General features: G+C 37.9%; 1 protein-coding gene across 4 annotated transcripts; it reads right to left on the reverse strand.

Moving 5' to 3' along the window:
• Positions 1–6,484: 6,484 nt before the first annotated feature.
• On the reverse strand, positions 6,485–112,545 carry LOC131076119 (uncharacterized). 4 transcript variants are annotated; one of them, XM_058013169.2, is made up of 6 exons: positions 112,436–112,545; positions 111,897–112,233; positions 32,566–32,616; positions 8,468–8,601; positions 7,280–7,380; positions 6,485–7,114 (listed from the first exon to the last, which is right to left on the reverse strand). In XM_058013169.2, the coding sequence occupies exons 2-6, from the start codon at positions 112,227–112,229 to the stop codon at positions 6,948–6,950; spliced, it is 786 nt and encodes a 261-aa protein (XP_057869152.2). In that variant the 5' UTR covers positions 112,230–112,233; positions 112,436–112,545; the 3' UTR covers positions 6,485–6,947. The 4 variants fall into 4 exon arrangements, with proteins under 4 accessions (XP_057869152.2, XP_057869151.2, XP_057869149.2 ...); XM_058013168.2 differs by having other exon boundaries at positions 112,406–112,542; XM_058013166.2 differs by having other exon boundaries at positions 112,325–112,471.
• Between the last annotated feature and the right edge of the window lie 31,634 nt (positions 112,546–144,179).

Here is a 144,179-nt window from a genome sequence, read left to right on the forward strand (position 1 = left end):
GTTAATATTTTGTATTGTCATCAATGCCAAAGAGGGAGATTGTTGGCATTTGCATGAAGATTGCATTAATGCTATGTTATGTTATCGTTGATGTCAAATGAACCGGTAATGATATTAATGATGTTGTTGATATTGTTATTATTGTTGATATTGTCATGTAACTGGTAGGATGAGTTTTGTGAAGGTTATTGTAAACTGGTATGTAAGTTTGTGAGTTGAACCGGTAATCGGAGTAAAAGGTTAAACCCTTTCTATGTTATGTAACTGGTAAACCCTACCAGTTGTTTTTGTTAAACCCTAACTGATTAAGGTTGTTAAATTGGTTATGTTGGTTTATGATTTGATGTTGAGCGATAATGATGATGACACGTAAGGTCATTGTATGAAGACAAATTCAAAATGTTTTGGTGTGTTTGTTTGTCTAGGGAAGGAACAAAATGTATTGCATCTAATGCAAAGCGCGTGATGAGTTACTGAGCTCGAGGAAGCGGTAATCAAGGAGCAGTTGAGGTTTTCTTGATTGATGGGATGAGATTGCTATGAAATCCAACGATCATGCTTGTATCGACTTGTTTGTAATCTCAATGATGAGGGGATTAAATTTTTGTTGTGTTACCGACATAATTGATTTGTATTTAAAGTCGATGAAGTTGTTTTGTTTAAGTGTTCACAAGAGTTGACAGAAATCAGTTGAGTGTGTGGTTGCCTAACCGGAGAATGAGTTTGTAATTTGAGTAAAGGCAGATAGAAGCTTAAATGGACCTGATCAAGCAAATGTAGTGCAATTCAGATAGATCAAGAAACTCCTGTTGTTTTCTGACAATTACAGTAGAATTGAAATCCCCTAACCGGGTAAGCTCTAACAAGCTTGGTTACTTATTAAATCCTCTAACAAGGTCGTCTATTACTTTGGATTTTCAAATCCTCTACTGAGGTTACTCCTTACAAGGTATTTGCTTCTAACAAGATATTTGTAGTCAATCCCTTAATCGGGTGATTCCTAACAGGATCAGTTCTTGACAAGACTTTTGTAAAAGCTTTAACAGGCTAGGCTCCTAACAGGGCGAACTTCAGAAGAGTTCAAATATTTTCTTGTGAGTCTCATCTCACCGTGGTTTTTACCTATTTGGGTTTTCCACGTATAAATACTTGTGTCATGTGGTGAATGTTTTGTGGTTATGATCTTATGATTGATTTGATTAATTATTTATGATAAGGCATGATAACCGGAAGTGTTGAGAAATGAAGCATTTGGATGTTTACAAGTTTGATGTTGTTTACTATTAAGTTGTTGTAACAGTCAACCGATATTCTTATGAGTATTGATCTTGACAGTGGTATTTCATTGATAAGTTTACTTTGTGAGTTTGAGTTTGGGAAGTTTGTATCAGTTTTTCTAATTACTGATTCACCCCCCCTCTCAATAATCTACTGGATACTTATTCTTTCATCATACCATCAGCCTTCATCCGTACTATCACCATCGCTCACTCGACGCTTCCCTCGAGATGTATTATTTTCACTCTCAATATCCATCGTGCAGTTGTATGCTTTGTCATACGAGGGCGGAGGGACCACCTTCATCTTCCGTCTAAGAGACGGTACCAATCCTTCAACAAACCATCTCTTGTTCAGGATATCAGTCAGTTGGTTCTCCATTTTGTTGAGCAGTTCCCTCAACCTTCTATTATTTGCCTGCACACTTTCACTTTTTCCTTGCTTGGTATTGTAAATCTCCGCCACAATTTCATTGTCATCCCGTAGGAGTTTGAACTCCTCTTGGAAAGCCTTCTTCATATTGTTCCAGGACGTTTTATACTAGGCATCTAGGTCTGTATACCAATCAATTGTTATTCCTTGCAGAGTGGCTGGAAATGCCTTCAACCAATAATCTTGGTCGTCCTGGCCATTTGCCTCCCAAATGGTCACGCATGTCTTACAATGTCGTACGGGATCCTCTGACCCGTCACCCATGAATTTTGGAAGCTTTTGTTTCTCCGAGGTGTGTGCCATTGTTTTTGTCTGGAGGGTTTTATGTAGCGCTTGGAAGTTACTATATGCCCGAAAGGTATGATGTGTCTAGAAGGTACCGTACGCTCTTGACCTGGTTGGACCCCTGTCCGCAGGGCTTTGGTCACCCTTACTCCTATAGTCCCTCCTTCCCGGGGTTTCTGGATCTGGCCCTCCTATTTTGGTTTCCTTTGACAAGGACAATTTCCTGATGTCTGATAATGTTGCTTCAAAAATATTGGCGACCTCTTCGTGTCGGTCCTGCACTACCTCCTCTCCTTGTTTAGAATACTATGACGGGTTGCTCTGCGACTCAACTCCAGAGTCTTTTTCACTTGACGTCGAGTGTGGGGCCTGGTCGACGAGATCTTCCTCCGCTACGTCTCTCCCGACTACGACTCCGACTCACACTTTGACTTCTGCTACGTTTCTCAGGGCTCTTCGAGTCAGCAACCTCCCTTAGCCGTCGTCTCTGCTCGGCTTGTTCTTTTATACGAAGATCTTCCCTCGTCTACTCCTTCGATGGCAATGGTACGTTTGTCTTTGTTTGGCCGTAGGGGCATTAAGTGCCAAAGGTACGGCATCGGCTTGTCTCCCTCTCCTCTTCCTCCCTATGGTTCCGCTCTTCGTACCTTTGGAGTACTTGTTGCGACGGAGTTCCCATGCAGTTTTCTCCCTTCGGTCTTGAAGTGCAATCAGATTTTTGGCGAGTAACCTTGGAATACTTCCGAGCAGGTCAAAGACGGGAGTGTTGACGATGAGTTCACCATGTACCGTGCCTTCAGAGACGACTCTCTCCTAAGCCTCCCTCTGCACATACTATGTGACCGACACGTCCCGCAACTCTACCAAGTTTGTCGTCAACTGATCCTCTCGTGCCTCTTGTGCGGTACTTTCTTCATGTGTGTTGTTGTCCACGACAATTAATTGCTAGTTGAATGGTCGGCCCATTAATTCCTTCCGCATGTCGCCATAGTTATCTCTAAGTTCATTCAGGCAACGACGCCAAAATGTTTAGTCCTTAATGTGAGGTTGGTAAACTCGCGGATAAAACAAGGATTTCCCACACGTACCAACTATTCATGTAGCATAACATTCATATATCAAAGCATAAGTAACAACAACAACTATACCAGAAGAACGATATCTTTATTGAATTCTCAAGAATATGTCATTACAATACCATCCTTGTCGAGGTTCCATCCGAATCATATATAGACTCGATGATTGGCCAAGTTGCCAACCGTCACTAACTACCAACTACCCCACGGGAACCTCTCGGCGACTCAAACATAAACATAAACATAAGCACCCATCCCAACTACAAACTAACATGTGTTATTGACCCCTAACAATGCTCTAATAATAATAGTATTAACAAGGTGTTTGATCTAATAATAATACTAATTACTATTTCCATATGAACTACTATTAGATTTATTATATGCTAGCCCTAATGCTGAAATGGTATATTTAAGGTTGTGACCATCATAAGGCTACCGAGCATAATGATAACAAAAGTAGATAAGGAGATTAGATTGTAATGATAATAATGTTGTGATAGGGTTATGATCATAGATATTACTAGTAGTTCGATCTTCCTTGGTTTGATGTAATGGCCTCAATTAAGAGGCAGGCTGCTATTCGGATAATATTTGCATTCAATTTCGATTTCCTCTCTATCCAAGCTTAATGTCTTTCCTTTGATCTCCTTTTTATGATTATATGCAATTTGGTTTGGTGCCCAAATGTTTGATGCTTAATCAGGCAGTCCAATAACAAATATGAATCAGAAAATCGTGAATAGAATCCAATGATGGCAAATTGCAATTTAAACGTGATTGATGCTTGAAAGTCAGTTCTTGTTAACTGTTCTTCTATTTTATCTGATCCATGGTGATATCACTAGATGCTTTTGATTCATTTCCTTTATATCTCTTAATGTGAGGGAGAGGTCACACCTCTTCATCATGTGTGCCCTTTGGCAAGAGACACTCCCTTTCACCATTAACACCCTTTGAAAGAGTGCAACTCTTCATTATTTCTGCCCTTTGGAAGGGACACAACCTTTCACAATCAGATCTGCATTTCTTATTTAAATCAGATCTGCACTTTTGATTCCCAAATTATCCCCATCTCAAATGAGGTTCTCTTCTCCCTTTTATATCTCATGTTTGAGGGAGACAATTTTTCATTCCATGTCTTTTGACCATTCATTAACTTAATTAAATTTTCATTATATTTAATAATATTCTTTTATATATATATATATATATTTTATTTATTTTATTTTATTTTATTTTTAATTTTAATTTTATTATTATTATTTACCATTAAATTCTATTCCAAAGTGGGGACATCACAAAGATGCATTCTCAATGCATTTTTGGGGATTATTTCAAGGGATGACAAGGTGCAACAAAGGGGGTGACTATGTTAATAAAAATATAAATAAAAATATATATATGAAATTTTCAAATATTTATATGATAACATTAATAAGGAAATCATTATATACACGATCCTTAATATATGAGTTCACATGAGTCCAAAATTTATTAAATGTCAAAACTCAAAATTTAATTACTTCCATAATTCATTGTCACAGTGCATATAATATAAAATAAAAGAGCCCAAAGGCAGCAAGTTTGAACTGTAAAATGACAGTCGCAAAAAACATACTGAAGAAACTACGGGGCTGCCTATAATCGGCATTAGCCAACAGTGCATCAAAATTAGTCACTTTGAGTCACTGTGAGGGACTATCTCGTCCAATAGAACTCCAAACAATCTCTCGTGTTTCCTCGTCAATTTGGATGGCCTTCAAGATCAACATTCCACCGTAAAGCTAGAGTTTGTCAATACTCTTAAGTCTAGCAATCTTGCAATCACAAAACACTATGCATAGTGAACAATTTCTCTGTGAACAATTTCTCTGTGATTTTAGAGGTAAGTCTAATCCTTTTGATAGAGTGAATGAAATTGTATGTGGATCAATGCCTCTCTATACTAGAGGAAATAACAACTTATGAAAGGTGAATAGCAAGTATCCTCGTCTTTGGTGTATCTTTGTTGTGTCATGTTCACCATCCAATAAGAACTACTAGAGCCAATGTAGCTCTATCTATCTTCACCATTGGTTTGTTGAATGTTGTACCACAAAGATTAGTAAAGGCAAGCCATTGTGTAAAATATAGTTGACTCCTAACTTTAATATATTGTTCGAAGAGCTACACCAGAGCATAGGTAAAGATTAGTATAAAGTATGGTTGTGTCACATTTATAAACATATTTTAGAGGGAGCTACACCAAAGGCTGGAATAAAGATCACTGAAAGGGTTCCATAGGAACCTACACCATAACCGGCTTGAAGTTTTCTTGTGGGAGGATGACCATCCATCTTTGATTAGAAGAATCAGAATTTTGAGATCAATCTTGAGACACCGGGAAAGGACCAAACAATGCTTTCTTCATTGACAGAAATTCATTGGCAGATGCCCACTAACTAACGCTAGTAAAACCCTGTCAATGCGGCACATTCCGCAACCTTCTTTCTATCTCCTAAGTTCCGGGCCGGCACACTTATATATATGGTAGGCTCGGTGACCCACAACTATCGACCCACCCACCCACCCCGCCTATAGAATGGTAGGGATGCAATGATGTCAGTTTTAAGTAAATATCTGTTCTTGTTTTCCCCACTGAGCTGGTAATTATATGCTGGTTGTAGGTGCTATGTAGAGGCTGGAATAAAGATCACTGAAAGGGTTCCATAGGAACCTACACCATAACCGACTTGAAGTTTTCTTGTGGGAGGATGACCATCCATCTTTGATTAGAAGAATCAGAATTTTGAGATCAATCTTGAGACAAATAAGTATACTTCTAACTCAGGCTTGGGACACATCAATGATGTTTTAAGTTGGTTTTTTCCTTAATCTGAATTGACTGTTATATACAATCTGGAAACAATATGAATTCTAAAATAGTCCAATAAAATTCCTATGTAAGGAGAACCTACAAGATGTTTAATTACAAAGGTAAAATTCCTTACACAGTAGGTATTCAATATGCATGCATAATTGGGAAAAGTTATCAGTTTTCTCAATATTAGATATTGATGTACCTTCTGTTTTTGAATTTTGCTGCCTCAGAGATAATGTATAAGAATTCAATGATTACCATCAAATATTAGCGACTACTTAACCTTAATGCCCTAAAACTTTGATAACGATAACCAAAAGTTGTATGGTATATAAAGAAGACCACTGAACAGAAACAAATGAACAATGAATCAACAAGGACTATGCATGTGACTAAATGTCTTGGATATCTGTTTAATCCTGTTTATCCTTAATTTCTATGTAATATGCATTTAAATGGATATTCATGTTCTACGGGTCTGATTCATATAGAGACTGTATTCCTTATTTAGGAATATTTATCCAATCAGGTGGGAAGGACATATCTCCTCTTGCAGAAGAAGAATTCAAACACCCATTAAGACAGGATGCCATATTTTCTTCGCTGAATATTTATCAGTTAACAAGTATACATGTCAGGAACAAGTTCAACAATCATAAGGCTATAAATTTGTTCTCTCTACAACAAGACCAGTCAGGTTTATTTCTGGTCCCTTTCCGAAATGGAAATAACTCTAATATATAGCATTCTTCATGTCTATTCCTACATCTACAAACTTTATTCTAAAGCTGTATTCAAACTTTTATTTGTATGCTGGTTTCTACATCTTCCTAGATGAGATTCCGTACACTGAAATTGCTTAAATGGTGAAAACTTCTGCAGGGTTGAAGAGGGTTAAGCACAAAAGAAGACCATATATGTAATTTTCCCCGTACCAGCCAATGCTACTGCCGTTTGTAAAATTTAGTAAAGAGGTAACTGTGCTCTAACAATAGCATTTATTGCAACATTTATTACATTTCTGATCTGTCTGCACGAGGAATTGAAGATAAGCGAGACTTAATAATGCGCATCAATGCCCTTCTTGCACGTTGAACTACATCTGAAGTTGTCTCTGCAGCACATGCTACAACTGGTTTTATGGTGACAATAGGGAGGTTTGCGCGCTCTTCAATCATTGCTGCCACCAGAAAATAATTCAGAACTCCAGGATATACAAACAAAAAGTCAACAGGCAACATCAAATATTCAAACAAACACGATCTAATCCAGAAGCAATAACAAGAACTATCATGGATTGTGGAAAACTAAAATCTTTAATTAAAAGAAGGGTTTTGAAACATACCAATCGCCTTGGAAGATGCTAAAGCACCCATGCGACGGATTCCTACTTCTGCTGCTTGTACAGCTTGGGCTGACTTCCTTACTCCATCAGAAATTTCCTGGCTGATAGCCATAGCAATGCACAAAGTTTAGCATTCTAATCCATATGACCAAGATGAAAACACCACTTACAGATGGATAGGGACCTTTATGGGAATTTTCTTGTTTTTTCAAGCTCGCCAGATACTATGTTAGTTTTTTTTAAGTGAATCTCTAGCAAGGAATTGTTCTCACTGCTGGACAATGCATTAAAAAGGTACTTCATTGTACACATGAATATACCTACGTTACCCGGGGACGCGTCCCCAGTTATTTTTTCAGGTGTCCCCGTTCTGGGGACAGGGAACATCCCCATAAATTCTGCATATTGACAGTGAATTTTGACAATGAATTCTACAAGCAGTTTGACTTTGACTCTCAATTTAACACAAATTTGGCATAAGAACTCTGCTAGTTCTTATATGTTAAGGTTCTATGATGTATATGTGCATGTTTTATCCATGTTTTCATATGAATATTTTAAATTTCCCTACATATCTTAATGTTCCCTATTTTTATATAGCCGTCCTCTTTGTTTTCCCAAAATTGGCAAAAAAAATCACCGCCCAGAAACGCGTACCCCGTCCCCTGCTGTCCCCATCCTGGAAACTCGAGGTGACATAGGAATATACAGATAGACTACATAATTTGAATATTAAATTTGTCTTCAAAATTAAAATCTTCCAAAATGTTTAAACTTTTTATCCCATTAGACAGCTAAAAGGTGTACACCTCATTTTGCATTGTGACAGCAAGTGTGATGTGTTGTGCTAGACCTTGATACAAGCCCCTCAAATTTCTAGCTATGAAAGGCTAATTTGAACTTTCACCACCAAGCATGATATAAACAATGGCTTGATGCCTTTTTAGTTTTTCCAGTTACTAGTGTCTGAATATCTTTTATAAAATTACACAATTCATGCTAGAGCCACAAAAAAATAAAAACCATGCTTCAAATATAACTCACAATCTAATGACAATATAAGATTATTCTTGAAAATCCAACAAGAAAACAAGAATCTATGCCTTGTTTTGTGTTCAATGGAAGAGTTTATTTTCTTACACTAAGTTGAATAAGTTAGTAGAAGGATCATTTCAGTTTCTCTGATACCTTAAATCACTCATTTCAACAGTAAGATCACTAATTTCCATCCCTGAAAGTCTGACAGCTGCCATTGTGCCAGGAAGCTCTTCACGAGCTGTATCTGCTAACTTTTCGAGAGATAGTGCTGCCCTTCTCATTGCCTATCAAGCACAGAGAAGCATATTATTATTTTTAGGGACTTGTGGTCATCAACTCAAAGACATGTCACATCATCCAATTCTTACATTTTACTAACATAAGTTTACTTTGACCTGTCATTAGGCTTATGGAAATTAAGTACATCAAAATATTTGTACTTGTTATTTGGAAGAAAAAAAAATGCAATCATAGACCGCTTTTATACCATTCCACGTATTGCCAAAATATTTGATTATAGATGTACTATCGTGCATCATGAAATTCAACAAGAGAATCATTTAGCGTTGAAAATTATGGTAAATTGCATAACAGAAGATGGCCTCTAATACCCATAATTGTAAAATAATTTCTAGCAACCACACAAAGGTGTATCCAGAACTTCTCATGTCAGTCATGAAATAAGTCAACTCATTGAGAGTAACCCATAAGTGGGTGAGAAGTCAGTAATCAGGTTAAATGAGGCGGCAACAAGGAAGCCAAGTGGTACAAAGTGGAAAAAACCTAACAATATGCTATTATCCAAAGTATACATAACCCTTCCTTACTATAGGTTGACATATCATATCATTTAACAGACGCATTGAATATGAGTCTATGACCAATTTGGTTGTCTTTGATTCTATTGTGATCAGATAGTAAAAAATGTAAGGTATTTAAATGTCTTTGATCAACGCTTATTGTTTGTGATTTTAGATAATGAAATTTTAAAATTGAGGTAAATTTATGAGCAGAATGAGATAGGAAGATGGATAGGTACATGAAGAATATTAAGTGTTTTCATATGAGTTCATTCAACATTATGAGAATTGTTTAATGGTACACTGTAAATTAAGAGAGTTTCTAATTCATGTTTTGTTTCATACTGTCTTCCTCCCAGATTATATTATTTAGTTTACTTCTGCACCATTAATTTTTGACAATGGTACCAAAGCAAGATTCTTGGTGCCTCTGAGGATGAGACATGTCCCTTTTGGCTAGAACAAGACTGTTAGATTGTGAACCAATTTTGCAGCTCCAAAAAGCTGAAACTGGAAGTAAATGATGAGAATTGCAAACAGAAAAAGCCTGTTGTAGATATTGATTTTGCTATTTGTACCAGGTGTTTGGAAGCCCACATCATTTTTAGACAGTCTTTGACAATTTCTGGCAAAGATAAGAGGTCAATGAGTAGTATTCAGACTTGGATTTTCTATTTCACTTAGAACTTTCTAATTGCCAGTAGGTAGGTTTGACAAACTTAGCTTTGAGAAAGCTATATTGCTTATTGTGTGTGATGAATACAAGGATAAAAAATTGACATGCTATAAAAGGATGCACGTATCACATAAAAAACGATGAAAATGATGACATCTGAATCAAGTGAAATAATAGATCTTATTAAAATGAGGTGAGAATATGATTGGAATAGATTGAAATGCTTTCTGTCTTTAGGGGCTACTTACAGCCAATGAAAACAGTAATAGTCACTTCCAGAAAGACTATTTCAGTACTATCCCTTTCTGGGGACCAATTACCTACACTTTAGGTGTTAGAAAACAAATAATTTCGATTAAACCTATCTGACCAAAAGTAAGTACCAGAATTTGCTTCTGTAACAACTGCCCCTTGGTTGCTAATAAATTTTTTTTTATATCAATTTTCAACTTAATCAATCAAGCATCTGGTTTTGCCTTAGAACTTAGAAGTGCCAACTTCATAATTTATTCATCACCATGGTGTCAACAACTCTTTGCTACAACTTATGCTTATACTCAAAGGTGGTTTGCTCTTGAGGTCAGAATCCACCTTGGACCTAGACCTATTGCCTCAAGGGTTCATTCTTGATAACCCTGCCTATGTATCCCTTCGTGCAAAATTAGAGGCTTTGTAGTTTGCCCCTGAATGGAGGGAGGTCATTCTCTCCTCTTGTATGAGATCTTTGATATCTCTTTAAATCAATACGGTTTATTAAACTTAGTTCAATAACTAATTGCCATCAAATAGTGTACAAACATACACATTTACACAAGGGTCATATTCTTTCATAATTTGCCAATTCCATAAAGAGCGACTCAAGATGGCTGTCTCATACACATCACTTATACACAATGATTAGCTCCAACATACATCACATATACATAGTGATTAGCTCTTGCATACATCACATATACACAGTGACTAATTCCATCACGTTTCACATATACACAGTGAGAAACTGACACATCCACATTTTCTAACTATCACTTGCCCTTAGTGCATCCTAGGTAAAAGGAATGCCAGTGCATTGTGCACTACACCATGGGTCACATTCTTTTCCCCAATCTTTTGCACCAACGAGCAAGTGGGAATAGGATTTGATGTATCCCATACTACACCGAATGTCCACCCTCATCCCAACAAAGTCAAGTATACCATTTCCACATTAAGATATGACCAAAATTATACAATGGTTGGTCCAATTATTATCTACCCATTCTTTATTAGAAATTTCTCTTTCCTACGGTCCATCGAATGACTAAACAACAAGGACATCCATTGTCGGCATGCAATTAGCCCCCAGCCCACATGCTCCTAGCGAAATTTGTCCAATACCCTAGATCAACGCAGGGTATCCCTTGCCTACATGCAACTGCGGTATCCATCCACTAACTAGGTGGTACGGCTGACAATCTACTGACATATTATGCTCCTTGACTACAATCAATCTCGAACGAATACACTTATCTTAAGCAGGTCATAGGATTTATCCTTCGGTGATCACCTCGGATAGAGAGGACTAGTCTATGTGTTAGAGGAATATGATCCTCTACCTATGCCCTTCTTGAGTTCGAACTCCATCCGTTGTCGTAAAAGTCATCACCTATACTTGGCTTAGCACTACAACTCGAAGAGAGATTCTTAATTCCGACTAAGTAGATCACAATTGATTGATCTAGGTGTATATACACAAAGTCTTAAAGGTCGGGGATTAAATTTCACAAGCACATAAGATCACTTGGATCCAACATAAGATGACTTCTATTCAATAGATAAACAAACTGACTATAAGATAGTAGAGCCCTTCACTTCATTCAACTCGTTATTCAAAACACATTATGTATTAAATACAAGTGATTAGGTTTTCATATCCCTTTCATAACCATATAATACCCACTTCAGCATCATTTGAAGCCTAGCGAAGAGAGAGAAGGTCAAACCAATTAGGAACAACCCCATAACTTAGAAGTTGCCCCCCATAGACCCTCCCCCTATGCAATTGTGGTCACATGGGCATCCTTCACCCAAGGACTGCCTACAGTCCCGCTTCCAAACGGGTCAAAGTCACACATAGTTCTCCTTAAAAGGTTTCTCTCAAAGGTTGCCTATCCACAAGATCCCATAACCAAGGATTCGTTAATCAGTAACACAAAACAATAGTTGGGGAATCATAACTAGTTCATACTTTACCAACCCATATTGTAACACTTCCCTTTTAGAATATCAAGGTTTTGACTGAAAGTACTTTCGTTATCATTCATAAACCAATTGACATTCCCAAGTTGAATTTATCTACCTAGGGGCTAAACTTACTACTCACCCTGAAATTACCCTAGTTCACAGAAACCCATAGGAAAGTACTTCCCTTCATAATTTACAGAATAGATTAAATATGAAGGTTCTTCTATCCCAAGGGTCAATAGATATCTTATAGTCATATAAGAGTCATTACCCCAATTCCCATATACCATTCTAAGGTTATATAGCATATATTATTAATATGCTAATCAAGGGGGATAATATGACATTAAAAGAACTTAATTCACCTATTGCCACTACAATAGGATTTCCCAAATATTCGATAATTACATGCATCTTGGTATCTTTTCAATATAACACTACATCTAACATTTCCAGCATAACAAGTAACTAAAAACTCATGGGTCTTACAACATAGGTGTAGCCTTGCCTTGGCCATTATTCCTACCCAATATGCCATCAACCAATGCAGCCATAATACGCCTTCCTTTGTTCCAATGATAGTTCCAGTATCAAGGTTCTCATATTTAAAAATGTTTATAGACATCATGTAGTCACGTAAAGTATTTATCAAGGTATCAACAGATTATTATAATTAAAGATATGTTTAGTAAAGTATAGTTGTAGCGCCACTAAACAAAGTCAAACTTATTATATTACGCAATCAAGAGCCAGAGCTCATATTAATTATATCTTATTCTTGGTTCATGTTCTAAGGTTATCTTATAGATAACGATTTGATCCAGATCTCTTTGCCATTTTATTTCTCTTAAAGTTCAAACATAAAGTTATTCAAATAATTAACCCTTCATATAATAGGTTCTTAGTTAATAATTTTTTCCCCAAAATATCCTATAGGTTCAACTCCATGGTACAAGGGTTAGGCTGATCACTTAACAATAAATTCTCTTTGTTGCACAAACAATACTTTGTCACTGCACCAAGACCCCATGTAATAGTGAATACATAACATGAAGTTACATTATTGTAGTCACAATTTTCCACATCCAAAAGCTATATCCTAATGCAAGCCATGTAAGGTATAAATTCCCATGTCTCACCCTACATCAGGTAATAATACGTTCTTGCTCGTATAGCTTACTTTTGCAATATACAAGGAATTTTGACACCATTCCTAATTTAGCAAACCTAAACTTTAACACTTCCATCTAAGGGCATTGAGATCTCCCATTAGACCTCACCACCTTTATTATTCATAATGCAATTATTATACAGAGCCCCAAAAATATAATTGGGTTAATGGCTACAATAAGCACAAATGATATATATTACTTTTTCACAAACACTAGTAGGTAGAGTTCACTAGCCCATTCACTTAGATAGGAAATTACAACCCACAACAGATTCACGTCATGTTACTATATTGTTGACTAGATAATTCTGTTCGGATTCATCCTTGTTAATCTTTAAGGTTGGTGATGAAACCAAGGAGCCTTTCCTCCTATTGGAGATTCAAATACAAAAGAAATGAATTGCTACCTCTCAACTAGTCCAATTGGCTAGCAAGCATAGATTAATTTCCAATAAAGTATTAAAACTTTGGCACTATTTTTGCTCCATAGTGTATCAAGATGTTACTAAAATTATTCAAATGGTCAATTATTCGTATCACTATATTTGTATTATTTGCTAACTTTCTCTAATCATAATCAACATTCAAATCATAGTTGAGACCAATGGGCAATCCTATATCCTCTATAACACTGTAGGGAAAAATACCTCCAATAATATAAATAATAATATTCTTAACCTCTTTTATTTCGTTTATTTTACGGCATGACTTCATATTTGTGGAATAGTTTAGTTTACATGCAAGCTAATAAAATTTCCCCCCTCTATTCCTACTAATTTATCCTTAATTGTCAATAATAGGTGATTTAAATATAACAACAATATTTTGCAATCAACTCTTTTCCTCATGACTAACAAACCTGTACTCTAATCCACTAGATTTTGTTTACACAGTTGTAGGTCTAAGCATAATTCCACAACTCAATTATAAATTTAATCTTGACATCGTTGCTTATTTAAATAATGAATTTTACTAACAAGGCATCATAGTGTAATCAACCATGCATCCATTTCACAAACACATCCAAAATATCATCAACATTACTTATATTGGTAATAATGAGAAGGCATCGACCTAACTTGTTTACCTTCTACTACATAGCTAATTCAGCAGTAAACATATTTTGTGAAAGAAAATATAGAGGAATAAACTTATCTTTAAGGATGATATTGAAATTATTGTTGACTGAAGCATAAGTTTTCACCTCACTTTTTGCCTTCGATCAATGTGTATAGGCCCTACTACATCTTTGCTTCTGCCCTCTCAAATGATTCACATGTATACATGTTGAGAAATATTTCTCTAGAGCCTCTTTAGTGCCCCTAAACTGCTGAGATACATATACAACAAAGGAGGACATCCATCACCAGTTGTTGGCATACATCCTTTGCATTTCAGTAAATCTCCAATCTTCTCTAGCGCTTCATTGTCATTCTTCTCTTCTGAATAATTATGTGTGGGACAAATGCTCCACACCCATGTTAGAATAATCACAATCCTTGATCTCTGTAGATTTGTTTGAGAGTGGGGATGGGAAGAATAATTGTGAGCCATCATCACAGGCAACACAGTCCACTACAAGTCATTTTGACATTTTCAGATCTCTGAAGTAGAAGGCTTGTAAATTTTTAGGAATATAATGTAAACCAAAATAGAAGGCCAACGAACAATGAAAGTCAATGCAGTGTTTCTCACAAACTATGCAATTCCATCAATAAGAAAGGTTTCCAATGCCAAACTAATCTTGCTTCCATGTTAGTGGATGTCAAGTCCCTATTGGAGGTTCGACCACTATAAGTACCTCACATGTACTTTGTCTAGTAGTGATGATCATGTCTGGTCATTGTAGCTAGGAATCTCTGTCGTCTTGTACACCTTGTACCCCACAGGTTATATTGGATAAACAAAATAAGGGATTATATTTAAATCATAATTATCCAAATAATGCAAATTGAGAAAAGTTTAGATATCCTATTTAACAATGCATGTATCATAAAAATTTATATCACAAAAATTGTGTACGCATATGGTATTTCCATAAGTGGATGTATCATTCATTAGCAATGATAACTTTAGAAGATGATCATGTTTGTAGAACAAAATTAATGATTATATATCATCAAAAGGTAACAAGGGCAAATGGTATTCTGAACAAGAGGGATTATTACAAAATGGCTATGCCTATCAATGAAGCAATAAAATAAATCAACAATGGAAGAACAATCCTGTTGTGACCTTTTCACACATCACCCCATTGCAAACAAGACCCCCTCTTTCTTGCTTTCCGCAATTTGTTAGTTTAGGGTTTTTGGTAGTTAGGTAGTAATTTTGAGCTTTCAATGCCCGAGCCTCATTTTTTAAATGATCATAACCAAGGTCTTAATTGGGGTTTAAGTTTTGAATTTTGAAGTCAATAGGAACAAATGTTTTAAAATGTCTAAAATGTCAAGATGATCCTTAAATTTGTCTCAGTCTGAGGTTGCAACAAGTTTTAAATTTGAGCGTAAAATGTGTCTAGAGGTTGCAAATTGTTGTGATTTTGTGCTAGAGCATTAAAGGTCCCTATAGGAGTTGTTCTTCCACTCCTAGAAGGTTTATTAAGTCAAAACGGCACATAATCCCAATGGATCCCTATTTTCCCCCCACTCAAATCCAGTTAAAATGATGAAATTCCCGATGCGAAGTGATAAAATTTGATAAGTATGGGCTTTTATAGTGTGAAAATCACCATAGTCCTGATGGAAAATGTTTCTCCCCCATGAAATTGAAGCATAGAATCAAGTTGTCCAAATGGGAGACGTTTTTCCACTAAGTTTTTAAGGCAAAATTGGACTTTATTTCGATGGAGGGCGTTTTTCCATTGAGTTTCATTTGTTTTTTGGGAAAATCCTGATGCATCTGGATTCTCCATTGCAGTTGTCCTGATGGAGGTTGTTTTTCCACCAAGCTATTGTGAGCGAAAATGAACATGGAAAGTGAGTCTAGATGACCCACGTTTTTCCACCAGGAGGTAAATGACTAAGTTAAGTGCAATAATGTTGTCCAGATGAAGTTCGAATCTCCGCCAGAGGAAGAAAATGAGCGAGACAGAGTTAAGTGTGAACAAGACTATGTTGTCCCGATGAGGTGTGTATTTCCACAAGGATGAATTGATGAATTTTAATGAACTTTTATGGTCCAGATGGAGTTCAAATTTCACCTGGAGGGTATTTTGATGAATTTTGACAAGTTTTGGAGTCTAGATGAAGGACGTTTCTCCCCCAAAGCTGAATTTGTGGACAAAGTGAATGAAATGATGAATTTTTAGTATCCAAATGGCCATTGTTTCTCCCCTGGAGTGAATTTGGGGATGCAAATGAATTAAGTGATGGAATTAATTTGTCCAAATGAGGGTCGATTTTCCCCTCAAGTTTATAATGTGTAAATTGGGTGAATTTAAATGAAAATTATTTGTCCCAATGGGGTTCGATTTTCCCCCAGGTGACTGGAATTAAATGCCGTGAAGTTTTAAATGACAAGTGTGCCCCCAAATAATATTATTTTGCCTTGCTACAATTATTTAATGATCAAATGGATTACATTTAATGTCAAGTGTGGAATCCCAATGTAAGTCGATTTTCCACCAGGCCGATATAAGGCAAATTATTTATCCCACATTGCTTGTGTGGTGAACTTGGAAGATAAAAACAAGAATAAAAAGACCCAACCAGCATTAAAACAATATTATAATGCCATTGATTTGACAGTTTGCCAGCTGATTGTGGAGCCATTGCTGGTTTGATGGTTCGAATTTGTCCAAGTGTGGCAGTGAAAGGATTTCCAAGCTTTGTTGCAGATTTGGGCAGCGATTTTATGAGTGGCTGATTGCACCACATTTGGGGGTGATTTGAAGTGATTTGTATGTGGCGCCATTGTTGGTGAAAGGGCGATTTTGCCTAAGTTGGTTTTAGGCGCCATTATTGAGGAGATCGGAGACAGTGTTGGGCACCATTGCTGGCCCAGTCTGAAACATCACTTTCCAGCATTGTTCTCAGACTGAGATATCATTCCCAGCTGCTAGCTTGTGCCCAGGCATGGCCATTTTGGGGTCTTAAGGGGACAAAACAACCTAAGTGTGGAGGTGCACCATGGCTGTGACCACTTCCAGCTATTTATGTGAAGCTTATTCTTGCATTCTCAAGCTATTGTAAGGACATTTTCAGACCTTTGGAGGGCATATTCAGACTTTGTCTTCAGAAAATCAGACCTGATATAACTTTGTCATCTAAAATCAATCATTTTCTGAGTTTTTTCAGACCTCCAAATTCAGATTTCAGACCTAGATATACACTTTTGAGCTTCAAATTCTCCATTTTCTGAGTATACCAAGGTGTCTTCAGACTTAAATTTTGTGATCAGACCTCATTTAAGTCTGAAAATCAGGTTTATAGAGGGGTTTTGTGCCCTATTCTGATCAAGATTCATGTTGTTCTCAGAATTTATGTTATCATTGAAATTTCTGATTTTGAGCCTTCGAATGTCGCAAAATCATGAAAATCAGAACTTAGGAAATTCAAAGTTATCATAATTATCTTACCATGATATTAACTTTGAGCATCGTACGAGTGCCATGTCTAAGGCAGGAATATCAGCGAGGAAAAATCAACTGAAGGTTGTCCAAGAGGACTTCTATCTGGAGTCACTGATATCATCCAGATGGAAGAAGGTCACAAGACTGCTGCAAGGCAGGATCCACAAACGGTTGTCCAAGGAGGCAACTACACTTATTGAGAAATATGGATCATGGTATATCCAATTTCCTACCTTCACATACCTAAGGATTCAGGGGTTTCAATCTGAACCATACAAGCTTCCTAGGTATCCGACAAACAAAATGGTTTTACTTGAGGTAGTGAAACAACTTTTGGAGTATGATTTCCTCCAAAAGGAGAAGCACTGAACAGGGATATCTCTTCCAATTGCACTTGGAAAGATGATGGAGGAATCCAGTTATTGAAGAATTGGAGTTCTATCGTCTTGGAACCTATAAGAGCACAGATCGATTTGATCTATTTCAGAGAATTGTAATGATCAAAGGAGGAAGATTTATACACAGAATCGACATCGAGGACTATTGGGCTAATCTCATGGATGACCTCGCGGTTAGAAGAAAGATGTGTTCTTGTATGTCAGTGGACTTCATGAGAAAGTGCAATCTTTTCTCCATTCCAGATTAGGGTCAGGATGACTGTGAACATGTCCATCTGCAATATGTAAATGAGAAAGACAAACCCATCATGTTGCTCTCATGTTGCCTAGTTGGACGCAACTTGAATTGGTAGATTTTAAAGTTTTAATGAGAGAAGTAAATGATCACTCCAAGGAATGGGTGGACAAGTATGTCAATGAGTTAAGAAAAATGAAGGTGAGGAAAGGACAAACAACAATGCAAGAACACATAATGATGAGGAGAGTCAGGCTCCCAAGAGAAGCAAAGGTATGACTGGAGAATCACAAGCAAGAAGCAAGGAGACTGTTAGCCATAATTCAAGGCAAAAGAAACACAAACACTCCTCCATCGACCATGAGCTCCTCATCTGTGAAGGAGAATGATATGAGAGAGAAGGACGATGAGTCCATACAGGATTCCAATACGGAAATCCTACCAGAAAACAATTAGGAGTTACATGCTACAACACAGTCCGCACCACATGATGATGATGAAAAACAGTCGGGATCTCCTACAATTCAGTTGGAGGTCAACTTGGGCAACAATGTGGTAGATTTACCTAAGGACAAGGATATGGATGATGATGTTATTTCAGCCTTGAGAGAACTTGATCAGGACTTGGGCCTCAAGGATGGGATGGAAATTTCTACTTTTCTCGATTGGTTGTTGCAGAGCATGGAGAAGAAGAAGATGATAGAGGCACAACCTACAAAAGATATTGATGACTTCCTAGTCAGGTTTGGCAAGGAAAAGGAACAAAAGAAGGCTAAGGTGTTCTTGAAGATTACTAGAGATGATACAGGTGTGCGTATTGCACAAGTGGCTGTCCTGATGGGTAATAAGACCAGAGATGTGGTCACTCCTATGCATTATCAAGTCAACACAATTGACTTTGGACCTACTACACAAAAGCAAGAATTCCAGGAGTTAGATGATATGATCAAGGCAATTGAGGCGCGGTTGAATAGGACTATTGAAAAGAAAGATATGCTTGAGTGTGAGAATAGGAGACTCAAACAATATATTGAAGGGATGAAATCCCAAAGGTGTAAGGATCTTTCTTTTGTCTCACCCATTGCTATTGATCGCGGATTCCCCTTTGACTATAAGGCAGCGAGGAATACACATCAGGAGGTTGGAAAGTGGATTGAGGATATTTCAAAACAAGCAGAAGATTTCCTAGCTCAATTTTTCCAAGCATTGGATAAGACATCGATGCTTATATTCAAGATGCAACATTTGGAAGGAGTTTGGGATGATTTCCAACCAGTAAAGGAGAAGGCTATACCTCACCTCAAGGTGTTGAAGCGAATCCCTACGCCTACATTGATCCAGGAGGGAGTTATTCAGGCAGGGGATGTTTATGACTTTTAGGGATGGTATTATTCTTTGGCTATGCAAAGGTCTTCTTATGATCATGCAAGATAGGAGTGCACAGTGATGGAAGGATCAATCCAAGAGAACAATAAAAAATCCTTACTACCATTGAAGAATTATTGGGACTGGATGTCCATGCTTCCAACAGTTTGATCTTGGAAGAATTGAAAATAAAGATGAAGTCTATCTACTTCAGTCGGTGAGAATATTTAAAGAAGAATCAGCTAAATGATTTGGTTTCTCTTGTGATTCACATCAACAATTTGCAGAAGCTTATGCCAAATTGGCAAAGTGTCCTTGATACTTGCTCAGATGCCTTGGATGTGATTAATGCACAACAGGAAGCTTTACCTAGTGTTATGATGAACTCAACTCAGTCTTGGCCAAATTCGTGGAGTATGCAGCTAGAGAGAGGGATGCAAGCCGGAATCTTCTAGAAGATTTCCAACTTGATGACTAGGCGTCATCCTATTGGACCTCTTCTTTTTTGATGCAAACCCTAATTAGGGTTATCTTAGGGTGATGTTGGCATGATCTTGGCCCTTGATTCTAAATGAATCTTGGCCATTCATTTCATTTGAGACTCTATATAAACCCATTTGCCTCTCATTTGTAAGAGAGATTTTTGAGAATTGTCGTTTGTATGCTGCAAATTTGAATACAAATCATTGAAGTTTGGTGGTTTTGTTTAGATTTTGTATGCATTTGTGGTTCTCATTGCCTCCAAATTTATATTAGAATTTGCTTTCAAGTATTTTAGATTGGATGAAAGAAGTGTTGAATGCATTTGAATGAGATTTGTATAATCCATACCACTAGCTTCTTGTTGATTGTAAGTTCGCCTTGTGTGGTCAACTGGAACTAAATTGAACTCAACTTCAATTATTGCACGTCCATTGGTATGCATTGCCTTGATGGTATTGATGTTGAAGGTGATAATTTGAACATTTATAACTTTACCTTAGATGATTGCACTAAGCATGTGTTGAATTGTTCTTTGATGGTGAAACTTTGCCTAGTTCAATTTCAATGAATCATTCATAACGTCTTGCATTCTAGGTTAGATAGAGTTGGAATAGAATTTCTAAACCCTCATCCCTTCTGCATTTTATTTGAAAATCTTTTGTTAGAATAGATTGAGCTCAAATTGCAAAATCATTTGAAGTCATCGGCAACCCCTGTCCACAACTTCAAATAATTTAGAACATTTATGTAAGTCCCCAAGTGAAAACAACAAATCGCATCAGCCATTGAGTTACCCACATGTCAAGAACTGGCTGTAGAAACCTTGGAATCGTCTTAGTTGATCAAATATTTAGCATCTGAGGTGATTTTGTTCAAGAGGGTAAAATACTTTGGTATTTTATTTTGTGTTCGATTGTGCCTAAAACACACATCAACAAATCCCATGGGAGATTTTCAATATATCTGGGATCTCTTAGTAATAGAACACATTCATGTAGAAGTGAACATAAATCAAGTATTATTCAATACATTCTAGAACACTTTTGCAATAACCGAAGACCCAATTACTCTACTAAACTACCTACCTCAACTCCTTGCAAGGCATTCAATTATACTATAGAATCTTTGGCTTGAACGCGACCATGAAGTGCACAGGCAACAAATACTACAATGGTACAAAGAAAGGAGTCGTAAAGAGGAAGAATGAAGTGAAGATCAATGTTGCACTCCCAAACTTTAATGCTATTAAGCCTAAATAAAGGTGAGGGAAGACCACAACATGGTCAAGGAATGAACCAAGAGTCTAGAAAATCTTTGAGACTAGTGAAGCAAAGGGAAGGAATAAGATGACTATAAGAATGGTCAAAGTAAATCCATCAATTCAAAGCCAAAGTGGGAGCTAGAATTGAAACAAAAGTCAACGTCAAAGCAAAAGTTAAGCCAAAGTAAGAAATGAATACATTAAAACATCCAACCAAACATAAAGAACAACCTACAACATATGTAAGATGTGTGGGTTTAGGCTTCTAAACAACTTTCACTTCCTAAAGAAGGGTGTGTTGATCTTGTGCATCAAGTTCGATTGAAGAATCTAATACAACTTCCTTGCAAGGCATTACACTATACTATAGGATCTTTAGGTTGAATGTGGCCATGAAGCACATAGGCAACAAGTACTACAATGGTACAAAGAAAGGAGTTGTGAATAAGAAGAACAAAGTGAAGACCAACACCACATTCCCAAAAATTAATGCCACTGAGCCTAAATTAAGGCGAGAGAATACTACAACATGGTTAGGGAACGAACCAAGAAATTAAATAGTCTTTGAGACTGGTGGAGCAAAGTAAATGAAGACCGCAAGAAACAATCAAAGAAAATTCAGCAATTCAAAGCCGAAGTAGGAATTAAAATTGAAGCTAAGTCAAAATAGAAGCATGTTAGCCCTATTTTTAAACTTGCAAAATTTTGAACTTTCACGTCAAAATCATTGCATTGAGTTATGCCCGGTTGAAGAAGTCCCTGAGAATCCTCAAATGTTGAGTCTTTTGTCATGTCAAAGCAAAAACTATTGGTGTTGGAAATAAGCCACACCCGGACCGACGATGGACTGGTCCAAGAGGGGCCAGTAGCTCAATGGTAGAACACTCCAGCAGCATATGGAAGGTTCTAGGTTCAAGTCCTAGCTGGTCCATGTCTCAACATGGTATCAGAGCTAGGTCCAGGCTAGGAGCCCCAAGCACACGAGAGGTGTGGCTTAAGGGGGAGTGTTGGTGTTGGAAATAAGCCACACCCGGACCGATGATGGACTGGTCCAAGAGGGGCCAGTAGCTCAGTGGTAGAGCACTCCAACAGCATATGGAAGGTCCTAGGTTCGAGTCCTAGCTGGTCCATGTCTCAACAGAAACATTTATGATCTCAGTCAAAACCCTAGGATCAATCCTCTATATTGTCGAACCCGTCATAACAGTAGTCTAATTTTTAACCTTCAAATGCAATCGGATTTCTACGATGCATCTTACTTCATCTTCAACATTGTGACCGGAAGAGTTGTTCTTAGAAATGTGAATCGTTTCTATTATTTTAAATATGGACTATGTCCACATGTAGGTTATTAGTGATGCTACATAGAATAAAAGGCTTGCATTGAAAGGATGTGCACCATATCAATGAAGAGACATACATTAAATAATAGCAAAAGGGACATTTTTGTCAAATGTTGTGTTTACACGTGTTCTACTAGATACAAAGTCATCGACAAATCAGTGGAATTGATAAGAAAGATATTTTGAAGATCCATATCATCATTGAGGAGAAAATAAAAGTTTCAACCAATTAATATCACCTCACGTGGTATTTAAACTCAAGCATGGGTTTTAGCATTCTACAAGTGTTCACAAAACACATGTGTGATCATTAAGTTACTATGTGTTGAAAAGCAATCGAACTTATGAAATCCGCCAAATGAGGAAGAGTTGTTAGATTAAAACATCAACAGTTAAGGTCTTATTGGGAGGTTTGAATGTTTTAAGAAGTTATCGATCCAGTGGAACATGACAAAATAAAGAATTGGAAATATTGATTTAAAACTGGCAATTTTAGTATCGGCATCAAAGAATCCAATGGAACAAGTTAGCTATCAAAACTAACTTAGGGAAGGCTTATAATTTGTTGAAACTACTTTAAAACTTTCAAGAAAATGCAACCTTCATCGAACCTTCTATGGGCAACTTTGGATGTTTAGGTAAGCTTTGTAAAATGTCGATAGTCAAAGTGAAGTGGAGTTGAATCGGACAAGTCACTAGCTTCCTTATGTGTGGGCATCTCAATGTTATCGATTGAAATACTTTACATCAACCATTTTAATAAGTTGGTTAAGTTTGCTTGAACACCGAAACAAAAAAACGACCGAAACTATGGAATTAATCGAGCAAAGACAAGTTGGCATTCAAACATCAATGGGGGCTTTTAGAAGTAACCCAAAACACCAGGACTAATAGATTTAGGCCTCATTGGCAAGTTCGTTTATTTGTGAAAATCACCGAATGGAAGAATCAACTATCATAATTCACATTTTTTTGGCAATTTAGTCAAGTTGTTTAAGATGCAGATGCATTTATAAGTTAGTTACTATAACTAACTTAGAAATATTTTTAAGATGTATCTGCTCATTACTAAGCACTTGGTAAAACAGATTTAAAAACTTTCAAGCAAATGCAATAAGCAGGTGTAAATCTGAATGCTTAGCCAGAGATTTTTGTTGGATATTAAAGTTGGAAATACTACTGACATTCAGATGCAAACAAAATGTCAAAGCATATACAAAGCACGTGAACCTTTGCCGGATTGCCACAAAGAGATTTCATCTCAAGGAACAACATGCAATGATGGCAAGATAGGCATGAAATGAATTTGTTGAAATGGTTTTAGAAAATTTCAGGCTAGTGCAATTGTCAAGCGTAGAGCTAAATTCAACAACCTTTATTTATATCTTCCTTCTCTACCAAACGAAGCCTTTGGAGCAAGGTATGATCATCCGTCGAGCCATTCAAAAGAATGTAAACTATTGGACAAAGGACCTCAAAAAGACTTGGCTCCTCAATGGAATTTAACAGTTGCAAATTATGCATGAAATGAAAACATTGAAAAAGCTTTAGAAACTCTAAGACAAATGCAATTGGCAAGCGCAAAGTCAAGTTCTACAATCTTTGCTCTCATCTTCCTAAGGCATTGCACATATATGGGAATTTCAAAATAGGTTATGGACATCCATTACAAGCAAAGACAAGACTTGTAAAATTCTTGAAAGACAGCTTCAACGAGATGTCATATGTGAATGCAATGATGACAAGATTTGCATAGATTAGATTCATTGAATCAGCTTTGGAATAGGGAGTGAACATGCATATAAGCATAATAGTAGGGAGATTCTTGTCAAATATTATAGGCAGACATGCATGAAAAATGTGTAATACAAAGACACGCAAATTGTTTGCCAAAATGCTTCAAATGAATATAATGGAATGCAATGATTGCAAGGATATATACGTAATGGACTCGAAGAAGTGTAATCTGGTATAGCTCTATGCAAATATTGGTGTAGGGTATTTCGAAAGAGACACAATAAATGTTTGACAGAATATTAAGATGATATTTGAATATAGACAAGGTTCGTGAAACGTTTCATAGAAATCTTTCAAGAAGAAAGGTGGTCTCATGAAAAGCAACAATCGCAAGATATGCAGAAAATGGAATTGTTGAAAAGGCTCTAGAAATTTGTAAATGAATGCAATTTGCAGATATAGAGCCTAAAATTGCAAACATGTCAACGTGTCTGATCTTTGTATCCTGGATCTCATCAATAAGAGAGATCACCTGTGTGGGAACAACCTCATTCTAATACTTATCATATTTGTATTTCATTTTCTTGTTCAGAAGTGAAGATGGCTCTCCTGACATTGAACAAGAATCTGCAACACTGTGATGAAAACTTAAGAGGGTAAGAACATCTTCAACTGCAACAGGTGATTCCATAGTCTTCAAGCCTTGAAAACCAATGCTCACACAAGAACTTGGGAAATATTTTAACATAAAATTGCTTGAACCGACTCGACAATGCTTTATAGATAAGCTTGGACAGTGATGGGAGGAAAATCGGATCTCATGAAGGTGATTGCAAGTGGGGAACTTCTCACTTTTGTACTTGTAATCGGGTCCCCAAAACCCAACTGCAAGTGTAAATGTGAAGACTTGGACTAGGGAAAACTTTGAAATGGAAGGTTTGAAACCTAATTGCAAAAGGATGACGAATGCAAGGCGTATGGAAAGCATTGTGAAGTGAAAGGAAACAATTGCAACTGGCGTGAACTCACCAAACAAAGAGGAAGTGACCATTTTGGCACTTGTAATCGGATCTTGGGAAACCGATTACAAGTGAGCAACAAGGGAAAATAAGTGATTTACTTGCAGTCATAAAATTTGTGATATCACACTTAAAACCCGATTTTGACAGCAACATTTACTTGTAGTCGGGTTTAGGAACTTTGACTGCAAATGAACTTGGCACATGAAAAACATATGAACACAAAGGATCATTTTGTGAAGCTTTATCTCTTAGATAAAGCTATACTTGTAGTTTGAAAACTTGCAGAGACATATGAAAAATGACCCGATTACAAAGAGAATACATATGATTAATTGTAGTCTAGTCTTCAAGGACCAACTGCAAGTTATCATATATCATTAAAACTTGCACTTGATGAAAAATGACCCGATGGCATATAAGTGAAAAGGTTTTAAGATTAATGGGAAAAAATCGCTGACAATCCACTTGTAGTTGGGTTCATAAGACCCGACTGCAAGTGGATGTGAGAACAAAAACTTGCAACTTACTGAATTGAACACGCAGTTTGCAAAGAAAGATTAACTTGTAGTCGGTTTTAAAAACCCCGACTACAAGTTACTTTAAGTTTTGCAAAGAATGTGCAAAAACCCGAACTTGTAAACTCGTGCGAAAAAACCCGATATAGAGGATGCAAAGAACACTTAGAAGCACAAGGGAAGATCGCAAGAACGCAAAAACTCATGGCAAGAGAGAAGAAAAAACGTGAAACGTTAGGATGGCTATGAACACATCAATCCCATTGCTTGAAAAAGAAAGCAAACTAAACACAAAGCATGAAAGAAAAGAAAGAAAAAACTCACACCTGAAGGGAAAAGGCACAAAACCGAAAGTCACGAAATCTTGAAAGAGAGAAAAATCTTGAAGTGCCACTCCCAAAGATCTTATAACCGATTAGAGAGAAAGAATCCCTTTAGGAAACAATCTCACTGTTCATCAATGCAAAACGGATTCTCCAAGAAAAACGGATTCCATCATAAAGGAGAGAAACCCTTCAACACTCTTGTGATCGGGTTAGAAGAGAGCCGAAACAAGAAAACTAAGAAAGCTCAAAACTCTTTCAAAGTGCTTTTACTTGTAGTCGGGTCTTAAAGGCCCGACTGCAAGTTAAGTACTTTGAAAGAGAACCTAACAAGAGAAAGGGGTCGGGTTTGAAGAGCAGAAATACAAGTTAAAATAAGAATTTTTTTTTAAATTAACATATTTACTTGTAGTTGTGTCTTTAGGACCCGACTGCAAGTGAATATGTTCACTTGCACTTGCAAGTTTAAAACCCCCAAGACCCTTTAACTTAAAATCGGGTTTCAAGAAACTCATTACAAGTGATTTAAAAGTCACCTGTAATGAGCTCAAAAAGTACCTATAACTTGTAATTAGAGCTTTAAAACCCGAAATTGCACTAAGAGTGCAAAATAAAAGCTTAAAACAAATAAAAACTAGCAAAGAAAACCAAAGAAAAAGCACACACCCAAGATAGGTAAAATTTGGAACAAATTTCAACCTTGGAAAGCGTGTACAAAGACTCAAAAAGATGAATTTTAACCAAAAATTCAATAGGGTTGCCCACATTTTTGGTTTACAGAAATGAGGACAACATGATGTACAAAGTTAGAACCTTTGTGGCTTGAATTCACAATATATACTTCATGTTTGACACCTTCAACTTGAGTTCCAACATTGGAAGACTCAACAATACCATCATCTTTATGTGAAATGAATGCTACCTCATGATGAAGCAAGGATTTAGAACTGCTGTTGCAAAAATCTGAATGGATGTCATACCTTTGTGTCATGTTTTCAACATTCACAAGCACCTCTTCATCTCTTGTAGCATGCTTATTAAATTTCTCAAAGAGATTTTTACAAACCTCACTTATGGATGAACCAAGCGATTCTTCTCCATTGAAGATCATTGTTTCCTTGTACAATTTGTGTACAATTTGTCATCCTCTTTAGGTGCCCTCCTCTTGATCCAAAGTCTCATACGGTGGAAGTGAGCTTGTGAACAAGGTCTCAACTACTTGAAGAATTCCACATGAGGACTAATCTTTGCCTTCCATATGATTACTTGTAGGCTGCAATTCACAAACAAGTGATTCTTCTTTCATTCCTTGTTCTTACACCTTTAGCTCTTCTTTCCCAATATTTCCTTTGATATCTCTTGATTCTTCTTTTTTTCTTTGCTGCTAATATTAACTCAAATCATCATCATCCTCATTTGGTATACCCATAAATTGTGTGAAGGAAAGGAGGTCGCATATCTCCTTAGGAAGAGTGCAATACTTATGGTAGCTGCTCATAAATGCATCATTTGTTGTCATGGCATGAGGTCTCTTGTACATGTAGATGGAGATGAAACCTTAGAGTGCCTAGAACTCCTTGAAAGCGAATCTTCAAAATGTTGCAAATTCTAAACTATCTTCCACTGTGTTTGAGCAAGGTCCGTTATTTTCTCCAAGCTAGGTGCCTTTTCCTTCTTTGGTGGAGCAGGAAAGAATGTGGTTAACAATCTTCCATCCTTAATTCTAGCCGTGGAACTAATCTTCAGTAACATGCAACCATCTGGGTATCCACCAAACTGAGATGCAATGCAAATCCATTAATCAGGACTGCTCAGAAATAACATGCAATGGTAACCCTCTTCATAAACTGCTCCTAAACTACAATAACATGCCATGCAATAACATTTGACACATGTAACTACAAAATCTGACATGCACTGTTGAAACCCTAACAAACTGGCAAGATCACCATCTCTGATAACATTGAAATATCCCGATCTCGGATAATGCTTCAAATCTGAGTTGGGTTTTTGCAAACATGCAGATTGAACATGCAAGATGAACAATATAGATTTTCAAGGAAAGTAATCAATGAATCTAAATAAGCTAATGGAATTCTTCTGATATAGAAATGTATTGCTGTTTACAAACACATGTTGCTGTTACAAATCAGAAAATGCCTAATGCCATTAGGTAAGACATACCCTGGAATTCCTCCTCGCGTAAAATAACAAACTTTCTAAAAATCTGCAAGATAGATCATCGAAACTCCATGAAAACAGATCAATGTTGTGCAATTGTGGATCCTGAGATGAATTTACCAAGTGGGCCGATCTGGGTTTCCATCCAAATAGCCAAAACCTCTAGGTTTTTGTCCTAGGGTTTACTAAACCTACAAGCTAAAGCTCTCAAGCTCTCAAGGAAAAGTTTCTATGAAAATAACAACTCAAGAATGAATCCTCATTGCAGTTTTTCCTCCTTTTATAATACTTTTCCTTTTCGAAAGTAGTACTTCATTTTATTTCTTTTAAATTACTTTTCCCCTCAAAAGTGACTTTACTTTATAATTTGTCATTGACATTATTATAAAGTCACTTTATAAAAAAGTATGTCCAACTGCTAATTAATTAAATTTAAATAATCCCATACGACTTAGGACTATTTATCATTTAATTAATTAATTTATTCCCTTAAATGAATCCAATTAGCCTACGGGAAAAAAAAAAAAAGGCTAATAATCTCCTCTAGGTGATCACTCGGAGAAAAGGGGACATTACAATTTATTAAATTGCCACTGTAACATGCATTTAATAATTCATATATTATTCTTGCCAAATTGATCCTCAATAGAATTCTAATATCTTTCATGCCTTTCATAGGTATAGTTCCCTTATTTAATATTCAGTTCTTATTTTCTCCTATATTCCCCATTTTCTGCCCTTATAATCTGATCTTAAAGGTCTGACTTTCTGCTCTTATACCCTGCTCTTGATTGGAAAGATATTACAGGAATGGTTCCCCAAATGAACTCCAATCAACCTTTATTTATACACCCAATGTGCCTCTTCAACCAAAACATGTATCCCCTCAGCTAGATCACCAAACAAGCATTTGAAAGATATTTAATTTAAACTTATTTCTCCCAAAATGGGCACTATAACTCAGGTCAGCCCCAGCACAACAAAACTTATTTTTATTTACTAAATACCATCCCCAAAACTAGGTGGGGTCGGCCTCAGTGGCAATTAATTTTTATTTGCTTGCTCAAGATAGGGTCGGCCCATATTCTGATTTCTCCTGCCTAGGGTCAGCCCATGCATTTATTTGCCTATATCAAGGGACGACTAGGGTTTGGCTAGGGTTTCTAAATGCTGCAGCCAGGAATTATGAAGGCTGCCCTAGGGCTTAGGATGAGGCATGACAGTCTGCCCTTCCCAAGATTGCTTGTCCTCAAGCAATGTAGTTTCTATGAACTGAAAAATCAACCCTTGAAGATTGGTATTGCTTAATTAATTAGGTTGACCCAACATTTGCACCATACTATGGATATCTCTTTGCATTAAAGCATGGTGATATTAACATATATTAAGATGAGGATTAGAAGCATGACACACATCTATGACCTCAAATGCAATTCATATATTTTTGGGTTTACTCTAGTTATTCTCATATCTAGAACATATCAAGTACGAACCAAACACAGAGCATACACATAAAAACATGAAGTATACACATGAACATATGCAGACACGGAGTATACACATAAAAACACGAATTGTTAGATTTCTTCTCTTTGACTAGAATGCATCCATAGATTTAGATTTACCCTAGTGTCCTCCAAGGTCCCGTCCCTTACATCAAGGTCAAAGTGAACTTGCCTTAAAAGTCTGGAATGTCATCCTGATCCTGAAATGGCCTGAAATTTGACTAAGTCTGGAAATTTGAAGGATCCTCCAAAAACTAGATTTTGCTTATAACTAATGGAGGTTCGAAACCACTCTCAAACATCCTGAAAATATATATGGAATATAACTTAAAGTCACTTATACTTAAATGTTATATTCCATATATAAATCCTGGTGGAGAGACTAACTTGTCAAACAAGTCAAAACATTGACCTGTCGTGGCTGAGTCTTGGAGCTTGGACTCGGCGAGTTTTGCCATAACTCGCCTAACTCGCGAGTCAGGCGAGTTATGGTCAAAACTTGCCGACTCCGAGTCCCGAGTCAGCAAAACTTGCCGAGCTTGGCTCGACTCGCCTGACTCGCGGCGAGTTTGGGAACTCTTAGAGAGATTTACTATACAGGTAAAGGTAGTGTTTTTAGTCAGTGCCAAGTGAAAAGCCAATTCAGTGTATGAACCCCACCCACCACCCCTCCCACCCACAAGAGGATTGTTTTCCATTTACCATATATGTTGCTCAAATTTTGTCATCCTGGTCTTTGACCTCACGAACAAGCTTAGTAGATAACTCAAACTTGCCAATCCACCTGAGTTTGCCTAATAGTGTACACCTGAGTTGGCCTAATGGTGGAGAACTTGTACTCTTGAAAGAGAGGTCACAAGTTCAAATCCTGCAGGAGGTAAGGTATGTACACCTCGTTTGTAGCACAGATAGGTTCTTCCTGCATGGAGTATAGGGCAGTCCCATATATTGTAAGCCATCTATAGACCCAAAAACAGATCACCTAATATTGTTGACTATAAAAGGAACCATTTCCATTTCCACCAACACCTGAACTATAGGAAACATTGCTCGATGGGCATTTGAGGATTAACTAATCAAAAAGGGAATGTGGTGCCATATATTAGTCCATAGGGGTAAGATGCTTTATGCCCCAATTTATTCCATGACAAATCTACTCAATTGGAACTAGAATCATAACAAATCAAATAAAGATCTAAAGATCATGCAAAACAAGATCCAATTTAGTTGTAGTTCTTATGATTTGAGGGAATTAAATTTTATTTGTCAGCCAAATGTGTATCTTGTGGATTGCAGGTTTACCTTCCCCAACTATTATTAGATAAGCAGTTATTGTGTGGCATAACCCTGCCTCAAGGGTATTTCCATTTCTGAGTATATTGAAGATTAGGTTGCATTGGGCCATCATACATCTTGTGTTACACATAGTGGTATATTTTGGCATTATTTCCTCATATGATATTTGGTTCTTAACAATTCACAAAATGATAGCAATTATGAGCCTCCTTTGAGGGTTTTGCACATTGATGTTGAAGGCTTGCTGGAAGACCTTATCCATGGACCTTATTGGCTACAGACAGATTAATAGCACTCCAACTTTAGAAGCAAATAAAGCAAAAAGCAACACAAAAGAAGATCATGTAGATTAAAGCTATTAGATTTTCACAATCCATATAAAAATTGTTTGTAGTTTCTGGATTAGATTGTGTAAGCAATTTTTTAACCATCAACGTTTCGGATCACACAATCTAATCCAGAAACTACAAAAAATCTTGTAGATTACTAATCTACTCGAGCACATTTCGATTTTGTAAATTTATGCTATGTACTTTAAGATGTGTAATGAAATCATTAGGATAAGGAAAAATATTAGTTTAAAGTCTTTGATATTAAAATTGCTCACTTACTATAAATTTTGTGTTAATTCACATTCAGTATCAAAACTTCTGTAACTGTTCATGGAATATTGTCAGGCACCTGGCCTGCACCATGTGTCATATATCTGAAAACCAACGACCTTCGTTTTTCATTTAGTTGTTATTTCACATTCCCATTTATCACAACACAATAATACATGATGCAACAACTAAAAAGTATCTCATTAATTCTCAAACATTTTATTAGTACTTCAAGCAAAATGCTGTAATTGCCAGTGCCATATTAGCCAAACCAAGCAAATATCCCATAAAAAGAAGAGATACATTATAACAAGAATCGAATAGATTTCATGCATTGCAACAATAAATGTCAGTTAACAAAAATATAGTCCAACCTCTTTTAAATAAATTAGATCTTATTAATTTTGTGTATAAAATGTTTTGATCTAGGAAGTCTTGCACTTTTTATAAGTTATCAAAGTATAATGTAGAATGCGAATGTGAATGCTTTTGGGAATCAAATTATGAATAGAGCTCACCAATAGGAAATCAAGTATACTTACATTCAATAATGGGATGGTTGTAACAATCAAGCTTACAAACGCGACTGTCGTCTGAAAGAATAAATAATACATCAAAGAAAAATTATAATTAGAAAATAGCGTCTAGCTTGCCATTTTTGTTTCAAAGATTCAACACCTATCGCCTTGCAATAAAAAATTGAAAAGAATTAAAAAATTAAAATTTACAAGATATTCAATACCATGCATTCTCTACTCAATACTATTCACCATTTCAATTCAAATTTGAGAACTATATTTTGCTGTCATTATAAGCTTACTGTCAAATGAGACTTCATGCCATGTTATCCTGAAAAATTGTATCTAGGGAAATCAATGATACAACGTAACTTGCATTGACTTAAGCTAAGAAATCCTGTGAGCAAATATTATTAAATGAGGATGTGCTCCAAAATATACAAGACATACATGATTTTGATTCTACAATGGTCAGACATGGCTCAAACTTAAAACACCAGACTGAGTTCATTATGTGCTCAAGCTCAAAGCATAGCTGGAATGCATTTGATGAGATATTCATAACAACCCTACAAGTATGATACTATCCAAGAAAAATAAAGGGGTTCTTATTACACCAATAATCTATAAATATGTAGTAGTGGAACCACAAGCTTTATGGAAATTCCACTGTTGATGTTTCAAAGAGATAACTTTTACAAGAAAAAAGAGGAAAGTTAAGACAAAAAGTCAAAATCTTATTAACACCCAATTTGAATTTAGTTTTGTGCAGCCTGGAGTGTAGCCAATTTTTTATTAGAAGCTAACCAATCTACAAGTCATCATACCACAATTTGAATCTGACAGCTTTCAAATATTCACCACAATATCCAAAAATGAAGATTTCTTTATGTACCTCAACATGATGAGGTTTAAAGCATATTTAATATACGTGACTTTCAACAACTCCAACTTGGAGAATTGTAAAAATATCACTTGAGACTGGTGGTTGTTGGCGATGAATTTAATGATCTCTCCTCCTTAATCCAACAAACCAAGACATCAGATTGCTTCAAAATTGGGCTCAAGTTGTGGTGTGAGGACTTATTAGTTTTGATATGAGCAAATTGGAATGGCACACAGATTTTTGTTATGCCAGATTGGTGGACATATCAAAGACATGAAAGGGGCTTTGGTAAATATCTTCGCTTCGTTTCTGAAATTCCATTTAGATTTAGATGTTTTAGTTTCTTGGAATTTCAGCATTATCTTTCACCTTAACTGAACAAATATTTTATTATTACATTATCAGTAATAGTAAGACTTGAAATTATGGTTAGATAATGCCGAAATTCCAAGAAACTAAAACATCAAAATCTAAATGGAATTTCAGAAACGAAGCGAAGATATTTACCAAATCCCCATTCATGTCTTTGATATGTCCACCAATCTAGCATAACAAAAATCTGTGTGCCATTCCAAGATGCTCATATCAGAACTAATAAGTCCTCACCTAGTGCACTCTTCTTTGAAAGCAAAGTTGTTATATATTTCATAAATTGTGTCCTTGGAGCCTTGAGTGGCAGTGTTAATTGCCTCCATTGGATGTTACCACTAGAGAGACCAAACAATATTCTATTGGATAACACAAGAATAAATGGCTTGTGCCACTAGACTCTCGACATTTTCACTTCCATCAGCATTGAAAGGTTGTCCTAATGAGTAACTTCAAGGTTGTCTTTGTACTTCTCTCTTCTTCCTATTATTAAAATATTTGATGTTGTTCAATTAATCAAGGAGACAAAGCTCCTTTAAATAGAGTTACAAAGATGATGTTTCTAAAAGAAACAATCATTAACTAGAGGCGAAATTAGAAACAACTTAAATGACCATTAATAACACAAAGAGAAAGATATTATTATAATACCCTCCCTTAATGGTCATCGTTCTAACAACCAAGAGAAATGACAGAGAAGGTTGCCCCCTTCTTCTCAGAACATGCTGCAACAGAAGACAAGAGCCTGCCACTAACTCTACCACTTGAGATGAGTCTGCCAACGACCCTCCCAGAAACTGCAGAACTTCTGGAGATACCCAAAACAACACCAACCGTCCAACCTGATGTAGGAGAACTGTCCCTCCCTATAACCAAAGACACACCAAGAACAGTTGTCACGATTTTGAGGAAAAAATCGGCAAACCCTCCAAACTATTGCAGATGAGCAAGATGCCCGAAAATAGACTGCAAACAAGAGACCGGTGCAGATATTCGCACAACAACTCCAGGTGCGACTAAAAACAAACTGCAACAAAGTATAGTTTTTGAGAAAAAAATCATAAACCCTCCCATGATTTTTTTTCAGGGACAAAAAATATTTAAAAACCCACAAATAATTTGAGGGCAAAATTATTAAAACCCAGAGATTTTTTTAAGAGAAAAAAAATATTAAAAACCGAAACAAACATCGATGCCCACAAGCCATCTTCACACTTTTCGAGGCACGAAAAATGAGATACTGAGAAGATGTTGAATGCACGAAACCCGAGGTATGAAGTTCAATGCAGTGAGACAAGTACAGGCACAAAATCCAAGGCAAATTCGCTGGCACAAAATTTGAGGCATGAAAAACGAGGCACCTAGAAAAATATGAGACCAGCCCAGAAAAGCTCTCAAAAAACCCACCAAGAATCTGAAACCAAAATGCAGATCCGACGGCTCCAAAATTGAGGCATGGAAAACGATGCATCCAGAAAAATCTGACGACGACCCAGTTGAGGTCTCGAAAAACCGAGCAAAGAACCTGCAACTAGAATAAAATTTTGACTTGAACTAAAGGGTCAAAACCCTAGTCAAAAATTGCAGAAACCCTAGGCGGCCATGAATGAACTAGATCGAGCAAAAACACATGGAGAATAGACGCGGATCGAGGGCAAAGACACGCAATGCGATTTGCAGCAAAAAATCCACGAACTGGAAGCAAACCACTTGAAAAACTTTTGAAATTTTTCCTTAAAAATTCCTTTCGAAATTTTTTTAGAATAGCTAAAAATCTCAAAAATTATCTCTGCTCTAATATACCATATTATTAAAATATTCGATGTTGTTCAATTAATCAAGGAGACAAAGCTCCTTTAAATAGAGCTACAAAGACGATGTTTCTAAAAGAAACAATCGTTAACTAGAGGCGAAATTAGAAACAACTTAAATGACCATTAATAACACAATGAGAAAGATATTATTCTAATACTTCCTATCATCTCAAACAATCTTAGGTTCCACAATAATTGTGGAGGGATTGTTTGTAAGATGCCCTCTCCTTTCCTTGATCCAATCATCATATAGGTGTTCCTTTTCATATGGAGAATTGTTGTGACCTATTTCACACATCGCCCCATTGCAAATGGGGACCCCCTGTTTTTGCTTTTTAGGGTTTTGTTTTGGCGTCGCAACTGCTAATAACCAGTCTTTTTACAATGAGTTAGAGTTTTTGAGAATTCATCCCAAGCCAAATTGAGAAATCATGCTCAGAGTCATGTATGAATGTTGTCAAAGTGCTTAGAAGGTCTGAAGGACGGGGATCGCAATTGCTATGGGTTATTTCTGACAACTTGCTATTTTTAGAAATTTCTGCTTTTTTGCTTTTTTTGAAAGTGGCATATGGGTTTTGTTCCTCAGGTCATTTCATTTCTGCCCATGTTCTCAGAATTTGAAAATCTTGTCTCTAGGTATAAAAAGCAGGGCTTCGAAATTTTTGCTTTTTTCTGAGATTACGGTTTTGTTCTTTAGGTCATTTCATTCCTGCCCATGTCTTCAAATTCGAGAAATTTTGCCTCTGAGTATAAAAAGCAAGGGTTTTTTTTTTTTTTTGCTTTTTTCTTAGATTAGGGTTTTGATCTTTAGGCCATATTATTACTACCCATGTTCTCAAAATTTGAATATTTGGTCTTTAAGGGTAAAAAAGCAAAATGCAAACCCTAATTAGGGTTTTGTTCCAGAATATCAGCCATATGATCAGGGCCCATGTTCTCAGATTTCGAAAATTAGGTCTCCAAGTGCAAAAAGCAAACTGGAAACCCTGATTAGGGTTTCGTTCCAGATGAACTATTGATCAAGTATGGAGGTAACAGTGGGAGATCACACATTAAAAATTTCGCCTACGTTGAAGAAATGAAAATGGCAGATGATCAATCAAGCCCGCCCAAGAATGTCAAGCATGGAAGATGTCCAAGCATGACCAAGTTCCACCAAGGCATAAGGAAGTTGTCCAAGTGAAAATGTCTGACACTTGGTAAACTCCTACCAAGGGTTAACGAACCCATGGCAGTGGTGAATCAAACTCCTGCCAGAGGTTAAGCTCATTCACACACAAGGATGTCTGACAGTCTTCAAGGTTCACCTCATGATCAAGCAAAAATGTCTAATACTCGGTAAACTCCTACCAATGGTTAATTCCTACTTGAGGTTAGACCAAGTTGGAAGAAAAATAAATAAATAAATAAACTAACACATAGAAGTGTAAAGCAAGTTGGAAAATAAATTTGTCACATAAAAAATTTTAATTATTTTCCAAAAACTAAAAAAATTATTTTCAAGAGAAAATTCCACACTTATAAAATTGTCAAAAAAAAAATCAAGAATTTTGGAAAATTCTAGAAGATCCTTTGCTTTTTTGGCAAAGGATGAAATTTTGAGAGGAAAATTAACTTTTCATTTTGGAAACAAAAAAATAATTAAATAATTAAAAAAAATAAAACTTTTTAAGTTTAAAAATCCTAAATTCTATATATTTTCAACCATTCACTTTCACAATTCATTATTCAAGTTGAGAATTTGGAGAGCAATTGAGAAGAATTTTTCTCTCAAAATTTGTGAATTTTGAATTTTTAAAGAGAAATTTTCCAGAATAAAATTCTTCTAAGTGTTGATATCAAGAAATTCGGTGTTTTTTTAAGATTTTAAGACAGAATTTCAGAATTGAAGGTAAATTTCAGTCATTCAAAGATTCAATCTGACTGAATTTTCTTACCTTTTTGTCTTATTTCTCTCAATTTTATCAATTTCTTGACCAAATCCTTCACTTTCAGTCCACTTTTTCACAGAAACTTAACCTTTAACAAGCTGAAAGTGAAATTTTCCAAAAAGAGGACTAAAAATCAAAATTAAAATCTGAAAATAATATGGAATTTTCATGTGTTTTTGCAGCTTAAGGCAGACAAAGGTTGAAGTTCGCCTTGTTTAGAAGCATGGAAGATCAAAAGTCATGGTATAAAGGACAAATTCGCCCAAGGAGAGGAATGGCAGACAAAAGTTGAAGTTTGCCTTGTCTCGAAGCATGGAAGATGGCACATGGCTGTCCAAGTTAAAATTCGCCCATGATAAGGGAACAAGGTTTGATCAGCTTGGAATCATGTCAAAGCCTAAGCGCATTCAAGAATGGCACACAGACTTCCAAGTCCGCCAAGGTCAAGAAGGATGGCAAAGGCAGCATGAAGAGGAAGCATGTCCAAGACACACCAAGGATAGCCTTGTCTAAGATGGCTAAGACTCTTCAAAGTCGGCCTCATGCACAAACAAGTGTCTGACACTTGCTAAACTCCTACCTTCAGTTAAGAAACTCATGGCAAGAGTAAAACAGACTCCTACTTGAGGTTAAGCAGAACAACCATGTCAAGGCACATGTGAAGTCTGCCAAGGAAATAATTGTCCAATGCTAAGCCAAGTCCGCCTTGCCATCAAACAAATGAAGTCCGCCCATGATCAAACACATCAAGGTTGGCATGAGAATCTTGAACCCCGCCCAAACTTGGCATAAGGTTGTTCAAGTCCGCCCTCCAAAAGCAAGGCAAGTTTGGAAGGAGATTGTCCAAGTTCGCCAAAGTGGCAAAGGATAAAGCAAACAAAGTTGGCAAGAGACTTTCAAAGTCCGCCAAGCAGAAGAAGACAATGTCTAAGCTTCTTCAAACCCCGCCCATGCACAAAAAGGTTGGCAAATGAACATCAAACTCGGATCTACAGTCAAGGGGAAAATCCTAAGGTCAAGTAAACTCCACCCATGGGTTAGGATGGATAAACCACTTCAAAGTTCGGCACAAAAGAAAGCAATCATTGGAAAAACAAATAAAGCATGAGCACATGACCAAACATCTTCCAAGTCTGCCAAAGAAAAAGACATGGTTAGGAGAAAGAGATATGGCAAGGCTTCCTCCAAGTCCGCCCAAGAAGAAAAGAAAAAGGTTTTGGCAAGAAAGAATTATAAGATGTCAAAGTCCAACTTAGGCAAGTTGAAGTTGGCCAAGAAGTTTGCCAAGAAGTTTGCCAAGAAGGATAGACATAAACATTCCAAGTTGACTAGGCATAAGTGGAATATGTGAAGATGCCTAAGCAAGACATGAAAATTTGCCTATGGCTCAAGGATAAGACATGAAGACAATCGACTTGTCATGCCGAAGACACAAAAAATGGCAAGGAAAAACAGATTTGACAAAGTAGCACATGAAATCAAGGGTCAAACAAACGAACAGGTTGAAAAATAAAAGTTTGACACATAAAAAATGGCTAAGTATGGAATTTTCCACAACCAAAAGAATTAAATTTTGACTAAGTGTTGGAAGAGAAACAGGAAGAAAGAAGAAGAATAAAAAGGAAAATAAAAAGAAATGAATAAAATTCTTGTCCAAAGGTGGAGTTTGTTCTATTTAGCACAAGCCAGCTTCAATATTGAAAGCAAATCCACAAGCAAAGTGTGTCCAAGCATAGAAATGGTCAAAATCTTGGTTAGGTGTTGAAGGATCCACATGAAGGTACTACAAAGTAAAATTGACTAGCCAAAATTTGGCTAAAGTATGGGAGATACTTCACAAAAAAGTTCCAATTTCCTCCATTGTGGCATAGGCACAAAGGTTTCCAAGAATCAAGAAAGCAAGTCTTCAGACTTGGCAAAATATAGAAAGAAAATTCCAGACTTCTTGAAGAATTTCATCTCCTGAAGAGTCAAAGACAAACACCCAATCAGAATCAGATGACGGCAAGAAGACTATTCCAAACAAATTTCCATACTTAGGCAATTTTTCGGCACAAATTGGAGAATTCAAGGAGGACACTCAACAATTAGATTGTTCCAAGTCAACATGTCCAGGTTCAACGAACCTGACTTATCCAGAAGCTTCTAGAAGGCGCACTTCACAATGCAACAACCTTCTATTTTATTATTGGTTTATATTTAGCAAGAAGGACAAGTGTCCTCAAATGTAATTTTCTCATTGGTCGAGAGGTAGTTAGTTGTAGCAAACCCTAATTAGGGTTTTATTTTGTAATCTAGACCGTTGATTGAAAATCAATCCTAGCCATTGAATTGTAATTGGGGAGCCTATAAAATGAGCTCAACCCCTCATTTGTAAATTATGGGAGCATGTTGCAAAACATGTTGAGATAAGCAATTGTTGCTTAGGATTGCCAAAATAATAAGTAATACATTGTTCAAATTGATGGTGATTATTTCCCTTATTTTGGAGTTTGCATGGTTCTTATCCCTCATCATAGTTTAGATTTTATTTCATGTATGTTAGATGAATGAAGGATTTGATAGTTTAGATTGGTGAAACTTTTTGCTCATACTTTTGTTGGATGGATGATTTTCATTCAATGTGTAAAGTTAGCCTGAGCTTTTGATGTGGATGCTTAACTTCTACTTTGAGTAATATTGTTCAATTGTTGGTATTATTCATAAGTGTGAAAATCTTGAGCACAACCTTAGAAGATTGCACATGCTTTGCGTAGTTGTCCTAAGTGTGGCGAAACAAAGTGTTGTTATTAGTTTCACCCAGTCTTTACCGTCTCTTGAATTCTTAGGAATAGATTAGAATTTCAAAACCTTATCTCCTTTTCAGTTTTCTTGAAGTCCATGATCCAAACCCAAACGATAGATCTTCAATGTGAATTGAGCAGGCCAAGCGTAAGTCCCCCTTGTATTTCAGCATACATAACCAAGGTAGCTATCCACATAAAGTCGCTCGTTCACACATATAGGACCTTGGAGTCGCCTTGTGGTCTTTCTCGCAATCTTGACACAAGTAGTGATTTTGTTCAGAAGAGGATAGAATATCCTTGAGGTATTTTATTCTAATGTTCGGTATATGATAAAACGTACACCAACAAGAACTTACAATGGCTAGTAGGTTTTTTGTAATAACTTGCTCCATTTCCACCTTCAATGCAAAATATGAGCATTCGCTCTTGTACACGAAACCCAGAAATTCAAGTAACAAAAGAGGCACTACCTTTATGTAGAGCCACCCCCTTGAATGCCTCCCTTTTTATCAACATGATATTCACTTCATCAAGATAAGTTGAAGTTGAAGCTACATCAGCTTGTGAAGCAGAACTTCAAACCAAAAATAATGAAAAAGCAAACAAATTGGCCTCAAAATTAAAATTCTTAAACCCACTATTATCCCTGCTCTAAAAATCAATTACAATGTGATGAAATTTGATTAGGGATGATTTTACTAGTGACCTTACAATTTTTCCTCTTCACATCTGCATATTTCTATTGACGATCATGAGCCTCTTGAAGATGTTGTCTAATCAACACCATTTGTCCCTCCATATCCTACACCAGCTCTAGCCTTATAGCAACTCTATCCTCAATTCTATCCCCATTCAAGGAAGTCCTACAAGGTCTGCCATACAACGCCTGATAAGGTGCCATACCCAATGAAATATGATTGTTGTTGTAAGAAAACTCAACTAGATATAGGTACTCCTCCCATCTAGACTGATGAACAATAACATACATCTGCAACATGTCCTCTAATACCTAGTTCACCCTCTTTATCTGACCATTTGCCTTACAATGATATCTTGTGCTGAAATTGAGTTGTGTGCCAAATGCCTGCTGCAATACTAACCAAAATGTGGAAGTGCAAATTGGATATCTATGTAATATAATCCGATGAGGAATCTCATGCAATCTAACAATATCATCCAAAAAGACCCTCACCACTACTAAAGTTGTATAGGTAGTTTGAACTAGGGAGAAGCGTGCTACCTTTGGTAAACTTGTCAACCATCAGCATGATGGTATCATGGCCTCATGAAGACAAAAGTAGGCCAATGATAAATCCATGTTGATGGTGTCCCACTTCAACTCAAAATATCATGAGGGTAAAGCAATCCTACTAGATGTTGTTGCTTTGCCTTGACTCTCTAGCGCTCAAGGCATCGAGCAACAAATTTTGCAATGTCAGGACGCATGTCTGCCCAGTGATATAACCATTGCAAATCGGCATGCATCTTCTTCACCCCTAAATGGGTTGCATATTGTGGCCTATGAGCCTCTAATATAATCACTATGTGATGTGAAGGTCTACTACAAGTGGCACATAAATACATCCTTTGTGTTGCAACAACTTATCTACCTCTAAAGTATATCCCTAATGCAGTTGCCAAAGAATGTGAATTCTCAAATCTATACCCGAAGTCATGAATATAAACTCATGTTGTCTCCCACTCAATGCATCTGCCACCATATCCTCCTTGCCTTTGGTGTAACGTACATCAAAGTCGTACTCACAAAGGAACTCCATCCAACACCTCTGTCAAGAATTTAAGTTTGGTTGCCTAAAGATATACTAAAGGCTGTAATGATCTTTGTGAAGCTCAAAATGATGGACAAGGAGAAAATGTCTCCATCTAACTAGAGCATGAACTGTAATCTCCCTTTCTTGAAATAAGATTTAATAATACATAATAATAATAATAAAATTAAAATATAAAATAATAATAATATAATATAATTACAAGTTAATTGATTTTAACGAAAGGTCAAGAGGCATGACAAGAAGAGTTGTGACTCCCTCAAACATAAGATATTGAATCAGTAGTACATTAACTTTAATCCTTTCTAGTAATTTCAAACTTTAATCAAACTTTTAATCTGAAATTGAAAGATGGAAAACATGTAACAACTGAAACTAGAAAAGGAACAACAGCAAAACCACAAGGCACAAGATTTTACGTGGAAACCCAATGTGGAAAAACCACGGTGAGAAATGCCACTAGGATCTACTGTCCTAATCTGGACTCACAGTTATAAAGTTTGTTGGCGGCATATTGTACGTACGGGAATAATAAGTAATTAAGCAATTAGGAAGTACTTTGTCTAAAGATGTAACCGAGGGTAGGTAGTTACGGGTGCGACGGTTGTCCCTCGCACCCCCTCGATACCTTTATATACCATGTGATGTAACTTGCCATTATTACGATTATGAATGGAATGGTATCTTTTTTGTGGGCTAGCAATTGATATACATTGTGACTTAATATATTATGACTGTGTTTATCTGAAATCTATGGCATTACTATTTTATGTATTTTGTCTGCATGCATTAAACTGTTCACCCAAAGGGCAAACATCTGGCACCAATGCCGAGTTAAATCTGGGAATGACAGGAGTATACTACATGGCACAACGATAATGGGCCAACCATTGAATGAAGGGAGGAGCAGCCTTGAGGAAGACGACCCGAAGAATTGTTTGAAGGGGAAAGGGCATTGACGGTAGACTTTAGGTGCATACTGCAAGCGTCCATTGAAACTCACGTACGAAGGGAAGAAGCACGAAAAGACGTCCCTGAGAGCACTGTGTGGAGTGCCCTTGGCATAAGTTCGGCAATAAACCAGTTGATGAATAACCTGCTCAACCTATTGGCACAAGCTTTCCTTGCCCTTCAAAACCGTCGAGAGGAAACATACCGTGAGAACTGGCGGCAACAAATCTTATAGCAGTTTGAAGAGAGGAGTCGACGCGAGGAGGAAGAACGTGACGAAAGCCGTCGGCGAACCTTCAATCCCACGGAATGAAGGAATTGATGCCCGTGACGCTGAATAAGGACATAAATCATGTGCCAAAGGGACAAGAAGAAGACAGGCACAAGGCAGCAGCAAGGGCACTAAGGTTGGAACAACAAGCCGAACGTCGAAGACAGCTAAAGAAACTTGCTCAAGAAGGAAGCAGGAATGGCAATGATGGCTCGAGTGGCTAAGGCCAAGTTTTTGCGTTAATAGAAACCACTAGAAAGCGGTTGGGGGACCTTTTCCTCACGTTGGAAGAGATTGGCGAGGGGAGTACAGTAGAGCCGTACATGCCATTTAGAGGTGTCAAGACCAAGAGAGAAGAGGAGACTGAGACCGAGAACAGAGAGGCGGAGGATACTGGTACGACCGAAGGTGTCAAGAGGACACAAGGGCACGGTAGTAGAAGCAATCTATTCGGTTCAGGCCTGGCGGGACCCAATGTACCAAATCTCAACGGAGTACCTTCTAGAGGACCAGTGTTTGGAGGACCAGTTCCTAGAGGGTTGAGTTCTGGAGGGCAGACTGGGCCGCAGCTAAGAAGCGTAATGGCGAATAGGCAAAAGTTGCCTAAATTCACTGGAGATGGGAAGGAAGACCATGTATGGCATTGTCGTACATGTGAAACGATCTAGTCGGCCAATGGAGTGACCGACAAAGCTGAATGGGTGGTGCAGTTCCCCACCACCCTACGAGGGGTAGCCATCGACCAGTACTCCGATACCGATAAAACGAAGATAGGAACTTGGGACAAATTACATAAAGCCTTCGAGACGGAGTTTCGACTCCTCAGGGACGACAATGAAATCGTGGCGGAAATCCTAAGTACGAAGCAAGGAAAACACGAGACAGTTAGAGCATATAGCCGGCGACTGAAGGAACTGCTGGGAAAGATGGACAACCAGTCGGGGGATGGATTAAAGAAAAGGTGGTTCGTGGAGGGTTTGAAATCATCCCTCAAGAAGAAAATGAAAATTGTACCACCCACGTCCTATGAAGATGCCTATAACCGCGCCATGGACCTAGAAAGTGAAGGCAAGCCGTCTAGTAAGAAGAAAGACAAGTCCTCTGATGACGAGGAATCCTCGAATGGAAGTAGCAGCGATGAGGGATCCAACAAGAAGGTGCAAGCCCTCCAGAAGGATATGCACCGCATGATGAAAGAATTTGAAAGTATGAAGGGAAGCACGAGCAAGAATGAGGAAGTGTGGTGCACCGAGTGTAAGGAAGAAGGTCATACAAAAGGCACCTGTTCTAAAAAGGCCTTCTGTGAAATTTGCCAAGTGTTGGGACACTCCACCAAAGAGTGTCCCTACAATATGAAGACACGAGGGAATCAGGTGCTCTTCACCCAAGAGCAGTTGTCACCATCCGCTACCGCAGGCACATCCCAACCCCAAGCCAACACCACGGCATCATCCGACGGTTACAAAGGTAACCGAAGGGGAGGAAGAGGCAACAATAACAACAAAAATAATCGGAGCCGGATGTAGTACGATGCTAAAGGACGGCCAATGATTCAATGTCGGGCCTGCAACCAGTGGGGGCATTTTGCCAGGGATTGCCAGAAGCTTGAAACCCCTCAGAACTTGTGCAGATGGTGTGGTCTTGGCGACCACGACGACACAAATTGCCTCAAGCCCGAAGTGAATCTATCAAATATTCAAAAACCTAGTGAGGAAAAGGAGGTGTTGGCAGTCACCTGGGCACAAGCAAACAAGGCCACCTACCCGAACCCTCGTATAGAAAAAGAAAGAGCACTGGAAGCAAAGGGTGAGATTGAACAAGGCATGATGACAGAACGACAGGCAACGACGGAGGCGGCGAGCACCTCATCCTGTACGGACGCGAAGAAAAATATTATGAGGCAAGTCTTGCAGATGGAGGTACCAGTAAAGGTGCACGACCTTCTCGAAACAATACCACAACTGAGGACTGCCATCCTGAGCTCTGTGCAAAACACGGCCCACACATTTTCCTACACATCTTCAAACCAACTGGAAGTCCCAGTCAACCCTTCAACTGACCCAATGCTGTTGGCCGTCAATAGTGGTCGGCACCCCGCGATAGTAGAGATGGGCATCCTTGGGACCATCCTTACGGATACCATCGTGGACGGAGGATCCGGAGTAAACGTGTTGCTGGAGGAAACATGGAAGAAGCTGGGAAAACCAACACTATGGCCACCAGCATGGTATTAAGCCACTCGGCACCCTGATGGCCCAACAGGTGACCATTGGCACACAACCCTTCTTACTGGATTTTGTGGTAATCCCCCTTAAAAAGAAGGGCTATGACACCATCTTGGGGAGAGGGTGGTTGGTGACAGCCAAAGTAAATCACAATTGGAAGAGGAACACCCTATCCATGGAGAAAGGTGGGCGAAAGTATGTCATTGATCTACGCACACAAATGGTAAGCAAGGAGTTGGCATCTTCCTCGGAGTCAAAATCAGAGGAAGAGACGATGGGTGTGGATGAAGGGAAGGAGCCGATGGAACCAAATAGTGAAGGAGTGTTGGAACTCGAGGGTTGCTCAGAGGACGACGTGCTCATTAAGTGGACTCTTCCATTGGCAAATGGAGGACTATGAGTTGTTCCAATGCAACATGCTTCAGATAGAAGAGCCGAATGAGAAAGATGTGTTCCCACCAAAGTATGGAGAATACAAAGAAGGGGAGGCCCGAGTGGATGAAGCTCCCGCACATCAGTTTGAGAAAGACAAACCTATTAAGTATGAGGAGTCCAAGTTGAAGGTGACCAACCTCGGAAAGGAGGAAGACCCAAAAAACATATTGGTGGGGGACGATTGGGATCCTGTGTTGAAGGCAGTAGCTTTCAAAACCTTTTTGGAGTATAGGGATGTTTTCGCTTGGACATATAAAGATCTGAAAGGAGTGCCCCCTGAGATGTGTGTACATTGCATTCAACTAGTACCTGGAGCCCAGCCGATGTGGAAGAGGCCGTACCGGATGAACAGAAACTATGCCGCAAGGATCAATGAGGAAATGGAGAAGATGTTGGAAGCTAGCATCATCTTCTGAGTCCAGACCAGTGAATGGGTGTCTTCGATTGTCATTTCCTTGAAGAAAAAGGCCAATCAAATCTGGATCTGTGTCGATCTTCGGTGCCTGAATGCAGTCACTATAAAGGATCCCTTTCCCATACCTTTCACGGATAGCATATTGGAAGAGGTAACCAGTCAAGAGATGTATTCTTTCATGGATGGATTTTCTGGTTATAACCAGATTTCCATCGCCGAGGAGGACAAGCTCAAGACCACCTTCGTGGTGGAAGACGGCGTGTATGCATACAACTGGATGCCATTCGATCTATGCAATGCGTCGGCAACTTTTCAAAGGATCATCCAGCACATCTTTGACAAGATGTCTGTGGGAAACTTCAAAGCTTTCCTCGACGATTGGTTGATTTACAGTGGGCAGGACACACATCTAGTAGCCCTAAGGGAATGCATGGAGAGATGTCGAAGGGCAAGATTGGCACTCAAGCCTAAGAAGTGCAGATTTACGGTGCCGCAAGGCAAACTACTCGAGCACATTGTTTGTAAAGCAGGGTTGAAGACAGACCCTGATAAGGTCCGGGTGATCGTGGAGATGGAGTCACCCACAGATGTCACTGGGGTAAAATCTTTCTTGGGTCACATTGGTTACTATAGAAGGTTTATAAAGAATTTTGCTCAAATATCCTACCCCTTGGATAAACTAACTCGGAAGGGTGAGTCGTACACATGGGGGACCCCGAAAGGTGAAGCTTTTGAAGAGTTGAAGACCAGGCTGGTGGCGGCCCCTATCCTTGCATACCCCAATTGGGACAAGGAGTTTCATGTCCATTTGGATGCCTCCAATTTCGCAATTGGTGCCACATTAGCTCAGGTGGGTGACCATAGACTCGACCATCCAATCTATTTTGCAAGTAGATTATTGTCTACAGCTGAAAAGAATTACAACACAACGGAGCGAGAGGCCCTAGGGAAGGTATATGTCGTGCAGAAATTCAGACATTACCTTCTAGCGACGCCGTTCACGTTTTACGTGGACCACCAGGCACTTATGTATCTAGTCAATAAACTAGTTATTCAAGGAAGGATCAGCAGGTGGCTACTCCTATTGCAGGAGTTTGCATTCACCATCATTGTACGACCCGGAAAAAGCCATGTGATAGCTGATCAACTATCAAGGATAAGGTCAGGGGAGCCGCTAGAAGGGGTTAATGATGAATTTCCAGATGCTCACCTATTCCGGATCGCAATACTACCATCATAGTATATTGCTATTAGGGAATATCTCTCGACCTCTGTGTTCCCACAAGGTATGCCACTTGGAGAACGGAGAAAACTTGTGTTAAGGAGTCGTACATTCCAATTAATTAATGGATTGTTGTACAAAATGGGGCCCGACCAGGTGTTGCGTCGGTGTGTGATGGAGGAAGAGGTGCCTAGCGTTTTGAGGGAGGCACATGAGGGCCCCGTGGGAGGCCATATGGGACCCGACACTACTGCACGAAAGGTGCTGCTAGCAGGTCTATGGTGGCCCACACTGTAAAATAATGCCAGAGAATGGGTAGTGGGTTGTGACATGTGTCAGAGAGCCGAGAAGCCGCTGAAGTGGGATTTCATGCCACTCAACCCCTCGCATGCTCAAGAGTTATTCGAGCGTTGGGGGCTGGATTTTATTGGGCCACTCAAGGCCAGCCGTGCTAGGAGGTGTCGCTACATTGTGGTAGCCACAGAGTATTTAACCAAGTGTTTTGAGTCGAGGGGGTGACCTACTACGGAGACCTTGCAGATGTTGGAAGATTGGGGTCTCCAGGAGCAGATTGGCGAGACCAGTACACAGTCACTGTTGCGGAGAATAGAGCAGGCCTTTCGTGAGACATACTATGAGCTGAGGAGGACACAGTATATTGCTCAGGGTACGGAGACCCAACGGCAAGAGGCTATGTTGGCGAGGGAGGAGTTGGTTGCTCACCTCGAGTAGATGGAGGAGTCACATAGGGAGTAGTTGGCTCGGGAAAAGGCCTCATGGGTCGCAGAGAGAACTACCTTGGAAGAAGAGTTGGCAGAGGAGAGGTCAGCAAAGGATGCCTTAGGGGCACAATTGGAGGAAGCCGGGGAGGACAGGGCTATTTTGGAGAACCGTCTCGCTAGTGCCTTGGAGATGGTGGAGAAAAAGGATAAGGAAGTCTTGGAAGTCGCGATGATGGTGGAGACAGCTATGGAGAGACAGATGGTTGCAGAGAGGGACCTGAAGTTGAGGACTGAGTAGGTCTACGAGCTACGGGCATGCTTGGCAGCCACACCACGAGCATCGGCACAATCCTCACCAGGGACGCTTCCTCAGCCCCATTCTTAGTCATAATTTCTTTTTCTGTTGATCATCCCATTTTGTTTTCAGTCGTTAGGAGACGACCTTCTATTTTGGGGGGGATGATGTTGGCGGCATATTGTACGTACAAGAATAATAAGTAATTAAGCAATTAGGAAGTACTTTGTTTAGTGATGTAACCGAGGGTAGGTAGTTACAGGTGCGACGGTTGTCCCTTGCACCCCCTCGGTACCTTTATATACCATGTGATGTAACTTGCCATTATTACGATTATGAATGGAATGGTATCTTTTCTATGGGCTAGCAATCGATTTACATTGTGTGACTTAATATATTATGACTGTGTTTATCTGAAATCTATGGCATTACTGTTCTTTGTTATGTATTTTGTCTGCATGCATTAAACTCTTCGCCCAGAGGGCAAACAAAGTTTACAATACTTTGGGCACCAACCCAATCAACCCTTCAGAAAAAGAGTAGCACCTCTTACAACAAATCCACTTCTCTTTTGAGCACAAACTCAAAAACAAAACTCAGAAGTCTACAAATTGAAGCAATGATCAATATCTTTTCTTGAACACAAAATAATCTGAATATTGTGTCAACCTATAAATGAACTTTTGCAGTTTCACAGCATTACAAAAATAATAGTTACAAAGCATGCTGAAAGTCAAGATGCCTATGAATTTCTGAGACAAATCTGCACAGTAAAAAGTTCTGAAGCTGAGGCAAATCTGTATCGAAGAATACCCTGATCAAATTAACATAAACTGATAAAACCTGATGCTGCCAATGAAGTTCATCAAACATACAAAGCTTTTTCTGACTAATAAATCACCAGATCATTGAATAATAACAGCCAGTTACTATAAAATGAAAAAACATATACCATCCAATCTTCAACTCTGCTTTCCACGTAACAGCAATTCCGTTACTGTAGATTCATTTCTCTCAAATCACGTGCTCAGAAAATATCCAGAATTACTCCCAGAACAGAAATCATGTATTCTTCTCACACATTAATCATTTTATACACTCAAATAGAAATTCTCCTGAATAAAATATTCGTATTCCTCTCACTCATATAGAGTTCTCCTCAATACACACGTATATCTTTTTCACATCACAAAAACCACAGGCTTCATTGAAACACATATATATAAAAATATGCTGACCCACAAACCAAATATGTTTCAGTTCGAACTTATTAACTATTTTGATAACAGTTATGATTAGTTTGAGGATTAGTTGACAACTGTCAACTAATAGTTAATTAGTTTCAAACTGTTTTGTCTGTATACTATCGAATTAAAGAGAGCAGTTATACAACTAAGTTATAACCACTAATAAACTGCTTTTCCAAAATAATAATCGAACTAGTCATCTTTAACACAAACCCGTTAGAGATGATGGTTATAAAGCTCTCTTTAAAATTCAGGACAATTTTGTCTTCAACCAAAACCAAAAAACACTCAATACTGTAAACAATATTATTACCACAACCTGGAAGATTCACTGGTAATATCAAAATCAACCTGCAGATCAAGCATACTGTGCACATCCATTCACTGTGTAATGCCCAGGTATAAAAGCAGTTTGTGCATAACCAGAAGACCAAACAACCATTATGACTTCCTGTATTCCTATATTCATTCTTTGTGCATAATTATGATAGTATATCAGAACTTACTGATAGGGTTTTGTGTTTGATTGTGACATCAATGACTAAAATGTAACGAGTACTACTAACCAGCATTACAATATGAAACATGAATTACAAATCAAGTAATAATTGTTGTCCAACAGCTGCAAATGATATCCAATGTTTTTCCCCAGATTTCAAGAGGCTCACAACCAAGGAAACAACCCCAAAACTCCAAGTGCTAAAGTCTGATATACTTAACCAGCAAACTGAAAATACAAACCAGCAACACAAGACACACGAAAACGCTCCTATCTCCTCCAAAACGCAATGGATTGACCTGAAAAAAAAATGTTAATGAAGCCTAGAGAGGAGGCAACCAAGACAAGACCCAAACCTAGCTGCAAATCTGATCTAACAATTTAATGCACGCTTCCCAAGACAGTCACAGGCATGGTACGGCCTGGGAGGAAGGGGCGATTTTCAATATAAAATTCAAAGCTGCGAAAAATCAGCAGGAAGGGGCACCTAGACCATAGGAAAATAATGGGAGATTACCCAAAAGCAACAAAAAATCCCTCTTAGACTTATGATTGAAAATCACTTTCAGCTCCACAGTAAACCAGCAACTTGGAAACTCACAAACACCCCCAAAAATATCAGAAAACATCAAAAGATACCCTTACAATGAACTCCATCTGTTCTTCAGTGTAAAGAACAACCTCACAATCTCAACTAGTTGTTGTCTCTCAAGCAAGAATCCAAGAACAAGCTAGGAGGTATGCATTCCTCGAAGCAAATCAGTCTCCATTTCGGTAGCACTTCGTTACAAAATATTCATGGATGCCAAAACAAGAGCCCAACACTCTTATTTATAGCCTTTGTGTCTCCAAATTCAAATTCACATTCCCTCCAAATGGATGCTAAACCCCAAAGGCACATTCACTTCACATTATTTTGAAATTTACATTTCATTTCTCTTTTCCCCAAATTGACCTTCACAATGAGGCAAATATACTTTATAAAAATATCAATAAAATATAATGTGGCGTCTAAAGGTAATAAAGTGCATTATATCATAAAATCAACTTATTCCTCCTTAGGCGTCCATCATGCCTTAAATATTATTTTACTTTATAAAACATTTTACCTCAACAATTAAGCGCCCAACATAAGCTCAAAACTACCAAAAATAACTCCAAGAATGCTGGAAGTCCATCTGCTCAAACTGACCTACCAGAAATAGCCATCTGAACTGCCCTATTGAAACCCTGTTAAAAATAGCACTGCTAAAAATAGCACTACTAAAAATAGCACTTACTAAAAATAGCATACTGCTAAAAATAATAAGTGTCCAAATGCATTTTAACCCCAATTTGAGCAGCCGTTGCAACTTACTAAAAATAGTAAGTCTGAAAAAGTCTTCAAATTCATTTGCATGTCACACCATCGCAAAGCTCTTTGAAAACCCAGAAGGAATCCAAATTTAGAACTGTAAAACTCCAACATGCAAGCCACCAAAACTGTCAAAGCATCCTCCAAGAAAATAGGAAACCCTAATTACTGCTCCCGACTAGCCTACGGGCCAATTGAATTGATCGCTGCTGAGAAGGGGACATTACATAAAAGAAGGATAAATGGACGAAGAAGAAATGAGAAGGAAATGAAGGGTTGCACACTTTCAAAGGGTGCTAATGGTGAAAGGTTGTGTCTCTTTCAAAGGACATAAACTATGAAGGGTTGTACTATTTTGCAGGGGGAAATTGTGAAAGGTTGTGTCTTTTGCCAAAGGGCATACATGATGAAGAGGTGTGAACTCTCCCTCATATTGGGAGATCTAAAAGGGAGAGGGCTCAAATGGGATGAGGGAAATGAAGTGGAATTGGAGGAGATCTAGAGCAGATTCAAAGCATAAATACATGGAGGGATCTTAAATGAGATTTGAGAAGGAAAGAAAAGAATAAGATATGCAGATCTAGAAGAGGAAGATATGCAGGCCTTAAATGAGATATATGCAGATTTGAAAAGCAGTAAAGATAGATTTGAGAAATGAAAGATAGATGAAGATTAAATAAGAAGTAAAAGGGCAATAGCTTTGCCAAACGGATGTATCTTTTCATAACCAAAAGATGTGACCCTTGGTCTCCATGAAGGGTATAGAGTGAAGGAGACGTCATTTGAACAAGGCATCAAACCAAGAAGAAGATCAATCGATCCATTCAAGGGAGCATCGAACTTCATAACCAATTTCAGAATTCATAAAGAGAAGAACCAAGCAGTTTGGATATTAATAAGGCAAGATTTAGGGCAATCCCAATAGGGGACATTACATGAACTACAATTGCAAGCTCTAATAATGCTTAGAGTACTTCAACTCATGGCTCTTGAGTTTTTGCGACTCATGCGTGATAACTCAACTCTTCTCCATACGCATTGCACCTATACCATCCAACAATGCATTAATACAAACCACAAAGTCTATTGTCAAATCAAGTACTGCTAAGACAGGAGCACTAGTGAGATGCTCCTTAAGGTTTTAAAATGCCCTTTCACACTACTCAGTCTACTTAGACTTCTTCCCTTTCCGTTGAAGGGAAGTAATAGGATGTGCTATCCTAGAGAAACCCTCCACAAATCTACAATAATAACTTGCTAGACCCATAAAACTTCAGACCTTTAATACACTGGCTAGTGTTGGCCCCATAATCACTCTAATCTTTGATGGATCTAAGGATCGCTTGAAATGATTTGACCCAAATATTTTACCTCTAACTGAAAGAAAGAATAATTAACCAAGTTGGCATAAAGTTGATGCCTCCTCAAACAATGTAGCACTCGACATAAGTGCTCCTCATGCTCCTCCTCTATCTAGGAATAAATCAAGATGTCATTCAGGAATACCAACACAAATCAATCTAGGAAGGTATGAAATACCCATTCATTAAACTCATGAACGCTGCGGGGGCATTCATCAAACCAGATGGTATCACTATAAACTCATTGTGGCTAGAGCAAGTCCGAAATGTTGTCTTATGGATATCTACCTCTACAATCCTTAGCTGATGGTATCCAAATTTTAGGTCCATCTTAGAGAACACTCTGGCTCCCTTCATCTAATCAAACAAGTCATCAATCCTAGAGAAAGGATAACAATTCTTAATTGCTAATTTATTAAACTATTTGAAGTCCACACATAAATGTAGGGACTCGTCCTTCTTAACAAAGACGGCAAGTGCACCCCAAGGAGATGCTAGAACGGATATGAGCCTTCTCTAATAGCTCCTCTAACCAAATCTTGAGATGACTAAGCTCCATTGTTGTCATCCTATAAGGTGCTCTAGAGATTGGTTAAGCTCCTAGTACCAAATCAATATGAAATTCCACCTCAAAACAAAATGGCATCCTTGGTAACTCTAAACGAAATACATTTGCAAACTCTTTGAGAATAGGATGACCATCTAAGAATATCTTTATTGAGTTCTCTAACTTATCACTAATAGTATAGAAAACATCTAGCATCCCTTCCGCATGCATCATTCCAGTTGCAAAGTGGATATCATATAAGAGATATGGGTCTATGTACCTCTGAAATCACTACCATTGTGCCTTGGTCATCAAGGCACTCAATCACCTTACAACAACAATCAATCTTAGCTTGATGTGCATCAAGCCAATCCATCCCCAAAAATATATCATAACATCCCAAATATGTAACTCAAAGATCCACTAATGCGGTAATAGCTCCAAGAACCAACAAACAATCTCTAACCACTGAATCAATGGCCACCTTGGCCCCTAAAGCTGATTCAACCTCCCACCTATCGTCTTGCCTACACACCACATGCCTACAACATCCACTATAGATGAGAAAACAAAGGAATCGGATTCCCCAAAGTCAAACAAAATGCTAACTGAAACTCTGAATTTTTTCAGTGATTTAGATTAGGGTTACTAAAAAAACCCTAACATTTTTCAATGTTTAGGGTTAATGATAAGGCTTTTTACTAAAAGAGCCCTGACCCTAACCTTCCATTTAAATTTTTCAACATTTTATTTAGGGTTAGGGCCTTTGTTAGCAAATAAACCCTGACCTTAACCTAAGAGCAACATTAGAGTGAGGGTCAAGGCATAAAAAAATCATCATAACCTTAAACATTGAATTTTTTAAGCGTTTAGCATTAGGGTTAGAATTTTTTATAAAAAATATTCACTAACCCAAGTGTTGAATTTCAAGGTTTTTTCGATGTTTAACAATTGTTTGGCATTTGTAAATATTGATCATTTTTTGTAAGTACTAACATTTGCAAGGAATCCAATATACATAGTAACCAAAAATATGATTAGCTCTTCCATAGTGCATCAAGCACAACATTTGGCAAGATTATCTTTGTGTACCCTAAAAGTGATCCCAAAAGTATATTTGAGGTGGAATGATAAGGCTACAAATGCTTTTCCCTACAATTATCTTCTTTGGCTATTCTTCTCTTTCTTCTTCCCTCTCTCCTTTCATAATCTATTGTTTGAATATAATTTTTGAAGAGCACATAGTTATACTGAGAGGGGAGGGCGTGGGGGAAGGGAGCGAGGGGAAGGTGAATTAGTATAACAACTATTTTTATCAATTTAAACTTTTATAAACAATGATAGTATTACTCACTAGATTCCAACAACCATGCACATAGTAAGAACACATAACACAATTTTTTACGTGGAAACCCAAATGGGAGAAAACCACGGCAAGTTATTGCTTTTATATAATAGTTCTTTTACAATGTTTGTAGGCACCAACCCCTAACTTCGTTTGTGAGCACCAACCCACTGGAAGCACCAACTCCCACTTCTAAATTTGTAAGCACCAACCCACTGGAAGCACCAACTCCCACTTCTAAATTTGTAAGCACCAACCTACTGGAAGCACCAACTCCCACTTTTGAATTCGTGAGCACCAACCAACTTCACATAAATCTGAATTTCCACCTTGACAATGTTGCTATAACAACGGATGATGGACATCTAATTTCCTTCTTTATTCTCCTCTTCCTTTAAATCTACATATACTTTCCTTCTCAATTCACATCTGCATACTCTTATATTTACATATACATCTCCTTTATATCTGCATATATTCTTCTTCTATATCTGCATATATCTTTTTAAATCTGCACATTCCTCCTTTATATCTGCATATACACCTTTTACATCTACACGTATTCATCTTTTACCTTATATAAACCCTATTCACAAGTCTGCTTCAATCTACTCTCATACTCAAAAATCTGCCTTCAATTCCTCTGTATATCTGCCTTGATGATCTTCTATTATCATGTACAGATCTTGATTGTGTAGATCCGATATTTCTTTTATTTCTTCACTCACTACACTATAAAATATATTCTTTTATTTTTATCTCCACACAACACTCTTCTCTCAAATTGCAATCTCTTTTTATATCTTCTTTTAATTCTAAAGATTGTACCTCTTCAAAATGAAGAAACACGCCTATAAATAGATCGCATCTCTTCAGAAGATTAAGTAATTAGCCTTTATCTTAATCATTGTCTTTTAGTAATCACGTCCTTACTAATCCATGTGTTTACTTTAATTATTGAACTGCACCCTTTTGAAAGTGTTTGTTCATTATACAAATCAGTGCATTGTTTATAATGTTTGCGATAACTAACAAACAGTTTGTTTAGCCCAAGCACTCCAAAATACAATTCGAATTCAATCACTGCCCATCATTATAGCTGGTCGCTGTCATTTATACATCATTGCTGCTGACATACTGCATATTCCTTATTCCAGCCGCTCCATTAACTTTAATCACTTATAACAAATCACGTCCTTTTCTTGAAATCACTCATAATGTCTGACTTTGCATGAGGACGATCAACTGTGTATATATGGATCACTGTCATTAATCACTTTCTGTAGATTAATTAGACATCTATAATTTTTTTCTTGTTATTTCTCTTTATCACTGCCCCATTAAGACTCGTGAATTACTTGTCTTATTTTGTCCACTGCATGTATTTAATTATGAATTAACTGAAATTGCATATTCTATTCAATCGTTGACTTTTCTTTGTCATCCTTAAACCTGCTCGTGTTTTCATCAACTAAATCGCTATTCTTTAATTTTTGTAATCACTACATATCACTGTGTTTATACATTCGACTCATTTATCTTTTGACATTATTAAGATGCTTTTGACTTGGGTGACAAATCTGCCTTATGAAGTCAACCAAGGAAAGAAATAAACCATGATCGGCTAGTTTTGGATAAACATGTTAACCCCGAAGGCATTTGTGGCATTAGTGTTGAATGTACCGAATGCATATAATATTCTCCTATAGACAGTTGGATCAGATTGTCATGACATGGTTAGCATTTTTTTCAAATTGGCATTACTTTGGTGGTCATGATTTGATATACAGTTGAATTATCATGATACATCTATTGCAAGTTCACATTGCTTGAAAAGTTGACCCTTGGCACAATTGTATAAATATGCACTATAAGTGACTAGGTCCCTTGGAAAAAGGAGGTGATAAATGAAAGTGACTAAGTCACTAAGGAAAGGCTAAAGTTAAAGTCACCTAAGTGACTAAAGTAACATGCTAAAGTTAAAGTCACCTAAGTGACTAAAGTAGCATGCTAAAGTTAAATTCACCTTAGTGACTAGGTAAAATGACTTTTTGTGTTCCCACCAACAAGGCAATTACAAGATAGAACTTATTCCCATCTAATTCCTATTCGAACATATGTGGGTAATATCATATGGGCTCATTTTATGTCTTCATTCTTCATTTGCCAAACTTGGGCTCTCGAGCTAGGGCATGACGGTTGTAAGGGTTTCAACAGCAATGGTGGTATTTTGAACGGGCATCTTGGAACAGTTTCAGAACAATTTGGTATGGCATTTGTATACTGTGGCAGTTACAGGGGTTCATGTAAAAGTATTGTAATTTCCAATTTAATGAACAGGTTATATGCAGGATGGTGTATTTTAATTTTGATATTATGGCTATGACACTAATATTGCTATCTTTCTTTTACTGCAGGTTAGGAGAATGAACATGTATCGATTTCAATGTCATTTCCTTTGGTTTGAATGATGTATAAGTAGAAGGATGGCCACGATCAAGTGGCACCTTGATCGGACATGTCTTTTAGACATGTCCGACCAAGATGTCACTTGGTCGTGACCCTTTTATCTTTAACCGATCCATAACTAATCGGTGCTTCAAACATTAATGTATCGGTATAGTGATAACAGTGCTTATACCCGATAATGAATCGTTTAATGCTTATGAACATACCCGATGGTGAATCGGTATTATGAATCGGTTAATGCTTATGAACATACCCGATGGTGAATCGGTATCATGAATCGGTTAATGCTTATGAACACATCCGATCATGAATCGGTATTTGTTAATTGTTTAAAATAAAACATACCCGATAATGAATCGATATCAAAGCATATAATATAAAATAAACAGTAACAATTACGGTTAGCATTATATGCTATCGGGTTAATACCCCGATAGCATATTAATGCCGATTCATATATGAATTGACATTAATATGCTATCGGGTTAGTAGCCCGATAGCCCTTTAGATTGACACTTAACATAGTTAAGTAGATCGTCAATCTAATCCATCATTATCCAATATCAATAGCATAATTATGATCAATGTTATAGTCTGATAAACATAAAGCATGAATAAGTAAACTAATAACAGAGTAGAGAGTTAGGAAAGTCTTATCTTGCAGAAGCTACTAATGCATTAATACTCCCTCTTAGCTTTTGGAAGATAGATAAAGTAACCTGCATCACATTTCTTTTTATAATGTCAGTCTCCAAGAATATATATCATCTATACATATGATATGAAGTATCATCAGGACATAGGATACAAATATAAGATTTTACTCTAAGTATGTATCACCCAATCATGTGACATAAAGAATTCATCATTTTATTATAACAAAATATCACCTAGACACGTGATATTAGTATTGCCTAAACATGCAATACTGAGGATAAACATATGAGGATGGTTAAATTATCATCTTATCCATATTGTGATATGTGCACAAACATTTTATTCAAAAGTTTTATCACAACACCATCATGGCACATCCATGACAAACCAGAAATCCAACATGATAACTGGTTTGAGAACCATAAGATCGTCACCTTATGATGTCTGCATACAAGTGTTCATAATCTGAGAAATCGTCACCTCTTAGATATGAACACAGGGGGTAAAACCCATAATGTCTCAACATGACAAAAGAAGTTTACATTTTCAACATCTTATTTACAAAGCAGATTACCTTTCTATCATACCTAAACCTTTTCTGAAGTGATCAACCTTCACTCTGGAAAGTGGTTTGGTCAGAATATCTGCAGTCTGATCTCCCATACTAACATATTCTAATTTGATCACATTTTTGTCTACCATGTCTCATACATAATGGTATGGGATCTCAATATGTTTGGATCTATCATGGAATACTAGATTCACTGAAAGTTTTATGCAACTTTGATTGTCGCAGTGGATGATTGTAGGTTTCATCGGATTACCAAACAATCCCACAAGCAACTTTCTAAGCCACACCGCTTCTCGGGCGGCCATGGAGGCTACAATGTATTCGGCCTCGGTGGAACTTTGCGCTACAGAAGATTGCTTTCTGCTGATCCAGGATATCATGGCTGATCCCAAACTGAAGCAGCACCCAGAGGTGCTTTTCCGATCAGTCACACTTCCAGCCAATCTGAATCTAAGAATCCGTGTAGATTAAGATCAATTTTCTTATACTTGAGACCAAGGTTTAAGGTGCCTTGTAGATATCTCATAATGTGTTTTACTGCTACCAGGTGTATCTCCTTTGGCTCACACATAAACTGACTCAAGGCATTTACTGCATAGCATATATCTGGTCTTGTATTTACCAGATACATAAGAGACCCAATCATTTGCCTATATAGAGTGGGGTCAGTAGAAGGTGATTCTGCTGCTGCTTCTTTGAGTTTATGAAGATTGGTCTCCATTGGAGAGGTCATAGGTCTGCAGTTGAGCATTACAAATCTCTTCAGAATGTCTAATGTATACTTGCCTTGGTTTAGAACAATGTTATCAGAATTCTGCCATACATCCAACCCTAGGAAATAATGAAGGAATCTCAAGTCCTTCATATCAAATTCTTTGGATAGCTCTTTCTTGCATTGATCTATAAGGTGATCTTCTCCAGAGATTAATAAGTCATCAACATATAAAATTATTATTAGCATATCACCTTTATTCTGTTTGTAGTAGAGATTAGGATCTGCATCATTTTTAGAGAAGCCTAGTTTTGATAGATATGTGTCAATTCTTTCATACCAAACCTTGGGAGCCTGTTTGAGCCCATATAGAGCTTTCTTGAGTCTGCACACATGAGATTCTGCATGATGGATCTCAAACCCCTCAAGTTGCTCTAGGTATACTTCTTCAGATATCTCTCCATTAAGAAAAGTTGTCTTTACATCCATTTGATGTACCTTCCATCCCTTAGCTGTTGCAATGGCTAGTACAACCCTGACTGAGGTATATCTGGCTACAGGAGCAAATGTTTCTTCATAGTCTATTCCTTCCTTTTGAGAGAATCCTCTAGCTACAAATCTTGCCTTATATTTTTCAATGCTGCCATCTGCTGCATGTTTGATCTTAAAAAGCCATTTAGAAGAAACAACAGACTTCTTAGTTGGCCTAGGAACAATTTCCATACATCATTTTTCATTATGGATTGATACTCTTCAAACATAGCATCTTTCCATACTTGATGTTTAAGGGCATCTGTCACATTGTCAGGTTCGTTTTTAGATAGATTATTCATAAGAGCAACATAGCTAGTACATTTATTAGGTCTTTTGCTTTCTCTGAAGGTTCCAGAAGGAGCAGCAAACCTTTGAGCTTCTTCTACTGTTTTGGTGGCCCATAGTGGTCTTTTCTTGAGATCTCTAGGTGAGTTTTCATTTTCAGTTTCAGTTTCATCTAGATTCTCCCTCTGAAACTCAAGGGCAAGATTTTCATCTAAGTTAGAGGTGGGTACATAGATTTCAGGTTATATGAAGTTCTGAGCTCTTTTGAAAGCTAGATCCTCTTCAAATATTACATCCCTACTTAGTTCAATATTTCTTTGACCAGGTACATAGATTATGTAGGCTTTGGAGGTTTCACTATATCCTACAAGTAATCCTCTTTTTCCAGAAGGCTCTAGTTTTAGTCTCTTTTCTTTAGGTATATGGATATAGACAGGGCATCCAAATATCCTAAGGTGGCTAATATCAGGCTTAATCTTAGTGAATACTTCTTCAGGAGTTTTGTCCTCAAGATGGGAGTGAGGACACCTGTTCTGTATATATACAGCAGTGCTGGATGCTTCAGCCCAGAGATGTGTGTTAAGGTTTTGATCTAGGATCATGGCATTGGCAACTTCAACTATGGTCCTATTTTTCTTTTCCGCTACCCCATTTTGTTGAGGGTTATAAGGTATAGTAAGCTCCCTCTTAATCCCATTCTCTCTACAAAATTCTTTAAATGAATCTGATGTGAATTCTCCCCCATTGTCGGTTCTTAGGGTTTTAACTTTGTTTCCTGAGTGGTTTTCAGTTAGTGATTTAAATTCTTTAAATCTAGAAAGGATCTCTTCTGATTCTTTACTTTTCAGAAAGTAGATCCAAGTCTTCCTAGAGTAGTCATCAACAAATATTACATAATACAAGAATCCCCCTAGAGAGGAGACGGACATAGGTCCGCATACATCAGAATGAACTAATTCTAGAATTTTGCTAGTTTTCCTAGTACTATTTTGAAATGCACCTTTAGTATTCTTACCTAGGGCACATCCTTTGCATGACCCTGAATGATCTTGCTTTAACTTGGGTAGACCTGTGACAAGGTTTCCCATCGAAGATAAAGCCCTAAAATTCAGATGACCTAATCTTCTATGCCAAACTTCATTTGCATTAGTGGCTTCATGGATTAGGGCTAGATTAGGTTCTGTGCACAGTTCATACAGATAGCCCCGTCTCTGTCCAATGGTCTTTGAAATATTCTGAGCCAAATTTTTTCGTTTTTTCAATTGCAAGTTACAAACAAAACGCGCCCGTTAAGGTTAGCTCTAAACCAAAACGATACTGAAGCAACTCTAACCAGAATGTACACTAGGATCCCGATGTGGGCAAGGTGTGAGCATTGGTCAGAGGATCTGAAAGAAATGCTGATACAAAGAACTCTAACCAAGAATGCGTCGGCGAAGGACGAGCATGTGGTCAGAGGATCCCTACCAACTAATAAACTGAAATAACTCGACGTCAAGAATGTGCTTTCCAAACCGAGATGGAATGGGAGCTACCATATGACGGAGATACTAAGAATTACAATGCAATTACAGAAAATAAGCGAGAATGTTGAAAGTAACTCAACACCCAGAATGTGCTTTCTGACCCGGAGTGGGAAAGGAGCTACCATAGGGCGGAGATGTAAGATATTACAAAGCAATTACGGAATGTAGAGATGAGCATTACAAAATGATAAAGCAAGATTATGAACTGCTATCAGTACTACTACCAGCTTACAATATGATAGATAATGCCTTGCTATCAATGTGAATCAAGAGATGAATAGAGCTGCAACAATATTTATTGAGTTTTCTTCACTGAGTAATAAAGCTTAAATCAAAACTCTATTATTTAAGCCAACCTGACAATCTGATTTGTGACAGTCCTGTTTTCCACATGCATGAACAGCAGCCCTGTAACTCACAGATTCACTCACAACTCACTCCAAACTCAACCAAATTCCACCAGACGAAGTGCAATATGATCTTATGAAGATGGCGACCAAGATAGGACACTGAAAGCTGATCAAAAGTCTATTTAATTTATGCACGAAAACCAAGACAAGCAAAAAGGTACGGCCCGGCAAGAGGGGCGATTTTACTTTAAAAATCCCATGCTTCTCTAAAAAATCTGAAACTTAAGACAAAGGTGCGCCCTTCCTAGACAAAAGGATCTAAACAATACCCAGAACGATCTTTTTGGTATTTTTTGACTTATGAATGAAAAGACAACCTGCTGTAATGAAAATGCAATTTCCAAAATTTCTTTAATATGCCTAAATCTGAACTAGAAAGCCATAAGCTGATTACAATGCACAAATCCCAATACAAACTCTCAAAATTACACTATCTCACCACTAGTCACTATCTTTCAAGCGAGAAGCAATGCCAAGCTAGGAGGCGCACATTCCTCGAAGCAATCCCAAAGCCAATCCGGCAGCATAACATTCCTGTAGACAAAAAAGATACGAAAAGAGAACCAAAGGCTTCCTTTTATAATTTTCCGTTGACCTTCTCGAAACCCTAATCTTCCTTTCAGAGCCAAACCCTAATCCTCCAATAGATGGCGTCCCTTTCTTCAAAGCTTCAATTTTGACTTTTTAATTAAATTCATCACTTAAGTATTGGCGTCCAACTTAAGGCTTTAATTCAACCTTAATAATTATAAAATAATCTCAATGATGGCGCCACCCCTTAAAGACCCCTTTTAAAACAACATTAAGTTAAGAGATTAGGCCAAGGGGGGAAATATAACATTAAAATATAATGTTATTTAAGTGAAATGATCTTATCTCTCCGAAACTGCATTCCCAAGGCCAAAATTGAATAAACCAATTGAGTCGACTGAAGAGGAAAGTCAACTGTGCCGAGACCAATAGGATCACTGCCAGAAATAGAATTTACTAAAAATAGTAAATTCCAGAAAGTGCTCAGAATGCCAAGAGAAACATATCACTGCGAAGCCCACAGAAAACCCAGAAGGAATCCGCAGTTCAAACACCAATTCACGAGCAACTGCAACCTCCACACAAGAAACCCTAATCAAATCGTCCGAGTAGCCTACGGGTCTCCAAAATAGGCCAACGGTCATTTGAGAAGATCATGCTCGAGAAGGGGACATTACAGTCTTTGCCTTCTTGATGGAGGAGTTCTTTTGCCAAGCCAATACTTTGTTGTCCATGAATGTCACTCTGTATCCGTTATCTTCTAGTGCCGATATAGAGACTAGATTTCTTTTGATGCCAGGGACATATAGTACTCCTTCAAGCCGCAGGGTTATGCCTGTCTTCAATTTGATGGTGCAGGTTCCTACTCCTCTGACTGGATGTGTGGAGTCATCTCCAATGGTTATGTCCTCATCACTATCCTCTGTCATGGAATCAAGTACTTCTCTAAACCCAGTGATGTGCCTGGATGAACCACTGTCAATCACCCATGAGTTGATTTTGTTAGAAGTTTGACTTGTGAGTGTTGAGTAGAATATGTATTTCCCGGAGTCATCTTCCCCTTTAGTCTTTCCTACTTTAACAAATGTAGCATGTTTCTTTGTTCTTTCTGGGCATTTTGCAACGAAGTGTCCGAACTAATCACATCTGTAACATTGAATGTGAGATAAGTCCTTCTTTGAAGTATTCTTGCCTTGACGACCTTTTCTCTTTCTAAACTGCCTTTTCTTGTTATGCTTGGTGGTGTTGGTGTTTAGAACTTGTAGGTCTTCATCTATATTCTTGTGTTTCATTCCCATCTTGTTCAATCTTGATTCTTCTTGGAGACAGTCATCCCTTAATCTTTCAAACTTGGGATATTTGGACCTTGCACTGATGCCTTGGACGAATGTGCTCCATCCACTAGGCAACCCATCTAAAGCAATGAGTGTTAACTCTTTGCTTTGGATCTCATAGTCCAGAGTTGCAAGTTCATCTTTTAGAACTGATATCCGCATAAAGTAGGCGTTGATTGTCTCCCCTTTGTTCATGGTGATGTGATTTATTTCTCGTTTTAATGCTAGAGTTCGACTTGCATTCGATATCTCAAATGTGTTTTCAAGAGCTTTGAACATTTTATAGGCTGTTTGATGTTTTCTTATGATGGGCATTATGTTGTTTCTTACCCCATCAACTATTATTTTTATTGCCTTTTCATTTCCCTCAATCCATGCTAATTTGTCAGGTTCATTTTCGGGTTGAACATTTTTGGTTTGAACAAACGAATCCACTTTGTTCTTTTTTAAGATCATTTGAACTCTGAATTTCCACGCTGAAAAATCATTGCCACCTCCGAGTCTGTCTTCGAATCTAATAGCACTAGCCATTTGAAGAAATGTGATGTAGTATATAAACTTGTTCTTAAATTTGTTTCACGAAATTAAATAGCCTCAAGTTCGGTCAACTTAGCTCTGATACCATGTAAAAGTATTGTAATTTCCAATTTAATGAACAGGTTATATGCAGGATGGTGTATTTTAATTTTGATATTATGGCTATGACACTAATATTGCTATCTTTATTTTATTGCAGGTTAGGAGAATGAACATGTATCGATTTCAATGTCATTTCCTTTGGTTTGAATGATGTATAAGTAGAAGGATGGCCACGATCAAGTGGCACCTTGATCGGACATGTCTTTTAGACATGTCCGACCAAAATGTCACTTGGTCGTGACCCTTTATCTTTAACCGATCCATAACTAATCGGTGCTTCAAACATTAATGTATCGATATAGTGATAACAGTGCTTATACCCGATAATGAATCGTTTAATGCTTATGAACATACCCGATGGTGAATCGGTTAATGCTTATGAACATACCCGATGGTGAATCGGTATCATGAATCGGTTAATGCTTATGAACACATCCGATCATGAATCGGTATTTGTTAATTGTTTCAGATAAAACATACCCGATAATGAATCGGTATCAAAGCATATAATATAAAGTAAACAGTAACAATTACGGTTAGCATTATATGCTATCGGGTTAATACCCCGATAGCATATTAATGTCGATTCATATATGAATCGGCATATTATGAATCGACATTAATATGCTATCGGGTTAGTAGCCCGATAGCCCTTTAGATTGACGCTTAACATAGTTAAGTAGATCGTCAATCTAATCCATCATTATCCAATATCAATAGCATAATTATGATCAATGTTATAGTCTGATAAACATAAAGCATGAATAAGTAAACTAATAACAGAGTAGAGAGTTAGGAGAGTCTTATCTTGCAGAAGCTACTGCTGCATTAACAGTTCAAACCAGAAGTAATTACAGGTGTTTTCTTTACATTGTTTCTTTATTTCAAAGCCATGTTTTGTTTATTGTTAAAACTTGTTATGGCTCGGCTTTTGTAATCAATGGTGTCGTTAACTATGCAAAATCTTTGTTTATTATTGTCTGTGTTAACATTCTGGTTTGAAAAGGTTTCTCATTATGTCAGCAAGTTGTTAATATCTCTGTTTTTAGAAAGGGTTTGTAATTCTTTTTATTCTGTTTAAACCCTTAATCTCTCTTAAGGTCGTATAAACCATTTTTGAAGAGGGTTTATTTTGTAAAACATAAAACAGTTGTTTATGACGGGTTTGTTTTGCAAATTCTCCATGTGTTTGGTTAAACCCTAGTTTAGGGTCTGTGTGAGTTTCGTTATGGTTGTTTCTGTTAACAGCAGGTTCCGTTTTTTTGACTGCCATTTAACCCTAGCATGGAGTTTGCGTAAAACGTGTTTGGCAGTCTTGGCTTCAAACCCGAGTTTAGTCTTGTCGGGTTATCTTTGTTATGTTATGTGAATTCTCTGTGTAACCCGAGCATACATGTTGACAGATAAAAGGGTTTGTCATTTTTCAGTTTGCAGATTTCTGTTGAATTTCTGATAACAGTTATGGAGTAAAGTGCTCTTTAACAAGCAAATCATATTGTGGTTATGTCGAATCTATGTTGTGTTTTGTCAAGGATTTGTGAACATCGTTTCAGTTATCATTCATATCACATGATGTATTTCAGTAAAGTATTATGTTGTTAAGGCATTGAGAAGTATTATTATCATTCTGGTACTTGTTAAAGAGAGCAGTTAACAGTTAAGGATGGAAGTTATGTTTCAGTTTGAAAATGCAAATCACTATATGTACTTCCTTGAATTCATTCTTCGGGTTGTTGAACAAAAAAGAAATATTATTCTCAGATTGTAAAAAGTATTTCATTCATATTCTTGTACTTGAAAGCTCTGTTGATAGCACATTCAGTGCACTGTGAAATTGATCAATTGTAAAAGTATCTCATATTGCTGTGTATACAAACATATACACATCAATCTGTTGTACTTGGACTTCTACCTCTAAATCTTAAGCAATGTGAGATCAGAGGATGTTGTAGAAAGAAACAAAGATGATACTATGTGTAGTCACATAAATCTGTCCACTTAATTAAATGAATACTTAGTATTTATTTGATTATTTAACCATCAATTAATAATTAATTAAATTAATATTTAATTAATTCATCTTAACCCTCTTCTCCTATTAATTAAATAAATTATTCAATTTATTTGATTTAATTCACTTAACCAAATTCAGACCATTAATTAAATAAATAAATCATATTTATTTAATTAAATCTTCTCTCACATTTAAATAAATTAATATTTATTTAAATCCCCCAAAATCCCACCTCTCACATTTAAATAAATTAACATTTATTTAAATCACCTTTATCCTCTACCCACTTGTATTTTCCTACAAATGCAAGTTGCACAATTATTTTAAATAAATAATTTATTTAAATCACCTTTATCTTCTACCCACTTGTATTTTCTTACAAAAGCAAGTTGCACAACTATTTTAAATAAATTATTTATTTAAAATCATATTTATCCTCTCCCACTTGAAACCTTTAATGGTTTCCCTTAAAGTCTTCAAACTTGATGGCTTTAAAGTATTCAAACTTGATGGCTTTAAAGTCTTCAAACTTGATGGCTTCCTTCTATAGTCTTCTTAAGACTTTAATGGTTTTCCTTAAAGTCTTCAAGCCTTTAATGGTTTCCCTCAAAGTCTTCAAGCATTTTAATGCTTTATCTTCATTTTTCTCATTTAAATAAATATTTATTTGAATATTTATCCAAATGCAAATTACACCATTTAATTGAAATAAATGATTTTATTTTAATTGAAAATACCAAAATTTCTCCCAATTGCATTTTCCTACAAAATCCACTTGCATGCCTAAACCCCTTCTAGAATTTTCTAATCACTTCTAAATAACCTAACCCCTTCTCTAAACTTTGTCACATTCCTAAGCAAAAGGGAAGTCACTTCTCAAACCCTCAAAGTCTTTGATAACCATTAAAGGCTTTCAACCTTCAACCACTAAATGGCTCAAAGCCTTTGATAACCATTGAAGGCTTTCAACCTTCAACCACTTAATCCCCAAAGTCTCCAATAACCATTAATGGTTACCTCAAACCCTCCCACATGGTTAAAACATTTGTTTTGACTCAACCTCTACCCAACCCAAAGGTCTCATCAGGCCATTAATGCTTTGACCATGATTATCTCTTAAACATTTGCACAAAGGTTTATCCTTGGATTAACTCTTAATTCAGTGGGTAATCTTAATTTGGACTTGACCCTTAGCCTCTAGATAACCATGAGGTCTTCTCAAGCCTTTAATGCCTCCAACCTCTTCTCTCAACCCAATCCTATGTTGACACTTGTCACCATTTTATTGGTGTCAATTGTGCACATGGATCCCCAACTTTCAAACTTGGCCCTTGATTAAACCATTCAATCTTAACCCTTCATTTCCCCATTTCTTCTATAAATAGAACCCTTCTCCTCAAGCAAAAAAAAAGCATTAGAGTATTGTTGTTATACTGGTATTAGCATAGAGCTTTTTCATAGCATCACTATCTACGCTTGCATAGCATTTGCTTATCATATTCAACCATCTTGAATCTCCATATGGCATCCATGGCTAGTGTTAAAAGCTGAGAGCTACACTCATTTGGGACTTGGAGAGGAGAGGAACAAGGGAGGAGCAACTATGAGCATCTTGATTAGCTATTTTATTCTATGTTTATATGCTTTCTATTTCATGCTTAATATCTCTCTTGATATGCCTGTTTAGGATAATCTTTTGTTGCTAACACTAATGTTTGTTTCTTGTGCTCTTGTGTGTGTTGCCATCAAACAAATTTTCTAATCCTTTTTGCAGAGCATCATTTGGTGAACCCGACGTGAATCCAAACACCACAAAGATCAACTTTTTTTTTTAACCAATAACATGTTTGAATGTTGAAAATGTCACACAGGTTGCACTTTTGACATTGTTTTGGCGCGTTTGACATTGTTTTGGTGCTTTTCCCTTCTCTGTCTTTCCCTTTCTTTTAGTGCGTTTGTGTTAAATAGCGCCTCTGTTCAAACGCAGACTAGCGCTATTGTAACAGAACGTTGTACAAATCACCTTGTAACCAAAAAAAATAAAAATTAGGCTTGTAGAAGCCCACCAAAACATGCGGATTTTTCTAACTAATTGTCTTTTATGCAGGTTCTAATCTTTTTGTGCAGGGGAAGGAGTTAGTTTAAATGCTTTAAAAGTTTCTTTTTTACTTTCTTTCAACAAAAGTTGGTTAAAAAGAATCCATTTTTCCTTCTTGCACAAGTTAAAATAAACCTCACATTTTATTTTAGAGTGCGTGAAATGAACCTCAAACTTGTTTTTGGTGCTTAAAAAGAAAATTCATCTTTCTTTATTGCAAAGCAAAAAAAAAACAACAAACTTCAAAATTTTGCTTTCATTGCAAGTTAGGGATACATTTTGTTTTGGTGCTTAAAATCAACAAAACAAATTTTCTTTCTTACATCAAACTTAAAAACCACAAGTCACACTTCAATTTTTGGGCAAATAAAAAGAACAATCCACTTGTTTTGATTTTTGCAAAAACAAATTTTACTTCAAGCAAACGTGTTTTTCTTTAAGTTGACCAGGATTTCCGAATTCTAGGTTACAAAACACATTGCCTTTGAAGTTAAAAAGAACACCATGGCTGTTGGAGCAACATCTCCAAATAGTTAGATCACATTTGTAATGGTGGATTAAAAAGAACAAGTGTCTTTCGTACTTGGCACACTTGTGCAAAGAGTTGGTCGAGTGGTCCTACTTCTAACACACACTATCCTCTCCCTTGGCTTTCGTGGTCCTAGGTGCAAGAGAAAAGTGTTAGTAACACTCAAAATTTTATCTTTTTAAGAGAGGCCTGCCAAGGGATCGATACTCTTGGGAACGACCTCGAGCGGTAAATCCTTCGAGCCGCTATAGAAATCAGGTGAGAGCGAAAGTTGTAGCCTTGGGTATAGCTGTTCCTACAGTGTAACTGGCCGAAAGGACAAATGGGCCCCACCACCAGTTACAAGGCTCTTAAGTGAGTCACTGCAGAATGAACTTATGTCCAAAAACATCGAACATGACTAAACACCTTTAAGTAGTAGCCCACCCGTTCTATTGATTGAGGATATTTGCGATATAATTTAGTGCAAGAGCATAGATGGTTTTGCTCCCAAGATACTCACCATACATATTTCCTTGAGTAGAAACATAGCTTTTTGAAAAGTCACTTGTGGCTTGATAAAAGTGGTGACTCCCCCATCATAGGGATCATCTATTTGTTATGCTCGTGCAAGACTTAGTATATCACATCCTTACCTGCCAAGGTGGGATTCATAAGGTATGTAGTACCAAAGTCGAAGAAATATCAAGATGTGGGCTAAATTTATCACAACTGGCCATTTGACCTTAGGGATAAAAAGTGTTTGAAGTGTGTTCGTTTTAAAGACCAAGTACAAATTGAGCCGACTTCAGGCTTTGGAAATACACCTTAAAATACATCTAAAGGAAGGGTCATATACAAGTCCAAAGATTGGGTTGATCTAGACCCATACTCATTTGTGCCTTTTAGGCAACATTCTTGTGTTTGTGTGCTTGCTTTGTTTTCTTGTCAAAGAAAAATCAGAAAATCACATCCCAAAAACAAAGTGCAAACAACAAAAGAGTCAAAAATTTTATGACCATTCTTCACATCTTGCGAAAGAAGAAGCGTCATCAAAATATCAACTTGAAAAGAAGACAATTAAGCTCAAAGGCTTTGATCAAACGAAGGAAATTCTTCTATATCAATAGACAAATCTTTGTCTCCCATAGAGTTTTCTTGCGTCACATGTGTCTCTATCTTCAAGGCAAAACAAACGAATTTGATTCCGAATCATTGAACCGCAGAGCTTTTATGCAATATAGAGCTCTGAGTTATCACAAAAACCAAAGAGGAAAGATTAATCCCAACTTCTTCACAAACGTCTGTATCACATACAACACAGCTCGAGAAATACCACCAACACCCGAAAGGGAAGAGATAGAGTTTGTCCCATTTGTAACACAAAGTTTTTATTGAAGTTGAAAACATTTTCATCCATCATCTCACTCATACATCATCACTTCATCATCAATCGGTCCCAACTCTCAAAACATTAAGAGGTTCTTGTCCCAAGTTCTCTTTTAGATATTGCTTGAAATCAAACACATCACATCACTTTTTAGATTGTTTCTACATCTAGGATAAGCTCATCCTAAGAGACACATCTACGCAGGTTAAAACTAGTTCATGAGTGAATCCTCTCATTACTAGGTAGTTAAATCTGTAACACATCTCAGATTTCTCTACACCTTATCACATCAAAACTTATCAAACAAACAAGCAATTCAAAGAAGGAATTTCGGTTACATCCACCTTAAAGGTGCTAGAGATCCACGTGCAACACAATTCACCAACCATCAATCTCTCATTTCAACAAAAACTCATCATCATTTTCACACAACTTCAACAAAAAGCTTATAAACAAAATGGCCCAAACCCGATCACAGTCCAGGCAACGAGAAATAGAAAGGGAAGAAGAAGAAGAAGAAGAAGAAAATCTCAATGAATTTCAAGAAGCACTTGGAGGAAATGCAGATGACGAAAACCCAAGTACTCCCACTCCTACAACAATAGAAAGGGCTCAGCATAACCCTCTCTTTAACAGACTTTTTGACGAAATACTCAGGAGCAATGCGGATGCTCACTTCTTAAGACTCGCTCAAGAAGGAGCAAAACTCCCCTCTGACTTCGATCTTGCCCAATTAAGACAAGCATCAGAAAGACAAAGTCGCCATGAAGAAGAAAGAGGTAGAGATCCCATCAGATATAACATTCCTCGAGGTAACCCACCACCTCCTCCTCCAAATGAAATGGAGATGTTGCGGCAACAAGTTGAGAATCTCGCCCAACAACTTCATAGTGGTGTCAAGACTAACCAATTCTCACTCAATGACATCTGTCCCTATCCTTTTGATAGGGATCTTTACATGCCACCATTTCCACGAGGATTCGAAACACCCAAATTTGAAAAATATAGAGGAAAGGGAGATCCTCGTGATCATGTCAGAGAATTTCATTCCGCTTGTCTTGAAGTGGCATATGAAGACACCTACCTAATGCGCCTTTTTCCCCAAAGCTTGGGAGGAACAACCACATCATGGTTTTCCCGACTACCAGGTGGCATTAGAACATTTGAGGAATTCATCCAGAAGTTCCTAGCTCATTACTCTCATAACATTGAACGCGATGTCACCATGGCTGATCTATGCAACACCAAACAAAAACCAGGTGAGCAATTCTCAGTATTCCTGCAACGATGGCGTCAAATGTCTAGCAGACGTTCTCTTCAGTTACCTGAACGAGAACTAGTGGAAATATTCATTTCCAACTTAAACAAAGAAATGGAATTTCACCTGGATGTCAAAGACACAGACTCTTTTAATGATATGATCACCAAGGGTTTGAAGTGTGAAAAGGCACTTATCAAGAAGGGACTCATCAAAATCTTTAATGAACCAAAAGATGGTCCTCGCCCACGCTTCAACAGCGATAAACCAAACTTCTGGAATAAAAACAAGAATATCGTCAATGATGGGGTTGTGGATGCCAGGACTATCCAAAACGCACAACCTGTGGTTCGGTTTGCAGGACAAAATCCTCCACCTCAGAACAACACAAATGGTCCTACAAATCAAGGTCGCATCACATCTCATGATGAACCAAGACCTCGTCAGCAAAAACAAAAACGCACATACACTCCCTTAGGGGAACCCATTGAAACAGTGTTGCGACAACTCATTTCTCAAAATTTGGTCACTCTACCTAAGCTATCAAACTATGAGCCTCAGGTCAAACCGGCATGGTGGAGAGATACTGAACACTGTGAATTCCATCAAGGAAGAGGACACAAGACAAGTAATTGTCACCGATTGAAAGATCTCATTCAGGATCTTATTGATCGAGGAGAAATTGAAATTGAAGGACATAACCCAAAAACAACCAATAATGATCATCTGATGTTCAAAAATCCACTTCCATCACAAGATCAAAGGGGTCCTTCCACTTCTAGGCGAGGCACTGATACCACTGATTATACACAGGCTGTGTATAATTACACTGTAAATCATCTGTATGATGCCAATGAACAAGTTGCAACTATAACCTTCAAAAATCCCAACTCAAATTGCAATGTTGTTACGCGTCGCGGCAAAGTTACCATAAAGGCAGTTCCACAAGGCACCACCTCCATCCCAAAGCAGTACAATCTTGTGGAACAATTAGACAAAACCCCTGCACTTATATCCATTTTAGAGCTTTTGCGTCTATTGCCATCTCATAAAACTATCTTGGATCAAGCACTCCAAGAGGCGTCAGTCCCTACAAATCTGAATACAGACCAATTTCAAGCCATGGTTGAAATCTAAAGTCCTCACCTTGTCTCACTTTTTCCGAAAGTGACAACTCTTCCTTCCAGCAACCTCATAATGCCTCACTCCACATCGAAGGATTTATTAACCAGCATAGGATCAAGCGAGTCTTGATAGATAATGGAGCAGGCCTGAACATTTGTACACAATAGTTGGTCACAGCATTGGGCTATGCAGTAGAATCAGTGGATCCTCGTAAGAAGATCACAATCAAAGCCTATGACGATGCAGAGCGTTCATCCAAAGGAGTTGTGGTACTACCAATCCGCATGGGCCCTGTGGTAAAGCACATCATCTGTCAGGTTCTGGACCTTCCTCTGCCATACAATCTATTATTAGGGAGACCTTGGATACATGCCATGCAAGCCGTTCCATCTACCTACCATCAATGTATCAAGTTCCCACATAACGGTGTAGAGATCACAATTCTGGGCGATGCAAACCCCTTTGTATTTTGCCATAATATCAGCCATCAACCAGAGATTACTGTTCCTAATAATAGAGAAGCCATTTCCTCCACATCATATATAAGTCCAGCCTCTCTTGCCAATTCGAACACCACTATACCAAAGCAAGAAAAGCTTAAGATGAAAATAGCAGAGGAAGGTCCCGGGGAATACAACTTGAGTCAACTCTTTTGTGTGGGACAGATGCCCACTTCTCCTAGAACACATGGTAAACCACAGCAGTTACTCCAGCAACCACTAATCACACCTGCATGTGCTTTGACGCCTTTTATCCTTGGAAAGAGTCAAGAAGAAGAAACCCAAGATGAGGACTTAGCAAAATGGATCTATAGAGATCCCATCACCACTGATCTACCACAAGTTAAACTTCCTATGGATCAGTATGGCAAAGGCCTCCTCATTATGCAAAGAATGGGATATGATGGTCAGAGTGCTTTGGGATACTGCAAACAAGGACGACATGAACCTTTGCTACCAGAATTCAAGCCCAAAGGTAATACAGGCCTAGGCTTTGAAAAAGAGATCCTTCCTAAACTCAAATTCAAAGGAAAACCCAGCAAACCATTTTGCCCACCTACTGCAAAGAGGACACCTTTCATAATCAAAGCACCATCAAGCACTATCCCCACTGCCCCATCGAGGCTCACAACCCCACCGCAACCGTCATCAATATCATTCATCCCACCAAACGAACCAGTAATCCCATCAGCAACACCATTTGTAGCAACAACTGTATGGAAACCTACAGCAACATCTATGACACCAGTCGTTCCAACGGAAGCCACTAAATCAACACTGTCGATACTTCCAATGACAAATCCTTTAATCCCCATCACAGTTCCTGTAGCACCGATCACTACAAAGATACATAAACCAATCACACCTGTCGTGTTTAACTCAAAAGACATCCCAGTATGGTATAGCAATCGGATGCTGGAAAGTGAGTCAGAGACTGACTCACATGAGTGGGAATTTGATTCGATACAACTTAACACTTCAAATGAGGACGACACATCACCACCTCCGCCACGCAAAGACATCCCTATTTACGGAGAAGCACAGATAAAGACCACTTGGGTTCCTAAGCTAGAAACATCTTCCATAGACCCTACGTCTCATCCTACGCCTGATTCTGACAAGGAGAGTACCATCAATGACCTTCACCACACTGTCTTAACCCTCACTGATACATCTAACGCACTTAACCTAATCGATGAAGTAATGCCCATTATCCACCCTAAACTCATTGAATGGACCCAATCAAATCCCCCATGTCTTGACCTCTTCCAAAACGATGAGGCTATCATTGACTTTTTGAATTAAGGGATAACCTACCAAGCGGGGATCACAAAGCTAGATTTGCCATTGAACTTAATAGCGCAGCATACTTCAGGGCGGATGCCAAACCTTTCAGCTACAAAAATATAACTTTAAAACATGGATCTTCTAGTGAAAACCACACTGTGGCACTGTTTGATCCAACAAAAGTAAAAAGAAAGAGCGTATCCAATGGTGAAAACCTCTCTGAGGCGCCTGAGGATGAAGGGTTTGACATTCTCCCTGCTAGTACACAACAGGAACGATCCACGATTCTCATCGAGGAAACCAAAGAATACAATGTGGGGACTCCTGAAAATCCTCATCTCATACATCTGGCATCTCTTCTCACTCTAGAGGAACAGCCTAAATTTATAGAGTTCTTCCAGAAGCGTCAGATCAACTTTGCATGGTCATATGCAGACATGTCTGGGCTTGATCCTAATTTAGTCATGCATCACCTCGCCATAGCAGAAGGAGCCAAACCTGTCAAGCAGAAGCTTCGTAAGCTGCATCCCCAAATTGCAGTGCTAGTCAAAACAGAACTCAAGAAACTCCTGAATGTTGGTTTCATTAGACCAATTGATTATGCAGAATGGATCTCCAATATTGTGCCTGTCGGTAAACCAAAAGGGGGCATCCGCATTTGTACTGATTTCAGAGATCTAAACAAGGCATGTCCTAAGGATGACTTCCCCCTTCCAAATATCGACATCATAGTGGATCTAACAGCAGGACATGCCATGATTTCACTCATGGATGGTTTTTCAGGATACAATCAGATAAAGATCGCACCAGAAGATCAACATAAGACCACCTTCACATGTCCATGGGGCACGTATTGCTGGAATGTAATGCCTTTCGGTCTAAAGAATGCAGGAGCGACCTATCAAAGAGCAATGACCACCATCTTCCATGACATGATGCATACTATGATGGAAGATTATGTGGATGACTTACTAGCAAAATCACTCACTAGAGAAGGTCATTTGGACATATTAGAGAGAATCTTTGATAGACTGGAACAATACCACATTCGACTCAACCCAAAGAAATGTGTCTTTGGAGTGACCTCCGGGAAGCTTCTAGGATACATTGTCTCAAGCAAAGGTATTGAGGTCGACCCAGCAAAGGTAAAAGCAATCATGGACATGCCACCTCCAAAGAATATCGGTTAGCTAAGGACATTACAAGGACGGCTTCAATCCATCCGAAGATTCATTGCACAACTGGCTGATAAGTGTCACCCATTCACACACCTGCTACACAAGAACATCCGCTTTCAGTGGGATGCCCGATGCCAGCAAGCATTTCAGACGCTTAAAGACTATCTCATGAATCCACCATTGTTGATCCCACTAGATCCAAGTAGACCGTTGTTACTCTATATCTCAGCAACAAGTACAGCATTGGGTGTACTACTGGCACAACATAATGCAGAAGGAAAAGAGTGTGCTATTTACTACATCTCTCGCACACTAGTGGGCTATGAACTCAATTACACACCTATTGAGCGAGCTTGCTTAGCAGTAATCTTAGCAGCCACTAAACTGAGGCACTATCTGTTAACACACAAAGTACAACTCATTGCAAAGATTGATCCACTCAAGTATTTACTTAGTAAAGCAGCATTGACAGGTCGCTTGGCCAAATGGGTGATGATTCTAAGTGAATTTGACATTGAGTACGTGGACCGTAAAGCTATCAAAGGTCAAGTTATTGCAGATCAGTTGGCCGATGCACCTCTCATAGGTGATCATCCTCTCATTTCCAATTTTCCAGATGAAGAGATATTCATGATCACAACAGCACAACCATGGAAACTATATTTTGATGGTTCATACACTAGGCACGGCTCGGGGGCAAGCATTCTGTTTATCACACCTCAGGGTGATAGCATCCCGAAGTCTTACAGGCTCACATTTCCATGCACAAACAACATAGCAGAGTATGAGGCCTTGATCACAGGACTCAGGTTAGCCGTACAATGGAAATTACAAGAATTACAAGTATATGGCGATTCCCAACTAGTCATTCGACAAGCAACAAATGAATATCAGACCAAAGATGATAAACTCATGCCATATAAGCAAATGGTGGACACTCTAAAGACATCATTTACTACTATCACTTTTGAGCAGATACCAAGAGATCAGAATCGAGCTGCTGAAGCCATGGCTACCATCGCATCTCTCCTAGATCTTCCACAAAATTCAACACGCTACGAGTTCTTGGTAGAACAGCTTTGGATTCCCGCTTATGATATCCCCAAATCTGAAATGATATGTCGCCTTGTCGGTTCTGAATCCCCATGGTATGGTGAGTTCTACACCTATCTCCGCCACCACACCCTTCCTCCCAACCAATCAAATAATCAACGTAAAAACTTCATTCGCCAAACTACTCGATATACCATTATTGCCGAAACCCTATACCAACGCGGTCTTGATGGTACTCTCCTTCGATGTTTGGAACAAGGTGAGATAACAAAGGCTTTGGAAGAGGTCCATGAAGGAATTTGTGGGACTCACTCAAGTGGTCCGTCACTAGCCAAGAAACTCCTGCGCAATGGATACTATTGGCCATCTATGGAAAAGGATTCCTACTACTTTGTCAGAAAATGCAAGAAATGTCAAGTTCATGGCGACCTGATACATGCACCAGCCCAGGAACTGCAACCAATCACAACACCATGGCCTTTCTGTCAATGGGGCCTTGACCTTGTGGGTAAGATTCATCCATCTTCATCCAATGGCCATAAATTCATTATTACCGCTACCGAATATTTCACAAAGTGGATCGAAGCTGTTCCACTTACCCAAGTCACCGGCAAGCAGATCGCCTCATTCATCCTCAACTACATCATCTGCCAGTATGGTGTACCCATGTCCATCATCACAGATAACGGTCTTCCTTTCAAAAATCAGGATGTCCGTGAGCTTTGTGAGAAATTTCATATCCAACATCGTTTTTCCACCCCCTATTACCCACAAGGCAATGGTTAGGCTGAAGCATCCAATAAAAACATATTGAGAATCCTAAAGAAGACAGTCAATGATGCCGGTCGTGATTGGCATGTTCAATTGAATCCAGCATTATGGGCATATCGAACTAGCATTCGAACCCCTACAGGTGCAACTCCTTATTCATTGGTCTATGGTGCAAAAGCTATCTTACCTATTGAGGTTGAGATACCATCATTACGAGTTTCCTTGCATAATCTCATCGATAATGAAGCATACAGAGTCTCACGTCTTCAGGACTTAGAGTTACTTGATGAGAAGCGACAAGCTGCATACAATCACCTCAAAGCCTATCAGCAGCGCATGAGTAGAAGCTACAATCACCGAGTTAGATCTCGTACATTTGAGGTAGGTGATCTTGTTCTACGAGAGAATCCTCGCAACCAACCAAACAGAGAACATCAGGGCAAGTTTGAATCAAACTAGCTGGGCCCATATGTTGTCACTGCTATGTTCGGGTCCGGGGCATATCAATTGGCTACATCAGAAGGAGAACCGCTTGCAAATCCAATCAACAACATGCACCTCAAACGGTTTTATACCTAAGCTGTACAGAGCATCAGGCTCCCCTACATACCAGAAAATACCAAAAACATTCAGAAAAATGCCCTGAAGAAAATCCAAAAACATTCAAAAAAAAAGTAAAGAAAAATCATGCATCCAAACGGTGAACAAACACTCCGGTGGCACCTTGGGTAAGTACAATGGTGAAAACCTAGAAAACAGGTGCCACTCGTAAAGGCTATGGCTCCATTGTCTTTCAGACTTGTTGCGATCACATCTACTTCATACATACATCCATCCATCCATCAACCATGGCTTTTTATTCCTCTGCAATTATGATAGTACTCCATACATCTTGCATCCCGCTTTTTCATAGTCATGTCTAAAACTGGGGGCAATGCCTTTAACCTATTGATGGAAGTGGATTCTACATTGTCTTATGATTCATTCAGTTCTTCATTCAAGCAATCATCAAAATACCAAAAACATTGGAACATGTCTCAACAAAATCCAAAAACATTCAAAAATGTCTCAACAAAATCCAAATACATTCAAAAATGTCTCAACAAAATCCAAGAACATTAAAAAATGTCTCACAAAATACCAAAAACATTCAAAAACAGTACAAAATCCAAAAACATCAGAAAACATCGAGAATCACACAAAAACATGGCAAAAACCTTGTACATACTCATCCATGCAGATACCAAAACAAACATTGACAAAATACTCACACAAATGACCATTTATCAATCGACCACACAATCAACATCAACACTCAAAACTGTCTTCAACAAGGATGCATCCTTCCTTACCAAAACAAAGACAAAAGTGAGGTTTTCTTTGACAAGAAAATTATGTTAAGCTATCAAATACTTGGTTGATTTGTGAGTACAATCGTTCATTTATTTATATCAGGTTCCTACGGCATTGTTTGTGTATCTTCGACACATTATTCCGATGAAGTTCTGGGGCATGTACTAATGGTGTCTACGTGGGAAGTTCACTAAGTTATGTGATCATAGGCAAAAATACAGTCATAGATCACTACGACTTGCTGACTACAGCGTATACCTCGACCATATGGGCATGAACTATTACCAAGGATCCATATTCTTTATTCTTTATGTATATACTGTTTGTTTGCAGGTACAATGCTTTTTCTTTGGTTCCTCCTACCTCATCCAAACTGGATAAAGGTTTTATCTCTTATTACGGTATGCACTTGTCTCAGGATATGATCAGCCTAAGATCAAGGAGGACGATCCAAGTCATGCATGAAAGGAGATAATCCTTGTCTGTTCTGCAAGCAATACTCAGGTCAACTTGATCCATTATATCAAGTTGCTTGTATTAACTTGCTATATCAAAATCCATGTAAGAAATACTCTGGTCATCTTGAATCTTTATGTCAAGTTGCTTGTATTTTCTTACAACATTTTAAAGCTCAATGATGAAAAATAAAGCACCATGGATCATCATTCCATCTCATTTGTATATATTGCATTCCGTTGCATTCCATCCATCCATACATTCATAAATAGCTGCATATCATTCATACATAGTAATGACAATGGATACTCTATTTTCCTCTTCTTCCATAGGAATGTAATAGGTCCTCCATTTCTTCTATCTAACATTGAACCCCTCCCCACCCTCCCCATCTCGATAATCAGCATCACATACCCTACATCATGTCCCAATCAACCTAATCAAGCCATGTTCATCACCATCCATCTCTAAATAGGAGGGATTGTGTTTCCTATCCTAAGTCATCCAATAAGTCAAGAAAGTTACTCTATCTGCACAGATACATCGACTCCCACACACCTAGACTATCAACAGATACTCTGATCAAGTATCTTCGGGTCTCAACAGGTAATCGATCATGGTAATCCTAGACTACATCAGGCATTTATCATAATGACCTAGTCTCAACGGGGCTGCTATGATTCACCACAATCATCCATCCCACGCACACACTATCAATTGATCAACCAATCAAACACAATCCAATGGACAATTACATCAATTGTCTAAGTCTCAACGAGTATTTTGCTTCATATACCTTGACTTCATCGGGCAATTACATCAATTGTCTAAGTCACATCAGGTCACTTTGATTCACTTACTCAAACTTTATCATGTCCAAGCGACCAACTGACATCAATTGTCATGCTTTGACTTGACTAGGGCAATTAAACCAATTGCACCAGATTGTCCAACCAATTTTGATCCATTGTATAGCATCAATCCAAACCCCACACTACATCTGCTATGTATCTCTTGCATGACCTCAGGGTACTCGCTGGCTTGTTGTTTCTTCATATTCACTCCATTTTCTCCCATTCTTTCATCATTAGTTCTAATTTCTTCTATTCTACCTCCCCTCCACTTTTCATTCTTTTTCGAGAGATCGCCCGATTTTTCAAAAAAAAAAAATTCGGCCCATCTCTCGAGGGGGCATACCACCCATTAAATTTACATTTTATGGGGCATTTCTTCACACCTATTTTTCTTTCTTTGAAACGACGCGATAAACCGCACCGTCTCAAAGAGGGGCAAATGTAGTCACATAAATCTGTCCACTTAATTAAATGAATACTTAGTATTTATTTGATTATTTAACCATCAATTAATAATTAATTAAATTAATATTTAATTAATTCATCTTAACCCTCTTCTCCTATTAATTAAATAAATTATTCAATTTATTTGATTTAATTCACTTAACCAAATTCAAACCATTAATTAAATAAATAAATCATATTTATTTAATTAAATCTTCTCTCACATTTAAATAAATTAATATTTATTTAAATCCCCCAAAATCCCACCTCTCACATTTAAATAAATTAACATTTATTTAAATCACCTTTATCCTCTACCCACTTGTATTTTCCTACAAATGCAAGTTGCACAATTATTTTAAATAAATAATTTATTTAAATCACCTTTATCTTCTACCCACTTGTATTTTCTTACAAAAGCAAGTTGCACAACTATTTTAAATAAATTATTTATTTAAAATCCTATTTATCCTCTCCCACTTGAAACCTTTAATGGTTTCCCTTAAAGTCTTCAAACTTGATGGCTTTAAAGTATTCAAACTTGATGGCTTTAAAGTCTTCAAACTTGATGGCTTCCTTCTATAGTCTTCTTAAGACTTTAATGGTTTTCCTTAAAGTCTTCAAGCCTTTAATGGTTTCCCTCAAAGTCTTCAAGCATTTTAATGTTTTATCTTCATTTTTCTCATTTAAATAAATATTTATTTGAATATTTATCCAAATGCAAATTACACCATTTAATTGAAATAAATGATTTTATTTTAATTGAAAATACCAAAATTTCTCCCAATTGCATTTTCCTACAAAATCCACTTGCATGCCTAAACCCCTTCTAGAATTTTCTAATCACTTCTAAATAACCTAACCCCTTCTCTAAACTTTGTCACATTCCTAAGCAAAAGGGAAGTCACTTCTCAAACCCTCAAAGTCTTTGATAACCATTAAAGGCTTTCAACCTTCAACCACTAAATGGCTCAAAGTCTTTGATAACCATTGAAGGCTTTCAACCTTCAACCACTTAATCCCCAAAGTCTCCAATAACCATTAATGGTTACTTCAAACCCTCCCACATGGTTAAAACATTTGTTTTGACTCAACCTCTACCCAACCCAAAGGTCTCATCAGGCCATTAATGCTTTGACCATGATTATCTCTTAAACATTTGCACAAAGGTTTATCCTTGGATTAACTCTTAATTCAGTGGGTAATCTTAATTTGGACTTGACCCTTAGCCTCTAGATAACCATGAGGTCTTCTCAAGCCTTTAATGCCTCCAACCTCTTCTCTCAACCCAATCCTATGTTGACACTTGTCACCATTTTATTGGTGCCAATTGTACACATGGATCCCCAACTTTCAAACTTGGCCCTTGATTAAACCATTCAATCTTAACCCTTCATTTCCCCATTTCTTCTATAAATAGAACCCTTCTCCTCAAGCAAAAAAGAAGCATTAGAGTATTGTTGTTATACTGGTATTAGCATAAAGCTTTTTCATAGCATCACTATCTACGCTTGCATAGCATTTGCTTATCATATTCAACCATCTTGAATCTCCATATGGCATCCATGGCTAGTGCTAAAAGCTGAGAGCTACACTCATTTGGGACTTGGAGAGGAGAGGAACAAGGGAGGAGCAACTATGAGCATCTTGATTAGCTATTTTATTCTATGTTTATATGCTTTCTATTTCATGCTTAATATCTCTCTTGATATGCCTGTTTAGGATAATCTTTTGTTGCTAACACTAATGTTTGTTTCTTGTGCTCTTGTGTGTGTTGCCATCAAACAGATTTTCTAATCCTTTTTGCAGAGCATCACTATGTGTATGAAATTCAAAAGTGATTGAGAAGTTGTTGTGATTGCCAGTGAGGCATTCGGTAATCAGTGAGGTTCTCAGCCAGTGAGGCATTGTAAGAAAGAAATTTTCAGATAAGCCAATGAGGCATTTCAAGTGGTTTTATTCCCCAGGAGGGTTTCCACTCAGTTAATTTCTCTGTGTCATGTTCTTATGTATGTTTGAGTATACTGTTGTTCATTTCTTCTTGCTTTATATTGCATAAACAAATCAAGTTTTAAAAAATTGATGAAAAGTGAATTTTTGTATGAACACCAATTCACCCCCACCCCCACCCCCTAGTGTTCATTGTACTCCAACAAAACATCTTTCTTTTATTTAATCATTGTTGTCATACTTCCAATGTTATTACACAGACCTTCGATTTGGTTTATATTATGGACCTGATCCTTCAAGATGTCTCACATTCCTCTCGTGGAAACATCAAATCGTTTTTTCCATGAATACGCCACTTATTGTCTTATACCCATTTCATTCTCAAGCTTATCTTTGCAGAGTTGGGCTCAAAATTCAATGGTATCAATTTAGTCATGTTCATTGAACAACATAGAATCACACCTTTGACTAATCTTTATTGAATGTTTCTTAACAACCTTGATCGCTGCCTTAGAATATACAATCACTGTAATTTGTCAATGCTTTCAATACTTTATTTTGAATGGCCCAAAACCACGAACAATGAGAACATATTTCATGCTTGTAGCTTGCAACATAATAAACATTCATTATCAAATTTGTCATGGGGACATTCTAATATTGATAGTCCGTTGAGGGAGCTAATAGCGGGTAATCCAGAAGCCTCCAAATTAAGATGCATATTTCTTCCACATTTAAGAATTCAAAAATGCCATGGTTCCTTTTTGATGGAGAGCTTTCATTTCATCGTCTGCACTAAATCCAATCCTCTTGTAGAAGATTTTCCTCACATTTTTCTTTAAGAACATTCATCCAAATGCAAGAGTATAATGATGGCATCGTCAAACCGTGAGAAATGTGATCGAAGTGGTATTGGCCATAGACTTTTTTTTAAATAATCTGTGATTGGTGAGTCCCATTGCAATATTAAGTCATAGGTTTAGCATCCCTTCTCTTTAAACTCCATCATTTGCACCTCCTTTGTTATCATTGACAATCCAATCTTTATCACTGACAATCTGATCTGTTTTTTATTTGTTCTATTCAGAATTGTGCTTATCACTTTTACTTTCTTATAAATTTTTTCTACACTTTTTCTTTTTTCTTTCAATCTTACCAACCTACTCTTTTCACTCCTTTGACATCAATGACAATTTCCAACAATCTCCCCCTTTGTCATTGATGGAAAAATCTTCTTTCTCTTCTCTTCTAACTCTCCCCCTTTGTCATTGATGGAAATTGTATACTCACATCAAATGCACAAGGCTACACTTCTCCCTCTATCAGAGATTCTCTAGTACTCCCCCTATCAAGGATTCTTCATGCTCCTCCTTGCTCTAATAATCCTCTTTCTTGGATCTTCAAAGTCTTCAATTCATTGCATGGGTAGAAAATGAAATTTTTTCATCAACTAGGATCTTTGAATATGTAAATATCAATTAATCACTTTCCCTTGTTGCTGATCTGTTGCACAGGTGGATTTCTTCTTTTTATGCCTTAGAGTTCTATTTGAAGGTTCCTTTCAAGATGCTTTGACATCAATGCAATCATTTCTTCTTTGTTGTAACTTTCCAAACTCTTCAATCATGAGACTGTGACTGCCTGCTTCATGTGCATGAGTAAAGATATGCAACCTTTTATCCTAAACACTTCCAACAAAATATGTAGATACAAGAGTATTTCTCTTTCTTCATCCATAGTATCTTGGACATGATTTCTTTCTTCTTTTAATGCCTAAATTCTTCTCTACAGGAGTATTTCTTATCTCTTTATAATCTCTGCCTGTCTTCACAATGTTATCAATTGCTTTGTAACATTCTGCCATATTTTTAATCTTCCTTTAAAATGTTTTATGGAAATTTCACTATTTCCTTTTCTCAAATCATAGCTTCTTTTCCTCTACTAGTTCTCCCTTATATAATATAAGGTAACTTTCTAATTATCTCCCTTTGATCAATGACAAGAGAATGCTCATACTTGCTGATCTCATCTTAAATTGACTTCTTTATGGAGGTAAAATATGGTGCAGTGGATAGCTCCCCTTGAAATCGTGCTTCTCCTAAAGAACTAGGAGGTATATGAAATGTAAGTTGCACTTGCATTGGTTTCTTCTTCTCTTTCTGTTATCTTCTTTTTCCAAACTTTTATAGGTCTCCCCTTTTGTTTGTTCTTGGCATCTTTCTCCTTCATGCTTTGTCTTGGAGGCTCAACAAAGATGATTCTGCAGGAACGTGATATGTCCAAAGTTGTTGCACTTGTGACACATAATATCATAATTCAAACTCCTTTGAGTGAGGCTAGGAATATTCCTTCTTTGACTTCTACAATTTATTGCTTTATGACCAAACTTATAACATGAAAAACAATGTCCATCAAAAGAGTAGTAATGCCTAGGGATATATGGCTGTCTTTGATATAGAGGCTTTCTCCAATTGTCCTTGTTTTCCTTTGAAGGTGGATTGGTCTTTGGTAGATTTGTAATTTCTTTCTTAATCTCCCCCTTTTTGTCCTTCATAATAGCCTTCATGTAGTTTCTTGGTTTTTCATCTACTCTTTGTGTAGAGTCTACATCCTTAGAGCTGGTAGCCTCTTTTGAATGATCTTTACTAAAACCAAAACCAATTTTGATTTGAGTAGATCTTTGAAAGTTGATAAGTTCATTCAATTGTTTGGAGCTTTTATCAAGCTTTGAACATTGATCTAATTGTTTCATTGAGTTTTCCAATTCCTTTCTTAAGGAGTCAACTCAAGTTTTAATCTATCACAATCTGATTTCTTTTCCTAGAATTGATCTTTCATTACATCCTCAGTCCGTTTGGCCTCTTCTAGTTGTACTTTCAAATTTTCAATCATTTCATTTGATTCTTTTTGAGCTTTACAAAATTCTTGAAGTTGTGCAACAAAACGATTGATCGTGATGGTTTGACAGATAAAAGGATTGTTAACATCCCCACTGTGAAAGAGGGGTATTGCTGAGTTGGTAACCTAATATCTTGGAAATCCACATTGAATGATGTTGTTGAATATTTTCACAATGTGAGAGGTGAGGATTTCCATCCCCCATTTTAGGTATTCAACTTGAAGATCAACCATGTCACTAGCATTTCATGCACCCAATTTCTTAATAACCTCTTGCTAAGTGAATGATTATGTTGTCATGTTGACCATGGGGGGATTTCAACCCCTAACTTCTACTCATACAATTGTTTTGCATGTTCAAATTATTGAGTGGTCATCATGTTACATCTCTATTTGTTCTTTTCTTGATTAAAGTTCCCTCCGAAATAGTTTTGGGTTATTCTTCCCTAAATATATCAACTCTTCTCTCCTGTTCATGAACACCCCTTTTTTAATTTTACAATTGTACAACTTTATGTTCTCCTTCTCTTTACCTGACTCCATAAGAGCTCTTCTTACATCTTTGCAATACTCATCAAAGCACACATTTGGTAGAAGATTATTTATTTTCCTCTTCTTGTTATTTGTCCATTTACAACTCTCAAGTGCCTCTTGAATTATGCTTGTCCGCTCATGACTTTTTAGACCCTATGATCTTTTTCTTCTTTTCTGCATTGATTGCCTTAATGTTTCCTTGAAGATATCACAGTTTTATTGAGTTAAAAATATGTTTCCCTTTGTTGGAGGTTGGTAGGTGGGTTGCTCATATATCATATGCTGATTTTTTTCCCACCAAGATAGCAAAAGTCGTACTAGATTATGATCTTATTTTTAAATCGCCAAGGGGATCTTCAATCACAAGCTCTGTGCTTTGCAAAAAAATTGCATAATCAACAATACTTGCTGCATCATAGGTCTAACATGTATAATTTCTACAGCTCTTCCATCTAACCATACCATTGCATATAATCAAATAAAAAATACCACATAGAGCAAGTAATTCTTCACCAAAATGGTTAATATCCCCATTATTCACTGAACATCTTGACCATCAATGATTTTCCACTTTGCTAAGCCATAGAGGATTCTTATCCTGTTTGCTGCATAAGATTGAAGATTACAATTTGTTCATTAAATGTCCTCCCATTGAGGTCACCCAATAGAAAAGCTTTCCCTTGTTGAGAGAAAAATAATATATCTTTTTTTAGTGCTGCAAAAGGGTCCTTATAATCTAGCCCATTTTTTTTAGGTTTTTTACAACTACGGGAAAAATAACATGCTGCATTTCTGTAATGTCCCCTTTTAAAGCATAACTGATTTGTGAACAAATCAGTCTATTTTTCAAGTTTCACTATAGGCTAACTAGTCAGCAAAGGAGAACTCCAAAGTTCTTGGAGCACATAGGATTATTCAAGCAATGGTGTTGTTCATGGCAGTAAATTCAAATGATCTTCTTGAGCCTTATGGAGCTTTCAAAATACAATTTCGGCCTTTTGGGAACTCTCCAAACTTCTTTGAGAAACATATTATTTTTAGACAATCGCCAAGTTGCTTTGGTTCATCATCCTAAGTCCTCAATGACATATTGGTATGCTTAGAATTTTATATTTGCCTCATTTTGATGCTTTTGCAATTTGGGTGATTTATTTAATTAATTAATTAATTATTGCTTACATTGTCCTAAGGAAGAAATATTAAAAAGGGAACTATGGTATAAATATTTATTTAAAAGTGTTTTAAGTTGTGCCTACAAGGAAACGCCTAGGCAAAAGGGGGTCCTTTGCACATAATGAATCATTTTATTTGAAAAAAGAATTTGTGGAGGAAAAAGAGAGATTAATTATTTTATTTTATTATTTTCCCTCCAAAATGCTTTAAAAGGAGGTTGAGAGCTCATTGTTAAGGTTAGTCATGTTATGATATTTGTTTCTACTTCAAAGAGAACCTGTGTTCATGTCCAATTTTCTTGAGGACAAAAATCCTCTTGAAAATATTGGTTTCAGGGAAGAAAACCCCCTTAGCTAGTTTGAGTGGCTTCATATAGAGATCGCAACTACACCTACAAGCAAAGTTTTATTTCCAATTGTTGTTTAAGATGGAAGCATTTAATGATTTTGATGGGTTTGGTTTGCAAAGTGTTAGTGATGTTGATTGTGTGAGTTATTCAACCTTTGGGAACTGTTTGAACGAGCCGTGAGAAGGTCGTACTATATGATCTTGCCAGTTGTACCTCTCCTACAAACCGTACTACTTGAAGTTCTTGTTTGATGTGGATTTGATACAATAAAATCTGCTGTTTATTAAACTTTTATGCCATTGCTTGTTGTCTATACAGATATTGAGGAAAATCATTAAAGGGTCGTACCTCATTAAATACCTGTCAAAATTGCCTAGAGTGGGCATGTAAAGGAGTTGAAGTGAAATGCTGCCATTTTCATCAATATCTTGGGTTCTTTGGTGGGGCCCAACCTTGGAAATGTAAACGATCATATTTGAGGTTGAGGTTTTTGGTATTCTTAAGGGGACAAGCAATTTTGTGAGTTTATGAGCTCAAAAAGGTGTCACACCTATCATTACAAACATCTATTAGATCCACATGTTAATTCATATAACGTCAGTCGTACAATTTCATAATTCCGATACATTGATTACATGTTAACTATTAGTATGTATGTTAACAAATCAATAATAAAATCTAAACAGAATTATGATGTTTGACCTGTCACACCCTTTCATGTTAACGGGCTATGATAAGCGATTCATAATCGCGTTCCTCATGATCAGCGATGATCTTAAATTGTTATCGGGCTATGTTATTAACAGGCTATGTTAATATTGTTAACGGGCTGTTAACAGGTGATGAGTGGCACGTAGGGAAGAGATGTGTCTTCCCACATGGGAAGACAATCTCTTCACTACTTAACCCCTCTTCCACATATATATAACACACATACAATAAGGAGGAACACGATACCGAAATCGATAAGTGTTGTGCTTCCTTTCATTCGCACTACTGTAGTTCAAATTTAATTCCAGACTATATCTTCATCTCTTCTATCCTCTTGATCACAGAATTTAAATAAACTTAACATGGTATCAGAGCTAAGTTAAGGAAGATCAAATTAAATTCAGGTAACGATCTTATAGACATTCACCTGGCTCTTAGTAGATCACATTCCTATAATCCTAATGGCAACCGGAGTTAGGTTTGAAGATCGACTAGATGGAGCATCAAATTTTGTATCTTGGAAATTCAGGATCATGCTTGTTTTGAAAGAAAATAAAATTGACTCCCATGTCAAAAGTGAAATTCCTGAACCCTCAGATGATACAGAGAAAATTCAGTGGAGCAAGGACAGTGAGAAGGCTCTTAAGATAATTGTGGATTCAGTGAGAGACCACATTGTGCCAGTTATTTCTAAATATGAGACGGCTTTTCAGATGTTCAAAGCCCTAGCTGACATTTATGAAATTAACAACACTAGCAGGCCTCTCACCTTGAAGAATCAACTACACCATATAAAGATGAATAAAGGAGAGACAGTTACATCCTATTTCTTGAAGATCACTAAGCTTAGGGATCAACTATCCACTATTGGACATCTAGTAGACAACAAAGAACTTGCTATGATGACCATAAATGGACTTCCTACCTCGTGGGAATCGTTCATTCAAGGAATCAGTGCTCGTTCTAAATTTCCTAAGTTTGATAGATTGAAAACCGATTGCATTCAAGAGGAATCTCAGCGTGTCACAAGAGGAATAAAACAAAACAATGGTAATGAGGACATTCAAGTTCTAAACTCTAATTCCCACAAGAAAGGAAAGAAGAAGAAGTTAAGAGAAAGAGGGACAACGGCTCAAATGGAAAGAGGTCTTCAAAGAAGGAGAGAGACATGTCTGAAGTACAATGTTTCAGATGTGACCAATATGGGCACTATGCAATGAAGTGTCCAGACAGGATCAAGCAACAGGCTTCAATGGTAGAAGTTAAGAAAGGGAGTGATTCCGAGAGACTAGTCTTCTACTTAGCCCTCTCTAGTCAAGTCACCTCCAGTTCCAACACATGGGTGATAGACAGCAGAGCATCTCGACACATCACTGGATTTCATGAGCACCTAGATACACTTGTGGAAAATTCAAATGAAGAAGTGACAATTGGTGATGACTCAAATTATCCAATTATGGGAATAGGAACCTGCAATATCAACCTAAAGTCAGGCATATCCCTACAGCTAACTGGAGTTCTATTTGTACCAGGTATAAAGAGAAACTTTGTCTCAGTTTTTGCACTTGAAGATAAGGGTTACAGATTAACCTTTATGGAAGGAAAGGTACTTGCTTGGCCAAAGAACTCCACCATCAAGAAAGCCCACACCATTGGAGTAAGACAAGGGAGCCTCTATAGACTTTGCACCACTCCACCTCAAGCCTTGATTCATTAGACTGAAGATTCGAATGAACTTTGGCACAGAAGATTAGGGCACCTTCATTTCCATGCCTTACCTAAGATAGAGAAGATGGTGATTGGCTTACCCAAGCTAAGTCACAATTCTAAAGGAGCATGCAAGGGGTGTGCCTTGGGAAAGAATACTAAAGGGTCTTTCAATTCTAGCAACAGTAAATCCAAAAATTTATTAGAATTAGTTCATTCTGATTTATGTGGACCCATGTTTGTACCCTCCTTAGGAGGACTTTTATATTATGTAATATTTGTAGATGATTATTCTAGAAAGACCTGGATATATTTTCTGACGTACAAAGAGTCTGAAGAAATCCTTTCTAAATTTAAGGAATTCAAAGCTCTTGTAGAAAACATGACAGGTAAGAAAATCACAACCTTAAGAACAGACAATGAGGGGGAATACACTTTTGATATGTTTAAAGATTATTGTATAAATGTTGGGATTAAGAGGGAGTTAATTGTACCTTATAACCCACAACAAAAAGGGGTAGCTGAAAGAAAGAATAGGACTATAGTAGAAACTGCTAGGGCTATGTTGTTTGACCAAAATATAGAAATGGGTTGAAGCATCTAGGACAGTTGTGTACATTCAAAATAGATGACCTCATTCTCTTCTTGATAATAAAACCCCTAAAGAAGCCTTTACTGGTAACAAACCTGACATAAGTCATCTCCGGATCTTTGGGTGTGTAGTCTATATTCATGTTCCCAAAGAAAAGAGATCAAAATTAGAACCTTCTGGAAAGAAAGGGGTATTTGTTGGGTACAGTCAAACCTCTAAGGCTTACGGAGTATATACATACCTGGACAAAGGCAAATTGAACTAAGCAGAGATGTCATCTTTGAAGAAGACATAGCATTCAAGAGGTCCAAAAGCTCTAATGAATTAGAAAACCAAGATCCTCCTACAAGCATGGATGAGGATCCCGCCCCTGAGATTCAGAGGGTGACCCCTAAAAACATTGAGTATGAAGTTCAAGACTTACATTTAGAAGAAAATTATCCCGAAACTAGGAAGAGACCACTTTGGACTAAAAAAATGCTTCAAGAAGCTGAAAATTATGCTACTCCAAAGGGGACCTTCAGAGAAAGTAAGAGACCTAACCTATTTTCCAATTATGCTGCCTTGATGAGTGAGACCATTGATGCAGAACCTTCCTGTGTTGGAGATGCTCTCAAGCATCAAGTTTGGAAAGATGCTATGTCAAAACAATATCAGTCAATTCTGAAAAATGATGTCTGGGATATTGTGCTTAGGCCTAAAGGCAAATTTGTGGTATCTTCTAAATGGCTCTTCAAAATCAAACATGCAGCAGATGGCAGCATTGAGAAGCACAAAGCAAGGTTTGTTGCCAGAGGTTTCTCACAGAAAGAAGGTATTGACTATGAAGAGACATTCACTCCTGTTGCCAGATACACTTATGTCCGAGCAGTTTTGGCTATTGCAGCATCTAAAGGATGGAAAGTCCATCAAAAGGATGTTAAGACTGCTTTTTTGAATGGTAAGATTGAAGAAGTTTATTTGGAGCAACCTGAAGGTTTTGTGATTCATAAGGCTGAATTAGATGTCTGCAGATTAAAGAAAGCCCTATATGGACTGAAACAGGCCCTCGGAGCATGGTATGAAAGAATTGATCACTATCTCTTGGAATTAGGGTTTTCCAAGAATGAAGCAAATCCAAATCTCTACTACAAAGTAGTCAATGGTGAATTATTAATTCTTATTCTTTATGTTGATGATCTACTAATCACAGGAGAGGATAATCGTATTTCTCGATGTAAGAAAGAATTAGCCTCTGAGTTTGATATGAAGGATTTTGGAATTCTTCACTACTTCCTTGGATTGGAAGTTTGGCAGTAGGCAGATGGTATAATCCTTAATCAAGGAAAATACACCATTGATATACTCAAGAGATTTGGAATGATGGATTCTAGATCCATGACCACACCTATGAAAACAAATCTGCACAAGTTAAAGGAAGCAGCTGTAGAATCAGAGTTTGCAGATCCTACCCTCTACAAACAAGTTATTGGATCTCTGATGTATTTGGTAAACACAAGACCTGATATATGTTATGTTGTTAATACACTACGTCAATTCATGTGTGAACCTAGGGAAATACATCTTGTTGCTGCAAAACATATTCTGAGATACCTTCGAGGAACTATTGGTTTTGGTCTGAAATATAAACATGTAGACCTTGACCTACATGGATTCACTAATTCTAATTGGGCTGGAAGCATAGTTGATAGGAAAAGCACATCAGGATGTTGCTTCAATTTAGGATCAGGAATGATCTCATGGATATGTAAAAAACAGTCTTCAGTTGCTCAGAGTTCTACAGAAGCTGAATACATTGTAGCCTCCATGGGAGCAAGAGAAGCAGTATGGCTCCGGAAACTGCTTGTAGGACTGTTTGGTCAGCCCTTAAATCCTACTGTCATCTATTGTGACAGTCAGAGTTGCATCAAGCTTTCAATGAATCCAGTATTTCATGACAGGTCTAAACACATTGAGATTCCTTATCACTATGTTCGAAATATCGTGGAAAGGAATGTGATCCGACTGAATTATATTAGTACAGGTGATCAGATTGCAGACATTCTTACCAAGCCTCTCTCCAGGATCAAGATTGAACATTTTAGAGATAAACTTGGTATGGTTGAAAATGTTATTTAATTTTGAGATAGAGTCTCATTTATTCTGATATACTAATATATTTAAGATGTTTAATGTGTAAACTCTTTTATTTGTCATGTGTGTGACTCCATGACTTCATGGGCCCTCATGTGAACGTTATTGAAGGGTGATGACTTTTCAATAATGAACACTTGTTTCAATTGATATTGTAAGGTGACGATTTTACAATTATCAATTTATCTATCTTGATGGATATCATGTGACTTGATATATGTGGACATGTCATGATAGTATATATCTCTGAGACATTATGGTAGATATCAGTTGGTTGGTATCATTAAATAAACCATAATTATGATAGAGATCTTCATGGTGAATATTATGGACATAATATTCGTGGACATGCCATGAATCATTATCAGTATGGTAGGCATCATGTGACTTGATGCAGTGCACATACCTTACTTGATAACTATGAGTAAAGGTGAGTATCATGAGACTTGATATTCATTGTTGAACCATATCTCTAGATATCACTATGGTGTGATATCTCTTCTCTTCACAATCAATGAATGAATTGTGATGTTTTCTCTAACATGAAATGTGTCCTCCCTAGTTAAGAGGGAGTGTTAATTCATATAACATCAGTCATACAATTTCATAATTCCGATACATCGATTACATGTTAACTATTAGTATGTATGTTAACAAATCAATAATAAAATCTAAACCAAATTATGATGTTTGACCGGTCACACCCTTCCATGTTAACGGGCTATGATAAGCGATTCATAATCATGTTCCTCACGATCAGCGATGATCTTAAATTGTTATCAGGCTATGTTATTAACGGGCTGTGTTAATATTGTTAACGGGCTGTTAACGGGTGATGAGGGGCACGTAGGGAAGAGATGTGTCTTCCCACATGGGAAGACATATCTCTTCACTACTTAACCCCTCTTCCACATATATATAACACACATACAATAAGGAGGAACACAATACCGAAATCGATAAGTGTTGTGCTTCCTTTCATTTGCACTACTGCAGTTCAAATTTAATTCAAGACTATATCTTCATCTCTTCTATCCTCTTGATCACAGAATTTAAATAAACTTAACACCACATACAATTTATCAGTCTTGTGACATGCATTTTGAGGCATGAAATAAATATTCAAGTGACATTTATATATGGACATTTTCTTCCTTATACTTTAAGTTATATTTCATGTATATAGTTTCAAGATGTTTGAGATGGGTTTCAGATCTTTAGGAGTTACAATGCAAATACTAGTTTTGGAAGAATATTATAAGTTTTCATTCTTGGTCGAATTTCAGTATCAACAGGCTCCTATAATCTTTGATAGCGCCCAGCCATAATCCAAAGTTGATAAGTGTTTTGGAGGTGTTCCTTGACATTTTGGGATGATTTTCTTGGTAGCCATATGGTTTGGAGTAGTGTTTCAATTCTAATTTGTGCCGGATGATTCCCGATATTGTCTTCAGCAATTGATAGTGTGCTATCAATGTGTTCAGTTCTGATTTAGCAGTTTAACAGCAGCAACATAGTGCTATCAGACCTGCACCAGCATTCCATATCATTCAAATGAGGTATTTTCTTGCTGTTTCATAGTTAAGCTGATTTATTCATGTTATTTGGTTCACTTTGGGGTTGTTGCAGCAGACTTTATTTATGATCAGCACTTTATACCAGCACATATCAGCAGTTAATCTTTCTATATGATGCTTGCAATGCATTGATCTGATCTTGTAATACCTTGGATGGTAGTACTGTACTGAATTTTGCATCTTGTTGTAATCACAGTCACTACTAAACAAGTGGAAGTGACTAAGTTTTGTGATTACACTCTGTTGAACAAACGTGAAGTGCCTATGCTTTGTAATTGCACTCTGCTGAATAAGCCAGAGGTGTCTGTGCTTTATAATTGCACTTCACTGAATAAGTGAGAAGTGCACATGCATTGTAATTGCACTCCATTGAATAAGCACAAAGTGCATGTGCTCATTGTAATTGCACACTCCGCTGAATAAGCATAAAAGTGTTTTCTTTTCAATTCTTGGATGGCACACTCCACTGAAAAAGTGACGTTTTGGCCGGCATTACCACCAAGAGTGGTTCTTTCAAGTTGTTGCATTGTAGATAGTTTGTGGGGTCCTATACACCGTATGCTCTCACTGAAATATTCTTGCTTGAAGTTTCAAGGGATAGCTGTTTGATTGATTTGGTTTTAATAATTTATAGCAAACAAACACATATGTAATAACCAGAAATACTTTTACAAAAAGAACAAATTCACAGAATGTGATTTTTTCATATTATTGCAGCTATCATTATTTCCAGACACTATTTCCATTCATCTTCTGGTTAACATTATTCTAGACAAACCACAGCAAGTTAATTAATAGGAGCGCTACCTTTATCTGATGATGATTTACATATCGCCTTAACTGTGTATGGTGCCCAAACCCTTGTGCATTACACGATAATTATTATGGGTGGAAACTGTGATTTCTGAACACAAAATCAGACTGCTAATTCGCTGCTACAGGATGGCAGAATTGTTGTCCACTGATCCCAAACCCCCATGCATGCTGGCTGTAGATTGAGCTTGAAGTCCTAAAACACATGGTAGGAGTCCTCCTGTCACAGCAATAGGAATGCTGCTGACCAATCAGACCTGGGGTTGCGTCCAGGCTCCAGATGACAAGGTTTTCGTCCTCTGTGTGTACTGAATTGCAGAGCTCATAAATTAATAAGAGAAGACAAAACATAATAATCCTCTCAAGCATCAACCTCCCTTCAAATAATAACTTCAACAACAACCAAAAAGCATCGATCCATCTAGAAACCTCCTTATATAAGAGACTTAGGCACAATTTGCAATGATGTGTAAATTATTAATTTGACCTCCATAATGATTCGCCTAGGAGAAATAACGTTGTAACTTAAATGTGGCCCCAACTTAAGTCATAATGAACAATTAAAATATTTTTGCTTAAGACTTTAGCTTTTTGGCCAATTTTCAATTATTCCCTTTATTAATTATTTATTCTAGCCTAGGGAATATGGCAGGCTAGAATTTGACTCCCCGTGGCTTGTTATTTGAGAAGGGAAATTACAATCCTCCCTTCCTGAGATTGCTGGCCCTCCAGCAATTGTAGATTGGGATGCTGAAGAATCTCCTCTCCTTCCCAAGTCGCATCCCCAATTGGTAAATCTTTCCACTTAATCATAAATTATCAGACCACTTTGTTTCTTAACCTCCTTTCTCTCCAATCAGCAATACCTTCTGGAACAAGTACCAAATTTCCTTCCTCATCCAAGGGTGGTAGCTCTGGGGATAGCACAATATGCTGGCCCAATGCTCTCTTCAAACAGGAGACATGAAATACATTGTGGATCTTACTACCTTCAGGAAGCTCTAGCTCATACGCATACGCAACTTCACCTATCCTCCAGAGAATCTTGTAGGGGTTGTAGAATCGCAGATTCAACTTTTCTGCTCCACTCTTCTTTAAAGATGATTGTCTGTATGGTTGAAGGCATAGGAAAACCAGGTCACCAACCTCGAAAGACCTTTCAACACGATGTCTATCCGCGTACATCTTCTGTTTATTTTGTGCGTGTTGAATGTTGTCCTTCAACACTCGGAGAATATCCTGATAAGTCTAAACTATCTCCTTAGCTCCGGGTACTTTGCTATCCTCAAATGCCAAATCCATGAATGAAAGTGCATCATATCCGTAAAGTGCTCTGAAAGGAGACATGCTTATGGACATGTGATAGGAGGTATTGTAGCAATACTCACCTAAATAGAGCCATCTCACCCATGCATGCTGCTGCCCCGTTACATAATTGCGAAGGTACCCTTCTAACCACTTGTTCACTACTTCTGTCTGGCCATCCATTTGAGGATGGGAGCCCGTGCTAGGTGTCAATTCAGTTCCCACCAATCTGAACAACTCCTGCCAAAACACGCTCATGAATCTACTGTCTTTGTCGCTGACAATGATTTTGGGAAGCCCATGCAATCCAAAGACCTCTTTGAAGAATAGTTTTGCAATCTGTTGTGCTAAGGAATCTGCAAGAACAGCAAAGTGAGCATATTTCGTGAGTCTATCGACTACCACCAAGATGTAATCCTTCCCCTGAACTCAAGGAAGTCTAGTAATGAAATCCATTAAGAGTCTCGTCCACTTATGCTCAAGAATAGGAAGAGATTGTAGAAGGCCTATTGGAAACGTGTGCTCTGACTTGTTTTGTTGACAAGTTAAACACTCTCGAACATGCTACAAAACATCATCTTTTAACCCCTTCCATGTGAATCTCTCTCGTACCTAATGATGAGTCTTGAAGAAGCCTTGATGACCTACCATGGGTGGTGCATCATATAGCACCCTCAATATTTTGGCCTTCAATTTAGAGCTAGGTACAAGGAAAATTTTGTTCTTGTAATAGATGACATTGTCAATCACTGAATATCTATCATCTTGCACCTTCCTATCCAACAAATCTGAAGAAAAAAGAATTCTTCACATATTCAAAAATTAACTGGGATTTCCAATCAAAGGAAATCTCTGTGAGAGCACAATTATGGTTTCTTGGATAACACATCAACAATCACATTCTTTTTACCTTTAACATATTCTACATCAAAATCATAAGCTTGAACCTTACTCACCCATTTTTGTTGCCATTCATTTAAGTCTTCTGCTCCAGGAAGTACTTGAGGCTGTTATGATCAGTGCGGACCACAAATTTTGTTCCCACCAGGTACTGTCTGAATTTTGCTAGCACATGCATGATGGCTAGCATTTCCTTATCATAAGTTGAATACAACCTCTCAGCATCTCTAAGCTTCCTACTGTCATAAGCAATCGAGTGTCGGTTCTGCATAAGCACAGCTCCTATACCCTCTCCCGAAGCATCACATTCCAGGACGAATGGCTACATGAAGTTTGGTAGTGCCAGTACTGGACATGTGCTCATAACGTCCTTAAGCTTATCAAAAGCTTCCTGTGCTTCTTCTGACCATAGGAAAGCCCCCTTCTTGGTCAAGTCTGTCATAGGAGATGCTAACTGTGAAAATCCTTTAACAAACCGCCTGTAATATGAACACAAGCCAAGAAAACCACGCAGCTCCGTTATGTTTATTGGTGGTGGCCAATCCAAGATCGCCTGAATTTTCTCCTAGTGTACTTTGACTCCTTCAGCACTAATGACATGTCCCAAATATAAGATTTTTGTCATTCCAAATTCACATTTGGAGGCTTTCGCATAGAGCGACTATGTCTCCATGATACTCAAGATCACATCCAAATGGTGTAGATGGTCACCCCAGGTCTTGTTGTAGATCAAGATATCATTGAAGAAAACCAAAACATATTTTCTCAACTGATCACGAAACACGTGATTCATGCAAGACTGAAATGTTGCCGGCACATTTGTGAGTCCAAAAGGCATAACCAGGATCTCAAAATGCCCATAATGGCAACAGAAAGCGGTCTTATGAATGTCCTCTCGAACTCGTATTGGATAATATCCAGATCGCAGATCAATTTTGGAAAAGTACACGGCCCCATGTAACTCATCGATCCTGGGTATAGGATACCTGTTTTTATAGTCCTCTTATTCAATGCTCTGTAATCTATGCACATGCACATAGTCCCATCCTTCTTCACCAAAACCACCAATGAGGCAAATGGGCTTGAACTAGACCATATATGTCCCATGCTGAGAAGCTCCTTAATTGTTTTCTCAATCTCCTTGAAGTGTCGCGGACGACGATAGGGCATGGTAATTACTAGCTTTGCACCCTCCTCCAATTCTATCACATGTTTTAACCCTTGATCAAATGGATGTCCAGGAGGTATATCACCAAAAACTATGATGTGCTTATCTAGCACTGTCTGTAAATCCACATGGTATTTCGGTTTACTGCTGGAAATAGGCTTAGTGGATACAAAACAATGGGCTGCCTAATCCACATCACCATGTCTAAATAAAGCCTCCATCCTTCTCGCTGACACAACTCGTGGACCACCATCAAACATTGCCTTAAGCACCATCTTCTTACCATCAACCATAAATTCTAACCGCATCTGTTTAAAATCTTGAACATAATGTTCAAGTGACTCCAACCACTCCAATTCCAAAACAACATCTATGTTACTGAGCCCAAGCACATAAAAATCACCTGACAAAGTGTAGTCACCAATGTGTATACTCAACTAAGGTACTACTCTGGTGCAAGTCAATGGGAAGCCATCCGCAACCATAACACTTGATCTGGAAAACTCCTCAACTTGAAGTCCACACTTCAATATTAATCCCTCATCTATAAAGTTGTGTGTGGCTCCACTATCCACTAAACACACCATTTGCTACCCTTTAAGAACACCTTTCAGCCAGAAAGGCCGGCTGCGAGGAACTTCGGAAAGAGCTGCAATGTGTGGAGTTTCTTTAGTTGAAGTGTGTTCCAATTCTACATGAGGTTGTTGATCCTCTTGTTCACTATCACCTCCCACACAAGCATCTTGCTTTTCTGGTTCTTCTTCATCAAACGTGACTTCAATCAGGTGTACTTTGCCTTTTCCAAGGCAGTGATGTCCAGGTTCCCATGGTTCCTTACAGTTAAAACACAATATTTTCCTTCTGAGCTCATTCCTGGACTCTTGATCAGCTTTTGATGGAATGTTTTTCTGCTGATTGAATCTTTTTTTGTTTGATTTCCAGGGGCTGAAACTCTTTTTCGGTGGCTGATAGGAAGGTGTGACCTCCAAGTCCAAGGCTAATCCAATAGCATCACCAAATGTATTAGGCCTATGAGCCTTAACCAACCCTTTCAATTTGTCACTTAAGCCTTCTACAAATAGCATCGTGACTCTCTTTTGTGACATATCAAGAACCATGACGGAAATTTTTTGGAATTCATTGATGTATGTTTCCACATGTCCTACCTGCTTCCGTTGGGCCAACTCCCTGCTTCCATTGGGCCAACTCCCTGTAATAGACTTCTATATCTTTCCTGTTGAAGCGAGTAACCAGCCTATTAACAAACTCTTCATAAGAGTGTATCATGGCATGATCTTGAGTTATTAATCCATGGTGCCACCAGTCATATGCCACTCCTTCAAGGTGCATGGGAGCAAACTGTATTGCCTTATCTTCTTCCATGGGCTTGAGTGCTAAGAATGTGTCTAACTTATGGACCCATGACCTTGCTGTTATCTTTCCAGTTCATCAAATGTTGGTATAGAAATCTTATTCATTGCGTCCTTGAATTCCATGGGTTGAGTGCCCTATCTGACTTGCTCCCTAGGTCTCCTATCTTGCCTTTCCAGACGGTATCTAATCTTGTCCTTCCACTGATTCATGAACTGATTTAAGTTAATTAACTGTCTTACGTCAGCTGGAAGGTTCATGTATTCAGCATGGACCACCATAACGTCATCCATAATGTGTGTTTTTGCTTCCTCTTCCTCAAGAATTGTTTCTCTTTCAATTTGGCGGGGTAGGAATGTGGGACGTAATGGTCGATCAAACCTTGTATCAGCTGTCCTCACCACATTAGAAGCTGCTCTATCTTGATTTCCTCATCCTGCATCACTTCTACCGGGAGCACTACTTGATCTTCTTGATCTAGTACGATCCATTCTCAATTGACCCATGGCTGTAATCATGCGGTCTTGGAATTATTGCATCATTTTCTGATACTGTTGGGCAAAGGTGACCAAAAAAACATTGAGTTGATTGTTCATATCCCGAGGCGGGCTTTCTGCTCTTCTTTCTCCAATCACTGTTTCCGTTCCTTCTACCTGCTGTCCTGACCTACTTCTTGTGTAATATCTGTGTGATCCTGTATCCCTGGAGTGCATAGAACCAATTCAAACTGACATGCAACTGATTATTGGTAACATGCAACCATCTGGGTATCAACCGGACTGACATGCATTACTAAAACCCCAACAAGCTGGCAAGATCACTAGCTCTGATACCACTGAAATATTCTTGCTTGAAATTTCAAGGGATAGCTGTTTGATTTATTTGGTTTTAATAATTTATAGCAAACAAACACATATGTAATACCCCCATTCCACGGGGACGCGTCCCCCCCCTTTTTGGGCACGCCCCCCGTCAGGGACGTCTCGGGGATGGGGGGACGGGGACGCAACGTCCCCCGCCACCGCCACCCAATCGCCGCCAGGACGTGGAGACGTCTCCGCGTCTCCCAGGGAGACGTGGCGTCTTCGCGTCTCCCAGGGAGACGTGGAGACGTGGAGACGTCTCCTCGGAGACGTCTGCGCGTCTCCCCGGAGACGTCTGGGCGTCTCCCGCGTCCCCACGCCTAAACAAACAAAAAAAGCAACATTTTAAAAAACATGTGCCTTTTGGGTGGATTAAGGGGTAACCCTAATTGGACGTGGGCCCCACCCAACCCCCCAAAACAACACAAAAGCATGGTTTTTTTAGATTTAACTCTCATTTTGGTAAACTGATTTTTTTTCCAACAAGCTAAAGAGGAGGAAAAACTTGAAGAAGACTGATTGAAGGGGTGAGAAAAGCTGATTGCAAGTGTGATAGGAGCTAGAAGAAGCAAGAAGAAGAGGAAGAAGAAGATTCTTCTACATTTTGGAGAGATTTTTCAAGCACAAGGTAGGGTTTTTCAACTTTTTCTTGTTTTTTTTTTGTTTTTTTTTTGTTTTTTTTTTGTTTTTTTTTTAATATTTTCTGATTTTCATTGTTCTATGTCATTTTTGGATTTTTTTTCCCTATTCATCTCAAGACTCAAAATGAGATTTGATGTTGAATCTTGAGGGCAAAATGATTCATCATTTTGCCCTCAAGATTCAACATCAAATCTCATTTTGAGATGAATAGGAAAAAAATTTAAAAATATATTGTTAAACTAGGCTGATTTTATTTTTATTTTGTGAAATGCAGTGTCAATTTTACAATGAGCTCCCAAGGCATGAGTGAAGATGACATAGAAATCCATTCTCATAGTGAGAATGATTCAGAATATGAACCTAAAAATGAGGGGGGTGACCATGGGGCTGATCCTGGAGCCCAATCTAGCTCTATGGCAAGTACACCAGCTAGTACAGGTTGCCCTTCAGAGTTGTTGGCACCATATGCTAGGGGTCATTTTGATCCTAAGTCTCCTCTAAAACAGTTTGCTTCAAAATATCAGTACAAGGCACTGCATCACATTCAAGTGGGGGAACAAGGAAGTGGAAGTGCAATATTTGTGACACAGAATGGTTCGGTAGCATTAGTAGGGTGAATGCACACTTTCTGTTTTGGAGAGGAAAAGGCGTGAAACATTGTAAGTTTTTGGAGGAAGCCAAGAATATACAGTACAGAATTGAGTTTAATAGGATTTGGGGGGTTCCAGATGACACAAATATTTCAATGCCTACTACTTTGTCTGCTAGGGCAGCACTTCATACTTCTCATGCTTCGCAGACGAGAGGAATGATGTTTGGATCTCCATCCACTTCCACTTCTACTGCCGCCAGGGCTGGGAAACGTAAGTTGCAGACAGCACAGAGCAACCCATTACTGATATATTTAATGTGCAGCTGAGAGATGAGATAGATGAATCCATTGGCAATTTCTTCTTTGCCAATGGCATTCCATTTCATGTTACACGATCTCCTTATTATAGGGAGATGATGGCTATGGTGGCCAAGGGAGGACCATCTTATGTGCCACCAGGGGAGACGAAAATGAGGACCTCGATCTTGGATAAAAGCTATTCCAAGATCAATATTTTGATGGAGAAGATGAAGGCATGTTGGGTGGCATCGGGGTGCAGCATAGTTATGGATGGGTGGACGAACATTAGCCATCATCCACTCATCAACGTCATGGTCACATGTGCAGAGGGCCCATACTTCCTTAGAGCAGTTGATTGTACAGGGCATCGTAAAGATGCTGATTTCCAGTTTCAGGTCCTCAGGGAGGCTATTGAGGAGGTTGGGCCACAAAATGTGGTCCAAGTAGTGACAGATGCAGCCCATGTGTGTAGAGCAGCAGGGAGACTCGTTGAGGCAGCCTATAGACACATTTGGTGGACCCCATGTTGTGTGCATGCAATGAACAATGCACTCAAGGACATGGGGAAGATAGACTGGATTAGAGGAGTGGTCACCGATGCGAGAGATGTGCAGATGTTTATCTGCAACCACCACACTTCACATGCACTCTTCAGGACCTTCGCGAAGAAGGAGTTCTTGAAACCAGTTGAGACTAGATATGCATCCTATTTCATTCTCTTGGAGAGAATGATTGAGTTGCAAGAGGCATTGCAACTCATGGTTATGACTAATGAGTGGACTAGGTGGGTTGAGGCCAAGAAAGAGCAAGGGAGAAGGGTGAAGGAGATAGTGAAGAGTGATGTGTTTTGGACTGATGCGAAATACATTGTCTCTATCATTACTCCAGTATTCCAGGTGATCAGATATGGGGATGGGGATGCACCTAACCTTGGAGAGGTGTATGAGTGCATTGACTCTATGCTTGACCAGATGAGGGCTGCTGTGCGAGTGAAGGACCCCTCTTTAGCATTCTACAATGAGCAAATCCAGCCTATCATTCAGCGTAGATGGGACAAGTTGAACACTCCTTTGCATATGGCTGCCTTTGCCTTGAATCCTAAGTGGTACAAGGCTAGACCGGGTAGACTGACACCAATTCAGGATGATGAGGTGAAGGCGGGTTTCTTTAGGTGCATAGAGAAGATGTTTGATTCCAGAGATGCCGGCACAATGCGCACTGAGTGGGGAAGATTTGCCACTCTTAGAGGATATTCAGATGCGGCAAAGATGGATATAGACAACATGGCACAGGAGGACCCACTTTTATGGTGGAATTGTCATGGCCCGAAATCTTTGACCACCACTCTAGCCATCCATCTACTATCCCAGATTTCCAATTCTTCAGCTGCTGAGAGGAACTAGTCTACATATAGCTTCATCCACTCTCTTAAGAGGAACAGACTTAGCTCTAAGAGAGCAGAGAAGCTTGTGGCTGTACACAGTGCTTTGCGTCTCATTGACCGCAAGACACTCATGTACAAGGAGAGTCCAGCGGCACGATGGGATGTAGAGCCAGAGGAGTCTTCACAGATTGATGAGGATGATCCTACCACTTCAGATGCAGGGCTAGTTGGTGTGAGCTTGAGGGACCTTGATCCTCAGGAGTCCAGCAGTTCCAGTGAGGAGGAGTTCGCAGATGATTAGAGGCCTCCATTAGCTACAGTTTGAGTTTTCAGTTTTGTCATTTTGTATTTGACTCTAGTCTCTTTTGTAATGCTATTGCTACACGTATTTGTATTTGGCTACTCATTGTAATGATGAATCATGTAATCATCTTTATTATTATAGACGTTGCAATGGCATCAGATATTCGTATTTTCGTTTTCCTTTTTCGATATTCATATGATAGAAATGAGAAATCTGAAATCTCCAATTTGACAATTTCATTTGTCAAATTTTATTTACTTTTAGCAATTACTTACGTATCACTAATCTAAGTAATCTACTAATCTTGGTATTTACTATTTCCTATAGTTTCATTTGAAATCTAATTCTTATACTGTTATACATCTTTTCAAAACTAGTTTTTCAAGTACTATATGTATATGTATAAGTATATGAGCACCACCACCCCGCCGCCGTCCCCCCGCCATCCCCAAATTTAGACCCTTGGTCCCCCCGTCCCGGAGACGCATCCCCGCGTCCCCCCGTCCCCGACGCCCGTTGAACACTGTGTAATACCCATAAATACTTATTACAATAAGAACAAATTCACAGAATGTGATTTTTTTCATATTATTGCAACTATCATTATTTCCAGACACTATTTCCATTCATCTTCTGGTTAACATTATTCTAGACAAACCACAGCAAGTTAACTAATAGGAGCGCTACCTCTATTTGATGCTGATTTACATATCACCTTAACTGTGTATGGCGTCCAAACCCTTATGCATGACACGATAATTATTATGGGTGGAAGCTGCGATTTCTGAACACAAAATCAGACTGGTAATTCGCTGCTACAGGATGGCAGAATTGTTGTCCACTGATCCCAAACCCCCACGCATGCTAGCTGTAGACTGAGCTTGAAGTCCTAAAACACGTGGTAGGAACCCCTTTTGTCACAGTGATAGGAATGCTGCTGACCAATCAGACCTGGGGTTGCATCCAGGCTGCAGATGACAGGGTTTTCGTCCTGTGTGTGTGCTGAATTGCAGAGCTCATAAATTAATAAGAGAAGACAAAACATAATAATCCTCTCAAGCATCGACCTCCCTTTAAATAATAACTTCAGCAACTTCCAAAATGCATCGTTCCGTCTAGAAACCTCCTTCTAAGAGACTTAGGCACAATTTCCAATGATGTGTAAATTATTAATTTGATCCACATAATGATTCGCCTAGGAGAAATAACATTGTAACTTAAATGTGACCCCAACTTAAGTCATAATGAACAATTAAAATATTTATGCTCAAGACTTTAGCTTTTTGACCAATTTTCAATTATTCCCTTTATTAATTATTTATTCTAGCCTAGGGAATATGGCAGGCTAGAATTTGACTCCACGTGGCCTGTTATTTGAGAAGGGACATTACACTCACCTTGCCCATCTTGGGAGCTAGATGATCAAAAAGTCATAAGAACATTGCATTGTAATTCGTTTCAGTTGTAAAATTTTCAAAAAAAAATAGGGGTGGTTATTCTTATGCACCTGCCATTCTCAAAAAAATTAAACCAAATGCATTGCTTGTTTGTGGTTTCTTTTTCTAAATGAATGTTACTCCCCGATGTTTCTTTTATTAAGATTGTTATGTCACTGTAACCCTTTCCATTTTGAGTAACGTTGTTCCAAATTGCAAATTTTGTGTATTCTTCAAAAGTGGGCATATTGCACCCATTGTGCATGAGACATTATGTCTTTTCCATCAGCAATAGTCCCTAACCCAGGTCCCCTTCTCCATGGTTAACCCCTACAATTCCTACACATTAAATTTAAGTGTTTCTAGGGAGGCCTACTGCTATTTGTCTTGGGGCTAAAGGCTCAAGGCAGACTCTTTGTTACATTTTTTGTTGTCATTGTTATTTTTGCTTTCCCTTTGCTTCCCTTCTACTGTGCTAATGTGTTTTGGGACAACAATTGGTGATGATGGCTTTTCCATTTTGCAACCATGACCTTTACTTTCATCCCTCGCTACTCTTACCTTGGCCAATCCCATTCTTCTCACCTCTTCTTGCATTGACATTAGATTTTCATCTAGAATGTAACATGGGCCCTTCAAAAGCCTCTTTTTTCTTAGAAGCTAGTATTTGTCAGATGTCTACCATACTCATCAAGGCAGCTTTGATAGGCTTAATACCCTCTTCACTCAGCTTTCCAACCCTTGTAACTTGGCAGATTTGTCCTCTCCAATGCAACTCCTCCCTTAAAAAATCAGTCGTAAAATTGGAAGTACTTTCAATTTTGCTGTAATATCTTGCTCCTCTAATAATTATAACTTTCTCTTACTCAACTTGCCTTGTGCTCTCTTTATTGTTCTTTGTTATCCTTTGCCCTTAACTCTTCACCTCACCGGTCAGGTCTTTAACTACTTGAGTCCATGATTTGATTTCCTTTGAATTGATTCGCTTATTACTTTCTTTTTCCTCTAACCCCCGAGTGTTTGTTTTTTGTAGGGATTGTGTTCCACCCTTTGTTATTTTTTAGGTTGACAAGTTTAAGTTTGTTTTTGTTGATTCATGCAAGGATGGGCATGCCTGTTTCATGGGTTGCCCATTTATGCTTCCCTACTTCTACAGCCATTTGAAATGCTGCCACCTATTCCTTCAGTTCTCTGTTTTCTTCTACTAAAGATTGGTTTGTGGCCATGCTCCCACAAAACTTGTATTTAGTTTCCTGCTCCCTTACTTCCACACATTCTAGTTTGCTTTTGACATTTTTTAATAAGTATTGCACATATAAATGTGTTGAACAAGTAGAGGAATTTATATGTGCAATACTTATTAAAAAATGTCAACTAAAATATCAATATGTAACTGATACACATTAACTTTGCGCTGAGCAAGATAGTGTGATGCATACATCATAGGTCTAGAATTTAAATAAATCGTATATAATTGAATCTTGACAAAATTTATATTTTTTCAACACAATGGTGGGATTTTCATTTTTTGGCAGGAAAACCGAAAACCTTAAATGGACAGCAATGTGCCTTTTGAGCCAACCATGCAATTCATCTCTTTGTAAACGTATTTGGAGTGTGTCTGAACATATTCATTTGAAGAAATGCAACTATTTGATGAAACAACAAATTAATGATTTGGTGTTTGTTCACCACAATCTTTGTCTTAAGCTGAAAAAAGCTTGAGGTTAGATAAGTTGCAATTGATAGTCACTTATTAATTCTAATTGTTGTTTTGATTTATTTTCAACAATAATTCCTATGATTCTAGAACTTATTTTGTCTACATCATTAACTTATGCATTTCCATTTGACAATATTAGGTGACGTCAAGAAAGATCAGTTGATTCACCTTTAACAAGATCAATCCAAATTCTGAATGGATCACAAATGATGATGAGCCACTTCTTAAACTCTTGGGGAAACTCAAGTATGATTTTGTGGCTATTGATTGAATTAGGAGAGGTATGCCCCAAGAGCTTCATCAAGATATGCAGCACTAGAGTGTAGCATACTCCACGGCCATAAGAGTCATTGGCTCACTCCATTTTTTTTTATAATACTTTGTACTTAGTAGGTAATCAGTGATCTGAAAATTAATGAAAAAAACCACATTCGAAAATTCATGGTGTAAACTCTCATTTCCCTTTGTTGAGACATGGACCAGCTAGGACTCGAACCTAGGACCTTCCATACGCTGCTGGAGTGCTCTACCACTGAGCTACTGGCCCCTCTTGGACCAGTCCATCGTCGGTCCGGGTGTGGCTTATTTCCAACACCAACACCCCCCCTTAAGCCACACCTCTCGTGTGCTTGGGGCTCCTAGCCTGGACATGGCTCTGATACCATGTTGAGACATGGACCAGCTAGGACTCGAACCTAGGACCTTCCATACGCTGCTGGAGTGCTCTACCACTGAGCTACTGGCCCCTCTTGGACCAGTCCATCGTCGGTCCGGGTGTGGCTTATTTCCAACACCAACACCCCCCCTTAAGCCACACCTCTCGTGTGCTTGGGGCTCCTAGCCTGGACATGGCTCTGATACCATGTTGAGACATGGACCAGCTAGGACTCGAACCTAGGACCTTCCATACGCTGCTGGAGTGCTCTACCACTGAGCTACTGGCCCCTCTTGGACCAGTCCATCGTCGGTCCGGGTGTGGCTTATTTCCAACACCAACACCCCCCCTTAAGCCACACCTCTCGTGTGCTTGGGGTTCCTAGCCAAGACCTGGCTCTGATACCATGTTGAGACATGGACCAGCTGGGACTCGAACCTAGGACCTACGCTGCTGGAGTGCTCTACCACTCTGCTACTGGCCCCTCTTAGACCAGTCCATCGTCGGTCCGGGTGTGGCTTATTTCCAACACCAACACCCTTCACTCTTTGTCTCTCTATGCAATTGCATTTCCTATAATTAGAAACAATATTTTTTTTGTGTTTTTCTGTTTCCCAATTAAATCCAAATTTTTTGAAAAAACAAAATATATCTTTTGGTTTGCCTAGTTATTCCTGAGAAATATTTTTTGCTACTTTGGATCAAACCACCTATTGTAGACTCTCAAATACTGGATGGACAGCAGAATCTCAAATACCGGACACCTATCATTTCTCTATCTTCTGGGAGCCGATTGTCAGAAAGACTTTGTCAATAAAATTTTTAATAAAGAAATTCAATAAATGGGATGAGTTTTACTTTTTATCCTCAACTAATATAGACGAAGAAATCAAACGGCACAATCAATATTCAAGCGATTCATATTCTTCAACATTTATTTGAATTTTTATTAATTATATAAGAGCTTAAAATAAAAAAAATACTAGGCCAGTTCAAACAAGAGGTTCAATTAAGAGATGCTATCACGATTCCAGTGATCCAATATCAATGCCAAGGAATATTGAAGACACACCAATATCCACTTTTTCCATGGCCCGATTAGCCAAATGTGTTGAGTGTGTGATAAAAAGGCAAAAAAAAAAAGCAAACTGCACTATGTAGCTCATTTACCTCAGTTAGCTACTGCAATGCTCCAATACAAGATTGTCATTTTGTTCACTAATGAAAGAAGATGTCATATCGTCCTGTTTTCCATACACAAGCAAAGTCTGTGTTGTGGCAACTATGCACCAAACTCTTACTAAACACACCCATGCTATGCATAATGTCATAATAAGATAGATCTCGAGGATGACTGTCCCTTGAGTGTCTCACTCCAAAATCAAGAGGTGTTCAACGTTGTTGATTGCTTAACAGAACAAGATTTTGACAAATTCTACTTCATGCGGGTCACGAAAGTTTTAATTTTTGTTTTAGAACAATTGCTCATATAATAATGGACAATGAGATTTCAGAGATTTGTTGGGGCTAGTGACAAGTTAAAAACTCGTGGAGATATCTGGGTTGTATAACAATTGACCTTATAACCAATAACTATGGACTGGTGGTTCTATGTGCAACTCTTAGGCATCAAATCCTTTGTGGATCAATCAAAGGATATCTTCCATGAGAATTGAAGTTACAAATGCCTCTCCATTAAAAGATATAAACAAAAAGAAGCTCAGATGTTGACAGATTCTAGTGTTCGTTTGTGGAATTTCCAGCTCTGTCCCAAAGGAAGCTGCTCTTATTTTTGAGGATAAGATTCCGTTTTATCCTATAACAGTTTTTTTTTTCTCGTCTCATAAGACCTCTTGATCCATAAAAATATCCTGAAACCCTTTCCATGAGACTGCTTCCTTACTTTCCCCAATTAAGTTCATTTCTCTTTTACATGTAATATAACTAATTTTTAACATAACATACATTTAGTAGACTAAAAATCAAATGGAATCACAAGACTAGGCCCCCCTGACTGACAAAATTTAAAATCAAAAAACATTTTCTAGTGGACCCATGTAATATAATGAGAACAGTTACATGAAAACATTGTAAGAGCCCACTAGCATTAGATTAAGAAGGTTCACAACATACTAACTGAAAACACAACAGTAAAAGGGTCTAACCCAACAAATGGGGCACTGAACACAGGCCTGGTAAACCTTATATATGTCAAAGGCAACCAATGCCATCTCCTAAAGAGAAAGTCTACAAGCTGGAGAACATCATTGTTTATACAATCATAATATTCTCATTCTGTAGCCAAGTTTCGATTATGGATGTTTTAATAAGCATAAATTAAGAATTAAGCCCTGAGCTGGTATCTCAAAATCAAATATTCAAATCCCAAATTGCTGAAACTGAAAGTATGCAATGGGAGTGCCATTTTCATCTCCTTCAAAGTAAAGAAAGAGTACCACAGATACACAAAGAAACCAAGTAATGAGACAATCAAAACCTTAAATTGATGGAGAAACTAAAAAGCTATCTAAGACATCACAGATGAAGATGAAATGCTCAGCGTATGCAAAATATTTCACATTGCTGATATCCAAGACAAGAAAGAAGTCGGTGATTGATGCATGTACTTTTCCAGATGAAATAAGAAATTTCTACACCAAAACGGTTTGAGGGGAAAACGTACAGACAAAAAAAAGATATTAATTATAAAAATGTTCACAGACAACCCAAATAAGTTAATGGAAATCAGAAGTACAGACAATAAAAATAGCATGGAGCAAAGAAAGGTTCCAAAAAGAGGTTACCAAATAAAACAAAGCTAAAAGTATGTTAATGTTCCATATTGTTGACACTGAAGAGAGGAAAAGTGTTGGTAATAATGTTTGTGAAATTGATTCGTGTATCTTTCACCGGTGAATTATATACCTGTCCCCACACAAAAACGCTGAGGGAGGAAAAAACAACTAGAACGGAACAAAGAAAGATAATAACTATGTTAATGTAAATGGAGCTCCGGAGATCAAAGATACAAATCGTGAAAATTACACAAAGGAGCAGAGAGAAGCTCTAAGAAGAGCTTAGTAAGTAGAAATGAGCTAAAAAAAGAATTCACAACACTGAATTGAATTGAATTGAATGATTTTAATTACATCTACGAAACCAGGCGGTCTAAGAAACCAAGAGAGCCAGCATTAATCTATTTTCATGTACCTTTGCATGTGGACTCTTCTATTATGTATCTTAATTGAGAAACTTGCAACATTGTGAAACATTGTCTCCTCAAATATCTCATTCAGACTGTGCAACTGCAAATGATTCATAAGCTAAAGAGCTCCTCTGTGAATGGTTTATAAGACATACTACTTAATTGCTATTATCACTTTATCTCTCTTCCTCAATTTGCTCGCCCTGAGGCGAGGAAGCCAGTCTCACCAATGGGCAACTGTGGGGAAAACTTCACAGATAATTGCACTTAATCCAGAGTAGTACTTGAAGGATGGCATCCCAGGAAGTCCAATAACTTCATCTCTATGACCACTGCTTAGAATCAGTCAATGTCCAGTGAACAAAGGACATTGATTCCCAAAAAATGATATTGTATAATAATGTCTGAGGAATCCTCAAATGTTAAACACAAAGAAAAGTAAAAAAAAAAAATTGAATTTGGTCAACGAGATCCAACAGTTTATGGGACCACTGATGTTACAGCTGTCACAACAGCCAGAAGCAAAACAAACCACCTAATAACAGAAGCTGAATCTAAGAAAATTAAACCCTAAACACCTAAAAATGCCAGGCGATAACGCCGTGTATTATGAAATTAAAAATAACCATGAGAAAGAATGATGTGTACCGTGCAGGCGATGAAACTGAGGACAATAAAGGCTTGGTCTGCAGCACCCAAGCTCGGAAAGCGAAGGAATGATGGGGTGCTTGGTTGCCCAATAACATTATAGCTCCCGCCACTGTGTTTAGAACTGAAAGGAACTTGCACCGTAGCAGCAATCTCGCCCAGACCGACCAAAGCTTCTTCCTTTGGCGGTGACTTCTGAAGACAACATATAGCTCCTCGCTTCTTCTGGGCTTTGGATCTGTTTATTGTTCTAATGGGGATGATCCATTTAGATGAAAATGCCGGAGAATTGTCTATGAGGACAGGGCGCGACAGTGCAGGAAGGGCCACCATTGTCCTGGATTTTCAGTAACAAACATGTATGGTTAAGGAATGCAAGATTGAGTTTGTGTGCAATCTGACAATGGTTCTCTTAAACACATCATTACATATTTAGCCACAAGTATAGAATTTGCCTAGCCTATCATGAAATTCGATACAGAAAAATTGTGCAGGTTTGTGCAGAATACTTAGAATGGGTTAAAAAAATAAAATAGTACTTTCCATCCCATCCCAGAAAATTGTCGGACTGAGTTGGTCACGTTGTTGCCATTTATCATTAAGACTGGTGTGGAAAGATCAGAAAACAATCATTACTTTTCTTGTATAAAAATATTTTTTTTTATTATAATATAATAGAATATAGTTTAATTTAATAAATAATCTATAAATATAAAAACAATATTGTAAATTTTAGTAAGAATAAAATAATATAGTAATATAAATATAAATCTATGTAGTATAGTATAATTTAATATGAATATAAATATAATCAAATATAATATAAAGAATTATTAAGATTATTGTTAGGTTAGACATAAGATTAATATTTGGGTTAGTGTAAGGTTTATAGTAGTTTTATCTAAATATAATACTAGCATAGATATCTTTGGAGAAATATATGTTAAGTCGTAGAGATATCATTATTTAAAATCTAACTTCCATTCAAATGTAATTATTATTGAACGCTTAACCTAAAGATAATGGTTGTTTATATCCAAATTAAGTGTCTTGTACTCAAATACTTCTAAATTTGAAAAATAAAAAATCAAACATTCAAAAAATGGGAAGCATAAAATTTAAATTTAAATTAACTTTATTTAATGTAGAATGATTAGAACTTTATAATATAACAATTATATAATTAATTTTGTAGTGTTCGTAAATTAAAAAATTTAGACGCTCTACTAAGTAAAATAAAATTGAACTGACTACTAAACTCTCAATATTTCTGAAAAGCTTGGTTGTGTTTTTACAAATGGTAATTGTATTGAACTCATAAGTATATTTTTTACATTAATTATTTTATGAGGTTTTCGTCTTGTTTTTTCTCTTTTTTTGCTTGCAACTTGTTTGTCATTCTTTTATTTTTCATATCTGTCATATTTGAACGGTGGCATAATTCTAATTCTTAGTCCTTGTAGCCACTTTACACCAAAAATTGTCACAAACATTAGTCATGTTCTTTCAATTGATAATATATCAACAATGACCTTTTGAAGAGTCAAACTTTGATATTTGTGTACATTGGTAATGTCCAAACCAATATTAATGATATATGGTTAAAACCACTTGTTTGAATTGTTGATATTGGAATTGTAAATATATGTCAATTAGTAAATGGTATTCCTAATTAATTGAATTGAACTAATGTGTATGTTGGTGGTTGAGGCGGTCCATTTTCAAGACTATATATTTTTTAAATATTTCCTAGAGCTCCATATTTCCTAGAGCTCCATTTACAGCAGCTCTACTTATAGGTCATCTTGTTTTCAATTCATGGGGAAGAAGTATTATCAAGTATGAATCTATTGTTAACTATCTTAAGAGGCATGTTGTAATCTTTTGTCCTACGGTTCATATTTCAATTATTTCTTCAATTATGTGAAAAAAGGAATAGGTGAAAACTTTGCATTGATTTTGAATGATATTAAGTTTGATCCTTTCATGTGTGTTTGTGTGTGTTTTGCTCTTGGTTCACTTTCTTTCATGGGCTCTTGGTCTATGTAAGTGATGTAGGAGCATCCCTAGTTATCAAGCAATCATGCATCAACTAAAAACATTTCCTTTTTTGTATTTTGGTTTGTAGCCATCTCAGCACTTTTTCGGCATTGTACTAGATATTTCTCTTCATGCCTTGCAAATCTAGATTCACACTTGAACATGGTCATCTACATCATATCCTTAGATCATTTGGTTTTCATCGAGTTGTCATGTTGAGAAGCTCATTCATTTGCCAAAATATTTTTTGTTCATGGTGCTAGTTCACTTGCAGACCCTTCTCATGGCGTGTGGATTTGATTGGAGCATCATTCGAGATATTTGGGACCTAGGGGAATTATTTCCTATGGTTTGCATTTCATTTTCTCCTTCTGTAATATATTTTGAGGCCAACCTACATGTTTCACCATTCTTTAGGTTTGAGACCTTTATGATCGATGTGGATCTTTTTCGGAGCTTGTAAAGCATATATAATAACATTGTGTAGTCATTCAAAGATGGTTCATAGATCAATAGTTAGATTCATAAAGTTATAACATTCACATTGAGAGTTTAGTTTCGCTAGTCCGTGGGACTATGATTAGGCCAATGTGTCCTATGTAAACTCATGATGCCTTGTAACAGGCCTGTGAGCCCATTTTTATTCCAAATACCAATGCATATGATGCAATTAAAATTCTTGATGATAAATGTATTGATCTTCTTGCTTACTAAGTGTTTTGTAGTATTATTTCTGCTATGTTGACTTTATGTTGCACAGTTGGATAGTCCTATTCCAGACCCTCCATCTGTGACTGCAACAAGCAGTATCAAAGCGAATTTTTGAGTCCTTGTGGAGAAGAGGCATTCCTTGTGGTGAATGAATCACTGACCAAAGGCGGAATGCAAGTGTTGTCAACTGATTGTTGATTATGAGGCAATTGAGACCTTGTAGCCAGATCTCTAAATTGAGGCAGTTGCACTAGAACCAAGGAAGAGATCGTCGAGGAGAATACCTGTTGTAGTGAATGTTGTTGATAGAATGGATACAATGATGGAAATGATGTGAGAAATGAGAGTTTTATTGGATGTTGTATAATTGGATAGGAAGGGAGGTTTAAACCCTAGATTGAAAGGCAAAAGTGATGATGAATTAAACCAAAACCTAGTCGAAGACAATTTCAAAGAATAGGAAGAAGAATCAAATTAGATAAAGATGATGGAAGCTATTTCAAAGATCAGTAAGAGACCTAAAATTAAAATTCAAAATTATGCGGGAAATATAAATCTTGGGGAATTGATTGATTGGATAAATGACATGGAGGAATACCTTGAATTTGAAGAGACTGGAGATCCAAAAAGAGTAAGATTTGCAAAAACTGAGTTGAAAGGACATGTTGTTTTATGGTGGAAAAAACTTCAGTTGGATAGGAATAGGAGAGGAAAAAAAAAAATTTAAATGGTATAGGATGGTGACAAAACTAAAGAACCAATTCATACCGGTTGATTATGGGCTTCAGTTACTGAAAGATTTCAAAACATAAGACAAAAGGAGAAATTTGGGGAGTATTTTGAGGAATTTCACAAAGTAAATCAAGGGCTAGACATGGTGAAGCAAGTAAAGAAAAAGGTTGCACGGTACATCAATAGACTAAGAGCAAATATTCAAGAAGAACTGTGTCTGGTAAGAATAACATCAGTTGAGGAGGCATATCAATTTGCATTGAAGGTAAAGGATAAGTTGAACAAAAAGATTGAGCATAGACAAAGGTTTGGAAGAAGTAGATTTTAGAGAGTTTGAATACAATCCAAAGAAGGAAGATACTACACTGAGAAAAACAAAGAAGATAGACCTATCCAGAACGATTAGAAAGAAGGTAATGCATACAAAAGAAAAGATGACAAAAATACCTACTGCAGTGATGGGGGAGGCTACAATTCATTCCACAATGATGGATACCATAGTTATGGGAATAGATTTGAAAAGAGATTGTTTAGAGGAACATGTTTCAAGTGTACTGGAGGTGAAGGACATAGAGAATTTAGAAGAAGAACCTATTGGTCACCTAGTTCATTTGGGAAACCAGAGAAGGGTGAATCACTAGTTATGAGGAGAGCTAAACTGTAAGAAGAAATCACTGAGGAGCCACCACAAAAGAAGAGTTTGTTCAAAACCATATGCAAGTCTAGAGGTAAATCTTGCAAGGTCATTGTTGATAGTGGTAGTACAAACAAATTAGTTTCAAAAGATATGGTGACCAAGCTAACTTTGAAGAGATTCAAGCACTCGTGACCCTACAAGATAGTATGGATTCAATATGAACACAAAGTATTGGTAAGTAGACAATGTTGGGTGAAATTTCATATTGCATCTTATCATGATGAAGTATTGTGTGATATTATGCCCATGGATGTATGTCATCTATTGTTGGGTAGACTGTGGAAATATAATAGGAAAGCAATTTGTGATGGGAGAAGGAACATCTATATTGTGACATCTAATGGCAAGAGTCATATATTGATACCTTTGGAGGAAGAAGAAGAGAAAATTGAAGTGTGTGGTAATGCTAGGATCTGTTTGGTCGATGGTAGAAAATTCTTAGGAGGTATGAGACATGAAAATATGTATTTTGTATTGATTCAAAATAAGTACAATAGTCCAGAAGCTAGGAGCCATACCGGAAGAAAGGATGAACCGCTACAAATAGCAGAGTTGCTGACAGAATACCAAGACAATATACCAGAGAACATGCTAGATGGATTACCATCAGTCTAGAGTATCAATCATCATACGTATCTCATACAAGGAGATACTTTGCCAAACAAGGAAGTGCATAGAATGACACCAATAGAGAATGTAGAGTTGAACAGACAAGTAGGAGAGTTGTTGAAGAAGGGATTGATAAGAGAATGATTAAGCCCATGTGTGATACCTATTGTACTTGCACCTAAGAAATATGGAGAATGGAGGATGTGTACTGACTCAAGAGCAATCAACAAGATTACTATGAAGTGTAGATTCCCATTACCAAGTATGGATGCCATTATGGATTGTCTGAGTGGAGAAAAGTATTTCACCAAGATTGACTTGAAGAGTGCATACCATCATATCAGAATTAGAGAAGGAGATGAATGGAAGACTACATGTAAGACAATTGAAAGACCAGATGAATTGTTGATGATGCCTTTTGGATTGACTAATGCACTAAGTACTTTCATGAGGCTGATGAATGAGGTATTGAAGCAATTCTTGGGTAAGTTTACTATTGTTTACTTGGATGACATTCTAATTTTCAATAAGACTGGAGAAAACATTTGAGGCATATCTAACAAGTATTTCAGAGATTGAGGGAAGAGAAGTTGCTGATAAACATCAAGAAGTGTAGTTTCATGAAGACAAAGTTGGTATATTTGGGATTTTTCATCTCTATAGAGGAATTGAAGATGGATCCGGGGAAGGTTAGAGCAATTATTGAATGGCCTACACCGGAAAATGTTGGGGAGGTAAGATATTTTCATGGGTTGGCTACTTTTTATTAAAAGTTCATAAAAAAAATTAGTATTATTTGTACACCTATGACTGAGATAATAAGGGGAGATAGGAGAGACTTCAAGTGGACATCCAAAGCACAAAGAAGTTTTGAGCTATTGAAACAAAAAGTGATAGAACAACCAGTGTTAACTTTTCCTAATTTTAACAAAGTATTTCGAGTTGACTATGATGCTAGTGGAAATACAATAGGAGCAGTACTAAGTCAAGAAGGAAGACCAGCAACATATTTCAGTGAGAAGTTAAATAATGTCAAAAAAAGATTCAATTTGTGATCAGAAATTCTATGCCATAGTTCGAGCCTTGAAGAAGCGGAGACATTTCTTGTTGCCTAAGGAATTTGTGTTGTACATTGTTCACCAAACTTTGCAATATTTGAACAGTCAAAACAAGTTAAATCATAGACATATGAGATGGGTTGAATTATTACAGAGTTACACATTTGTGTTGAAGCATAGAAGTGGTAAGTCAAATAAAGTTGCAGATGCATTGAGTTGGAGGATAAATCTGATGACAAAATTGAGAGTGGAAGTATTGGGTTTTGAAGAAATTAAGCATTTGTATGAGGATGACCTTGATTTTGCAGAAGCATGGAAGGCATGTAAGGAATTGATAACGACGGATAGAAGCCAATGGTTGAATTACTTCATTTAGGAAGACATGTTGTTCAAGGGAAATCAATTGTGCACTCTGACGAGTTCAATGGGAGAGAACCCAATCAAAGAAAATCATAATGGAGGATTAGCAAGACACTTTGGTATTGACAAGACAATTTCTTTGGTGAGTGAACACTATTTTGGGCCGCAAATGTATAAGCATATCCAGAACTATGTTTAGAGTTGCAGACATTGTCAAGTTGTAAAAAGAAGCTATCAGAATACCAGATTATACAAACCTTTGACAGTACCATGAAGACCTTGGGAAGACATTGGCATGGATTTCATATTAGGATTACCAAGGACACAAAGGGGACATGATTCAATTTTGGCAGTAATGGATAGATTTTCTAAAATGGCACATTTCATTCTTTATAAGAAGATCAATGACATTGTATATGTTGCAGATATATTTTTCAAGAAAATTGTTAGATTGCATGGATTACCAAAGAGCAAAATTTCAAACTAGGATACCAAGTTCATTGGATAATTTTGGAGAACCTTGTGGAAGAATATGAAGACAAACTTGAAATTTAGTTCAACATATCACTCACAGACTAATGGACAGATAGAGATAGTAAACAAAAGTTTGGGTAACTTGTTAAGATGTTTAGTGGGAGACAAAGAAGGAATTTGGTTTATAGCTCTACCACAAGAAAAAAAAATCATACAACAATTCAATAAAGCAGAGTATAGGGAAGACACCATTCGAGATTGTGACTGAAGCACATCCTAGAGGCATTGTAGAACTCAAAGAAATCAGTATGGATAATTTGCAGGATACGTGGAGATATTGCATAAGTAGGTCCAAAAACATTTGAACAATACGAATCATAAGTATAAGGTGCATGTAGATGAAAAGAGGAGACATAAATAGTTTTCTATTGGAGATGAAGTCATGATATATCTCAGGAAGGAAATATTTCCAATTGGCACATATAGCAAGTTGAAGATGAGGAAGTATGGATCATGTAATATTCTTAGGAAGTTTGATTTTGGAAATGCATATATGAAGTGGAGTTATCATAAAAATTGGGCATATCACTTATTTTCAATGGTGTAGACATCTATGAGTACCATGGAGAGCAGTCAAATGACAATAGCAATGAAGTTTGTTTAGAGGATCAGTTACCACCTCAACCACTAGAATAGATTAAGGAGGTTTTGGATAGTAGAATTGGAAAGAGCACTGGGATCAAGCAATATCAAGAATATTTGGTGAAGTGCAAAGGAAGACTGACAAAAGACTCAACATGGATTTCTCAGGCTAAGGTAAACCACCTTAGTTTTCCTCCAGCCGCAACAAAATGAGAGTCTCGCTTTCTCTCTAATCACAAGTGTCTGATGTAGGAGCATCCCTAATTATCAAGAAATCTAGTATCAACCAAAAACATTTCCTTTCTCGCATTTCACTTTGTAGTTGTTTCAACATTTTCTCAGTATTGTATCGAATATTTCTCTTCATGCCTTGTAGATCTAGACTCACACTTTGAACATGGTCATCTACATCATATATTGAGATCTTTTGGTTTTCATCAATTTATCACATTTGGAAGCTCATTCATTTGCCAAAACATTCTATGTTTGTGGTGCCAGTTCACTTGCAGACCCTTCCTATGGTGTGTGGATCTGATTGGAGCATCATTTGAGACATTTGATATCTAGGGGAATCCTTGCCTATTGTCTTCATTCTATTTTCTCCTTCCACTGATATATTTTGAGTCTGACCTACACATTTTACCATTCTTTGTGTTTGAGACCTTTGTGACCAGTGCAAATATTTTATAGAGTTTGTAAAGCATATATAATAACATATTTTTGTCATTCAAAGGTAGTTCATAGATCAATAGTTAGATTCATAAAGTTATAACATCCACATTGAGAGTTTAGTTCCGCCTATTCATGGGATTGTGATCAGGCCAGTGCACCCTATGTAAACTTATGATGCCTTGGGATAGGCTTGTGAGCCCATTATTATTATAGATACCAAAGCATACGATGTAATTAAAGTTGTTGATGATATATATATTGATATTATTTCTTACCGAGTGTTTTGTTGTGTTATTTTCGTTGTGTTGACTCTATGTTACACAATTGGACAATCCCATTTCACACCCTCCATGCATAAACGTATCAGTAAGTTTTTATAGTTAGAGGGATAAAGAGCATTTCTTGAGTTTACTCAATCTTGGCTAAAATGTCTTGGATATTGTAAAATGTGAAAGAAGTCTTATACTAAAAATAAATAGTAATATTTAATTGTATAATAGAAAGGATGACAACACTTAATTTAAAATTTCAAACTATGACAAATTAATTTTAGAAGTGAGATAACTATGCCACAAGTTATTTTGTAAGTCTTTCATTCATAAATAATTAAAAATTAATAATATTATAATCAAAATTTAAAAGTGAAATTCACCAATCATTTCTTGTATTTCTTCCTCCCCTTATTTGATCCTATATATTGTACTTGATCCTAACAATGGTGTTAAAGATTTAGGTGGTTATGAAATGAATTTAAAATAAAGTATGATTATAGTACATGATTTGTTAGCCATTTAAGCACTTTGTTAACGTGAACAGTGTGTCTCTAATACTATTGGTGTTAGAATGCTTTGGATTTGAATAACACCCATTATATTGTGGATGTTATATAAAGCTTTAGGTAGTTGTAGAAGGAAGTTGTAGAAGGAAGTTGCAAGAATGTAAAATTTTAGTGTGATTTATTACTCACGTAGACAATTTTTACATGAATAGTTTATCTTGTCTCTAATACTATTGGTGGTAGAATGCTTTGAAGTTTAATAGCCACCATTATATTATGGATGTTTAATAAATTAATCTCTCTATGTTTTCTTAGAAAAGTGTGTTCAAACACTGGCCCTTGATTTTTTATGTAAAAAGAAAGGACAATAAGCATTAGTTATAAGAGAGTGTTGCTTCTTTCTTCTCATGACACTTTGTATTTTTCATATTGAAACTTGAATGTTAAATTTTTGCAAAGGAAAATAAATTTTTTTACAAGTGTAGTGTAGCAAATTGTAACCCCTTTACAATTTAATAATATATTTGGGCTCTTGCTTTAGTGTGCCCTCTCTTGGGTCATTTCAAGCATATCCGGGCCTTATCCTATCCTAATGTTGTCATATACTAATCTCAAGACTAGATCCTATGTTTTAGACCCTGTTGTTCTTCCACCACCTTCTCGAGTTCATGTTTGGTAGCCCAAATTCAAATGTTTATGAGTGTTATTTGCCACCATTTGTGATCTAATGCTAAGATTTTCATTTGACTATTGGAAATTAACTCGAACTTGTAAATACCTCGAGAACCCTATATAAAGCAATATTATATCATTCACAAAGTCTAAGTTCTAATGATCAAGAATTCTTAATTCCTTCAATTCAAAAAATATATACTTGTACAAGGAGAAATAAGCTACAACAACCTATCTTCAAGTATGATTCTATAATGGATTATATTATGTTTTTTCATGTTATTGCATCAACACTTGGAAGACTTGTCTAAAAAGAATCACATCAACACCATTATCAATCCTAAGGTATAATCTTGTCAATTCAACATTTCAATAATGATTTAGCCCCTGTCCTTTCTAAGGACAAGCTCTCTTTTACATCATTATTTATTGTTGTGGAGATGGAAAACCAACATGAGGTTTGACTTAGGAAAGCCTCTATACAACATAACCATTTTTCCTCTTTTTTGTATGTGTGGGTTTAGATCTGACAATATAGGAGGTGTAGCGTCCTAAAATTGCGACACTTGCAATTTCGATCGCATTTGGGTCTTCACGATGGCGACGCAACACTGAACCTGAATGGAGACCCCGAAACTTGTCCACAACATCAAAAACTGCATTTTTCCAGCACCCTGCCTGATCCCTCCTTGCACCCTGCTATCCCGGGAGGTGGGACCAGGGCGCCCAGCGCCCTGGTCCCTGGCCCTATTTTGGGCCACATCTCCTATGGGACTTCGGGTCTTTTTGTTTGCAAATTGGAAAATAACATTTCCTGGTCGGCCTAAGGTCGGGAAAATCAGTCTATCAACCCTAATTGGCAAGTATATAAACTACATTTTCCTCTCTCATTTGGAGAGAGGCGGAAAAAGGTGGAAACGATACTCAAACATTCAAACATTCAAGCATTCAAGCATTCAAACATTCCTTCAAGCAATTGATCATTCTAAGTCTCCATTCAAGGCTAAGTGTTGCATTCAAGACAAGGATTCAACCATTGAAGAGGAGATCACATGCTACAACATACAACATACAACAAACAACAACATCTATACCTTCGCATATAAGGATACAAACATCCTTACAACAAGGTACTAGTACTTGTCTTACATTACAGTCATTTACATTTACAACATTTCTCATTTCTTGGTTAATTCCAAAACCGGGGTTTGACCTAAGGGCAAACCCCTAATCCCTAACCCCCCAATCGTCTTCGCTTTTCTGTGTGTAGGTTGCAGGTACGCAGCTGAAATTGAAGATCTGGAATCCTTGTGCAGAGACGAACAGATCCCCCTTCGTTTCGCGGATTTTTCGGAGGACCGTGTGCACGCCGGGCGCCATCGTCCTGTCAACTTTTGCTCAAATTTGCAGGACAGCGCCGTCTCAACATTTTACTGCTAATTCCAGGTCCGCAGCTTCATCCTATATCCCTATCTCAGTTTATAAGCGAATCTTTCTCACTTTCTATGTATTCCTAGCTTAATCATTCTATCTACATTCTTTACAAAAGAGGGTAGCCTTGTTGTCTTAACCCTTGAAACTCATATAGAATCCAATCTTGCATTGCGTGGGATTGGATCTTGTGGGTTTCAACCCCTCTTTTGAATGTAAAGTCTCCCCTAAGTGAAAACCATCAACCCTAGTGACTCTCCCTTCTCTCTCCTTGGAGTTGGGGAGGGGAGAACAACTAGGGTTCGATTTTTCCGCTTTACATTTTGGTGAACCCGACGTGAACATCCTCATTCTGATTATTCATGGTTAGATCTGAAAATTTTGCTTTCCTAATTATATTTCCATGTTTGATCTTTTGCAAATTTTAGAGGTTAATTGCATAAAAACCCTAAATTTTCTTTTTAGTAATTGAGCTTGTGAAATGTTTAATTGTTAATGCTTGTTTCAGATCTGCCCTTCTATTACAAATTATCAATTCATATTTGTGCTTTAATTTTGAAAATTAAGTGGTTAAGTGTCAAAACCCTAATTTTTGAAACCCTCTTGATTCAACCTTTGTCCGACAATTTCACTGATCAAAACATCTCCAAATCAGCTGTAACTTTGGATTCCGCAATAAAATCATAATATCTTTCATCCCTGAAAATTTGAAAAAAAGTTGCGAGGACCGTGTGCACTCCGAGTGCCATCATCCCCGACATTTTTTCCGAAATTTTGGGAGCTAGATCTTACTGTATTTTTCTGCTAAAATCCAGAATTTTGGCTGATTTCATCAATTCTAACACTTTCAAAATTACAGTCAAAGTTGGTCTAGCGATTGCTTGGATTGAGGCTTCTAATCATTCAAAAATTGTTGAAATTGAAATTTGTGTCAAAATTGTGTTTCTTACAGTCCTAAATCTGAAAAGTGTGTTATCATTCATTCGAAATTTCAGTGCTTTATTCAAATTTTTGCAATTTGTGACTTTTGAAATTAAGCGCTTAATTACAACAACTTTGATTTCCGCTTTCAAAATTGAATTTTGCGTGAAATTGAGTCAATTTTCAAATTTCAAAACTTGCATTGCTTTTGATATTCCCTCTAAAATCATAAAATTCAAAATTTCAGTTTCCCTCTCTTTTTCAAAATTCAAATTTTGCATTTTTCGACAATCTTGATAGGGTTCAATTTTGAGATTGCAACTTTAATTTGGCCTATCTACAGATCGTAAAATCACTCAATTTTTTCAGGTTAGCTGTAAAATCATCATAACTTTCATCCCTGCAAATTTCGAAAAAAGTTGCGAGGACCGTGTGCACCCCGAGCGCCATGGTCCCGGACATTTTTTCTGAAATTTCGGGAGATTGTCCTGATTGTATTTAACAGCTTAAATCTAGAAGATTGGCTGATTTTACTGAAATTTGCTACCTCTAAAATTCAAAATCTTCTCTCTTTCTTTAGTGCACGAGTTTTACAACAATAAGCCCTACTTATACTATTCCCGTTAGACGAAGCCTTAGAATTAAGTCCTTCCAAGGTTTAATTACTGAGGAGATGGAACCTAATTTGAATGGCCTTTTTAACGAGGACATGGGTAATTCCTCTAATCCTCTTAATGATGAAGAAGCTCTCCATGAGGTTTCTGTAGAACAACTTTCAAAATTGGATAACCAATTTGACGATTTTCGACAATGGATGTCTCAAGAATACCCTGATAGTCAAGCTCTTCCTTTAATTGAGGGACTAAAACATATGCTTCAAAGTGATAAGAATGGAATAGATATTTTGCGTGGTATTGCACACATTGTGGATTCAAATGTGATGCCTCTGAAAAGTTGTGCCGAAACCTTAGGTTATACACAACCTCCTACTCAAGACAATCATTCTATTCCTTTGACGACTTCTATTGCTAGTATACCTACTTTTACATCAAACATAATGACTACTTCAATACAAGACATTCCTCCTATGATCACTAGTCATGGGGGCAATCCCTCTTCTTCAATTAACCCTCTTCCTTCATTCAATCCGACTTCTTCATTCATTCCTTCAATAAGTGTTCCTATTATATCACCACAAATGAACATGACACAAGGGGGCAATTCATTTTCCATTCCTCCTTGTAGTGTTCCTCCTGTCCAATCATCTCCTATGACTAACTATCATAGTGTCCCACCACCGTACTCTCTACCTTCTTTCAATAACATAACACCTCCATCACAATCTAACACGTCTAATATGAACTCTTCGACTGAAGCGACCATTAACAATCTTGCACAAACTGTCTCTTCTTTATAGCAACAAATTGCCTCTATGAATCAATCTAAGTTTAGTGTGCCCACATTTGATGTTGCGAGCCCACTTTCTCTTGACATTGTTCGAGCTATTCCCCCTAAACATGTTGAAATTCCACATTTGGAGCTTTATAATGGTAAGGGTGATCCTCTAACACATGTTAAGACCTTTCAAACAATATGTACTGATTTTGCTTATGACCAAAGGTTGCTTGCAAAACTATTTACTAGAACATTAAGAGACAAAGCCCTACAATGGTATTGCTCGTTGCCTTCCTATTCTATTACTTCTTTCGAACAACTTGCAAATGCTTTCATTCAACAACTTCAAAACAATATAAGTCCTAAAGTTACTTTGATTGATTTAATGCATTGTAAACAAGGTGTTAAAGAAAAAGTGACTGATTTCATTGGTAGATATAAGCATTTGTATGCTCAAATTTCTTTTCCAGTGCCTGACAATGATATTCAAAGAATCTTTATTTCTAATTTACAAAAAGACATTAGAGAAAAACTCCTGTTTTCTGAGTTTACTTCTTTCCAATAGTTGTGCGCAACTCTTCACAATTATCAACTGACTGTGAGTCAAATGGAACAATCACATCCTATGGCTCCGAGTGATAAGGGTGATAGTAGTCAACAACCATTTGGGAAGTTTAAACCGAACAGAGAGTCCATTAAATTCAATGAAAACATCATCAACAACAATGTGAATGCAGCATCAGGTGTGCCTCCTATTTCTAAGTTTTTCAAGAAAGAAAGAAAGTTTACTCCTTTGAATGAATCATTGCATAGTATTATGAATAAGTTATTGGAACAAAATGTGCTTACTCTTCCTCCTATAAGGCAAATAGATCCTGCAAAGATTAATTCACCCTATTTTGATAGCAAATCTTTTTGTCAATTTCATCTTCAACCTGGGCATGATACTGAAAAATGTTTTGCTTTAAAGGGTAAAATTCAAGATTTGATTGATAATAATACTATCTCTGTTTCTGGAGTGAATGATAAAGGCAATACATCTGTAGCTCCTCCTAACGAAAATCTTCAGATTTTTACTGATCCATTGCCTTCTCATACCTCTAATGCGATTGATTCTACTGATTCCTCTGTCTCACCTAATGATCTTGTGTCTATGACTCCAAATGTGATTAACTTTGTGGAGCAGTAGAAAATCCCTAAAGAACCTTCCATCACCTTTGATTCTAGTGAAACTATCAGGGCACCTGATGGTCCTTTATACATAGTTGCAAAAGTAAAAAATACACCTTGTCGTGGAGTGCTTATTGATCCTTCTTGCATGGTTAATGTCATTACTGAAGAATTTCTTTTTACTTTGCAATTGAATCAAGTGATCTATGACGAAACAAATGTGGTTGTGAAATTATTTGATGCATTTTCTTCTCCTGCAATTGGTTATATTACATTACCTATTGAGGTCCATAGCAAATCCCTTGATGTGGACTTTGCTATTATTCCATCATCCGAACAATTTCGTGTGAAGCTAGGCTATCCTTGGCTATCTTCCATGAAAGCTATTGCTTCTCCTATTCACAAGTGTTTGAAATTTCCCCATAATGGTGAAGTTGTTACTGTCAATCATAGTCTCTTTAAACCAGCTGAAAGAACTTCTAGCGTTCCTCTTGATTATTTTTGGCCTAAACAATTCCAATCTCTTCCTCCGCGAAGTGATCATCTTTTCAAATCTTATCAAAAGTGGAAAAAAGATATGATCCTATCTCTAAGTGAACCTAGAACACCCAAACTTGACATTCCTATCATTCTTGAGAAGGAAGTTCTTCCTTTGAAAGATAAAACTAATGTCTTTCCTCAAGAAGATTCCCAACCCATCCCTATGGATGTGACTATGCCTATAAACTTCCTAAAAATAGACCTATCCCTCCTCGTCATGATGGACTTGGTCTCCTTCCTAAACCAAATATTCCTCCCTTATATGGAGCAGTTCCTCCTCCTTCCTCTTATGGAGAGAAGAGACCTTCCTCTTCTCCTATTTTTCAGCCTAAGAGACCACAACCTAAACACCCAAGTGATAAGGATGAGAACATTCCTCCTCCTCAATCTTCGCAACTTCCTACTAAGACTAGACGAAATCGTTCTGCATGAGAACACCGACGAAAGCGTCATCTTAGAGCTCAAACTTTGCAATCCCCAAAAACACCTTCAACAAGCATTATTCCATTTTCTCCTCAGCTGATGATTGAGCCGAAATCTCCTGAACATAAGATGCATGATGGTCTTGATCCTGTGCGAGTTAAAGATCCTATTTTTATAAATCTTGATGATGATATAGATGAAAATGTTATTCATGATGAAAATGTTACTTCTCTTGCTTCTGATAGTGAATATGAACTTGTTGATGTCGATAACCATTTATCTAACGAATTTTCTAAAGCACTTATCCTAGCTCCTAGACAAGAACAACGTGGCTTGGAACATGAACATAGCCCTTGTTTGGATCTTGTGATAGCTCCATCTGTTGTGTTGAATGTTCCTCCTCTAGCGTGTTCCCTGCCTTCCCAAAACATTGATCAGCAAGATCGGGGGGTAGATGACGTGCTAGACTAGTTCATTAGCATAGCAGATTCTCTCCTCCTCTCTTTTGTTATTTCTTCTATATGTTATTCTCATTCTTCTATTTGTTGTCCTTAGTGTTGTCTACTTGAGAACGATGCAAAGCATTGAGGTCTCTTTGGTCTCTCTCATGTTGACTCAAAAGACACATGTGTTCCCTTCTTCTAGGTGACCTTCCTTGATTGGGGAATGAAGAACAATTATGCATACATACATATGATATACATGAATTATCATATAGCATACTGACCCCGAGGAAAGCGAAGTCACCTTGTGCTTTATGTTTTGTGTCTATTATCCTTGGGCTTATCTCACACTTGGGGGCTAAATCCTTGTGATAACGTGCTCCTTTCTCATTTATTATATGTATCACTACCTTAAAGCAATCACCCCCGGTGAGGCATGTGCGATCGCTTTAACGTAGGGAGGCATACATCCCGTTCATATCTTTTCCAGATACTTAAAAATTTCTTGACAAATTTAGCCTTGCCTTGAAATTTTTTGATATCTTTCTTGCATGACTCATAGTGAGGGAACCTTACTACTGATAGTCATGGTTCTCCCTCGTGATCTTCCCTTTTACTTTGTCAATCGAAGTTGTAAGATCCTTAGTCCACTAGGGGCTTGGTGTATCTTGCCTCCTTGACGTGGTGAAAGTTTTTCAATGTTGTTTCCTTGTACTTTACCGGAAGTATGAGCATACGCTTATACTCCCGCTAAAGTGGGGGCTAAATGTAGCGTCCTAAAATTGTGACACTTGCAATTTTGACCGCATTTGGGTCTTCACGATGGCGACGCAACACTGAACCTGAATGGAGACCCCGAAACTTGTCCACAACATCAAAAACTGCATTTTTCCAGCACCCTGCCTGATCCCTCCTTGCACCCTGCTGTCCCGGGAGGTGGGACCAGGGCGCCCAGCGCCCTGGTCCCTGGCCCTATTTTGGGCCACGTCTCCTATGGGACTTCGGGTCTTTTTGTTTGCAAATAGGAAAATAACATTTCCTGGTCGGCCTAAGGTCGGGAAAATCAGTCTATCAACCCTAATTGGCAAGTATATAAACTACATTTTCCTCTCTCATTTGGAGAGAGGCGGAAAAAGGTGGAAACGATACTCAAACATTCAAACATTCAAGCATTCAAGCATTCAAACATTCCTTCAAGCAATTGATCATTCTAAGTCTCCATTCAAGGCTAAGTGTTGCATTCAAGACAAGGATTCAACCATTGAAGAGGAGATCACATGCTACAACATACAACATACAACAAACAACAACATCTATACCTTCGCATATAAGGATACAAACATCCTTACAACAAGGTACTAGTACTTGTCTTACATTACAGTCATTTACATTTACAACATTTCTCATTTCTTGGTTAATTCCAAAACTGGGGTTTGACCTAAGGGCAAACCCCTAATCCCTAACCCTCCAATCGTCTTCGCTTTTCTGTGTGTAGGTTGCAGGTATGCAGCTGAAATTGAAGATCTGGAATCCTTGTGCAGAGACGAACAGATCCCCCTTCGTTTCGCGGATTTTTCGGAGGACCGTGTGCACGCCGGGCGCCATCGTCCAGTCAACTTTTGCTCAAATTTGCAGGACAACGCCGTCTCGACATTTTACTGCTAATTCCAGGTCCGCAGCTTAATCCTATATCCCTATCTCAGTTTATAAGCGAATCTTTCTCACTTTCTATGTATTCCTAGCTTAATCATTCTATCTACATTCTTTACAAAAGAGGGTAGCCTTGCTGTCTTAACCCTTAAAACTCATATAGAATCCAATCTTGCATTGCATGGGATTGGATCTTGTGGGTTTCAACCCCTCTTTTGAATGTAAAGTCTCCCCTAAGTGAAAACCATCAACCCTAGTGACTCTCCCTTCTCTCTCCTTGGAGTTGGGGAGGGGAGAACAACTAGGGTTCGATTTTTCCGCTTTACAAGAGGCTACAGAACTACAAAATAGAATGAGACAGACAATTTCAGATTTTGAACAGGTGAAAACCCTTGGACTAAATCACTCTACTCTAATGTCTGGCACTTTTTGGCTATAATTCAAGGAAATAGGCTTATAGGACCTCTTCACTACATTTTTTAATCTTTTTGTCAATTTGGACACCCTCAACACTAGGGTTCCCTACTCTAGTGTCCAATACTTTTGGCTCCAGATTTCACCTATAGGTTCCTCTCTACATCCCATTTCTAGATATGAGCCTCTATAATGATTTTCAATTTTCTATCATTTAACCTAGATCATTTGCACATACTTCACAATCTTGAATTGATAGCAATAAAAAAGGATCATAAACCCACAAGTGTTTAGCTTTCCTATTAAGATTGTAGTTGAACCTAAAGAGGAGAAAAATGAGGAAGGCGGGATTAGATATTTAGTATTCAAACACATAAAACACACAAAAATATAAAAACACAAAATGACCATTTATACCTTGCAAATCTATACCTTCTCCTTCGGATTGAGTTTTGATGAAGCCAAAGATGCACCCCTCCTTGACTTGATTGGATTGGCTCCCTTGTTGAATGTGGATAGCTCTCCAAGATTGTGCACAAGATGATGAGATGGAATGGATGATGGATTTGGCTAAGTGATGGATAAATGAAAATTTGAGTAGAGTTTGGATGCTATGGATGATTTCTTAGACTCAATTGGACAGGATAAACTAAGCTAACTTGGAGATGTGAAATAAGGGAGTGGAGTCCTCAATTTATAGGAGAAGAGGAGAAGAAATGGAGGGCTAGGATTGATCCAAGATGGAGGCTCAGGATTCCATGTGAGCCCACACATGGCCCAAGAAGAGATGACAAGACAAGTGTGGAGATCAAGAGATATGCCATAAAGGCCTTTCCTATCTCCACACTCCTCAAGATTCATTGGGAAGACTTCCCAATGTACCTAGGGAAGGAAAAAGAATAAAATATTCCTTGAGAGATGGGGATGAGGAATTAAAAATTCCTCAAAAAGGATAATCATAGGAATTGGAGGAATAACGAGGAATTAAAAATTCCTTGGAGGAGATGTCTAGAGGAATGAGAGATTTTGAAAATCTCACATTCACCTAGGAAAAGGAAATTTAAGAAAGGTGGTTGGATGGAAGAGACAAGGAGCTGACTTTGTGGCTAATCATGAGGATTAGCCACTAGCAACTCATTAAGATAGGGATTAGAAGAATGATTAGGTGGGATTAGAACAAATGGGATTTGTAGGAGGATTTGACTAGGAGAGAGAATGAGTGGAGGGAATAAAAAAATAGAAGAATAATGATAAGTGAGATTAGGGGGGCTTCTAGAAGAATTCATTAGGTTAATGATGGATTAGGAAAAAGGTGATTTGTAGGAATCACCTAGATTAATTAATTAATTAAAAGGAGGAATTTGGAGAGAACTGATTTTAGGGATTTTAGAAGAATAAAGGTAGATTTATTTATTAAATAAATCAATCAATAGGCTATAGTGACAACATTAATTATATTTAATTAATATTGAGAAGGAATAGGAATTGGAACAATTAATAAATTAATTATGTGAGGAATTTAAATAAATAAATTAAAATAATTAATTTAAGTCTCTACATTTTGCCCCTCTTTTACGCAATAGTAAATTTGGCAATGGCTAAAAGATTAAAGAAAAAAAAGATGCCCCAGTGTAAAACGCAGGTGGTGTATGCCCCCTCGAGAATTTTTTCGAAATTTTTTTAGAAAATTAAAGAAGAAGAAAGAAGAAGGGGTGACAAATTAACGAGAAAGAAAGATAAAGGGGATTGGGAAAATAGAAAAGGAGATAGAAGAAGGGAGAACACGAAGGGAATGGGCCCACAAGGGGGTCCATATAAGACACACAAGGCCCAATGAAGGGTCATTGTTACACATAATCATTGGAGCAACCTAGAGCCTAGAAGAAGAGATGGATCACATTCCCACACATGAGCACCCTGTCAAGAGGATCCAACGGTACGAGAGACCTGAGGGCTATGGACGACCGATATGTGTGACTATCCTCCTTTGTGATTTTGTAGATTTAGGCTAGAATTAGGGCTTAGATTAGGGTAAAAAGTCTAGCGAGGTAGACGCACTTATCATCGTTTCAGCATGCGCGCCTCCAAGGTAGCGCAAGCACTCGCGAGTAAAAGGATAAAGCAAGGGCGTCTGGCGTGAGCACTCACGTTTGGCACAGGCACTCATGCTAGGGACAATTAGGGTTAGGTTTAGGGTTGGGAGAAGGGGTGTCGCAGTGCGGGCGCTCGTGCTAGTGTAGTTTAGGATTAGGTCGGGGAGGGAGGAAAAGGTAGCGTGTACGCTCGCGCTAGGGTAGATTAAGATTAGGTTGGGGAGGGAGGAAAAGGTAGCATGACATGTGCACCCGTGCTAGTTCAGTCTAGGGTCCCATGCGAAGGTCTGTCAGCGTGTGCGCCTATAGAATGGCGCAAGCGCTGAGTAAATTAGCACGTGCGCTAGGGAAGAAAGGGATGGGAAAATAGGTTTAGAATTTTGGCTTGGGGTAAAGCATAGGTGCATCAAGGGATAGGATATGGCTTAAGGATATAAGATGATGAATTGGATAATTGGATGCAGGCAGATTTGGGACCATTGGTGTCGAGGGAGCATTGACCAACGACTATGAGACTATATCGACGGTTGTGGTCGGATGAATCGGAGATCCTAGCTGCTACAGGGTTGCTTTTTGTCGGTAGGTGGCTGAGGATTCGAGCCCACACTGCGATGATGACCGCCTTAGTGGAGAGATGGGATAGTAGGTATAACACCTTCCATCTGCCCACTGGTGAGGCAATGGTGACTCTATTAGATGTATGGAGGATCTTGAAGATCCCCATTCGCGACGTCATCTAGGAGTACCGATTAGATGCTGCAAATTTTTACCTCCGGGAGGTTTGTGAGTATGAGGGACTGTCGATGCTAGATAGGAGCAAGATGCATTTGGGTCGGGCAATGGGTATCCAACATGTTCCTCATCTAGTACTTGTGATTTGCATATTTTTGAGCGGACAGATTATACCTTATCTTGGAGGACATGGATTTCCAGTTGGATGGAGCTGATGCGTTTATTACAAGATTCATGATTATGCGGAGTATGCTTGGGGAGCCGTGATGTTGGCTCAGTTGTACCATGACATGCATCTTGTGGTGTACAGGGAGTATGCCAACTTATTTGTGGGAGTTACACTTCTTCATATATGGGCTTGGGAGCATATTACAGTTACACAACCACTAGGTGTACAGGATAGGAAGGCTCGACGATCATATATAGACAGGTACAGGGGCCTACTACATTATACATAGATAGGATCATTATGGTTTTGGCATCATATTTTTTACGAGCTTTTACAGTTCACATGACAACCATTTTTGGACACAGAGATTTGGATGGTGAACTAGAAGTTGCACTGGGTCAGAGTGGAGATGTGTTTGTTTGGTAGGTCCGTATATGTTATGGAGTATTATGCCCCTTACAAAGTAGCGAGACAATTCGGCCTGGTCTAGGACATAGTGGGAGACATACCATTGTATCCTCGGACGACACGAGAGGAGAGGTTTTGGGCTCGACAATTAGTCCATTAAAGGGTAGGACCAGTTTCCAGATGGCACCATATTTGGTTTGGGATGAGTGGCTCGCGGCAGGAGAAGATCTAGGGACCACTGGAGGATATAGGAGCTGGTGGGAGGGACATTTTTCAGTTTTTCTTACCATCCCTGGAGTTTTGGAGGATGATGAGTTGCAGTCGGCAGTGTATGAGATAGTCGGTGGAGAGCATGATGCACCTGGTGAGAGGGTTGTGGTTGCATCAGGGAGGGGTGTTGGCAGATAGTAGAGGAGGGTTAGGGTGGTATGGAGGAGAGAGCTCGAGGCATGACAGGGACAGACAGGAGCACCACCAGCAAGGGAGGCAACTGAGAGAGGGGATGTTGGAGCAGAGGAGGCCGTACCTATGAACATTCCAGAGGCACAGGTATAGTGTGCAGGGTCAAAGGCTAGGGGAGGAGTGTCACAGGTTGATTTTGATAGACTCCAACAACAAAGAGACACTACCCAGGCGAGACTACACTTGCTCGAGGATGAGCTACAAATAGAGAGAGTTGGGAGGTAGAGTTTGGAGGCAGAGGTGGAGCGGTTGTGGCAAGAGATATCAGACTTGACATAGAGCCTCCATACAACAAGGACAAAGGTAGATGCTCTGAGGAGGGACAGGGAGGAGTCTAAGTGGATGTTAGAGGAGTCATGGTCAGGGACCGCTATTGGCACCTTACAGGACGTTCTCCACCAACAAGATGATGAGCTAGAGGAGTTGCGAGGCTGAGTACAGAGGGCAGAGGCAGATGTTATATGCCTGCGGGGGGAGAGGGATGTGGCATGTCAGATGCTGGTCCCTACAAGGTTTGGGTAGTTGTATTCTGATATGATGTAGCAAAGAGAGAGGGTGGAGAGGGTAGGTCGGGAGGCGACCTACTATAGGGGGCTATACTTCAGAGTGGTACTTGCAGAGCAGCGAGCAGCCTCGTACACTAAGAGTGTGTGATCTCACATGACACACAACCAATGACCCTCACAGAGCCAACAGATGGGTGGATAGGTGGGTTTTAGGCCACCTAGAGCAGGGGGAGCAGGAGGATCTTGGGGAGGAGGTGCTGAGGAATGGGTTGGGAAGACAGGTGGAGAGAGATAGCTCCATTTTGGCTTATGTGTTATATTTTGACCCTTCAGGGTGATCATTGTATTATGACAGACATGTTCATCTTTTGAGCTTATATATATATATATATATATATATATATATAATTTTTGGCGGTGGTGGTACATGTATCTTATTATGATGGACTCTATTTATTATTTTATGATGTGATGCATGGATGATGATTACAGATGTATTGTGCTAACCTATTTGTGATGCAGGATGGATGCTTATATATCTATGGTTATGATGCGTTACTAACATGTTTATGAATGCAGGATGGATGCATGTGCATGTGTGTATGATATGTTATGAATGTAGGAAGAGTGATTATGTGGGTGCACATGTTTTTGAGATGTTTTGATGTGTATATATGTTGTATATGAGGATGTTTAATGTATAATGGATATGATGATGTGATAAAATGAATATGCAATGGAATAATAGATGTGAATGCAAATGATTAATGATAAATGATAAATTAATCTAAGTGAGTAATAAATGCAATCTAAATGAGGAATAAATCATAATGTAATGCCACCTACATAGATAATGCAATGTAAATGATTAACGCTATGCAAAATAATGCGATCTAAATGAATAATGAAATGAATGAATAATGCAGTGTAAATGCAAGATGGACGATGAATGTAATCTAAGCGAATGATTGATATAAATGGATAATTCCATCTAATATGAATGGATAATGTAACCTAAATGACGTATGCAATATGGGTATAGGATGCAATGCAATCTAAGTGGTTAATGCTTGTGAAAATAATTAATCGACAATGTAATCTAAGTGAATAATGTAATGTAAATGAGTAGATAATTCAATCTAGATGAATAATGAAATGAATGATACCACCTAAGTGTACAATGCAATGTAGTGTAAATGAGTATTGGAAAATGTTTTTGTGAATATGCCCATAATAATACAATGACCTTAGATATAAATAGAAGAATAGGGGAGGGGGGGATAAATTGAAGACTCCACAGGATTATTAGATGGGGAGAATTAGGAATTTACAGAATTATGGGGAGAGTTGTGCACAAAAGTTGTGGAGAGCCAACCTAGTTTAATATTGCCGTAGGTAACCCGGACCACTCATTATAGGAACCAGGATGCCATGAGAAACCCAAGGTGTGGATTGACTCACAGTCAAATGGGAATTCCTTACACACAGCTATGCAAGTGTTGAGGAACACTGATACAAAGTTGTGGGTACGTGCAAGGAAACCCTCAAACACATTGATATCTCTTGTACACGAGAAGGTAAGTGTTGATAAACACTAGTACCAGGTCGTCGGTTCATACAAGAGACGTGCAAGGAAACCCTCAAACACATTGATATCTCTTGTACACAAGAAGGTAAGTGTTGATAAAAACTAGTACCAGGTCGTCGATTCATACAAGAGAGATCCAAAACACGCCATGGCATGAAAATATGCCCCAGTATGCACCTATTGTAAACATACCCGGATATGGAAGATCCAGGCAATCGTAGATAGATGTAGTCATAGGACAAAACATGCAACTCAAAATGAAAATCTAAGAAATCAAACAAGTCATCCATACATCACCAACTGATGTCTCTTTCCAAGTGTAGGATTAGGATGAAGGATTAAACTGTCGGGCGAGGGAAGGATTCATCCCTTGGGCAAAGGATAAGGTGGGTGGATTTGGACTAGGTAATTGACTAGATGACCCTGAAGACTAACTTGCAGACTCAGGATAGGCCTCGAGACTTGATGAAGCTCACACAAAAGCACAAGCTCAGGAAATGGGAGACAAAAGCTCAGTTTGATGGGACAATCTTTATTCACGATTTAGGTGAAGACTGATCATCACATGTATGGTTATTCTGGCAAGAGTGGAGGAACGTCGTGGTTGGTGAATTTGATAGTGAGAATGATGGATATGAGGTGATGGAGTGTTGACCTAATAGACGATGGATCTAGATTATTTACCTCAGTGCCTGCATGCAGGTTTTCACCAAGGTATATGCCCATAGCGCCACAAAGTGGTTTTCACTAATGCACAAATTGATTTTTTCTTTACTTTTTTTTTTTTTTTGTGTCACAAGGCACCTGTTTACCAGGTTTTCACCAGAGTGACAATCTTTTTTCAAGATCTTTTCCTAATTTTTTTTTGTATTTTTCTTGACTTTTTTTATTTTTTTATTTTTTGACAATTGATGGTCTTCTGAGGACTAGGCATAGAATCTTTTTATGTGCATGATGTTCATTGGATCATCCAAAGGATCTCCTTGAAGAGTATCCAACTGATATGCCCCTGATCCATACTTTGTTGAAGGCTTCTCTGATTTTTCATGAGGACGAGATTACCAATTTCAAATTCCCGTGTTCTGACCTTCTTGTGGTAACTCAAGCGTAGGTGATTCTAATATACCCAGAGATGGTTTAAAGCCTTGAGGTGCCTTTCATCTAGTAGTTATAGCTCTTATACTCTAGCAACCCTATATTCCTCGTATGAGAGGATATCCTGCAGCGACACCCTTAGAGAGGGGATCTCGATCTCAAGAGTGAGGATGACTTCAGAGCCAAAGACAAGGGATTATGGGGTGGCGCCTGTGGGTGTGCGGATGGAGGTGTGGTAAGCCCACAGAATAGGGTGGAGTTGGAGGTGCCAATCATTAACAACTTCATTGATTGTCTTTTTGAGGATTTTGATTTGGGTTTTGTTAGAAGCCTCAACTTGACTATTACCTTGCGGGTAATATGGAGTGGAGAAGCGGTGTTGGATATCAAATTTCTAGCAGAGCTCTTTAACATCCTAATTTTTTAATGGTTTATCGTTATCTATAGTGATAACTTTGGGGATTCTGTATCGATAAACCAAGTAATTCAGAATGAATTTGGAGATCTGCTTACCTGTGGTGAAGGTAAGTGGGATGAACTCCACCCACTTGGTGAAATATTCAGTGGCGGTGATAATGAATTTATGACCGTTGGAGGATGTAGGGTGGATTTTCTCAATGAGATCGAGCCGCCACTGTGAGAAGGGCTAGGGTGTAATGAATGACTGCAATTCTTGTGATGGTGTATGGATTTTGTTGCCATGTTTCTGGCAAGGGATATATTTCTTCACATAATTATATGCATCTACTTCCATTGTAGGCCAGTAATATCCCATTCTTAAGAGCTTTTAGCTAAAGTGAGCCCACTTGAGTGTTCCCCACAAATGTTTTCGTGCACTTCACGTAGTGCCCATTCAGCCTCTTATTTTTATAAACACCTTAGGAGGGAACCATTGAAATGCCTTCTGAACAAGGTGTCTACAAGGATAGTATAACGAGCACATCGACAGATGAAGGTTTGTTGTTGGGTTTTGGTAAGGTGTGGGGGAATGGTGTTATCTTTTAAGTAAGCCAAGGTCTCTTGATACTAGGGGGATTCAGGACCAATGACTACACACACCATTTTAGATTCTAGTAAATCATATGCCGGTATGAATAATTGCTCAACCAAGAACTCACACTTCTGACTATGTGACATGTGAAGGAGGGAGCCAATCTGCAACCCTGTTGTTTGTTTGTGGAATTTGCTCAAACTTGATTGTTGTGAAATGCTGCTTAAGATCTTCAACCATACTACAATAGAGAAGAAGCTTGTCATCTTTTGTTTGATATTTGTCATTGACTTGTTTTATGACAAGTTGGGAATCACCATAGACATGTAATTCCAATATCTTCCATTGGATAGCCAAGCGTAGTCCAATAATCATTGCCTTATATTCTGTGATGTTGTTGGTACATGCAATGGCTATCTTGTATGATTTTGGGATGCAATCTCCTTGAGGTGTGATCAATAGTATTCCTGCCCCCAATCCATTTTGGGTGTAAGAACCATCAAAGTACAACTGCCATGTGGAGGATGTGGTGACAGTCATTATGAATTCATCTAGCAATTCTGTAAGGATTAGATGGTCACCTGGAAGTGGAGTGCCAGTCAGTTGATCTGCGATTACCTGTCCTTTGATTTATTTTTTGTCCACATATTCAATGTCAAACTCGCTTAACAACATGACCCGTTTAGCAGTTATGCCAGTGAGGGCAACTTTTGACAAGAGATATTTGAGAGGGTCCATCTTAGTAATCAATTTTGTTTTGTTGTTGAGCATGTAGTGTTGGAGTTTTTATGTACTAACTACCAGTGCTAAGCATGCTCTTTCAATGGGGGTATAATTGAGCTCATACCCTACGAGTGTTCGACTAATGTAGTATATAGCATGCTCATTTCCCTGATCATCTGTTTGTGCCAATAATGCCCCCAATTCCACTGTAGTAGCAGATATGTACAAAAGAAGAGGCTTTCCAGGAGTAGTAGGCATAAGAACTAGAGGTGATGCCAGATATTCTTTGAGTTTTTTAAAGGCCTTTTGACACAGGCAGTCCCATTTGAATTTTGTGTCTTTGCGCAACAGGTATGCAAATGGGTGGCATTTATCTGCAAAACGACTATGGAGTTTCCCTTGGAGGTTGCAAAGTTGTGTAAGGGTCTTTGGGGGAGGCATTTCCATGATAGCTTTCACCTTTGTAGGATCAACCTCGATGCCTCTGCGGGAAACAATGAAACCTAGCAGTTTTCCCGATATGACACCAAAGACACACTTCTTAGGATTGAGGCGCAGTTTGTATTTTTCTAATCTTTGAAAGATTTGCCTTAAGATAGGGATGTGCTCATGTCTTGTCTTTGATTTTCCTAGAAGATCGTCCACATAGTCCTCCAAGATTTTGTGCAAGAGGTCATGAAAAATTGTTGTCATTGTACATTGATATGTAGCTCCGATAATTTTGAGACCAAAAGGCATTACCCGATAACAAAAGGTCCCCCATGGTGTTGTGAATGCAGTTTTGTGTTGATATTCCTCCGCGATCCTGATCTGATTATATCCAAAAAATCCATCCATAAGTGATAGCATCTCATGTCCCACTATGAGGTCTACAATCATGTCTATGTTGGGGAGCAGGAAATCATCCTTAGGGAAAGCCTTGTTTAGATCTCAGAAATCAGTACAAATGCGGATGCCCCCAGTGGGTTTGCCAATAGGTACAATGTTGGATACCCATTCAGGGTAGTCTATTGGTTTGATGAATTCTGCATCTAACATCTTTTGAAGTTCTACTTTGACCAGGAGTGCAATATGTGGATGCATCTTTCATAACTTTAGCTTTACGGGTTTTGCATTTGGATGAATAACAAGATTATGAACCACCAAGTCAACATCTAGGCCTGGAATGTCAGCATAGGATTGAATGAAGTTGATTTTTGTCTCTGTGAGGAAATTGATGAAGTCTTGTTTCTCTTGATCCATGAGGGACTTGGCAATGAGCACGTTCTTTGGAGTGTCTTTGGTGTCCATATTGATACTGTTTGTTTCCTCTATTAGTAAAATTGACCTATCTTGCTGAGGAGGAACAATGGTAGGGATGTCAAGTACCTTATCCTCAAGTGCCTTTTCCAAGTTTTCACTTTCAGATATGCCCTTTGTTTTGACTTTTTTCTCATCCAAAGGTGCTTCGAAGAGGTTTTCACCTAGGGAATCATGGTTTTGTTGGTTTTTTTTTTGTGACTAAGGACATTGAACTGACTACCAAAGTATCTTTTTTCATGTAACTGGATCCCATGAACTATGTTTCAGTATTCCAAATTACGTATAGTCATGAGAGCGTTATCATCGGTGCATACATCTAAAGCAGGTTTGTCTCATTGGCCCTGGTCTATAAGTTCGGGATGGACAAGATGTAGCTTGTACAGAATGGAAGGGGTTATGGGAGTGACGGTGTTGATGTGGGTGTCAAAAAGATATCATCTTTGTATTCAAAAGACATTTCATGGAGCTCCTCTTCATCAGAGTCTTCAACATCCAAATAAGGACTTGAAGGGGCACTAGTGATAGTGATCTTAGGCACTGGAGTATACCCCAAGCCCCTGTTATACTTGTATGAGATAGGATTTATTGGTTCTTTTATTCCTTTTTCCTCTAGTCTCAGGCCGTGTCCTTTGTAACCCATCTTTTCTACTATAGCTGATGCTTTTGGATACATTTTCTTGGTATTTTGCTGGGTCTTCATCTTCTTCCCGGTACAACCATGAAGACACATTTGTCTCAAGGCTCTCCACATCAAGTGGACCCCATTGTTGAAATGTGGTATCTTTACATTGTATAACATGTTTTTGATCTTTTTTTATTTCTTTTGGTTTTTCAAATGACTTGGGAGACATGGGGAGATTGCCTATTAATAAGACATCCTCGAGTTTGTATTCTCCACAACCATTATCCAGGATCTTGATTTTGGGCTCTGCTTGGGATGAGGTGGAGGCAACATTTGATGTGTTAGATGGAGGAGTTGGAGAGGGTCTATTTAGTGGGCAATCATATGGATGCTTCCCCTCTAATATCTTGCAATATTGAAAGGGTTGTGGATCACCTTTGATAGTGATCTTTCTTCCATTGAAGGGCAATTTGATACATTGATGATAAGTGGAAGGGACGACCTGAAGGGAATGAATCCATGGTTTCCCAAGGAGGATTTATATAAGGTAGATCAAGATCCAGGACTTGGAAAGGGGTATCAATTGTAATAGGGCCCAATTGAAGAGGCAAGGTGATCATGCCTTTAGAAACTTTTTTTGCATCATCATATTCTTTTATTGTGATTCTTTCTAATGTATGTACCAGGTCCTCACAAAGCCCCAATTTTTTTATTAACTTATATGTACACAGATTGAGTCTGGATCCACCGTCTATCAAGATACATTTAACCTTGTGCTTCTGGATAAGGGCTTCAATGTGCAAAGGTTTGTTATGGTCTTCACCTACAGGAGTGTCATTGGAAGTGAACACAAGGTCTTGTTGGGCGGAAAGGTTTCCAATGAGAGCTTGAAATTGGGCAGCATTGATATTATCGGGAATGTGAGAGTCAAGGAGGGCTTGTTCCAAAATTTCCTTGTGGACAGGGGAGGTCTTGAGAAGTTCTAGGATGGAGATTTGTGCGGGGGTCTTCCCAAGATGGTCAAGTAGGTCATATCGGCGGGTAGAGGACATGGGGGGAGGGTTCAATGGGGGAGGGGCTCCTTGGACAGTGACTCTGCCTCGACGGGTGGTTACATTGCAGTCATTTTGAGAGTGGAAAGCGGAAGGTGTAGCGCCTTGAATGACTATCTTGTTGGCCATTTGGTGGAATTGATTATGTGTTGCATTGATGTTTTGTCATTGATGCCAACACTAGTTGTTTGGATGCTTTACCGACACTCTTCTGGTCCTAGTAGGTTGAGTGGTTTTTGGTTGATTTGGATCCGACATGATCCAGTAGGCTCCGGTATAGTTTGGTGATGGAATTGTCTTGTTCATGATACTCATGCTTATATTTGGTAAGTTGGTTTTGGTCAAGTGATCGGATGCTATCACATTTGCTTGGAAGCTTGGCTTCTGGTTTCGACGAGGGTTTCACCGATAGAGCTTTTGATGAAGATCTTTGTTGAAATGCATAAGTGGTGTTGGTGCAGCTTTTGGTGGGGTTTCAGGATGTTGTTGGTGATTATGTTCAAGACTTGGCAGATGGAGATCATTGTTGTAGCGTATGGACCTATACTGCGTCTCGATTGATCTAGGTTATGGACCAACTTTAATGTAACGCGTGGATTGGACCTCTCAATGTATTTTTGGGATGTCTTATGTGTTGGATATTATTTGTTTGGTCTAAGGTCGACATGGTTTGTAATCATGTAATTAGTTTATGATCTGGTGGCCAACCTGATTATTTATGGTCGAGGGTTTTTATATATAGATGTAAGATCTCATTGTAGATCATCATGGTTATGTTAGAGGTCATGGTCAATGAATGTAATGTGCGAATAATGTAATATCATTTAGGTAGAGGAATTGGTCAATCATTGGAGATCGAATTGGGTGTATGTAAGAGGATTTATTCCTTTGGTATTGAGCTTAACCGGAACTGTACTCAGGCATAGGAGATGCTATCTTTTTTAGTTCAATACTTCTTTGAATTGTAGTTTGGATTTCTATGTATTCAGTGAGGCTCCTTTTGTGATGAGCAGTGCGCTCTAGGTTGTTGGCCTTCCTGCAAGTGCAGGCCCCTCAATTGTAATTCACATACTTACTGCAAAAGTATTATCTGACTGTGGGTAGGCTTCCCACCATGATTTTCCCTTTACCGGGTTTTCCATGTACAAATATTGGTGTCATGTGAATGGTGTTTATTCTATGATTATTGTTTATGCTTAATTGGTTTAACTTCTATTCCGATATTAATGTTTTGGGTTCCGATATTAAAGTTTACATTGCTAATGGTTCTGGTAATCTATGACAACTGATTCACCCCCCCCCCCTCTCTCAGTTGTCTTCTGGTTATTTGAATTGTCTAACATATCTTAACAGGGTTAGGCTTGCTTTGGGAAGGGGAAGGGTTAGGTCTTTGGATAGTTATGACATTGACATGGTTGTCTACAGGCTCAATGCGACCCACTAAAAATTCAAAGCTCGTTATATGATTGGTGTAATCATAGTTCATAACGTTAGATGATGAGCCTTTACCTTTATCATGTTTTGGGAAGGGTTCCTGGTACATTTTGAGTTTTTTATTGTTGTTACCAGGTTTTGAAGTTGCTACCTCAATATCACCTCTATCAATGAGATCTTGTATGTAGATTTTAAGCTTCATACACTTTTGTGTATCATGCCCATTGATACAATGATACTCACAATACTCATTCTCATTATACCACCTAGGTTTGGGTTGATTGGGGTCGAACGGGCGAGTTATTAGGAAGACCACTGTGCTTGCTTGGACAAGCTTTTGAAACACCACTTCAATGGGCTCGACAAGAGGAGTGAAATCTCTTGGAGTCTTGCTATTGGATCGGGGTGGTGGCCCCTGGATTGAAACATTGTTAGGAGGTTTTTGAGATTAGTTTTGATTATTTTGATTGTTGAATTGGTGATTGGTGGTGGTGGGCTTTGGAAGAGTGGCCACGGTCTGGACCCGTTTTGCATTAGTCACACCATTATTGACAACGTTCTTGTTTTTGGACCAAAATTTAGGTTTATCTGTACACACTTAAATTAATTATTTTAATTAATTTATTTAATTTCCTTGCATAATTAATAAATTAATTATGCCAATTCTTATTCCTTCTCAATATTAATTAAATATAATTAATATTGTCACTATAGTCTATCGATTGATTTATTTGATAAATCAATCTACCTTTATTCTTCTAAAAATCCCTAAAATCAATTCTCTCCAAATTCCTCCTTTTAATTAATTAATTTCAATTAATTAATTAATCTAAGTGATTCCTACAAATCACCTTTTTCCTAATCCATCATTAACCTAATGAACTCTTCTAGAAGTCCCCTAATCGCACTTATCATTTTTCTTCTAATTTTTAATTCGCTCCACTCATTCTCTCCTAGTCAGATCCTCCTACAAATCCCATTTGCCCTAATCCCACCTAATCATTCTTTTAATCCCTCTCCTAATGAGTTGCTAGTGGCTAATCCTCATGATTAGCCACAAAGTCAACTCCTTGTCTCTTCCATCCAACTACCTTCCTTAAATGCCCTTTTCTTAGGTGAATGTGAAATTTTCAAAATCTCACATTCCTCTAGACATCTCCTCCTCCAAGGAATTTTTAATTCCTCCTTATTCCTCCAATCTCTATGATCATCCTTTTTGAAGAATTTTTAATTCCTCATCCCCATCTCTCAAGGAATATTTTATTCCTTTCTCT

The sequence above is a fragment of the Cryptomeria japonica genome, chromosome 10 (genome assembly GCF_030272615.1).
Source record: "Cryptomeria japonica chromosome 10, Sugi_1.0, whole genome shotgun sequence".
Taxonomy (NCBI): Eukaryota; Viridiplantae; Streptophyta; class Pinopsida; order Cupressales; family Cupressaceae; genus Cryptomeria; species Cryptomeria japonica.

Excerpts from the sequence above, each read along its gene's own strand:
- LOC131076119 (XM_058013166.2), bottom strand. Across the intron at positions 32,617-111,896 it reads TCAGTTTCATCGCCTGCACG|ACGACAGTCGCGTTTGTAAG; the intron begins GTACACATCATT and ends TTATTCTTTCAG. Across the intron at positions 7,381-8,467 it reads GTTGAAATGAGTGATTTAAG|CCAGGAAATTTCTGATGGAG; the intron begins GTATCAGAGAAA and ends TATGGCTATCAG.